The 144,179-nt window shown below is 37.5% G+C and overlaps 1 protein-coding gene across 2 annotated transcripts; it reads right to left on the bottom strand.

The window, feature by feature from the left end:
• Positions 1-39,160: 39,160 nt before the first annotated feature.
• PTPN12 (protein tyrosine phosphatase non-receptor type 12) lies at positions 39,161-132,272 on the bottom strand. 2 transcript variants are annotated; one of them, XM_087443126.1, is made up of 19 exons: positions 132,133-132,228; positions 96,196-96,257; positions 95,501-95,609; positions 84,826-84,902; positions 83,193-83,288; positions 79,952-79,990; positions 75,960-76,031; positions 72,168-72,227; positions 69,707-69,849; positions 66,398-66,464; positions 64,225-64,302; positions 64,025-64,123; positions 57,922-58,007; positions 49,411-50,387; positions 45,656-45,733; positions 44,084-44,151; positions 42,879-42,909; positions 40,343-40,450; positions 39,161-40,017 (listed from the first exon to the last, which is right to left on the bottom strand). In XM_087443126.1, the coding sequence occupies exons 5-19, from the start codon at positions 83,214-83,216 to the stop codon at positions 39,956-39,958; spliced, it is 1,992 nt and encodes a 663-aa protein (XP_087299252.1). In that variant the 5' UTR covers positions 83,217-83,288; positions 84,826-84,902; positions 95,501-95,609; positions 96,196-96,257; positions 132,133-132,228; the 3' UTR covers positions 39,161-39,955. The 2 variants fall into 2 exon arrangements, with proteins under 2 accessions (XP_087299252.1, XP_004439379.2); XM_004439322.3 differs by lacking the exon at positions 96,196-96,257 and having other exon boundaries at positions 132,133-132,272.
• Between the last annotated feature and the right edge of the window lie 11,907 nt (positions 132,273-144,179).

The following is a 144,179-nucleotide window of genomic DNA, read 5'->3' as shown; positions in this document are numbered from 1 at the left end:
GTAGTGTACCCAGCACTGTGTGATGATATAATTGAGACAATAGATATCAAGAGATAAATGATAACACTGTGGTTAAAATAATGCAATGGTGGCATGAACTATGTACAGTGAAAATACAAAAGGCGGATCAGCAACTCTAGCTAGAGAAATGAGGAAAAGCATCTGAGAGAAGATGATATTTGAGCTGAATTTTTAAAGATTAGTAGGCAAAGAAGATGGAGAAGGACTTTCAAGGCTCAGGAAAGAGCATTTGGAAGTGAGAAGTTCATTGTAATTGAAGTATAAGAAACATGAAGTGCCATAAGAGGAGAGAAGTCTCTCAAGTGGACTAGAGCAGATTGTGAAAGGTGTTGCTTGTGACTGCCTTGGCATGCTGAAGAGTCAGTGAACATATTTTGTTAACTTACAGGCTTTAATGAGGAAGAGTGAAAAATGTTCGTGTAACCGTATTTCACCTCCTGCTCATTGCTCACAGGCTTTACCAGGTACTGCTTCCTAACTGGAACTGAATACTTCTGCATGCCATGCAGGACCCATTTGCCTTTTAACTAACCGTGTAACACTTGAACCCTATTTCAGTTATCACAGCTCTTCTACAAACAATATTATAGGGAAAACTTGAAATTCTGAAATTAGATTTACCTTTGCTCTTACTGAAAAATTGTTGGAGTTTAAAATGTCATATTTGTTTTACACAACTAATCTCTTTATTTAGCTCTCCTATTTATATTCCTATTTATGATTACTTATATTTTTATTTGAAAGCATAAAAATATTTTGAAAGTAAAACAATAAAATTATGAGTATTTTGATGTTGGTTAAACAATACTTACGTAGCTTCTTCCTGCTTTTTCTCTATTTTTAAAAAATGAGTGTCTCTTTTGAAAAGATTTTACCACACATACAGATGCAAAAGCAGGGAAAAATAGTTTAAAATACTGTTGAACTAAGTAAAGCCAATGAAGCTTAAACCAGTGGTTATTCTTTTTATGCCAAACTCCATTTTCATCACTGGAAATAAAAAAATGAATAAAATACAGTCCCTCCTCTGGATGGACTTGTTGTCTAGTGAAATATTAAGTTGAACCACATGAAATTGCATCTGTTTTTAGGTCAAAAATGGTCAAATACCACGGGCCGGCCCCGTGGCTTAGTGGTTAAGTGCGTGCGCTCCACTGCTGGCGGCCTGGGTTCGATCCCGGGCGCGCACTGATGCACTGCTTCTCCAGCCATGCTGAGGCCGTGTCCCACATGCAGCAACTAGAAGGATGTGCAGCTATGACATACAACTATCTACTGGGGCTTTGGGGGGAAAAATAAATAAATAAAATTATAAAAAAAAAAAGAAGGTCAAATACCAGTTCAGCCTAACATATATATGTAAACAGAAGTTTGCAATAATAGAGATATAAACAAGGTGCTGCATGCCCTAAGAAAGTCTTCCTGCTGCCTAGAGCAGTCCGTGAAGGCTTCCCAGAGGGGAGGACATTTGAGCTGAGTTTCAGAAAATGATTAGGAGTTCACCATGTGTTCACAGTAAGCAAAGAGAATGAGGACATTCCAGAAACAGGAAACAGCCTGTGCAGAGTGTTGAACCAAGAAAGAGCCTAGCACATGTGGGAAACTGCAAACAGTTCAGACTGATTGGAATGCCAGATATGTTGGGGGTGACAGGAGACAAGGCCAACGAAGTAAGTAGAGGGCAGATCATGGAAGGTGGGATGTATCAAGCCAAAGAGCTTGATTTTATCCTTGAAATTGGTGAGATGTGTATAATCCAGGGAGTGTGCAAGGCAATCTTTCAGGGTTCAGAAAGAAAATACTACTTCTATGTATATTTACCTTTCTCTTATCTTTTTAAGATTTATAATTGTTTAGGGGTTACAGTGTCTGTAATTCTTATTGCAGTACTGGATGTAAATAATTTATAAATAAATAAATAAATATATGCATATTATGGTGTGTTATGTGTTGATTGTGTTCTTCCCTCAAAATTCATGTTGAAATCCTAACCACTGGTATCTCAAAATGTGACCTTATTTGGCAATAGGGTCATTGCAGATACAATTAGTTAAGATAGGGTCAGACCAGGGTAGAGTGGGCCTCTAATCCAATATGAATGGTGTCCTTATAAAAAGGTGAATGCCACATAAAGATGAAGGCAGAGACTGAGGTGATGCTTCTACAAGCCAAGGAACTCCAAGATTGCCAACATACTGTCAAGCTAGGGGAGAGGCATGGAACAGATCCTTCCCTCACGGCCCTCAGAAGGAGCCGACTGTGCCAACACCTTGATCTCAGACTCCTAGTCTCCAAAACTGAAACATAATTTTCTGTCGTTTCAGCCACCCAATTTGCGGTACTTTGTTACAACAGCCCTAGAAAACTAATACATGGTGCATGGTCAGAAAGTTTGGAGACTCGGATTAGATGATGGGGAGCCATGGAAGAGTTGGTTTATGTTTAAGAGTCCAAATGATTTATGACCTATCTTTATTCAGTTTCTGTATTCAATAATTTACTTTAACTTGAAGTGATCTCTTGACTTCTCAGTACTTACTCTACTTAAAGCCGTTATAATGGGAAAACAATTTGTTCACATTTGTGTTTGGTATAGATTATGTTAAAGGAAGAAGGAATTAGGAAATATTTGACCTTTGGTTCGAAACAGACAGGTGATAATATGCAACAGTTTTAGGGAAAAATTTATATTTAAGAAAAGAAGTATAATTTAACCCCATTAAGCAGAAGGGAAGGCAAAATCAGAAATAGGGTCCTACTAACAGAAGTCACAGCTGTGAAGAGTTTAGTAGTATATCATCAGTGCAGGAAGGACTGTAGGCCAAGCATGCATTAATCTAGCTGTATAGTCTTCAAGTATTCAGGACAACTAGTTCTTTTTACACAAGTCATACGTTAGTCGTTTGCCCGAGGTTCCGAGACAGAACGATTGACAGAGTTTTCAAGGCCAGGGATAATACCCTGAACTCAGATGTGCCTATTTGGAGCCTGTTTGTAGGTCAGCAAAATCCAGAAGTCAGCAATACATTAATTAATATATTAAAACAAAAGAAATTTGGGTGTATTATATTTGAGGCATTTTAGCTCTTGGTGGGCCATCGAATATTTGGTAATTTGGGGCCTTATTTATGCAACCCAACTAAAGCATTTTGAAATACTACTACTTTTTTTAAAAACCATATGTATTTTTAATAGTTCTGCCATCCTTTAGACAAGTTGTTTTCAAAGTTTTAAAGTAATAGAGCCCTTCCTTCAAATGAATTCTTCTTTGGAAGCCCACTATGCAGTAACTACATTAGGCAGTTTACCCTGTCATAGAGGACTATGCCCTTGATTTTTTAAATCCTTGTTTTTTATATTTAGTATGGAAGTTCTATATTTTGTGAGTATTCTGTATTCATTATGTAATCTGTTAGCAGAACGAAAAGGAATTTACATGGATGGGGAGTTTATGCTACTGACCTATGATCAGAGGGCCTATGCTTGAAGTTGCTTTCCATCTATTGCCTCTAATTGGGTTCCCTTTGTGACCAACACAGCAGTCGGTGAGCTACAGCTGCTTGGTCAAGAATATAATGTCTCCTGCTCCACAGAAACACGTTTCTCATTAGGGGACCTCCTTTTCTCTGCTTTCACCCCTGTTCTTTTAACAATTTTTGTTTTTGCTCTATTCATTTAACTACATCTTTGTCACTTTTGGACTCTAATAAACTCAAAAACCTGTTTGTCCAGTTTACTACGTGGTTATTTTTTCTTTCACCCTTGACTTGTAATTGTATTGCTGTAAGCTAATAAATATTTGGAACTATATATACTTTTTACATGCTTAGATTGTTACAAAAAGTAGCACCGTATGGAGAGGTTGGGGATAGTAGGGAAATCTTTCAAAATTACAGTTTTTGCATTCATGGTATTTATCAGAGGGCTCATTTGTCTAAGATCAAGATAGGTCAGGTGGCCAATCTGACAGCCCATAAATTACAATTCAGAGACTTTTCTACCTTTTTCTGAAATGTACATATAAAAGGATATAAATAACAGACTATTCGGATAATTTGGTCATCAGTGAATCCTTTCAATAAAAATATACCCATAGTCTGTATTCTTTTAGCAAATGTTTATTAAGCCCCTGCCATGTGCTAACAGTCATTATGCTAAATTTTAAGTATACAGTGGCAAACTAGGTGAACATTATCCTGGCCTCATGAGATAGATATATTACACACACATAGACACACACACACAATGTATATGTACATAATCTCTGATACGAATTATGAAGGAAATAAACAGAGTTCTACAGCAGAAGTAGAAGAAGCTACTTTAAATAGAACAGTCAGAAAAGGAATGAGAAGTGAAAAGAAAAGCATTCTAGAGGCTGCTCCTCGGCATAGTGGTTAAGTTTGGTGTGCTCTGCTCCAGCGGCCCAGGTTCACAGGTGTGGATCCCGGGCGCAGACCTACACCACTCATCAGCCATGCTGAGGCGGGGACCCACATACAAAATAGAGGAAGATAGACACAGATGTTAGCTCAGGGCTAATCTTCCTCAAGCAAAAAAAGAGGAAGATTGGCAACAGATGTTAGCTCAGGGGCACATCTTCCTCACACACACATACACACACAAAAAAAAGCATTTTAGGCAGAGAGCATAGCTGAGACAGGAGAGAGCTGAGCTTGTTCAAGGAACAAGAAGGACATTAAGTTCCACAGGGAAAAGATTTTTCTCTTTTGTCTAGAACAATGTATGTTACATAATAGGCATTATGGAAGTATTTGTGTATGACTGAATGAATATCTGTATACCTGGGATTTAGTGAGTACAAGTTGAGGTTGGAAAGTGTGCAAGGACTAGACCGTGCCAAGCCCTCTTAAAAACTAGGGGATCTAATTACATTTGATAAAGATCACTCACAACTATGTGAGGAGTAGTTAGTTGGGAGCAAAAATAGAAGGAAAACCCAGGTACATGGGGCAATAGAGGTGGAGATAAGTGGACCAGAGAAATTACTAAATAACTGAATGTTAGAGCCAGGGTCAGTGGGTTTAACTTCCTGCCCGTTTCACCTCTCAGCAGCCTAGCAAACTGATTGTATCCAGTTTATCTTCGAACCCCCAGGACTAGCACAGCCCCTCAACCCCAGACCAAGCCTGGAAAGAAATTAACCTTTGGCTAAGAATTTAATCAAGCCCTTGAAGAAAGTGATTTCAAAGTTACTCCTGGGTCCTTGTATAATTAAGGGAGTGACCATCTTAAATGAAGTCACAAGGAAGATGAAGAATGTGGATTATTCTACAAAGTAAATGACTCGGTCTTGTAAAAAACTCAATGCTGTGGGAACAAATAAGGCAGAGAGACATTCTTGTATCTACTGCTGTATAACAAACCCTGCCCTGCGAGCATCCCCTTTGCAGAGATTTTAGCACAAATACAGAAGCAAGGGAAAATCATATTAAAAATATCGTTAAGCTAAATAAAGCCATGAAACTTAAACTAATGGTTATTCTTAACCTTTTTTTTTTTTTTGAGGAAGATCAGCCCTGAGCTAACATCCATGCCAATCCTCCTCTTTTTGCTGAGGAAGACTGGCCCTGAGCTAACGTCTATTGCCAATCTTCCTCCTTTTTTTCCCCCTTTTTCTCCCCAAAGCCCTAGTAGATAGTTGTATGTCATAGTTGCACATCCTTCTAGTTGCTGTATGTGGGACGCGGCCTCAGGGTGGCCGGAGAAGCGGTGCGTCGGTGCGCGCCCGGGATCCAAACCCCGGCCGCCAGCAGCGGAGTGCACGCACTTAACCGCTAAGCCACGGGGCCGGCCCCTAATGGTTATGCTTATAGAAGGCTGGCCCTCACACCTCCTCTGGCATTATCGTGAGAGGATGGCTTCTTTCCATGGAGACTCCATCTGTAGTTCTAGGCTGTGACCAGCAGAATTGAGCCTAGGGCCTGGCAGAGAAGTGTCTGGAAAGCTAAGAAGCCATTGCTTGGTGGATAACTCAGAGGGACATTACGACAAAACTCTCTTTTTCCTAACATATACTAAAAATAACCTTGAGTGGAGCTGCGGGGCTGAGGGTTGTTGTCTAACAGTGATTAGCGTATAGGTTCTTGAAAAGGGGATTTGCATCTTCGCAGGGTAGCCTGTTCCACTTTTGTATCACCCTAGTTGTTATCACTGAGCTAAACATTTTCCCCCTCTTATCCCCCCACCCCCCGCCCTTGTGTGTCATTTTACTTTCTAGAACCTCAGCAAATAAGGATAATCCCTTTTGTTGGAATTTAAAATTTTAATTTATTTTGGAATGGCTGCCTGGGCTACTTTTAATCTTTTAATCTGTTGCAAGAAAACATGAAGCAGTGGCAAGAGTTAGAGGCAGTAGACAAAGTGCCCCCTGTGAAGGCAAGTTTTGTTTTAAGATTTGCCAGTCACTGCGGCCTTTTAATGAGGCAACTCAGTCTGTGCCTGCATAACTGCTACAGTTATTCCCGGATCTTAAAGGAACCCCAGCTTCCAGGAGGGCAGGCCTCTGCTAGAATAATAATAATAACCAGAATAATTAAAAGCCAGATCACTGCCTATTCCCTTCCCCCTGCCCCATTCCTAAGCCATTTACATAACTGGTAGAATGTACAGGATCTTCCCTTTGAGTTCTAGAATATCCATCCTCTCAACATGTGGCTCCTGGTATGACCTGGTGCTTCCCAGTCCTGAGATACTCCCTGTTCTGCAGAAGAGAGTGGCTGTCCCCTTGACTGCACTCTCCCTCTGCATATTCTGTCCTGCACTGTCCCCTGCCCTTTTTCTTCAGTAGCTATTTCTCCCCCAGTTTTCTTTCTTCCAGAAACGTACTCTGTCAGCCATGAATCGCCTCTCTGCCATTCTCTTCATGTTGTGGTTTTACACCTTTTTAAAAATTCCTTTATTATCATTGTAATGGGGCTTCTTGGGGGAAGAGATAAATATGCACTGTCAGCGAACTTGAACCAGAAACTGTACACAACATGCATAGTCAATTGTACAAGCATATTAAGGAAATTTGGAAAACAGAAAAAAGTAAAAATCTATAATTGTATTACACTAACACCAATCCATTCATTCATTTATACATTTATTCATTCATTCAAGTCACCAGATATTTATTGAATATCTATTTATAATGCTCTAATCGCCATACCGTCTAGGGAATTAAAGTCTAGTAAGGGAATTGTAGCCAGGTGGAAATAACCATGAGTAGTATTTTGGTATATTTTCATTGAATCCTAATGTTATTATAGTTTTTTTGTTAACATATTGCAATTATACTGTTTATTCAGTCTGATATCCTTTGTGTTTTAACTTACAGCACAGTGGGAGCGAGAAGAGAAGGGCAAATCTGTTTATTCCAGATTCTTGCCCATCAGGAATAAGATTATGTTATTTTTAGCCTGAGTCTGGAGTATACACTGTTCTATAATTCGTGTAGCAGGCCTGTTCCTTTTCTGCTTCACAGAGCCTGTCTCTCGCTATACTGTGTCTCCACCTTACAGCTGGGTCATCACTGTGGGTAAAGGTACCGCTCACTGCCCACTGGGCTTCAGTAAGGGTGCCGGTGGAGCTCACTCTTACCAGGACGGAGGCCGGGGCAGGACAGGTGTCAGTCTGGGGAGAGGATCAGCTCTGTGCCCTGGTCTGGCTACTTCAGTCCCTTACAGATGAGCCTGCACAGCACATGACAGAGGTCTCGTGACCTGGGCCACAGGAGAGTGATCCTGTGCGTGTTTTCTCATCTCCTAACTCAACTCTTCCTCCTGTGTTGCCCATGGTCCTCTTCTTCTTCCCCTTCCCCTTCCAGAATCCTGATTTTCACAGAAGACTGCTTGGTTTTTTCTGGAACACCACATCTCCCCACGGAAAAGGCGAAGGCCACGTGCACTTGATCCTTCTGTGTCTTACAGATTTTATAGCCTCAGGCAGCCATTCGAGGTCTAGCTTTAGCCCTTGCCTGGCTTCTGCTCTCTTTGTAGTTACAAGCATATTTTAATATAACTAAATTATACTCCAGTAATTTTTTTTAATTTGATGGTTTTTAGTATATTCACAAAGTTCTGCAACCATCAGCACAATCTAATTTTAGAACATTTTCATCACCCCAGAAAGAAACCACATATCCATTAGCAGTCACTACCCATCTCCCTTGCTCTCCTGCCAGCCCTCGTCTGTCCCTAATCCACTCTCTGTCTCTCTAAATTGGTCATTGCCACTGTTTGTAGAGGGGACAGGTACCATGGGGAGGAAGGTGAGCTCTGGTCTGGAGCTGAGCTTCTGCTTCTGATCTCTGCTTGTCTGCCATCCCCCGAGTTTGAAGTTAAAACTCCTTGCCCCTTTGAAGATTAAGTTTCTTCCAAAAATTCCCAGCAGATCTCCAAAAGATATTCACATACAATATCTATAAACATATATATACACACCTATATAGCTAAATTTAATCTTATTGCGTAACATTAATCTTATTTCTTGTAAATGAGTAACCCTAGTGCACACGTGCACACACACGTGCGCACACACCCATCTTGCCCTGAGCTATATTTCAAAGCCGCCTTGTCTGAATTGACAATGGAGGGCCCCATACCTCAAACACTTTCCCCTAATTCCCTAATTCCTAGGTTTTTCCAATCAGGCTGCCATACCTGTATCTTGCTGATTTTAGGTAAGATATCCAACATACTAGGTAACAGTGAAGGGTGGGAGACAATAGAATGAACCATAGGGAATGTCTTGGAGGAAACACCCCCTTTCTGCCACGTGCACAACAAGAATTGAACGTGGGGAGACCAGGAGGGGTGGCAGGTCAGTGTGGGAAGGCTTTTTAGCAGGTACTTTTTCCAACCAGAGCATCTTGGCCTCCCCAGCATCTCACCCCTCAGGACTGGTCCTTTGTGATGTCTGAGCTCCTCTTAGCCACCATTGGTTGTGGGGAGTTGCTGCTGACCACACAAAGCTGAAGGGGTGTGACTCCTCATTGGGCTGGGGGAGGTATATATACGGAGGACAGGACTCCTAGGATAGACAACTGAGAGGCTTCAACATGGCAAAAGTCACCGACAAATCATGGGAGCCACAAACCACAAGCACCAAGCGGTGGAAAAAGAGGAAGACCTCCTCTCAACGCAGATCAAGAGGCAGTAGCAAGGTCAGATGACCCTACCCATCTCCTCCTCTTCTTCCCCGTTTATGTCTTTACCCCCCAACTCCAGATAATCCTGCCTCTCCCTGGCATGGACCTCCTCCTTAGCTCCCCCTTCTACCCAGCCCCCATTCTTTTCTCCCAGCCCACTGCCCTCTGGGCTCACCTTGTTGCCTTGCCAGGTGCTGAAGATACACAAGAAAGTAAAAAGGCCGCTTCACACTAGTTCAAGAAAAAAATACTCTCCTAAAGTTATAACTACTTCGAGAAAGCAGAAGAGAGGGAGAAAAGCCAACAAGTTTCAGCCATCACTGTAGACTGAGCTAAAAGCAGCAGGCCAGGCCCAACGGACCCTGTAGAACTACACCACTCCAAGATAACACCATGCCAACAGTACCTGCAGAGCCAGCTTCAGAGACCTCCGACATCTGCTGCTTCTAGAGTCCTGGCTGCTGAGAAACGGCCAACACGGGGCCTGACTCAGACACTAACGTGGAACATGGAACACAAATGTGGTTGTTAAAGTAAAATAAACACAGTGTGAGAAGTCCCTCCAAAAGGTGAAATAAAATTAGGCACTCTGCACAGAAATGAATTGTCTTGTTTTATTGTTTGAGATTGTCCCTCAGAATCAGAGAGTGAGGGGGCTGGCCTGATGGCACAGCAGTTAAGTTCGCACATTCTGCTTCTGTGGCCCAGGGTTCGCTGGTTCAGATCCTGGGCATGGATCTACTCACCGCTCATCAAGCCATGCTGAGGCGGCGTCCCACATAGAAGAGCTACAACTCTACAACTATGATACACAACTATGTACTGGGGCTTTGTGGATAAAAAAGAAAAAAAAACAGGAAGATTGGCAACAGATGTTAGCACAGGGCCAATCATCCTCAAAAAAAAAAAAAACAGACAGTGAAATGACAGAGAGAAGCTTAGCATCTTTGCTGCAAAGCAAGTCCCCGGACCCCCAACATCCACCTGAGGAGAAAATGTACACGCAGCTTACCAAGAGTGGAAAAATATCCTTTCCACCAGATTCCCCAGCTATAGCAGACCAACTTAACAATTTCTTTACTTGGTACTCAACACTCATTTTAAATGTGAGTGAAATCAGCAGAACACAGCAATGCCCATGAGCACTCTAATAAGCTTAAACGCAATGGAGAAAGGAGTGGGAGAGAGAAAAAGGAGAAAGCAAAGATGTCCCCAGGAGGCTCTGACTTTCTCAGTCATGGTGCAGCCTGAGCTGCTCTGCTCACTTGGGAATAATTCAGTTGGTAGTTGAAGGCCACTGAGCTTCATGGCTCCCGCATCCTCTGTTGACCTCATGCTGAGTTGTAACAAAGGACAGAGCAGCACCAGGCCCAGCCACCAGGATAGGATAATCCTGGGGCCATATCACACAGGCCTCCCCAGATACTCATCTCTGTTCTGATTCTGCCTGGCTTCCCCAATCTCACCCTCCCCATCAATTGTTCCTTCCCTTTAAAGCCCAGAATGGAGCACTCCGAGTCCCCCACAGAGACAGAAAGGGTTGTGACTCCAATATTTACAGGTTAGAACCGTGATCCTCAAAAAATTTATTTTGTATCATGACTTTAAATATTTACTAAGGATATAATTTCTAATTTATTGTAAATATTGATAATTAAAATAAAACTATTACATCAGTCTTTTTTTTAATTTGCAGTCTGATGTATCATTTTGTCCAGATAAATGCCACCCCACTTTGCTATGGAATGAGACTAGAGAGGTGCCCCCAGACAGGGGTGTTATTTGGCCTGTATTTTTCTTGCAAAGCTTTGAATCTGCTCAAGTATTTGAACAAGCTCATGGCTGAGTTTCAATTCTTTGCCATGCCATGTGAATGAGATGACTTTTCTGTACATTTTTAAAGGCTGTTATTATCTGATAATGGCCCGAACCATCATGACAAACGCGTCTGACCCCTGTGTGCCTTTCATGCCTGTGGGACCTGTTCGCTGCACACCGCACCCCAGCAGTAGAGTGAATGAACTGATTTCATGCTGTTTTTTAGTAGTGTTCACTTAAAAACCACATGTCGGGTGTTGGTATAGCATCTTTTCTGAAGAGGAATGTCCTGACCATATTTTGCTAGTGAAAAACATAACAGGTATATTTATATAGATTTGCTGAAATTTAAAATGCTTGTGGCATAATATTGAAAACAATCTCTCCTATATAACCTTTTGGCTGTTTCCATGTCTTTTTACTAAATTTAAGATGTGTTCCTTTGTCACTGGAAAGATGGATACACAAGAAACTGATAACATTAGTTGCCTCTGGGAAGGGAAACTGAGTGGCTGGGACAGGTGTAGGAGGGAAACCTCAATTGTATATCCTCTTGTATCGAATTTTTAAGCCATGTGAATGCACTGCATATTCAAATTTAAAATACATTTTAAAAGAGAGCATTAACTAGTTAATTATATAATAACTTAAAAAAAGGCTCTGCTTGCCAGAATTGTAATAAGATGTATTTATTTTGGTTTTCAATCATTAAAACACTTCTCTAGTTCTTGAAGATTTATCTAATTTATCCAACAAGCATAACGTAACATAATGGCAACAAGAAAATTACCATCAGGAAGATATCAAAAAAGTATAATGAGGGGCCAGCCTGGTGGCGCAGCGTTTAAGTGCACGTGCTCTGCTTCCCCGGCCCAGGGTTCGCAGGTTCAGATCTCAGGTGCGCACTGACGCACTGCTTGTCAAGCCATGCTGTAGTGGCGTCCCATATAAAGTGGAGGAAGATGGGCATGGATGTTAGCCCAGGGCCAGTCTTCCTCAGCAAAAAAGAGAAGGATTGGCATTGGATGTTAGCTAAGGGCTAATCTTCCTCACCAAAGAAATAAACAAACCAGTAAAAAACAGTATAATGAAGCCAGATTAGCAAAAAGGGAACCAAACAAGAAACTAAGACTCAGAGTATCCCATCTTTAATTTTAGAAGATCGAAAGATTCGGTACAATGAACACCCATATTAACACTCCACCCAGATTTCACCAGTTGTTAAGTATGTTACAAATACCATATTCACTTTATCACTAATCTGTGTTCGTCTTCAGCGGGCCCAATAGACCCCAGCGCTGTCTGGGACTTTGATCTTGTTGACAGCTTCATCAGAATGTCCTGTCAGGACTTTGCCCTGTGAAACCCTGGAGCGTATTATCCTCCTGTCACCAGAGCTGCCAGTATGGTGTCCTCGAGGACACTGCAGACCTGAGCGTGCTGCCCGCTTTTACAGCTTGGATCTGGCCCTTTATGGTGCATGAAAATCTAGAGGACTCAGCATTCACTGACTTGATCATTAACTTTGTCAGGTGTGGTGTAGGGAGGTGCTGTGGATCTGGTATGTGGGGAGCAAAGAATTAGGGCTCCTTGGAGGAGTTATATTCATTTACTATAAACCTGTAATCTAGTAAGTAAAATGTTTTCTCTGAGTTCTGTGAGTCACTCTAGCAAATTAATTGCGCCCAAGGAGTGGGTTGTGGGAACCTCCAGTTTTTAGCTAGTCAGTCAGAAGCACAGGTAACAACCTGGACTTGTGATTGGATCTGAAGTAGGGGACAGTTTTGCAGGACTGAGCCCTTAACCTGTGGGATCTGATGTCATCTCCAGGTAGATAGTATCAGAATTGAGTTAAATGGTAGGACACCCAGCTGATGTCCGAGAATTGCTTGGTGTGGGGGAAAAAACCTACATATTGTAATTGGTGTGAGAATCATAATAAACAAGCAAATGGATGCAGGGTTCAGATGCCAAACGTAGAGAGGGAACTAGAACACTTAAATATTACTGTTAGAATATCTACATCTAAGTTAAAAACCAATTACCAGCAGGCTAATAGAACAGCTTTAAAGTAACAAAGTGGTGCATACTTTGTGGTTTCATCTCTCTCATGCATTTAAGAGGTAAAGAGTATAAACTGGGGAATAAATATTTATCTACGTGCTTTGCCCAAAAAGATTTCCAAAAAGCAGAAAAGGCTTCTGAGAAGGAACTATTTCCATTGGACAAAGGGGAAGAATAATCAACGGTTCAGGACCATTCTGGAGAAAATCATCTACTTCATGGTGGGGATTCCTGGTGAGCCCCGGAGGCCAGAAAAGCTGCTCGTCACACTCCCTTCTACACACACAGGGGAGTCGCGCTTATTCAGCAGCTGAGAAACTTAACATCAGAGCTGCTTTCTGTTCTCACTAGCCTGGGCCCCAAAGAAGGCCCCAAAATACACCATTTTTTCTTAAAAACATTCTTCATACTTGATCTGACGATTTTTAGTTTTTAAATGCAATCTATCAAATGCTTTTTCTATTTATTATTTTCTGTAATTTAATCATTTCTATTTAACTAAGTACAAAATTGAATTTAATTGTTTTAATAATCATATATGCAGAATTCCAAATTATAGATAGCTCCATCATCAATGTCTTAAAAGCTTTTTAGCTTAAGGTTTTCACAATATTTAGTTTCTACTTCCATTGTTCTGGGTTTTTTGTTGTGTTTTGTGTTCTTAATCCCATGATTTAACTTTCTGTTTAACCCAAACCTCAGCCTTGGGAACCCTCTCTTCACATACTTGTAGTGAACCATTCATCCTGCCTGAACGTCTTGCATTTGACTGAACATGCCCAGTTCTTTTAACAATTTCTCGTAGGTCTAATTTCACAAGCCTTTAATCAGTTGCTGTTCTCTGAACACTCTCCAAGTTTTTTCTCTTTATACAGCATGGCATGTAAAATTAAATATAGTTTGTTCCAACTGAAGCCTGCCCAGTGCCAAATCAGAAATAATTGCTTCTCTCCTTTTTCACACATGTGCCTTAACGCAATCCTGTAGGTATTTGTCTGTTATATCAATGTAGAGAAGACTCATTCAACTTAACACCAGCCATAATTGTTGCATCTCATTTGGCTTTGTTTCATCTATGGCTGTCTTAGCTGGTATTTCCACAAACTTGTTGCAATTTAGCAGCATGTTAAAAGTTCAATGTTAAATCCATGAAAGGATTTCTTCCACATATTTGTCCTTCAAAGATTGTTCCATGAACAATTGGTATAAATGTGAATTTAATGCTTGGAGTCTCAAGAACGAGGACTTGAATGATTCCGAGTACAGTATTTTGTGATACGAACTGGAAAGAAGGATTCAGGTGGCTGGCTCCCAGGAGAGATTGCTGAAAACTGTGGAGAAGCAGGTTGCGTTTGTTTTCTCCTGTCAGAGTTGAATTGTAAGCAACAGAAACCAATTTCAGCTAACTTAAGCAAAGGGGAATTTTAGGGAAGATACCAGAGGATTTTCAGTAGGCTGGAGAATCATATTTAGAAACTAGCAAATACCAGGAATGCTCCAGAAAGCAGGAATCTCAGCCATGGTCTGAAGAAGAGCATTAACATCCACTTGTTGGGAGTATTGTTTGGTTCTTCCATAGTCCTTCAGAGATCTAAAGCCTGGGCGCTGGATCTTAGGAACTGTGGGGATCCTACAAGCACCAGGACACAGCCAGTGCCTTTCAGGACGTTACAGTCCAGGAGGGAGAGAAACATGCACCAATAATGAAATATTAAGCCAAGTGTTGATTATGTATAAGAAAAGTAAAATGTGCTAAAAGCTGACTTCCCAGTTGTCTCCTGGTTACAGATAAAGTAGAGAAAATTCTTAATAACTCTCACTATAAATATGGTTGCTGGCAAAGTGCATTTAGCCTATCCTTAATAGCTTCTCGTTTATCTTCTTAATCAGCCACTCCTCCACCCCGATTCCAGGATATTTCCAGTCTGGTAAATGAGGAAATGAAAAGCACCGATCCTTAAAGATACAACACGTGGCTTTACAAACACCTTAGGCTCTGTAAAACTGCTAATGTTTTTATCCTAGCTCTAGGAAATGCTCACTTTCAGTGAGTAACTCATCTACATCGTGTTCTTGGCTGTCCTCTTGGGCAGCACTTGGAACCTCCGTGAAATAACACATTAGTGTGTCACATTCTGATATGAGGTAATCACAAATAATTTACCTATGATAAGGTACCAAAGTTTTCAATTATTTATGTACGTGTATGTGTATACACACACGTTTATGAGACATTTAAAAATCTCTTTCTCCCATGTGTTCCAATATGATTTCCTGAGACAGAGGGTAAAATTACAGCTGGCATGCAGGGAGTTATTTATACATAAACCACAGCTTATGTTTGTGGCCATTTTGAATTATTTTCTTGTTTTTTAGTTCACTTTTTAAAATTTTGCCATGACCAAAGATAGAAGAGAACATTACGAATGAGTGCATCAACATCTACATTACACAAAAACAAGGTGTCTGTGAGCGTTCTTGTTAGTAGAGACCTAACAGTTATAGCCAAATGAAAGCTCCAAAGTAATGTGAAATCTTATGCTGGTAACATGGGGAGAAAAAAACCTACCAATTTTATGTTTTTATTTTAGCAATAACGTTAATTTATGCCTTTTTTAGCAGTGTGAACTTGTTTTATTCATGTTACTAGTGGAGTAGAGGTTAGGGGAGAAATTATGACATTTTAAAAAACAAATGAGGGGGCCAGCCCAGTGGCGTAGCGGTTAAGTGCATGCGCTCCGCTGCGGCGGCCTGGGGTTCGCCGGTTCGGACCCCGGGCGCGCACCGACACACTGCTTGTTAAGCCCCACTGTGGCGGCGTCCCATATAAAGTGGAGGAAGATGGGCACGGATGTTAGCCCAGAGCCAGTCTTCCTCAGCAAAAAAGAGGAGGATTGGCATCGGATGTTAGCTCAGGGCTGGTCTTCCTCACAAAAAAAAAAAAAAAGAAAAGAAAAAACAGATGAGCTATATTTTGGTGACTGTAACATGACTGACTTCATTATTCTTGAATTCATAACATTATTAAGTGAACATTTAGCAAAGTATTTTTGTAATGTTATTTTCTGCATGTACATGCAAAATTGCTTTGGGTTTTTTTCTTTTTGTTTTTTTGAAATCTGGGTACATGCATGGCAGTGTGTCACATAGGTAAACATCATCCATCCCTTGTAATAATGTGGAATAACGATTAAGAAACACTGCTCCTTAATATTCTCCGGGTCTTTGGGGATAGTTAAGAAATCACTGAATGTTGATGGAACTTTATAATTTAAAATTTCTTAGAGAATTAAAATCTAGGCCAAGGTTGCAATACCACAAGCATCCATGAATACATCATCTTGGTTACCAGGTGGCGTCTTCCATTCTCCTCCTCTTCTGTTCAGGCTACTGCGGTAATGTTTGTGTAGGTATGGTAATGCCTTCTCTTGGTACCAGTCAAACCCATCACCTCTGTCAAAGTAACTGGTACCAGGGCCAATGATTCCTTGCACTCGCAATGACTCAACGAGATTTTAGTGAAACAGCCCCTTTAGCTTTTCCTCTTTTATCTCAGCCCCCTTGCGTTAGAACCCTGGCATGACCCTCTAGGAACTGGGGTAAGGGAGAGGTTACCATAACGGATATTCAGAATTTATGCTCTCTCTCAGACACCAGCCCAGTTGCCTGTTTGGAGATAATTCTTCATGGATTTTGCATTTCTGCACATCTGGTGAGTGAAGCACTGACTGCCCTTTGTTCTGGGCTATTTCTTCAAGGATGTTTGCATAGCAAACCTTAGAAGATAGAAATAGTGTCTCCTGGAGCAAAGAGCAAGCAAACATGTTGTCCATTATAAAAGATTCAGGTTCCCTAAGTTGAAGGTTTCTTCCTGTGATGCAACCCACTGCATATGTAGGTGTTATCCAGCTTTCTTTGCGTCTCCATGTGGGAATTGGGACTCTGCAAACTAGTGCCAAAAAAAAGCTGATGTTCTGGCCACTGCTGCTCTCTGACTCAGGAGTCTCGTATCTTCTACCAGCATCCGTGTGGCAGGCTAACTTTTTAGCTTGCAAGTCAGATAAAATCTCAGATTGTTCACAGTTCTTGACTTTGCCTTAAACCAAACGCATGAGCTTTGACTCCCCAAAGGCTTTTTAGTCCCTCATGTAAATATATCCTCAGGTGGATTGGCTCCATCAGTGCACCAAATATACCCATCCATGGCTGAATCCATGGCTGAATCCTAGAGTGAACGGAGCTTAAACCCAATGTAGGACCCCTGCACAGCTCTATAAGTGTGCCCTGTTATTATCATCAGTCAGGCTTTTTTCTTTTCACTATGCTCGTTACTATGCTCATGTCATATTCAGAAGGGCTCCTCCTTGCAATATGCGTCTGCCTTTATTCTGACACTTTGTATTCCCTGTCTTCCATGCAGCTGTCTCCGGGTACCCCATCTGTGTTAGGTCTTTTCCAGTTGCATGCAACAGAAACTCAACTCATAATTAAAGATTAAGCATTGGCTAATAACCAGCAGCTAAAGTAATGAGCACATTCATTACTTAGTCTGCTTATCCTTATATTCGCAAAGCTAATTTCCTTGATCCCCAAAAAATTAATGTATAAAAGTGCTGACTGAGTTTATTTCCTGACTTGAAATGGAAACTTATGAAGTTCAGACATAAATGTAAAATGAAAACACCTATTTACTTGTAACCCAAACGGCATTCTTATTATTCGGATTCTAAAGAACTTCAGCCTATAACAGAAGGAATATAAGAGAGTGTTTCAATTTCTGGGGCAGTGCCTAAAACAATTCATCTGAGGGCCCATTGTACCCACTTCATATTTCCTCTCCACCCTTTATCTTAGAAACAACTCAGGATCTTTTTTCCTATGCATTTCTGGGCATTTTCCTCTCCCTTCTTTTTCCAGAAGATAATTTCCACTTTCTCTAACCCCATGTTATGGACTCAATTGTTTCCCCTCAAAAATTCATATATTGAAGCCCTAATCCCCAGAATGTGACTGTAGGGTCTTTAGAGAGGTAATTAAGTTAAAATGAGGTCATTAGGATGGGCCCTAATTCAATAAGACTGGTGTCTTTATATGATGAGGAAATTCAGACAGACACTCATAGAAGGAGGACACCATGTGAACATGAAGACGGCCATCTGTGAGCCAAGGGGAGAGGCTTCAGAATTAATCAACCCCGCCAACACCTTGATCTCGGAGTTCTAGCTTCCGGAACTGTGAGAAAATAGATTTCTATTTTTTTAAGCCAGCCAGTCTGTGTTACTTTGTTATGGCAGCCCTGACAAACTAATACCTGCCATCAGCTATGCCCTTAGTCTTGCTGCCCACTCCCCACCTTCCCCTGGGACCTTCTAGCCCTCTGAGCCCCCACTTAAGTATTCAATCCAGCAAATCCTTTATTTTTTATTTATTTATTTATTTTAATTTTATTTATTTTTCCCCCAAAGCCCCAGTAGATAGTTGTATGTCATAGCTGCACATCCGTCTAGTTGCTGTATGTGGGACGTGGCCTCAGCATGGCTGGAGAAGCGGTGCGTCAGGTGGGTGCGCGCCCGGGATCCGAACCTGGGCCGCCAGCAGTGGAGCACGTGCACTTAACCGCTAAGCCACGGGGCCGGCCCCAGCAAATCCTTTAAATTACAAAATATTTCTTTGAGGGCTGCAGTGAAGCACTTTTCTTGACGATTCCATTTGCAGCAGATTACCCTGTCATGCCACTGAAAGTTGGTTAGCACAATCAGCCACATCTTAACATTGATCTTATTTTCCTAGTCACAAAGATCTGTAACACTATTTCAAATTTTTTCTCATCTACCTGTTTTCTTATGTAATTTCAATCCCAGAGATCTTCAAAATAAACACATAAGGCACAAACACTTTGTTCAGAGGCTCAGGAATAGCCTCTTATAGCCCTGGGCCCAGGTCCTGCTAGAGGGTAGTACTCCTGGGACTCAACTTCCCATTCACTCTGTTAGTTACAGGAATGTGTCAAGGAGGCAGCTACACAGTCAGGACATTTAGAAAAGACCAGAGGGTCAGAGGTAGGAAGATGCTTAAAAACGGGAGGATGTGAGCTTCACAGGGACCAGATGGGAACTGCACCCCAGTCAGCCAGTGGCATAGCAGGGCACCAGAGAGTCAAGAATGTGCTGTGTGGTCCCCTTTACTGTGGAGATATATGGGAACAAGTGAGTTTCTCTATACGTCATCAAAGAAACTTTATAGGGTCTATTGGCATCTTTATGCCAATCACATTACCATTCCATTGTGACACCACTCATGAGATAAAGAAATTATCGAATATTATATACAATTAAAAATAGAGAAACTCAGAGTGAAAAGTCGTTTTGATTTCCATTGAATTGCTTCTTATAAGCCCACCTCACACAATCCTATCGCCTCATCTCAAAGTCACATAGGTTAGGTGAGTTTTTCAGCATCAATAGGGGCAAGTTGGACCCCTTTGTAATCAGTTGCTTTTGCTTGTTCCATGGCTGCTAAATATCCAACTAATCAGAGCCGGCTTCCAGAGGGAGTGTGGGTCAGCCCATGTCCAGCATTTCTACCAGGAAAGAGCTCCCAGCTCATCCTTCTTGTCATCGTCAATAGCAGCACTAAAAAAAGGACTGAACAAAATCACTATGTAATTGGGTCTCTGGAAAAAATTAACATTTAATATTTTTGCAGCAACTGTGATGGGTCAGCATTGCCATTCCTTTTAAATAAAGTAAAAGGCAATGCCATTTATAGAAATGTAACTGGATAAGATTTCAATGATGTGAAAAAGTTCTTTATGTGGGTGTATATTTGGTTTTTGTCTACTTATCAGTAAAGGTAAAATGGCAGAGCCAATGGCACTATTATTTAGGTTGAAATACTTTCTTCAAAATGATATAAAGATAAATGATCAATTCCTATTTTTGAGGAAAAGTTTTTGTTTCCAAACAACCTTTGTTTCCACTGATTTTAAAAATAATAATGGGGGAGGGGGAATTGGAGGAAGATGATCAAAGGTACAAACTTCCAGTTATAAGATAGATAAGTACTAGGAATGTAATGTACAACATGATGACTATAGTTATCACTGCTATATGCTGTATAGGAAAGTTGTTAAGAGAGTAGATCTTAAGAGTTCTCATCACAAGGAGATCTTTTTTCTTTTCATTGTATCTATATGAGATGATGGATGTTAAGTAAACCTATTGTGGTAATAATTTCACAATATATATATGTAAATCTAACCATCATGCTGTATACCTTAAACTTAGACAGTGATGTATGTCAATTATTTCTCAATAAAACTGGAAAATGATAAGAAATAAAATAAGAGGACAGAGTGAAAAAAATAATAATAAATTTTTACTTTACATAAAGAGTGTATTCCAAGACCAACTGGTTGTCTGGCAATTCTTTCTGGCACTAACCACCAAGAGTTTGCCCAGAGCCCACAAGTTAAGGGCTCAGCCCTCCACAAAACTGCCCTTACTTCAGATGCCAGCCACACTTTGGGGCTCCCAGCTACAAATTTAGGGATTCCCATGACACTCTCAGGTTAATTCATTAGAACAACTCACAACTCAGGAAAGTACTATACTTACAACTATAGTTTTATTAGAAAGAATACAGACCAGGACCAGTCAAATGAAGAGATGCACAGGGCAAGGTCTGGGAGGGTCCCTAACACAGAGCTTCCCTGCCCTCCACCTATAGAATCAGGGTGTGCCACCCTCCTAGCACGTCAGTGTGTTCACTAGCCAGGAAACTCTACTGGCCTCAGTCTCCAGAGTTTTTACTGGGGTTTTCATTACATAGGAACATTGGCCACATGACTCAATTCCATCTCCAGCTCCCCGCTCCCTGAAGTCCGGCTGGCTCAAAGCCCAGCCCTCTAATCATAGGGTTAGTCTTTCTGGTAACTAGGCCCATCCTGAACCATCTCATGAGCATAAACTCATGTGTGATCCAAGGGACTCAGGAATAACAAAGATACTCCTATCATTCAGAAAATGCCAAAGGTTTTAGAGGCCAGGTGCCAGGAACCCAGAACAAAGACCAGAGCAGTTCTTTATTATACTCATATATAGAATGAGAAAACTAAGAGATTTTTTTTTTATAATAATGAGTTATCCAGTGACAGGTTAAATGACAATATTTGTGGGCTGTTACTTAATCCTTGAGGAGTTATGTAATGGTCAAGTTACTTTCCCCTTGTACTTCTTACTATCTCTGTGCCCCTTATGACAATTGAAAATTCCATCTGGAGGAACTCTCTGTCTGCAGAGATGGGGGACTGACTGCTCTCTTCTGCATTTAGCTGATTATTACTTTCCACAAGGAAGTAGAAATGTGTGAGGTTCCTCTTCTCATACTAGGACTATTTCAACATTTTCAGGACACTGCTTCATCCATCCTTTAGCTCCTGCCATTCTTCCAAAAAAGAGCATTTGGGGTGATGTATGCATTTGACATCATTTGAATACATATTCTAAAAATGACATTCTTAACATTTTTCCAAAAGCTTTTTTTTCTTTTCCCCCTTTCCATGGTCCCCTCTCTCCAACTTCATATTCCAGAAATCAGAGTTTAGTATTAGAATTCTCTTTGGAAGTTAAGATTGATCTGTGTCAATTAGGATGCTTTCACCTTCACATAAAATGAAAAAATAAACATGCCAATTGGCCTAAACCATAAGGAATTGTAATGGCTCGCATAACTGCAAATTCAGGTGTGGTGAGTTTCAGGCAGACAGTCAGGACTCTGGCATAGTTTCTTACTAATTCTTCTTAGCTTTACCAGAGAAATCAGGGCAGTGTGTTTCCTGGTTCATGTCTAGCAAGAGAGACAGGCTTTCTGTCACTGTCTTTAAAAATAAGGAGAATCTTTTCCAGAAGTCTCCAGCAGTCCTTTCCTGAAATTGCATTGACCAGAATTGGATTATTTGCCTCTTCCTAGCTGGAGAGATTGGATTAATATAGCTGGCTTAGTCCATTTAGAGCCCATCCCTGGGGGCTGGCCCCATGGCTTATCGGTTAAGTGTGCATGCTCCGCTACTGGCGGCCTGGGTTCAGATCCCGGGCGCTTACCGACACACCGCCTCTCCGGCCATGCTGAGGCCGTGTCTCACATACAGCAACTATGTGCAATAGTTGACATGTGCAACTATGACATGCAACTATACTGAGGGCTTTGGAGAAAAAAAAAAGGAGGAGGATTGGCAATAGGTGTTAGCTCAGAGCCAGTCTTCCTCAGCAAAAAAAAGAGGAGGATTAGCACGGATGTTAGCTCAGGGCTGATCTTCCTCACAAAAAAAAAAAAAAAAAAAAAAAAAGCCCATCCCTGGAACTGGGAATCTGGCTAGCATCTCTAAGTCTCATAGGCTATAAGGGCAAGGGGTGAGTATCTCATCAAAAGATCTGTTAGGAAGTAGGAAGAGGAGAATGGACATTGGGTGGGCAACCAGTATTGTCCACTGTACTGAAAAACTGATCTGGCAGATTGATAATAACAAATTGATTATCTAGAACTTACTATGCTAGGTGCTTTACATGCATTATCTCATAATAGCCCTGTAAGGCAAATACCTTTATTTTTCTTAGTCCACGAATGATGAAATGGAGACATTAGGTGACTTGCATTGATATTGCACAAAGATGGATTACTAACATACCACAGTAATTTTATTAGCACGATCCATGAATTTGGGGGTGGTGAGATGTGAAACTCAGAGTCACTCCTTGTTTGATTTTGTAGCTTGCAGATAAGATCCTCCTAAAAGTAATAAATTATAATTTTAAAAATAATTTAAGTAATTTTATTAAGGATATGTAATGTGACAATAGCCAAAAGATGGAAACAACTCAAATTTCCATTGACAGGTAAATGGATTAAACAAAATGTAGTATATCCATACAATGGACTATTGCCAGCCTTATAAAGGAGTTAAATTCTGATACGTGCTACAATGTGGATAAACCTTGAAAACTTTATTCCAAGTGAAATAAGCCAGACACAAAGGACTAGTAGTTTATGATTTCACTTATATGAGGTACCTATATTAGTCAAATTCATAGAGACAAAAAGTAGAATGGTGGTTACCAGGAGCTGGCGGGAGGGGATAATGGGTAGTTACAATTAATAGGTACAGAGTTCCAGTTTGGGATGATGAAAAGTTCTGGCGATGGATGGTGGTGATGGTTGCACAACAACGTGAATGTGTTTGATGTCACTGAACTGTATACTTCAAAGTGCTTAAAATGGTAAATTTTATGTTATAGAAGTTTTATCTCAATTGAAAAAAAAAGTATGTAATGTGGCAGAGACTATTGTGATCTCTGAGTATCCATTCTTCCTTTTTCCCTTTTAATAGACCCCTCTCTCTACTCTGAGCAATGGGTGGGCACATGGCTGCCCAGCCAGAGACATTTCCCAGCTTCCCTTGCAGCTCAGTGTAGCCATGTAAACCAGGTTTTGACCAATAAAATATGAGTGGAGTCGTCAGTGTAATTTCTGCTTCAATGTCTTTACAAATGAAATCGCCTGCTCCACAGACTCTTTTTCCTTACTTGTGGGCTAGAATGGGGACATGTACTGGTGAGCTACCTCACCCTACGCAGATGAAGACAATCAAAGCAATTGTCTTCGGTTTCTTTCTGTGCTAAGAAAAAGCATATCTTTTTCTCAGATATGGAATCCACGAGCTGAGGCTGGTAGAGACAGGTTGCCAACTGTATCCCTACATGAACTCATGGAGCAGAGTCTGTCTACCTTTGCCAAACTGTTACAAGAAGGAGAAATAAACTTGTATCTTATTTAAAACAATGTTTTGGAGTCTTTCGTTACAGCGGCTTTGCCTAAACATTAATACAGCTAACAGTAAACTTGCACTTATGTGTCAGGCAGTGTATTTAACTCTGTATATGGATTACCTGATGTAATCCTCACAACAACCCTGTGATCTAGATACTATTATTATCTGCATTCTATGAATAAGGAAATTGAGGCACAGAGTGGGTTAAGTAACTTGGCCAAGATATTGCAGCTAGTAAATGGGAGAGCTAGGAATTAAACTTAGAAGCTATCTTTTATCAGTTAATTTTATTACATATCTCTTGAGAGAATATGAGATGCTTTGGGGGGGACAGGAAATGGGGGATTCCTGTTCTACCAATCAATAGTTTTTGATTTGTTCAGTTTCACGTCTAATACCTGTATAGGAAAATGAATTCATTAAATTGTTATTTTATTTATTTTTTGCATTGTAGAATCTTAATTTGGGAGACACTTTTTAGACTTTCCAGGCGTTGTACTTTTATGTACAGTAAAATTTCCAGTATTATTTTGCAGACTCACATGGAGTTTTTTACTTTCCTTTTTGCCAAGGTAAGTACAATAAGAAAAAAATTAAAAACTGTCATTCCTCACCACTAGTCACAAAAAGGACATCCTAACACTAAATATAAATAGGAAAGTCATAAAGACGGAAAAAAAGGAAATTTAATTAAATTGGATAAATGTACCTTTATGAAAATGTCACTCACTGCATGTTTCTTATTTTTCTGAATGTACCAGTGACTGGGGGGAACCTTGACATAGGGAGGCAACGTTCTGAGAAAGAATAAATGAGTATTTGGTCTCAGCCAACCACCTTCCACCAGCATTCAGCGCTTGGATGACACCACCTTCCTCCAGGTGGCAGGGAGTCTCCCAGGGCCCCTGGAAGAGTATGTTTTCTCTAGGTACTTGAACAGCAGGCATCACGGGTCCATTTGACAGTCCTGGGGGCGCATACATTTCCTTAGTGAGAGGGCAGCGTCAACTGTAGCAGGAGACTGCTTTGCACATAACCTTTTATAGCTTATGTCATAAAATTTCTCCAAATACCGATTTTGAGTATAAAATACAAGATGAGGCCCCATGGTTTGGTGGTTAAGTGCTTGCGCTCTGCTGCTGGCGGCCGGGGGTTCGGATCCCGGGCGCACACTGACGCACCACTTCTCCGGCCATGCTGAGGCCGCGTCCCACGTACAGCAACTAGAAGGATGTGCAGCTATGACATACAACTAACTACTGTGGCTTTGGGGGGAAAAAAAAATCTTATAAAATACAAGATGATTTTATGGTTTTTAAATCTCTCTACTCTCCCTGTCCCTTGAGTCTCACCCAGGTAGGCTGCCATGTGATCTCTAACGGAAAACTGGGGGATTTGAAATTATTGTTTACGTCGCTCTCTATGCAGTCACAATAAAAAAATAATTCGTCTCTAATTCTCCTATAGAGACAAAAATATCTTTTAAAAAAAAATCTCATAGTAGCTGTTGAGATGTGTGCTAGCTTGATGAACTTGTGCTGAATATGGTCCTTCCAGGCCAAGGAAGTATCAGAGAAAATTATCACCTTAAAAAGGTAATTTTAAAACAGCAACATGCTTGAATTTCCTCAGGTAGCACCAGTCTGAAGGTACAAAAGGGGAATAACATTAACAGTAATGATTCAAACTCCACTGACTCTTGCCCACACTGATTCACAGAAGACATCGAATTCAGCCCCATTTCAAAACTTCACATTCGTTTCTGGGAAGGCCCAGGGCGTGTTTGAAAAATGCCCCAAAACTTCCGGGAAGCTTCCCTGCTGCGTCTGCCCGGCGTGGCTGCCGCAGGAGCCGCCCCAGGGGGATGCGGTGCGGCTCACGCTGAATCTCCTGCTGCACGCATGGGAAATACAGTCACTTCTGTATGGCTGCAGCCCCAGCTCTAGGATAACCAACCTATGCTCTTACTTTTGGGTTAAGGCTTATTTTTGTTTAAAAAAAAACTTACTTGATTAGTTACGACATTAAATGTGTGGAGATTGTATTTGGAATCAAGCGCTTGAATTCACTCCTTCCTTCAGTAAATACTCATCCAGCACTAGGACCTGCCGGGCAGAGCTCTGCCTACGTGCTGGGGACACGTGATAAGACAGACTGAGCCCCGCCCTCGTGGAGAGGACCAATCGACAGATTCACATGGAGCGCCTGACACCAGCTCGTTTCTGCAAATACAACACCGTGATTTCCACGAAGATTTTGGGGATTCTGGTCTAAAGAATTGCTACCTTCAATAGCACAAATCATTTGAGAGGAAGAGGGGACAGTTATGTATTTCCCTTTTGTAACTCAAGTAGCTGTAAAAAGAGAAGGGGAGTTCTGAGGGTAAAGATAAGCCTTACAATCTTGCTGGATTTCAGACTGAGTCTCTCACTCTAACTGATGCCATTTACACTCTGTGCACCTCCTTCCCTAGAACTTCCCCAGGAGGGGACACTAGAGACTAATTTACTTTCTAATGCATTGTACGGCATTTGGAAGCCCTCCAGTGGCCAAATACTATACCTGAAACAAAACCCTTTTGCTATACTGAAGCATTCAGGTGTGAAGTGTACGCATGTTGGCAACTTACATTGAAATGTATCAAAAAGTAAGATGGATTAATGTATGATTAGAGGGATGCATGGATGGTTAGATATGTGATAAAGCAAAAATAACAATGTGAATTGTAGAATCCAGGTGACAGGTATATGCATAATTAGGTCACTGGATAGGTCACTGTATCTTTCAACTTCTCTGTGTTTGAACATTTATATAATAAAATATCCAACAAAAATCTCTATGCTGGACGCTGAAGATTTATACCTTTTAGTTCACGTTATTGAATTAAAATTTTGTTTAGACAATATTTATCTTTCAATAAAATTGTCTTCATTAATGTACAGGGATTAATTTTTAATAATTTTCAAATGTTTGAAAAGCACTTCTGGGGGGCCAGTTCGGTGGCACAGTGGTTAAGTCCCCGAGCTCTGCTTTGTTGCCCGGGGTTCCCCAGCCGGGAGCTGGGGCGCAGACCTGCTCACTGCTCATCAAGCCATGCTGAGGCGGCGTCCCACATAGAACAGCCACAACTCTACAACTGCTATATACAATTGTGTACTGGGGGTTTGAGGAGAAAAAAGAAAAAGAGAAAGATTGACAACAGATGTTAGCACAGGGTCAATCTTCCTCAAATAAATAAATAAAAGATTTTTAAAAAAAGAAAAGAAAAAAAAAGAGTCCGTGGGGATTTTAAATAAATAACTAAATAAAAAGCACTTCTTTGTTTCTTTTAGAAAGTTTATACAATGGAATGTGAAATACCTATGACTTCTTTGTTTTAAAAAAAGGCTTGTCTTCCTAGAATATCTATTTTACATACTCAGGAAATTGTTAACAAGTTAACTAATCAGCTAAGAAAAATCAGAGAGGCAATTGTTTGACAGTTGTTTACAATACTTTTTCTTAGAGGAGATGCATTGGTCAGGGTTCGAAGCAGAAAACAATATCCACTGTCAAGTAATTTAAGCCAAAAGGGATTTATTATATGGTATATTACAAGTGGTTGGCAGGGTTGAAGGAACAGCCTATGGCTGAGCTTCAGGAGTGACTCACAGATCCACCCTCTAGGGCCAAGCTGTCCAAGGACTGCTGCTCATGTCGTGATCAGGAAGCCACTTGCTGAATGGGGAAGCCACCCGAACGGCCACTGATTCCATAACCATATCACCTCACTCTAATACACCCCGTCAAGGATGCTTCATAACCTGCCCCTTCCCCGCTCAATTCTGGATTCTTCACTATATACAGGTGCCTCTAATGGTGGAATTCAAATCACATCCACAAGCCTCGCTGCAAGGGAGTTTGAGAAATACACTTCCAGCCTTCCAGACACTAAAGCCCAGGAAGGCATGTTGAGAGGAGGAGGTATTAAATGAAAGGCTGTTGGCTGACGGTACATGAACACGGTGATCAGAGTTACCACTGAGACTGCTAGACATTACGACCCATCTGGTGGGTGTAATAAGAAGCAGATGGTAGCACCTGTGAAGCGTTCTGGCCCCAAACACCAAAGCTGTATCTGAGAAAGCCTCCAGACCCAACTACAGAGTTTACAAGAAATAGAGGGATAGAGGCATGTTGTAAACACCACCACAGGGAGGCAAGCAGCAAAATCCAGAGTGTGGGACACTCCACAGGACAAGTGACACGGTTTCTTCAACAAGTAAATGACAAGAAAAAAGATGGGAGCGTAACCTCAAACTAAAAGAGATTGAAGAGCAGTATCAAGCAAATGCAGTGTGTGAGTCTTGTATGGATCTTGATTCAAACAGACCAATTGTCAAAAACATTTTAGGAGACTCTCAGGGAACTCTGAACACGTATCTAGATAATTGATCATATTAAAGAATTATTGTTAATTTTTTTTTTTTTTAAAGATTTATTTATTTATTTTCGCCCCAAAGCCCCAGTAGATAGTTGTATGTCATAGTTGCACAGCTTTCTAGTTGCCGTATGTGGGACGCGACCTCAGCGTGGCCGGAGAAGCGGTGCGTCGGTGCGCGCCCGGGATCCGAAACCGGGCCGCCAGCATCAGAGAGCACGCACTTAACCGCTAAGCCACAGGGCCGGCCCCTATTGTTAATTTTTTAAAATGTGATAATGGTATTGTGGTTATGTTAATCACTCCAATCACTTTCATAATAAGCTCTTTGCTTTTTCAGATAGTTATATATTGTTTCTTTCAAAATTAATTTACAGCTCTGTGTTGTACACTGGAGAGAAAGTTTACTGTGCTAGGCATTTTACGTATGTTAAATATCTTGATCCTTGTAAAAATCCTGTGATAAAGGTGAATTATAGTGTTCATTAAGGGAAACATCGATTACAGCGTTTCTGGAAGTGGATAAAAACAGACATCTATTTTAAAGTACACTTAGTATGTCCAGGAAGAAACGAGGAGGCAGGCAGTCTTTCAGGAAAGGAACACCATCAGGCATCTTAGCTAATTAGTAGGTAAGGCAAATTATCAGATAGTATCTCCTTTCGAGAAAACAGATTTGTTAGACTCCATAAAGTAGACATTAGAGTCAATGTTCAAAGTATTTTCCAAATGTTCCTTTGTCCCTGAAACTAGGAGAGAGCAGCTACTGTCTCATTTTAAAGGTGAGCTAAAACCTTAAAGCACAGCCCCAGCCAGGATGAAGTGAGAGGCAAGTTGAGAGTCTTGGTGTTACCAGACGCACCCAGGGGGGTGACACCTGGAGCGTTGGTGCCCCCAGAACCAGTTTGGCTGCAGTCTTGAATTTGCAGTTCTCTCTGTTAATGGGCTTCAGCCACGAGTTCTGAAATTCTGTTCTTGGGGGCCAAAAAAATCATAGATATTACAGTGGTTTATGCCCCTTCACAGCTCAACCCTACCCGACAAAATCTTATTCCTTATTTCTCTCAGTAGGGAAAAGTTAAATTTAATTTAAACTTCTCCTTGGTTGGGGGTCGGGGGAGGCAGGTGGTAACGAAAAAAAAGTTTCAGAACCTCTAGCTTAGGTCAAAAGCTGTTTATTTAGAATATAGCGATTTTTAAATCATGTTTTCACATTCTTGGAAATGGATATCATTACATTTACTTTTTAAATTAATTTTAAAAACAATTTTTTTTGTGTGTGAGGAAGACTAGCCCTGAGCTAACATGCGATGCCAGTCCTCCTCTTTTTGCTGAGGAAGATTGGCCCTGGGCTAACATCCATTCCCATCTTCCTCTACTTTCTATGGGACGCCGCCACAGCATGGCCTGACAAGTGGTGCATCGGTGCATGCCTGGGATCTGAACCTGCGAACCTCAGGCCGCTGAAATGGAGCGCGGGCACTTAACTGCTACGCCACCAGGCCGGCCCAAAAACAAATATTTTTTCTTAAGCACATATATATCCTTTTTTTCCAGATTTCAGATGACTTACAAAATCAAAATGCTACCTTGTTTTTCTAAAAATGATCCACGGAATGCCACTTTTTTCAAGGAAAATTGTGGCATCTCTGCCTGGTGGACAATTGGTAAGTAGCTGATTGAAAGGATGACTGGAGAGCTCCCTTGGGGAGCTGCGGCCTGAGTGGACTTGAGCTGTCTCCCTACAGCGAGCTTATTAACTGGTAATGGCCAGTCTCCACTACACTTTGTGCTTTGTAAACAATCTTGAAATCTATGGGTAGGTAACCGTTTAGAGTTAGTGTCTTTACTATACATCTAGACTTCCCCCCAGCTTTGCTCATATGGAATTGCTGTAGAATGTTCTAGCTTGAACTGAAGAGGCGAGATTGCTATTCTTTACCCTGAAACTGACACTGCCCTGAGGCAACACCAGAAATGTCACCTCTGCTTGACTCTAAAGTTTATATAACAGGAGTGGAGTCTGAAAAAGGTGCCCTCTTCACCCTGACTGAATGCCACCTCTACTCAGATGATTTCATTGCGACTAATGTGCACCCGAGTCCACACTTAAGCAGAAAATTGGGTTAGGCACTCAAGAAGCTTGCAAGCTAATGTGTAAGACATGTTTTATAAACAGCTAATTTAAAATGATGGGAAAAAATTGCTTAGAATACGAGAGCTAAGAGTCTTGACGGAAGGAGCAGTTGATTCTGCCAAAAGTCCAAGGCAGTGATATATAGAGAAGCAGGAAGGCTTTATGAAGAAACTACTACTGGTGAACTTTGAAAGGTATGCAACTCCATTTTTGCATTTGAAGAAGGTGGTGAGGGCGTTCCATGCAGGGGGTGGGTGTTTTGTGGGACCAAATGAGCAAAGCACAGAGGTGAATAATTCCAAGGTATATTTGGGGGCTAAGTTTCTATAGCTGAAGATTGAAGTGGAGGGGCCAGTGGTGGTGGATGAAGCTAGAAAGGTTGGAGCCACATCACGATCTCAAATGACATGCAAAGACCTCCCTGCTCTCACCGTCACTTCCCTGGGAAGAATTCCTTCAGTAGAGATGTTATTTGAATACATAACACCACCTAACTCCATTTCTGCCTCCTCCCCTACCTCCTTCATCCAGCAGAGAGGGATGAAAATTTCCCTGCATTGTAACCTTGGACAAGTTATTTAACCTCTCTGTACCCTGATTTCCTCCTCTGTAAAATGGAGATTAAAGATCCTACCTTTCTCATTAAATGAGTCACAACAGTGAGTGGACATAGTAGGCATCATATGAATGTCTGTTACACAAATGAGTTGTAGACAATGGATATAGCTGTCAGAAATTCTCAGATAACTGTTTTGAGGCTTAGAAAAAAAGGGAAGAATTTTAGATCTGTGCTAACTCCCAACCATGGGCTTAAGACTTTTCACATGAAAAATTTTTATGTATATCATTATAGCCTTAAAGAACGTAAATGCTAAAAGGATCACTAACTAGTCTGCCCTTTTATTTTAGAGCTCACGTAAATGCTTTTCCAGCCCTGGGAGCTGCCTACAGAGTGTGATGAAAGAAGTGGGTACATTTCTAATTATTTAAGGCTTGATTTAAGACTCTGGAAATTCCTTGGCTTTTAGCTACAGCCTTTTGACATTTTCACTGTTCATTAACAACTATGTGTTGTGAAAAGGAAAAGAGAAAGGACACATAGAGCAATTTTACACGCCTATCAACAGTGGAAAAGTGACAGTAGGTAGGAAAAATAGTGGAATCTACATTTAATATTTGAGATTTAACTTATGACAGTTTCGGTTCTCCATTATTGTAATTGTTTGTTATATAATGCTGCATAATAAACATAATGGCTTTAAGACAACAATATTATTTCTCACAGTTCTGGGGATTAGGAGGGCTCACTGGGTGCTTCTCTTCCCCGTGCTGTTGGCTGGGATTAGCTCTCCAGTCTCTCGTCATTCCCCCATCGTTCCGTGGTGTAGCCTGAGCTTCTTTACATGCCAGCCGGTCCCAAGAGACTGAAGTAGACTGGCCTCTTAAGGTCTGGACACAGAATTAGCCTAGAAACACACCTGCTGCATTTTATTGGTCAAAGCAAGGCACAAGGCCAGCCCGGATACCAGAGGTGGGAAAACAGACTCTACCTTGATGGGAGGAACTGCAAAACATTGTGGGAATGATTTCCAACCTACCACAGTAGCTGACCAAATTAACTGCAAAATTAAAGTTGACCAAGTTGGTAAAATTCCAGATTCTGACTTCTGCCCCACTCAATGTTTATCCCATTTTGCCCTAGAAATTTCCTTATTGCGGGATAGGAAGTAAACAGAGACATGGAGGAAAAGCTTGCAGATGGCCTTTATCAGTTTTCAAGCTGTTATGTTTTGTTTTGTTTTTAATTATTTTATTGGGGTCACATTGGCTTACAACGTTGTGTCAATTTCAAGTATAATCACAATATTTCAGTTTCTGTATAGACTGCATCATGCTCACCACCAACAGTCCAGTTTTTATCCGTCACCCTAAATATGTGCCCCTTTACCACTTTTGCCCTCTCCCCACCCCCTTCTCCTCTGGTAACCACCGATCTGTTCTCCATATCTATGTGTTTATCTTCTACGTATGAGTGAAATCATATGGTGTTTGTCTTTCTCTGTCTGACTTATTTGGAGCTCAGCATAATACCCTCAAGTTCCATCCATGTTGTCACAAATGGCACAATTTTGTCTTTTTTTATGGCTGAGCAGTATTCCATTGTATGTATATACCACATCTTCTTATCTATTCATCAGCTGAAGGGCACTTGGGTTGCTTCCACATCTTGGCTATTGTGAGTAATGCTGCCCTGAACATAGGGGTGCATATATCTTTGTGAATTATTGACTTCATGTCCTTTGGATAAATACCCAGTAGTGGAATAGCTGGATCATATGGTATTTCTATTTTTAACTTTTTGAGGAATCTCCATACCGTTCTCCATAGAGGCTGCACCAGTTTGCATTCCCACCAACAGTGTATGAGGGTTCCCTTTTCTCCACATCGTCTCCCTCACTTATTTCTTGTCTTTTTAATTATAGCCATTCTGACATGTGTGAGGTGATAGCTCATTGTGGTTTTGATTTGTGTTTTCCTAATAATTAGTGATGCTGAACATCTTTTCATGTGCCTATTGGCCATCTGTATATCTTCTTTGAAAAAATATCAGTTCATATCCTCTTGCCCATTTTTGTGTGTGTGTGTGTGTGTGAGGAAGATTAGCCCTGACCTAACATCCGTGCCATCTTCCTCTACTTTATATGGGACACTGCCATGGCATGGCTTGATAAGCGGTGCGTTGGTCCATGCCCGGGATCTGAACCCACGAACCCCGGGCCGCTGAAGCGGAGCACGGGAACTTAACCACTCCGCCACTGGGCCGACACCCCTCTCTCCCATTTTTTGATGGAGTTGTTCATTTTTTTGTTGTTGAGTTGTATGAGTTCTTTATATATTTTTTGAAATTAACTCCTTGTTGGTTATATGCTTTGCAAATATTTTCTCCCAGTTGGTGGGTTGTCTTTTTGTTTTGTTGATGGTTTCCTTTGCCTTGCAGAAGCTTTTGGTCTGTTGTAGTCTCATTTATTTATTTTTGCTTTTGTTTCCCTTGCCTGAGTACACATGGTATTTGAAAAGAAACTGCTAAGACCAATGTCAAAGAGTATACTGCCTATATTTTCTTCTAGGAGTTTTATAGTTTCAGATCTTACATTCAAGTCTTTTAATCCATTTTGAGTTAATTTTTGTATATGGTATAAGATAACGGTCTACTTTCATTCTTTTGCATGTGGCTGTCCAGTTTTCCCAACACCATTTATTGAAGAGACTTTCCTTTCTCCATTGTATGTTCTTGGCTCCTTTGTCGAAGATTAGCTGTCGACAGATGTGTGGTTTTATTTCTTTTTTTTTTTGTGAGGAAGATCAGCCCTGAGCTAACATCCATGCCAATCCTCCTCTTTTTGCTGAAGAACACCGGCCCTGAGCTAACATCTATTGCCAATCCTCCTCCTTTTTTTCCCTTTTTCTCCTCAAAGCCCCAGTAGATAGTTGTATGTCATAGTTGCACATCCTTCTAGTTGCTGCATGTGGGATGCCACCTCAGCATGGCCTGACAAGTGGTGCGTCAGTGCACACCTGGGATCTGAACCCGGGCTGCCAGTAGCAGAGTGGGCGCACTTAACCGCTAAGCCACGAGGCCGGCCCATGTGGTTTTATTTCTGGGCTTTCAATTCTGTTCCATTGATCTGTGTGTCTTTTTATTTTGTGCCAGTGCCATGCTGTTTCGATTACTATAGCTTTGTAGTATATTTTGAAGTCAGGGAGTGTGACCTCCAGCTTTGTTCTTTTTTCTTGGATTGCTTTGGCTATTCAGGGTCTTTTGTTGTTCCATATAAATTTTAGGATTCTTTGTTCTATTTCTGTGAAGAATGTCACTGGGATTCTGATTGGGATTGCACTGAATCTGTAGATTGCTTTAGGAAGTATGGACAGTTTAACTATGTTTATTCTTCCAATCCATGAGCATGGAATGTCTTTCCATTTTTTTACATCTTTGATTTCTTCCACTAATGTCTTATATCAAGCTGTATGTTTTAAAGCCTGTGAGTGACATCTGCCTTACATAACTAGCTCCTTTTCTAATCAGTTAACTAGCACACATGCATTTCTTGCCTGCTGAAGCCTACATTCCTAGCTTCTCTGAAATCTAGAGGCAAATAGTAGGGTCAAGAGCAAGGATTTTGGAATAGGAGCTAGGTTTAAATTCTGGCTTTGCTACTTTGTAAAGTAGCAAAGTAGCAATTTTTTAAAATTACCTGAAGTCTGTAGTCCTCAGGTTCATCCATTCAACAGGGATATCTACCTTGCAAGGTTTTTGTGAAGACTTAGTAAGATGTGTTCAGAGATTAGCAGAGTGCCTGGCACAAGGTAAGCATTTGGCAAGGTTAGGACTTTTTATTAGATAGGCCTGAGTCTGCACAAAGGTATACGGATGCCTTAAAGTTTGCTCATGCCTCTTGCAAAGTGAGGCACTTGGCATTAGGGTCTTCATAAACACTCTCAAACAGTGAAGCCACCCAAAAAAGCTTTTGAGCTATTAACATTCTGAGCTTTCTTGAGTGCCTTTCCTGATTTTTTCCACCCATAAATTTCCTCTTGGTTTGCTCTCCTGCCCTCTTCTGGTAGAATGGGGAAGAGTTCGATGATGTTCCAACTCCTACAGCTATCGATATTTGGAATCCTTAGTCAAAGAATCCAACTTCCAAAAATCTTTGGTCTTAAGTTCAAGTGAATTCAAATGAAAGTAAAGTCTAAATATAAAACTTCTGGGCCGGCCCCGTGGCTTAGAGGTTAAGTGCGCGCACTCCACTACTGGCGACCTGGGTTCAGATCCCGGGCGCGCACTGACACACCGCTTCTCCGGCCATGCTGAGGCCGCGTCCCACATACAGCAACTAGAAGGATGTGCAACTATGACATACAACTATCTACTGGGGCTTTGGGGAAAAAAAAGGAGGAGGATTGGCAATAGATGTTAGCTCAGAGCCGGTCTTCCTCAGCAAAAAGAGGAGGAATAGCACGGATGTTAGCTCAGGGCTGATCTTCCTCACAAAAAAAATAAATAAATAAATAAATAAATATAAAACTTCTGCATGTAAATTTCAATTTATTTCTCCTACATGGAAATCAATATTGACATATGGAATAATTAACATTAAAATGGACAACTCACTTTGGATTGAAAAGATGCTAAGCATACTTTGTTATTTGGAATGGCAATAGGGAATTCTCTACATTTCACCTTTTTGAAAAAATCAAATGTGTATATACAGAATTTTAATTAAAAAAATGATTTTCTAATGTCAATCTTGGCTAATATCTACATTTTTTGAATTATAAAACATCTAGTATTTAGATTGGTATTTTAAGTTTTTTGCATAGAAGCTGCATGAAAATGTTATTGTGTAATTACTTCAAATACAATGAGAAATACTAAATACTTCGATTTTGTATTTAATACAGTAAGTTATTTAAATGCTTTTTCAGTTTTAGAAGGTATTGGAAATATTGTAATTATATATAAGTAGATACAGCTAAAATTTAGAAGAGACAATACTTTAAAATATCACATGTATAGATAATCTGTATGTTTACTTATTAATCTTACTGAAGAATTTTTCAATCAGAAAAACATTATATTAGGGGTTGGGCAAAAGGGGTGAAGGGGATCAAAAGGTACAAACTTCCAAACTTTATAAATAAGTCATGGGGATGTACTGTACAGCATGGTGACTGTAGCTAATAAAACTGTTTTGCATATTTGAAAGTTGCTGAGAGTGGATCTTGAAAGTTCTCATTGAAAAAAAAATTTGTAACTATGGAAAAAAATTACTGATAAAAAATGAAAAACAATATTTTAAGGAGAAATTTATAACTATTTTTCTGTTTAATGTTTGCCTATTTGGGTATAATCTGTACTAGCTAAAGAATACGTTCTTGCTGAAACACTGGCAAGAGTTCTCAAGTCACAAATCTACTATGTGAAATCATGTAACAGTACATATGCCATGTTATCTCTAAAAAATGCAAAATGACTGGAATTTTTGGAATTCCCTTCCCCCACTAATTCAACAAAGCCCAGATTTGTTGTGGTTTAGAACACAGAGACACATCTCCTTGAGCTACCCAAGCATAGCCGCTTTTTACTGGTTAAACTTGCAGGATTTAAGTACTGGTCCTTTGCGTATCTTACAAGATTTGTGCACCTTAAAGACAAATCACAGAGGAAACAGACTGCAGCAAATCTGTTAAGAAAACACAACTTGTATTCAAAACTAGATCTACTTTGCACTTTTAGCATAATATGCAAGGACTGCTTATTGAGTGGATATGTGCCAAAATCTTCGTTAAAGCTTTTGCAATTTTCCATCTGCCAGAATGAAAAATATGAGCTTCTGGCCTTTAAGAGCCGTGTAACAAAGATCTAAAATTGGAGAATACAGTATTAAAAAACTGAAATTAATTCACATCTCATTACTTAGAAAGCTATTAATAGAATAGGAATGTTTGATATCTAAAATAATATCACTAAAAGCAAGTAATTAGGAGATACCTGCGTAAGAAAACAAAAGCAGCGAGAACTTTCCCAAAACTAGCACAATGATTTAATTCAATTTCATCCTATATTTAGGACTAAACTAGAATGATTTTATGGATTGCAATCAAGAGTAGCAAGTACGCATTTCAACAAAAATATTACCATCAGAATACATTTTAAGGCTAAATATAATTAAGATGCAATTCTTCACTTAAATTTCTCTCAAAAGCTTCAGATTGCAAATTACATCAATTCTTTTTATTGCTCCTTTTCACATTTAGCACAAAACTGTCTCTTTTTAGTTTAGTTATGAAAAAGTTATTAATATATATGTTTAGATGTTTTCAGAACAGAGCCAAATGTTCAATTTGGAAACTATGGATATATTCTTGGCCAAGTACACAGTTAGTGGATGATGTTTTTGACTACTCTGTGCTTATGAGCTGACTCCAGGGGCAGGGACACGTATATCAACAACCTATTGTTAAGCTTCACTCCATGAGTGTATTTACGTGAGTACCTTAAATCCTATGTCAAGAGCTATTAAGTTAGAAAATACAAAGACTTAATGGAAGGGTGGTTTGGAAATATAAATCAAAACCAGGTATGGACTAGTACCTTAAGATGTGCTATGGTCTTGTATTCATCTCATCTATTCAACTGTCATTTATTTTCTACTCTATGTTAGGACAATGTTTAAGAAAATGCATTCAAAATTAGTTCTACTTTGCACATTTAGCTGCTTTTAAAGTATGTATATGCCAATATTTTCACTAAATATCATGGTCATTTCTCTCAAGGGGATAGTTTAATAGAGCAGAAAGTCTAAGTAGATTGATAAATGACTAGGGTACAGTAGAGACACAAAGAGAATGGGTGACTAACGGTGGAAAACAGGACGAGGTGAGGGGTTTAATAGAAGAAATAACACGAACTAAGTCTTGATAGGTGAGTAGGGCTCATCAGAGCAAGGACAAAGAGTGTTCAAGACAGAGGATACAGTATGAATAAGATGTGGGGGCTCTGGAAACTAAGTAGTTCATTACGGCTGGAGCACAGGTGTAAATGGAGAAAAGGCTGCAGAGGCCAGCAGCAGACAGATCTTGGATGAGGGTCTTGCATGATCTCCTAAATTTGGACTTGATCCTGTGGGCTTGGTTCTACAATTTCATTATGCACCAGAATCACTTATGGTGCCTGTCTAAAACACATATTCCTTAGCCCCATTCTAATTCAGGTTCAGAGTAGGACCCTGGAACCCGAATTTTAAGGATGCTTCCTAAATAATTCTAGTGCAGGAGAACCTGGGCCACATTTTGAATAAACATTACCATAGGCAATGAAAAACCATTCAAGATTTTTTAGGGAGAAGTAAGAATTAGAAAAAGTCAAGAGCAGATCAGATTGGCCTTTTAGAAAGATCAGTCTGGTGGTAGTGAGGAAGCTGGATTGAAGCCATTGGAACCTAGAGTGCAGAATGAATCAGATGACTGGCATAGGTAATGGGAGAAAGGTGATGCCATTCACCAAGATACGGGATAGTGCCCATGTTTAACCTGAATCATGTTTTAACAAAGAGAAATGTTAAGATTTACCATATTACTGCAAAAATTCATTTAAATATCAAATTCTGCCTGGGGTTTCTGAGCACTCATGGTTTCATTCCTCTCTGTATTAATGCCCTAATATTGATCTCTAGTTTGGACTTCTGAACTTCGAATCTTTATTTCCACTTGTGGACTAGACATCACCTCCTGGGGGCTAGGTGTTATTTCAAAATTGAGATTTTCCTTTCTGAGCCAGAATCCTGGGAACTAAGAGACCTCTCCCTTTCCCTCACATCCATCTAGTTATCTAAATAGGAGCAGGAACTTAACTTCCTACCTATTATAAATGCAATCTCAGAAGATAAAAAGATAAACTGATAAGTAGTAAACCCTTCACATTCAAGAATTTAACTATTTTAAGTGACCTCAGGAGTTTGGAACATATAGTTATGTAATTTGGCTCAGGCAAAAATCTTAACTACTTGCCCTATGAGATTGTTACATGTGAGCAAGCCACTTAGCTAATGACTGAGCCCCACTCACACTCATAACTTTAAGGTAAGACTGAGACAGCAGGAAGGCAGATATTAAGTCAAATTTCTTAGGAATGGGGAATGAAAAACCAAGACAAGTAGGCACTGTAAAATTGTCTTTGTTTTTTTAATGGCAGGTCAAATATCCTGACACATACATATATTTTGATAGTCTTCTAATCCCAGTTGAGTTCAAATATTAAAGTAACACACACAAGCTAAGAGAATTCAATATTGTTCCAAGGCACTTACTGAATCTCTGTGACTAGATGAAAACAAGGACAATTAGGATGGACAGACAGTATATAATATAAAAATAACTTTTTGCTTACAATGTACAAAAGGTATTATTATTACAATCTTTGATCTCTGATAACCTGCAATGCTGGCTGCATGAATCCAGCAATTTTAAAATTCAGAAACTATTTCTAAAACTTCAGGGCAAATAATTTACAAATAAGGTACACAAAGATTTAGACCATGCAGAAATTTCTTACATCTTCTGTTAATAATATTTTATGACTGCAACTTTATCAAATTATATACCTACTTGCCCTGTACATATACAAAATAATGCATACATGATAAAACATTAGCAAAAGAGTAGTCTTTAGACTCAATTTATCATAAAAGTATTACTATATTAACATGTCTACAAGCAGCGTGTAACAGGGTTAAGAGACATTAAGGCAATAATACTTGAAATTACAAAATAAACCATACATAATACTTTTTCCTAAGTGTAGTATAAGGCAGGTAGATGGTCCCAGCCAAAATACTAAGGTAACAATCTACACTGCTGTTAGTCCCACATTCTTAAGATGGAATACTATAAATCTGGCTTTCAGTGGCACTTGAATTTTCCAGTATAATTTAAAGTGTCTTTTAGCTCCCTGAATCATGTCCATTCTGAAGGTGGATCTCTTGGTCCTTTGGGTTTTCCACAGCGATTACCAAAACCTGTAATCAAAACACCACAATAATTGGTCAGTGTTCAGAAATATTTTCACACTACTAAAACCATGTTTGTAGACATCCTCTTTTTCTGGAACAAATAAATCTCTATGTGGCAATTTAGAATTTAAACTAAACAAAAACTAAAACCAACTCTTAATTTGTTTTGGGTAGGTCATTTAAGCATAAAATTTGAATAAATCACAGCACAAAGTTTGATAAACTTTGCCTTAAGAAAATCCTGGAACGATGGCAAATGACTTTTTCTCATTCTTGCCAGCATTAACTACATAATTATATAAGTTTTAAAATTATTTAGTAAACAAATTACCAATATCTGTGGCTTCTGTTGGACTTTCTGACATTTGATCTTTCTTGTTACTGAAAGTAGGTAGACACTCTGTACACATCTCCGTGTGAATACTTCCTGCTGGATGATCTAAAATGCAAAACAAAGCCATTGTTACTCACTGTCATTTGTAGCATCATATGTAGAATCCTCTAATTATTTTACTGTGGCAATAAGTTAAAAGAGCAAGTTTTCTCTCTTGGGCATCGTAATTTTACAGGCCCACATATGGTAAATGCAAGGGTGGTGAGCACAGGAAATCATGTGAGGTGTTCTGGGGGGCACCTAGAGATCTGCAGTGAGTATATCTGCAGTGTGGTGAAGATTCTCCTCATGTTCTTACTTTATTTAATAAACCGGGATCTTGGCATGTTATATTTCCTTGAAGTAGTTACACTATGTGCCAATGTCCTAAGGTAATCATTGCAACTGAAAGGCCTTTATAAGGAAATTAGTGGCAAGCAAGTTCATAATTAATTAATGGACTTACTATTTGCCCCTAAAAGTAGTAATTCTTTTCTTTTAAAGTTTAATTTTATTAAACTTAAATTTTAGTTTACTTAGTTATCAGTGCATAAGATTAGTAACAAAAGAAATTAACTACTATGATTCATTCATTCTTTCACAACTTCTATTACATCCCCTACAATCCCATAAGGAACTTTTCTGGAAACTTGAAATACAAGTCAAATAATAGGTGGTCCTTGTCCTTAGGTGCTTATAGTCTAGACAGAGGTCAGTAAACTTCTTCTGCAAAGGGCTAGAGAATAAATATTTTAGGCTTATGCAAGCCACATAGTCTCTGTCACATATTCTTCATTGATTTTTGTTTCTTTGTTTTTGTTTTTAAACAACTCTTTAAAAATGTAAAAGTCATTTGTCCAGCTCAAAGGCAGAACAAAAAAACAAGCGAAAGACAGATCAAGCCTGTGGGATACAGTTTGCCAACCACTGGTCTAGTAGGAGAGACATACAAGTATGTTAATTATTATAGCAGTGTGACAAGTTTTACAATAAAATTATGCATAGAGTGCAATGGGGACAAAGAGGAGAGGCATGTAGATGAAACTAGAGGTGGTGAAGTATTCAGGGCTGGCTTCTAGGAGGAAATGATCTAGTCTAAAGGCCTCAATTTTCTTAGTGAAGTAAAGGTCATCTGAGTAAGAGTTAGTGGGATTGATGATTTTAGAAGAAAGTAAAGATTTGAAAAATTCAGGGGAAATAGAAAGGGTACCAACTAGAGCATATAAGATAACTAAGCAAAGCAGAGAGCCCAACTGTGGACGAAGACCCATAATTGTAGGATCAATCTGTAAAACTGAGTGATATTCCCCAGCTGTATTCATTAATTCCAAGGGATAAAATAAAATGGTATGGGAATTATGAGCAAGAAAGTTGAAGATAATTCTGAGTGTGACCAGAGTGATGGAGGATGGTATCTAGATTGGAGAGAGAAGGAAGAGAAACTAGAAAGGAGTTAACAGATATTAAGAAAATAAAAGATGCAGGGATCCAGGAACAGCAGCAGTAGAAATATAATACAGATAATAATAAGAGCATTGCTACCATCTGAGTGCCTATCATGTGCAAGGCACGGTGCCGGATACTCTATATGTGATTTAATTTAGTTACATCCTCAAAACAATCCTCTAGGGCAGGTACTATTATTATCTCCATTTCACAGAGAAGAAAACTGAGGCTCAAAAAGACTAGGTGACTAGCCCAAAGCCACATAGTAAGTAAAATGACAAACATGGGATTCCAATCCAGGTGGGCCTGACTCTAAAGCTTCTGCTCTTTTCCTTATAATATGTTGCCTCAGAAAAGTACATAGAGAATAACAGAGTTTATGAGATAGAAGGGAGCTCCATTAGGCAAAGATCTAGGGAGAGAGCAGCTGAAGCAGAATGGAGGGTAAAGGTAGAAATGATAGATGAGTTGAGGGAATTACATAGACCACAACATTTGATGAGCTGCTTACATGGTCACTGATTCATAAGAATTAATAATAACTTGACCTATTTTACTATGAGAGTAAAAGTAATGTAGTAGAAAAATGTTCTAACTTGGCCTTATAACACTGGGTTGAGCTACATAATCTTATTGGTTTATCACGTTAAAAGTCCTAAAACGAAGATTTCCAAAACAACAGATTTTTAAGGACCCAATTCAATCATCTAGGTTAATTTGGGGGCATTTATTCAAATCATTGTCAGATGTAGATTCTAAGTGTTTTATAAACAACAGAAAAGAAAATACAGAAAAATATTTAAAAAATTATTTCTTTCCTATCAGTCTGTTAACTACTGATAATAAATGCTGTTATTTTCCAGGTCAATAATAATATCTGGTAATTAATTTGGAAGAGTTAAACTACATAATTCAGGTTCTAGAAGAGTTGTCCTACATATTTTCACATACAGAAATAACCAAATAAATAGCATACACTGTGAGACATGCTATTTTATGGAAATTAATCTATATAATCTATAGCAAAAAGGAATAAAATCTAACTTACCAGATTTTTCACTTCCAGACGTTATCAAGCCCTATGAGGAAGACATTTAACAGCTATTACAATATATCTTCTTTTTTTTTTTTTTTAAAGATTTTATTTATTTATTTTTCCCCCAAAGCCCCAGTACATAGTTGTCTGTCATAGCTGCACATCCTTCTAGTTGCTGTATGTGGGATGCGGCCTCAGCATGGCTGGAGGAGTGGTGCCTCGGTGCGCACCCGGGATCCGAACCCGGGCCGCCGGCAGCGGAGAGCACGCACTTAACCGCTAAGCCACGGGGCCGGCCCATACAATATATCTTCTTATGTACAAATAATAGAAAATTTGGTCTCTTACAAGTATATATCCCAACAAATCAAGATTCTCAGCATCAAAGGGAAAGAAAACACTGGTGTTTTCAAATCGGCTTAACATTTTTTATTTGTTATGGTGTTTTATACTAGGTGTAAAAGGTTAGGGGACTTCCCTTTTTCCTTCTGGATGGAAACTGCAAGTGTAGGACCTACTACATGAAGGAACATACATACAACTGCATTTTGCCAGCCCTCTACTATATTCATCAAATTAGGATATCACTGATTATAAAACATAGCATCATTATTATAGAAGACCAGTATTTTATGTGCCAATTAAAGTATATCACAGTGTTTCTTAATCAACTGTAAGATGTACCTCAATTTCAGGGCTATTAAAATATGGGGGAAATATGAAAAATATTAACATTGAAGAAAAATGGTATTTCCCATAGGTAAAATATTTAGCTACCAAAACATTTCCTGAATGTGAAAGAAAACCTCATGTGACCAAAAAAACCAAAGGGAAGGACTATGTATCTAGAGTTACAATGGATGGCACAAAATCTAGGAAAGTACTATGACTCTGAAAACAGTAACTCCTGTTCCACTCATACCTCCAAAATGATTTGGAACATGCCATAATTTACAAATTTCAAAAGCAGCTTGGGAAAATAACACTCTGAAGTGATGGTCATATGTAGATCATGCTGCCCTTTTTAAAAATTTCAGATCTCGCATTTTATATAGGCATTTCATCTGAAATCTTAGCACAAGAAATGCTGATCAAAAATTATATTAGATTTAAGTCTTTAGGTGACAATTATTGTAACAAACAACTGTAAGATAAATTAACAAAACAAAAAAGCACAAATCTTGAGCTATAGCTGTTCCAATCCCAAAAGGACTCACTTCAGATTTTTTCTGTTCAGTCTGTTCCTGACTTTGAAGTTCACTCCATCCAGATCTTACAGGCATATCTGAGAAAAATGAAATCTTACAATTAAAATAACATCTTTAATTCTTGAATTTCTTGCATTAAGGTAACATATAAAAACAGATCCTATATATTTTTAGAAACTATAACTTCCATAAAAAATTTTCTAGTTTCTATTACTTCAAGAAAATCTCTTTCAGTTTCCTCCTTAAAATTTAATTAAAAGAATTCAGTCATCAGAGTTTATTATAAGCTCACTGTAATCTATAGACGTGACAGACTTAAAGTATAGCCAGCCCTGGTGGTCTAGTGGTAAAGATTCAGCCCTCTCGCTGCCTCGGCCCCAGGTTTGTTTCCCGGTCAGGGAACCACACCACTCATCTGTCGGTTGTCATACTGTGGAGGCTGCATGTTGCTGTGATGCTGAAAGCTACGCCACCGATATTTCAAATGGCAGCAGGGTCACCCAAGGTGGACAGGTTTCAGTGGAGCTTCCAGACTAGAAAGTCTAGGAAGAAGGACCTAGTCACCCACTTGCAAAAAACTGGCCATGAAAACCCTATGAATAGCAGTGGAGCATTCTCTGACACAGCACAGGAAGGTGAGAGGATGGCGCAAAAGACCCAGCAAGGTTCTGCTCTGCTGTCCACAGTCACTAGGAGTCAGAATTGACTTGACAGCACTAACACTGAAAACAACTGAAGTACACAGCTTCACTTTTAACATTCTTAAAATTAGTTATAAGACCAGTGAGCACCTCCACTGAGCATGAGACACTGTAATTATTATTGTAATTATTATCATATTAAAGCTGTCTCTGTACTCTTTTTCAGGAGGAGAAGGAAGAGAAATATATTATCAATGAGTGACGGTTAAGTTCTCGCGCTCTGCTTCCGTGGCCTAGGGTTCGCAGGTTTGGATACCGGGTGCAGACTGGCGCACCGCTTGTCAAGCCATGCTGTGGCGGCGTCCCATATAAAGCAGAGGAAGATGGGCATGGATGTTAGCCCAGGGCCAATCTTCCTCAGCAAAAAGAGGAGGATTGGCAACAGATGTTAGCCCAGGGCTAATCTTCCTCACCAAAGGGGGAAAAAAATGCTTTGAAATACAATCACTTTCTTCCAGTTCTCACTGATACTCTTGTTGCCTTAAGTGTCCCTCAGTTAACACAGAGTGATGCCCTCCTACAACCCAACTTAAATGTTTACTTACCTAAACTTGCACCAAGTAAAGCAATTAATTTCTTTTCATAAATAAGTACCATTTTTAATGAATAAAAAGACACCAAATTGCAAATACATTTATAATTGCACTGAACTGAATTATAGTATCTAACATAAATGCAGTCATTTTAGCAATCTTAGCAAGTAAAAAATATGATTTTAAAGTATTTTTCATGCAAGGAATTAAAAACATTTGTCAATATCAATTCAAACCTGTTTTTGAATTTAATTATGCAGCTCAACAGCAACTAGACTAAAATCAGCCATGTTTTTCAAAGTTTATTATTAGAGTACCAAGTATGTAAAAGCAGAAGAGAGACTCACTATGTTCACTTGCTAATACAAAAGATTCAGGAGTTCTTTCAGGTAGGGGAGGAGGCGAATCTTCACTAACATCGACATCTATATTAAATACAAAAAAATTTAGACAAATTATGAACTTGTTAAAAAATGTTAACCCATTAAAAAATGAACTTGTTATCTAAACAAAATAAGAGATTTCTTGACAGTCTAAAAATCTTCACAAGTATCTAAGAGAACCAGTTTTTAAAAATGCAACAAACAAACAAGAAATCCTTACCACTCGACTTGTTATCAAGAAGAATCACAAAGCTTACTGAGCAAAGAATAACCTCCATCACTGCTACACAGAGAAAATGACTCTCCTAGGACTTTCCTGACCCCTGCAGACATTACCCACATTGTCCTGTGAGTTTGAAGGCAGTCTTCAGCAGAGAAGCCAGCGGGCAAATGACTTCTCTACTGAGCTTGCGGATGATGCTTTAAGACCACAACAGAAAGCTGCGGTCATTTGACTTAAGCCAGTGTTTCCCAAACTGGAATCAACTACTTAATTCCTTTCCTGAGTTTTGCCATACTATGTACCATCTGTCCTGTTCACTTTTTAAATCCCACTCATTTTTAACTTAACTATGGACTTTGGTTATGTTTTAAACAGTAATGACTCAAATAACAAATGTGAAGTGCTACTTATTTTGCTAATAGACAGAAAATATAACTACTGACATTTTTTGAATGTTCATTTATTTATTGCGTAAAGTCTTGAGAACAGTAATACAAGACGTACTTTGAGAATACTGACTGAAGCCATATAAAAGCTTTTCACCAGTAACAACAAAATGAACCTTTGGAAACGAGAAGGCATAAGTAAGCCTCACTGGTCAGCCTTATTATGGGATAGGGTGAATGAATGTATTAGATCTTTTGAGGTTTCACTGAAGGTAGGGAAAGATACAGTTCTGTGTGTGGACTTGGGGTTAGGGAGAATGGGGTAAAGAAAGGGAAATGTGAGGATCCTATATTATTTTGTCTGGGGCTTGGACAATTGTTCTCTTAAAAAAATGAACAATCTTGCCAGGATACTTTCCTATTTTACCTCATCTGACAGGCTATGCATTAAAAAGAGATTAAAAATCAGGTAAAGCTTTTTCAGTTTTCAACAAGCATGAGTGAGGCACGACTGCTCTTGTTATTCCTACATATATTTAGCTGAAGACACAAGAAAATACAGCCTGAGAGAAGAGTTCTAGTCTAATACTTTACACATCTATCACAAGTACTGGAACTCTCTCTTGCATGTAAAGTTAAGCCACTAAAGAACTCTCTACCTTATCCAGTAGAAACAGTCCGAGTCCTCATCACACTTCCCCTTGCCCTTTTGTTACCAACAGGTCACAGTGAAGAGATGGCTGTTGGAAGGAAGGGATGCATCATCTCGGCATTGTGGTGCCATTTCATAATTAAGTTAACAAATTAGGAAGGGCAGTCTTGCTTCTTTATATTAGTGTCAAGTATCTTTCAGAAACTCTATACCTCTTCTCTCTCGACAGTTCTCACTCTTAAAGACTTTTATTTTCTAACTGTAGCCTTTGCTTCTCAATTGCATGTTTCTCCCTGGATCTCTGATCGCCTTTCCTATGTTATAAACTTCTATTTTAGAGACTGTACATTTTACATAGGCTTTTGCAAATCATACACTGTATGGGGGCCTAGTGTAGTCACGTTTGAGAAATCTTTCAAGAGGCCTAAGTCGCTATTAAAATCAGAATTCATAGCCAGGAGTTTTTGTCAGGCTATGCAAAAGGTTGTCTTAGGTATCAAAACAAAATTATTCTGTTTAACCCCCCCAACAAATTCTAAAACAAACAAGCAAACAAAAATCTAATTCTTGTGCCAGTGGTTCATCTACACGTAAATAATTAATAATATTAGAAATAGGACTGCTTGTTAGTTATACTGCAGCACAGAACACACAGGAAAACCTTCAGTTAACACTAAACTCATTTAGCATGGTTAGGGTAGGGCGAAAAGAAACCAGAAATCACATTTACAGCTATCTTTGCTTTAAAATACAAACAAAACAGAGAAAACAGAGCTGAGCTGGTATACTCAGTAGGGTGCCTTCAACTATCCCTGTATAGTAAAATGTATTTTATTTTATTTATTTATTTTTTTAAATTTTTTTCCCCCAAAGCCCTAGTAGATAGTTGTATGTCAGAGATGCACATCCTTCTAGTTGCTGTACGTGGGACGCGGCCTCAGCATAGCCGGAGAAGCGGTGCGTCGGTGCGCGCCCGGGATCCGAACCCGGGCCACCAGCAGCGGAGTGCGCGCACTTAACAGCTAAGCCACGGGGCCGGCCCGTAAAATGTATTTTAAAGGAAGCTTTCCTGTTATCACCAAAAGACTGGTCATGTGGCAGTAACTTTTAATGAGCATATCATATATCCTTCCTGCTCTCACCAAATTCCATTTCTAGTAATGGTTTAAAAAAATATACTTCCTAGGTACAAGACCCACGCCTGATATGCTAAAAAAGCCCCAAATGAAGATTTCTTGCCTATATGTTTTCTTGTGTAGATACAACTTGGCAGTTATTTTTCAAACTCTGAAATTGAGGGGAAAAAAAGATATTAACAATTTTAAATTGTGGCAAACTGGTAAAGTACTATTTATTGTGGTAACCACTGTCTTCTGAAGATCCTTCAAATAAAACACAGAAGAATCAAGAAGGGAAAGAATCTTGTAAATTTAAGGAACTCGCTTATATGCTCATCTACTCTACCAGATAACATTCTCAAGATAAAAAACAGAGTATCTGTAAGTTGATGAAACTAAAGGTACCACAGTGTGGGTAGTACTTATTGAGTCAGAAATAAAAAAAGAAAGTCATCTTTCAAGGTCACAGTACTTATTTTGCCTGCACATTATGAATACCAGTCTGTAGGTGCCACTGCCAAAGTTCACTGACAGTAATGACAACTGATAATCAAGCGAGCAGTAAATAGCTTTCGTGTTTATACATTTGCTCCCAACTTTACGGTCTGTTTAAGAAGGCAGCCATGATTAGTTTTAGCAGATCAAGGAGGAGTTTCAAGGACAAATAACACATCTTGGGAACTGAGTGTACGAGTTATCTTGAAATGCTAAGACTGTTTAAAGAAGAGAGTCATTAATTAAATAATAGTATTGATGACTAGATATGTATATATCTCACTCACTACTGAGTGAATTGAACTTCCAACCTTCTCCTGAGTAGTTGCAATCTTGCTCCTTGGTTAAACTCGGGATTGCAAACAGGCTCATTTGCAAACATTTGTGAAGAGAATTTTAAAAAGGTATTTTGTAGTTAAAACAGCATAAAAAGACGAGGAAATAGATATTTGTGATAAACATGGGTGAAATTAAATGGCCAATCAAGCCATTCTACAATATTGTCACTGTTACTTTAAGTAATTCTATTTCTCTAAATTATTTCTAACTATTCAGTCATATAAATTTTTGACCCATATAAAATACCAAAAGCTATAATATAGAAGAAAAAGAAGAGAAAATTTTCAGTTAGAACAATTGAAATATCTTAGAAACACGAAACCCAGTAATGCAAAGTAACAGTAAACAAAGCTTACTTAAAAAAAACTACCTAAAATAATCAAATTTTGCTGTAGGTTCTAGAGTGAAGTGTGGAATAAAACATAATGAATTAATATAGCTAAAGTGCTTAGAATAGTGCCTGCACATAGTAAAAATATTTCAGTGTTAGATACTATTATTATTACCTTTTTCAGCACCTGAATGTATTGTTCCTGCTATATCATGTCTAGCAATGGACATTGGCAATACTTTCCTTGTAGAAATGCTTTCAGGACTAGTGGCAGCAGAAACTGTGGCACTTGCTGTTGAAATATTAGTTTTATTGTTGGTCACAGCACCATCGGAGTTTCTTTCCTCTGAGTCTGAGTCATCAGAGTGAAGAGGATTAGTAAAACTGAGGGGTGCTCTGAATGGAGGTGAACTGTTCTGATGATCCACAAGGTCGTGGGGTTCAACTCGTGTTGTGGGGCTTGGTGTTAAGCTCACAGTTTTCACTGTTTGACAGTGGACATCTGAGGATTTGCTGTCAGATGAATCAGGCATGGGCAGAGTATTTTCAGGTCCATGAAATGACCATGTTACATGTCCTTTCTCATCAAGAGGCAAGCGGTCTGGCCTCGGAGGTGTGTCTGAATTCTTCTGTGATTCTTCTGGTGGAATAACTGGAGCTTTATTTAACTGCGTTGCACTGCAGTTCACACAGGAATTCTGAGACACATCATCAACTTTTAGATCTCCTGAACTCAACTCTTGTGACTTAGAGATTTTATCAATTATACAAGGTGAAGCAGATTTAATTTTAATTGCATGTCCCCTATTCAAGAGTGTGTTCCCATCAAAACTTTTTGGTCCCTCTTGGAGAGGGACCTTCTTAATCTCAAAACTTAAATTTCGCTCCAATTTTTTATCTGTCTGTTCAACAGTTGATTCATTTTTCCCTGGAAGTTCTGTTGATTTATTATAGTTTCTGTTGAGGTCTGTTGAATGTTGTTCTGATGAAACCATGTGCAACACTGGCTTTGGATGGTATCTGTCATTATCCTGCCACACGGTAGTGACTGTTGGAAAAGCTGAAGGGGGAGAAGGTGTCAAGATGGGTGGTACTGGGTGAGGTTCCGGTGGCTGCAGTATTTCTTCCTTAGCATCCCCTTCTACAAGGCAACTGAAAAACAAACATTAAGAAAAGGGTATTGTAAGAATGTTCAATATAACATTTAAAATAAATTGATAGGTAACAATTATGTTGCTAAGTCTATTATATTAAAAGTCAGTAGAGTCTGTGGTTATGAATAAAAAAATTATAATTTGTCAAACTAAGAAAACTTAATGTTTAACAAGGTTAATACATGCACACTCTTTAAAAAGTCAAATAATACAAGAATTTTAGTGAACAATGGCAGTCCCCTTCCACAGCCCTCCAGCTACCCAGAGACATCAACTTTCAACTTTTTTAAACAGCTGCTTCTAAGATTTACCTCCATACTTCAAAATATTTCAAAATGTATAAACTGTTATTTCATGATCTATTTCACTCATCCTCTACTGTCTTCCTATAACGTGTCTTCTCCATCTTCTCAGTACTGTTATCTTGTAATTTTTGGTTAGTTCAATCTTATGATTAGATATTATTCATACTGATTACACTATGATTTCATATCTTTTCTTATACAACCCCTTGTTTTTTTCCTAATAATTCCCTTGGGTTTCTGATGGCTTAGTTCTCCATGTATCATCAGTAACTCAGTGGCTTCTTCTAACTTCCCTGCAGATTTGTACACTTCCTCTCAATTGGTCAAGCACACCAGGTAACTATGAATACCATAGATGTCCCTCTTAGAAACCCTAGGCCTCCTGCTCCAGTGTGGACCACTGGTTCCCAGGCCACCAGAGCTGACGTTCTCTCCTGTGTCAGACTCTCCTGCTTCCCAGGTCCCATCTTCCTGTTTCCTTTCTTGTTTTGGTGGGCTATATCTTCCAGTTGCTTCTTAGGAATTATATATAGGAAGCAAATTTCTTGAGGTCCTGTATATTTGAGTATTACATTTTCAAGGTGATTGGTTCTTTGTAAAGGTATATAATTCTAGATTAGAAATAATTTTCCTTCAGAGTTTTGTAATTCTGATTTCTTTTCCTTTGAATGTGAGCTGTTTTCTTCTCTCTTGGAGCTTTTAGGTTCTTTTTTTTTTTTTTTTTGAGGAAGATTAGCCCTGAGCTAACATCTGTTGCCAATCTTCCTCTTTTTTTTTTTTCCTCCCCAAAGCCACCAGTACACAGTCGTATTTCTAGTTCTTCTATGGGCACAATGCCTCAGCATGGCTTGATGAGTGGTGAGTAGGTCCACACCCAGAATCCGAACCCGCAAACCCCAAGCCACTGAAGTGGAATGTGCGAACTTAACTGCTGCGCCACCAAGCCAGCCTCTTTTAGGTTCTTTTTTATTCTTAATGTTCTACAATCTCATAGTATAAATTTTTTAATCCACTGTATGACAATTTTTTTTATCCATTATATTGGGAACTTTAAAAACATGAAAACATGTTTTTTTAAAATAATTTTTTAATATTTCATTTTATTTTATTTATTTATTTTTTGTGTGTGAGGAAGGTCAGCCTTGAGCTAACATCCATGCCAATCCTCCTCTTTTTGCTGAGGAAGACTGGCTCTGAGCTAACATCTGTGCCTATCTTCCTCCACTTTACGTGGGACGCCACCACAGCATGGCCTGACAAGCGGTGCCTCGGTGCGCGCCCAGGATCCGAACCTGGGCCGCGAGCAACAGAGCGCACGCACTTAACTGCTAAGCCACGGGGCCGCCCCAAAACACATGTTTTTTAACATGAGAAATTTTTTGTATTTCATTTCTTTGCTAATTCCTTTTCCTTTGGTCTCCTTCCATACTATTATTAGTTTTATTATTATTTGACAGACCTCCTGATTTGATTCTGATTTCCTTATTTTCTCTCTCCTATTTTCTATTTGTTCATTTTCTTGGGAAAATATCTATCAGCTCTAAAAGTTTCCTTGTGTTCCTTTGTGGCTTTTTGGCTACTCAAATTTGACAATTACACTAATCGACTTTTTCCTTATCTTTCCTTAATTTAAGGTTGGTTGAAACAAGGCTTAAAACACTCTCAAGTACACAAAAATTATAAGCCCAGTTACAAAAGAATATATGCTACATACTGATTTTTCACTACAGTACCCAAAATTCATATTTTCACTAGATATTCTGATGTAAAAAATTCCACTGAATAGATGGGATATCTCTCCTTCCTATTGTAAATATTGTTCTTAATTTCACCTGTTCTGAGGAAGGCATTTTTCACTTCTCAAAAACAAAACAAAATATTCAGGACCTACCACATGTTAGCACTATACCAGTACCAGAAGAGGGCAGAACAATGAACAGTTTGGGTCCCTATGGAGTACAGAGGAATAGTGAAAATTAAGGCTAAAAAAGTAGGTTGAAGTCATATGAAAAGGCCCAGAATTTCACACCAAGAAGTTTGGACTTGATAATAAAGAAAATTTACATTTAATTTGTTTCACTAAGTCTTAAAATAAGTGACCCTATAACTTTTGTTTCAAATTGATATTTTATCGAAACTCAGAAAATTACTTTCCTTACAATAATTTAGGCTGGATTCCAAATGGGGTAGAAAGATTATGGGGGTGAAGGAAATGACAACCGAAAAATCAGAACATAATACTTTAAAAACAAAAAAAACGTTCACCACTATCCTTTCTTCTGTGGAGGTAATACCATATAATGAAAAAAGCACTGGAAGATGAGAGATTTGTGTTCTCAGCTGAACTCTGGTAGCCTATGCAGGTCAACTCCTTTGGGAACCAGCTATATTAATATCCACGTGATCAAGTTTACTGTAAAAATCACTGAGTTCACTACATCACTTATCACTTTAACATATCATTGATTATCTACAGAATGAATAGAGAATACACGGCGTTCTAAAATGAGAAGAGGAGAAAACATACTTTGTAATGTAGATGTTATATTAATGCTAATGATGATGATTTTTTTTTTTTTGCTGAGGAAGACAACCTGAATTAACATCTGTGCCAATCTTTTTCTACTTTTTATGTGGGTTGCCACCACAGCATGGCTGACGAGTGGTGTAGGTCTTTGCCCAGGATCCAGCCCGTGAACCCGGCCGCTGAAGCAGAACGTGTGGAACTTAACCACTACACTTCGGGGCTGGACCCTCTAATGATTATGATTATTATTATTATTTTTGTGTGTGTGTGTGAGGAAGATCAGCCCTGAGCTAACATCCACGCTAATCCTCCTCTTTTTGCTGAGGAAAACTGGCTCTGAGCTAACATCTATTGCCAATCCTCCTCCTTTTTTTTTTTCCCCCAAAGCCCCAGTAGATAGTTGTATGTCATAGTTGCACATCCTTCTAGTTGCTGTATGTGGGACGCGGCCTCAGCATGGCCGGAGAAGCGGTGCGTCGGTGCACGCCAGGGATCCGAACCCGGGCCGCCAGCAGCGGAGTGCACGCACTTAACCGCTAAGCCACGGGCCCGGCCCCCCTAAGGATTATTTTTTAACCAAAAGAATGATATCTCCTATACAGCCTATGCTTCAGAGTTGAGAAAAATGCTCCACGTGTGTTTAACCTTTATTTCTTGGTTTTATTATGTATTCTGACCTCTATCAATAACTTTTAAAATTACATCTGAGATCCAGGCTATTTCTAATAGTGAAAAGGAACAACACAAGAATTAGAAAAGGATCAAAGCACAGAAAGCACAGAAAATTAGAGAACTACAGTAAGCATGCATAAGCCTGCGTTATGCCAAAATTTACCCTTCTTAATCTTAAAGGGTGCCAATTTTGAATGAATAATTCAAGTAGAACTTTAAAATTTCTGAGTGGTCAAATAAATCAGTCTTGTCCTTTGTGATTTCCTTTACCCCTTCTATTATATTCCCTTCTACAAGTATGTCAAACATTAAATTGTATTTTGTTTCAATGATTTAACTTTTTGTATTTAATTTATTTAACTATCTGAAGCTTACTTTGGTATTTGGTGTGATATAAGGATCTAAATATATTTTTCCCCAAATGGTTAATAATATTACAATATGACTTAATCAATAACCCTTTTCCTCCCTATTTAATATATATTAAATTAATTCATAACAGGATCTATTCCCTAATTGTTTATTCAACTCCATCAAATGGTATATTCTTTGATTTTTTTTTTTTTTTGAGGAAGATTAGCCCTGAGCTATCATCTGTTGCCAATCCTCCTTTTCTTTGCTAAGGAAAACTGGCCCTGGGCTAACATCCATGCCCATCTTCCTCTACTTTATATGGGATGCCGCCACAGCACGTCTTGATAAGCAGTGAGTAGGTTCGCACCCGGATCCGAACCTGCGAACCCCAGGCCGCCAAAGCGGAGCGTGTGAACTTAACTGCTACGCCACAAGAATATACCCGGCCCAAAATGGTATCTTCTTATACCACTAGCAGAATATTTTAAATATTATGGTTTTATAATTTTTAAAAGGGTTGGTTCTTGTTCATCACTGTTTTCATCTGAAGTTTTCTTTAATATTTTTGCCTCTTTATTCATTCAAATGAACTTTAACATTATATTGTTAAGTTCAGAAAAGATTCCTTTGGTATTTTGATGGGACTTGCCATCAAATTTGAAAAGAATTGATATTTTAAATATCATTGAAAAAAGCGAAATTACATTTAACTTTTCCAAACAAGAATGCTTATTTTTTTTCATTAATGCAAAATGAATACATTTCTATTGAAGGTTATTTCCAGGTATTTTATATTTTGAAAGAGATCTCTCTTTTAATCTTTTCTTCTTCTATTCGGCTGACCTACAGGACCATTTTCTACTTTTGTTGCTCCCCTCTTTCTTATAAATTAACTACTTGAAGGCAATATAGCTTCAAATGCCTCCATTTGAGCAGACCTCAACTCCCTGTTTTGACCCCCACAAATACCTTCACCTATCCAGCACAGTCTAAGAGCCACAGATGTCTGAAAGTCCAGTTCATTCTCCCAGGCAACCCTTAAAGGAAGTAGATATTCATGTACTTCTGTCAGATACAAAACTCTCTCCTATATGGCCTCTATAATGCTACTCTTTCCTGGTTTTATCCCCTGGTTGTTCTTTTCTTTTCTTACAGCTTTCTTTTAGTGTGCTCTTCACAAGGGTTCCCTCATTGGTACTTGGTTATAGTATACCCAGAATCTGAAAGATTTTATTCATGCCCAAGTCTTCTTTAGCAGCTCTGTAGCAAACTCTCAATAAATCTTTACCTCCAGCTTAGATATCAAAACGTCTACAACAGAACCACATTCTGTCTTCCTCCCAATCCTACTGCTACTTAAAATGGTTTGAATTGAGAGGTATTAGAAGAAAGCATCAAGTATATTGTCACCGTCTCTAAAATACAATTAAGAAAAATTTACTAAGGCACATACCCTTTTGTGTCTCTATAGTAAATATGTTGACAGTTTATAGAAATGGCTAACAAAGTATACTGTCAGAGTGCTGGTACTAGTGAAAAAATATTGAGAATTGTATTAGTTTAACAAAACATGTATTGAAAATAGGAAATGAAATCTGCTATTCAAAATCTACAATATGATTTCTTTAACTACTTATAAACCAGAATCATATGACTAATTATATCTAATACAACAAATGTGAGCCTTCCTCTCTAGCTCTTTCTCCAATAACATGTGCTCTAAACAATCAATTAACTTGCTTACTGTGGCCATACTGAAAAGCAAAGTATATCATTTTTACTTTTTATCAATTGTATACTTTTGTGATTTTATTTTCAGTTAACAATTACAATAGTTCTACAACTTATCTTAATCTAGAAGTCACAGGCTATTCTTTGTGGAACACAATGAAATTCTGCTATTTGACTCTACTGCATCAATAAGAAAAAAGATGAGCTAAGTGTATAATATAAAATCACACACATATAAAAATTTGAGCACATATCCCCAAATAAAATCCCGTCTTAAAGTGAATGAACATTTTTCTGATAATACTCATTTGCTACTTCTTTATTATATTTTTGTTTATCAAAGAATAACAGAAGCCAAACTTTTGAAAAGGTAAATGAGAAAGGCTTAACATTCAGAACATTCTATTCATTTGTTTCCTTCAAAATTAGGAAGAGGCTACCACTATTTGTTGTTGCTGTTGGAGGCAGATGACCATATAAATCACAAATATCAGCATACACTTTGAGAATCTCTATATTGCCTCACTCTCAAAAACTAAATTAAAAGATATTAGGGTAGCAAAAATGATTCTTAATTTCCTTTAAGGCCAGTACAATTTCTTTTACGACTCTATAGAACTCATATGTGGGACAAAGAAGTTATAAAACTAACACTTTATAGGTTTTAACTGGCTACCTTCCACAGGAGGCTAAAATTCCAATTTGAGTAGATACCAATGTAGAAATCAAACAGGAAAGAACTACTGGCAAGTTTTCTTAGTGCACAGTTACCATCCTGAGCATATAAATGCTGAGACCTAAACCCACCTATATCATTATATAGGCTTCCTGATCTTCCTTAGAGAAGTATGCAAAGGCATTCCAGAGACCATACCACCTACCACATCCTGCCTTAGTTATTGAGGAAAGTTGTAGGTTTTTTCTTTTGCGAAAAGGGATGATTTCATTGTGGTACAGCGACTCAATGCCAAGACCCAACCCTAGTCACCTCACCCAACTTCAGTCAACTTCTAGAAAACTTTTAAGGGGAAATAATTGGTGAATCCTATATAAAGCAAGTCCTACTTTGAGGGAAGGTCAATCAGTTTGGGCAGACCTATGCTCGAGACAAGACACTGTAGAAGTCATTCTAATAGTTTTATTACAGATCTTCTACTGTGCCTCCTTTTAAAAATAATTCAATTAACTCCACACTGTAATGGGAAAACCAACATTTGATGAAAACCTAGTATGTGCCAGGTCCTATATGTAGCATTTTCACATAGTTTATTTAATTTAATCCTTAAGACAGTACTTCAACAACAAAAAAACCCCAATGATCAAATAAGTTAAGTGACTTATGACTTCAAAGCTAGTAAGTGGCTGAAAGAGATTTGAAACTAAATCTTTCTGACTCTATTTATATTCTTTCCCCACTACCACATAACTGACATAGCAGCAACCCTGAAAGAGAAGGGAGGGAAAAAAGGAGACAGGAATGTACGTTGATTTTAACTATTAAAAATGAGCTTGGTATGAAAGTAAGAAAATCTAGAGAGAAATAAATTCATCTTTGCTAGTAATGTTATTAAACATCTTCACACAACTTCTTCAACGTGCATATAATTTTTTGGTAATCATATTACTTGTTCAGTCATTATGAGAAAATTGACATCTTTAGAATATCTAAAATTTTAGTTATACCACATACCAAAACATGAGCTATAGTCAATTCATGGTTATGCTCACTGTTCTGGTACAGTATACTACTGAAATTTTATCAAAGTGAAGCAAAATTTTTAGTACACCAGTAACAAATTAGTCTCCAAACATATGCCACATCCTAAACAAAGGAATGATGATAAAAGTTATAAAAATAATTTAGAAATATTCAGTATTTGTTGTTTTAATTAACAATGAGCAAAATAAAAGTATCTTTTCAAAGAAAATGTGACGTACAATACCTGCGGGTCCTTGGTGGTTTTGGAGGAGGAGAATCTTGTTTGTCAGGATCTATGGAGCTGACCAGATTTTCAGTGTTAATTTCATTCTGCCAAGGGAAAAAATATCTTTATTAAAGTTAGGAGAAAATAATTTTCCTTCCTCATGTTTCAAACAAATTGTTTCTGGGCTTTTGAACTTTTAAAACAGTGCCAATTTTGCCAAATAACAAAATGGGTCTTATCCTTTCTATATTTTAGCTATATTTTAGCCAGAAGGACCAAACTTCAATGAAAGAGATTAATACCAAAAAACAGTCTATCTCGAGTTACTGAAAAATCAATTGTGTATAGCAGCATTTCAACATATTTCAAATGCTACTGTAAAGAAACAGATTTCCCAAGAAAATAAAGAATAAGGAAGACAGTTTTCTTCAACCATCACTACCACTAGAAACTTAACACGTGCAGAGAAGAAAAATACCAACAAAATAAGCCTTATATCCTTCACCCTTCCCAACCTTTTTTGGGGACTTCTATTTGCTACCCAGTACTTTTAAACAGGTCCCAGAACTCATTTTAATCATTTCTTACCCCACTCTCCCCCTGTCACCACGGAGTGCCCTACTCCATGAGGGTATTTAGCTCCTATATCACTGCCTAACCAAATGGACACACAAAAGGCAGGGACATCCTCAGTTCTTCCTGGTTACAAGGACCAGTGACACCATTAACATGATGCTCCAGAGACAATATAGCTATAAGGATCTGAGGTTGTGTTTAGGATTGTGAATAGAGGAGCTGTGAAATTATTATATAAAACATTGCCTTGAATTAGTTTCAGCCTCAGGAAGTACCTCACTTTTATCCAGCTAGGCTATACTAATTCTGGGCCAGAGGACAAGAAGGATTTTCACCCTTGCCTGTATCTCAGATAATTTTAGGAAAAAAAGCCATCTCTGCATATACTGTGATCAATTAAGGAACTCTGAAACTGTAGTTGCCTTTTTTTTCTTTTTAAATCAAAAGGCACTTCTACCACATCCATCATGGCAGCTTCTTTGTCTTTGTAACTGTTTCTTGCCAGTGTCCTTTTTTACTAAGTACTCCCAACTAATGAAAACAGAGATTTCAATTTGCCAGCAATTTTTAGTGTGCCCTGTATCCTGATATATAGCCAGATGTATTACAAGAGTTTTATGCATCTGACTGTGCATCTTACTCTGACCAGAACCACAGACTTACAACATGAGACTGAAAGCTTTCATCCTTAATTAAAGCCACCTACCATAACGGACGTCTGTTGCAGGGATATCTGCTACAGTTAGGGTGACCATATAATTTATTGTCCAAATCAGGGCTCTTTGAGAATGAAAGGGGAGCACTATTAATTATTGCACCTAGACAACAAGTATAAACTCATATTGCCTCAAGTAAATCAGGATTTTTGGTCACCACACTTTTAGATCCTCAAATATCACCAGAATTTAGAGATTCTTCGCATCATAGAGATACCTCTGAGGTATTAATGATTCATTTGCTTATTATTTCTATTAATTACATAATCATACTCCCATAATAACACTCATTAATACTTTTGTACCAAAATCTGTAAATATTCACATTAAGTAGGTTAAATAGGGCTGGCCCGGTGGCTTAGCGGTTAAGTGTGCGCGCTCGGCTACTGGCGGCCCGGGTTTGGAACCCCGGGCGCCCACTGACGCACCGCTTCTCCAGCCATGCTGAGGCTGCGTCCCACATACAGCAACTAGAAGGATGTGCAGCTATGACATACAACTATCTACTGGGGCTTTGGGGGAAAACAATAAATAAAATTAAAAAAAAAAAAGTAGGTTAAATAAAGATTCAAGGTGAACCACATGAAACTGCTTCTAATGAACTGTTTCTATCCTACAAAAACACAGCACTTTTTTTGTGTGTGTGAGGAAGATCAGCCCTGAGCTAACATCCATGCTAATCCTCCTCTTTTTTTTTTGCTGAGGAAGACCGGCTCTGAGCTAACATCTATTGCCAATCCTCCTCCTTTTTTTCCCCCAAAGCCCCAGTAGATAGCTGTACGTCATTGTTGCACATCTCTCTAGTTGCTGTATGTGGGACGCGGCCTCAGCATGGTTGGACACGCGGTGCGTCGGGACGTGCCCAAGATCCGAACCTGGGCCGCCAGTAGCGGAGTGCGTACACTTAACCGCTAAGCCATGGGGCCAGCCCCATAGCACTTTTGTATAGTACAACATAAATAGCCTCATGTCATGTCAAGTCAGGTTTTGATGCCAAATAAGTATAATACCAAACTTACACACACACACACAAACACAACTTGAAGTTTTCAGAGCATTTTGGATTTGGGGACAGCAGGTAAGGCATTGTGGATCTATATGTGAAATGCACTGAAGACTAAGCACTAGAGAAGACACAAAAATGTAAAGCACACAGTACTTAACTTCAAGAAGTGTATAATCTGGTAATAAAACCAGAAAGTGGCAAAATCAAGCAATGAAGTCATGAAGCTACGAAATCAGAGAAAGATGATGTTACTGGTGTGACTATTAAGAACATAGTTGAGAAATATTAAGAAGTTGAAAATATAAGGTAGCATGTAGAATAGCATTAAGGGATGGGTAAGATTTTGACAAACAAAACAAAAAACCATGAAGGATGAAAGGGGATAACAGGTGGGAAGGGAACAAGAAGATAAAGTAAGGGCATTTGCAGGCAAAATGATTACATGTGACAAAGGAAAGAAGGTGTCATGAAAGATTCCTCATTCTGGGTGAATGAGAGAATGGTGGAGCCATTAACAGAAAGGGCAAAAAGAGGAAGAACAACTTCTGTGGAGGTAAGCTTCTTGAGCATGTTGAATTTCATCTGATAAAAGGAATCAAAGTGGCAATGCAGAAATACAATTCAGAGAGCCATTGCCCACACAGCATGAACAAAACCTCCTGGTCATTAGACTTTAGAATAGAACAATGTTCCTCTTGGATTCCTAGTTTTTACCTACAATGTTTGCCATACTCTTATATTTTCTGACCCTCTTGTATTAACTAAAGCTTTCGTCCCCACATTTGTCCTAATGTATATAGCTTTCTTTAACCGCTTTTATTAACGGTTGAAACAATCACCAACTTTTGAAGTTGAAAGGAATTTTACAAATTGAATAATCCATTGGCGATTAGGTTCTAGTGTATTCTCGTTTCAAGCAGAGCTCGTTAGTTATTTTTTTTTCACATTTTGACCACCTTCACCCATTTTGCTCAAATTATTTTGTGTATTAATATTTTCCACATAACAGAGATGTACCAAAGGCCACAAAAGAAAAAAATCAGAATCTAATTATCAAATACTTAAGGATATATTATCAGTTGCAGAACAAAATAAATATTAAAATAGGATGCTTTAAAAATGAAGAACATTATATTTGAGGAAAAAATATTCAGAATTCAATATCGCATCTAAAATGCAAAACGCAAACACAACAGAAGGACTGTAATACAAGTTACTGTTGCTATAAATCCTAGAATTCAAAATCCTGGTGTTGATAACCAATGGTGGTATCTTTTCTGTATAAAATAAAAAGGCATGCATGCATACCTTACAGATGTTTGCTTACTGAGGTGTTTCTAAATCCCAAGTCAATGTATTACTGGACTCCAAAATAAATTTTCTCTTTAGATCTCCTACTCTAGGAAGTCATTTTACCTGTAAATACCTCTAACAAATATTATTTATTATAGTCTTATATTGCTGATTAGCACTTCAAACTAAAATTTCTACAAAAATAATTCTGGAACACAGAGCTTGGTTTAAGAGCATTTTTTAAAAAAGCTTTACCTCTAAATTACGTCGTCAGAAAAATAATAAATGGAGATTTATGATTGTTTCTCAGAGCATATGTTCAGCCAAAGGTAAGTAACATATTTCAAATGATTTTATTCAACTCAACTCACAGTTCTAAAATAATTTTTCCCAATTCTTTAGATTCCATATTTTCTCTAACTGGTATTTATGGTCTCCAACCATATATAAATATGCTATATAAAGTCGCCTATATTTAAAAGTACCTAGAAAAGAAGATTTCTTAAAAGGAAAATATTAAACAATTGTCTAGAATAATAAGCTATCTTTTCTTCTATTCATTTGTCCTTCTACTTTTCTATCCATTGATCCATTGAGTTATATAGTTACATATTTGAAAGTTCCTAAGAGAGTAAATGAACACAAGGAAAAAAAAACTTGTAGCTAGTGTGGTAATGGATGTTAACTAGACTTAATGGTGGTGATCCTTACACAATACACACAACTATTGAATCACTATGTTGTACACTTGAAACTAATATCATGTTATATATCAATTACATCACAATAAAAAAATTAATTAAAAAAAAGAATTTTCTACACATTTAAAAAATGTAATGGTTAGCATATTTTTCACTTCTATATGCTAAGGAAATGGTAGTCTAAAACATTTATATATTTCTAAAGTATAAAAACCTTAATTTTGAAACTAATCTTGCATTTATTAAAAAAACGGAAATAATTTTCAATTAAAGTTTAAAGAAAAATGTACAGCCCACTTAGTTTTTTGAAGTACTAAATGAATCTTAATTTAGATAAAATTATACACAATAATATATACGCACTCTATTCCATATTAGAAAATATTTGGCTACATTCAGCATAGGTTATAATAGGCTTTAATTAAACTAAAGGGAAAGAGAGAAGGCAACGTATGAGGCCTAGCTGCACAAATGACTCCTATGTTAATGAAAGAAATAAGAACAAGGTCACACATTGAGGGTATAATGCAAAGTGAAATAAGTCAGAGGGAGAAGGTCAAATACCGAATGATTTCCTTCATTAAGTAGTAGATAATAACAACAATAAACAAACACATAGGAACAGAGATTGGATTGGTGGTTACCAGAGGGGAAGGGGGGAGGGAGGAGGGTGAAAGGGATAATTCGGTACGTGTGTGGTGATGGATTGTAATTAGTATTTTGGTGGTGAACATGATGTAATCTATGCAGAAATAGAAGTACAATGATGTACACCTGAAATTTTTACAATGTCATAAACCAATGTTACTGCAATAAACAAAAAGTTAAAAAAAAAAAAAAAAAAAAGAACAAGGTCACATATATCAATCTTAAAAATCTGAAATTGTCACTTAGCTAATAAAGGAAATACACAGTCCCTAAAATTCACGGATCAATATTAGATTATCTTAACACATTGAGATCAGCATTTTGTAACAAATTTCTCATCTGTAAAACCAAGAAATTTCAAACAAGCAGTCTGAGAAATTGCCAAAACAATGTAAAGGGGAAAAAGGAAAACAAAGTTCATAAATTTTGCCACTCATTTCCTCATTTTACTTCAGTTGTTGGGGCTACTAATCATGTGATAGTTGTCTTGGGTTCAGTGATAAGGATGTAAAGAAGTTTTACCAAAAAAAACAGCCCAATACATTCAAGGGCCAGATGATTATATAAAGAGAAGAAATAAGAGAACTAGCTAGAAAACACAGGCAGAAATGAAAACACTATGAGAATGCAGTATTTTTGTCAGGTCAAAAGTCTAATATCCAATAAGATCTTTTAAGGCTAAAATGACATTGAACTAAAACATGCCCAAAAGGGACTTAATTGTGGCCCTATAATTCTACTTAATTAAAAAGCATGTACAAAATAACTACAAAACTTTGTATCATCATGACCAAGAACAAAATAAAATTCATGTAGAATCAACTTACTATTACTTAGGTAGGGTGGATGGGAAAAGGAAAGAGAACAATGCAGTTAATTTTTAAATAAGTAATTTATACTTGTAACAATAATGAATAATATGATTTTTGACCCAACATCTACTTTCCTATTATATTTATTTAGAATATTATTTAACTAGTATTGGAATCATTAACTATCCATCATAATAGATTCAAATAGGAAGAAGAAAAGGAGATAACAAAATCATGGTTAAATAAAAATAATAACTGTCATAAGTATTTGCATGTTAGATAAAACACAAGATGACAATTAAAAAGCTAAATACTACATCATGTTAAAAAGTAAAAATTTTCTAAAATTAATAGGCCAAGAACACCTACCACTCCATCAGCCATTTTTTGGGCTCCATGAATTTCATATAGTTGTAGCTGTTTTTCAAACAGTTGGGCGATAGCTCTATGAACAAGCTCATATTGCTCCTATTAGGGAGATAAAATGATAAACAAGGGAAAAGACATTTAAAAAAACCAATAAGGCATTCATAAAAAAACAGTTTATAAAGTGAAACAAAAAACTATACCTTAGTTTGTACTGCAGAATGTCTTTGTGTTCTCATTTCTTGTATTAAATTAAATACATTAAATTCCTCTGGTATTTTCTAAAACAGAGAATTTAATACATGAACTCTAGAGTTGTTCAGAAAAACAGTCTTCAACTTTCCATATAGACCTTATATCCATGCTGGATAACTGAACACATTTACTGAGCACCACCTGCCATGTATCAGACTCTGTGCTTGGCACTGTGGATACAAAGCTAGTCTTGACCCTCAGCAGTCAAGCTAGTGAGTCTGATACATGAACAAATAAATGTCCAGCCAAGGCATGATTGCAGTGTGGTGGGAATAAAGATGCTGTGACTAACTCTGATTGGTGTATGGAGTGAAAAGTGAAGGAAATACACAGAGGCATGGCAGACTAAATGTATAATCTATTTGGGGAATTAAGAAGCTCCATATGGATAAAGCCAAGATTGAAAGGAGGAGAGGTATTCAAAGGAGGAGAGAAGATAAGGCTACTTGGGGTCAGACTGTAAACATAAATATAAGGACCAGCTAAGAGAGCTAGGTAAAAATACAGATCCCTCAGCTACATCTCTGGAGACTGACTATGAAACATCCTAGACAATTTTTTTGTACATCTGGAATTAGAACTACTGCAATAGGCAACCCTGACATGAGCAGATTTGGTATTCAGGCAACTTTTGTAGCTGGTAAGATAACAGTCTGGAAAGGGGAGAAACTGGTGGAGGTTTACTGAAAGACTCTAAAAACAAGAGAAAGGTAGAAACATTTCAGGCCCATTTCTGAGGCAGAACTATTAGAACTTGGTGATCAACAAGAATATTATGGAGTGATAAAGAAGACAGAAGAGTTAAGAATGATTCCCAGGTTTACTGCTTGGGAATCTTTATACATATCAAAAGGTTTTTACATCAAGTCCTAACCTTGGATTAAGATTATATTTATGTTAAGCCAAACTCAATCAAATGCGGGCTATGTTCAAAATACGCAACTTTTAAAATCCCCAGATGTTTATTTTTTTTGCTGGCATTCATCTAAATGCCTCTTCCCATCCCAATTTTAATCTTTGACTTTTATGTTAAAATGTGATAGAATCCTAGTTAAATTTTATTCACTTAGAAATTTTCTTTTGAGTATTAGATGATTATAGTTTTTGAGGAATACAAAAAGAAAATTTAACCCCAGAGGGCTTTTTGAGAAACTGTTTAAAATTTAAATATTCCCTAGCAAAGTGAAAAATGGAAAGTAGGCAGAGAAAAAAAAGACAAAGAATAGAGGGAGGAAAGAAGGAGAAGAAAAAAGAAACTAAATATTTTATTAATCCTATTTTATATAAGACATAGACTGACATATTCATATAAACTATAAAGCTATGAAAAATTAAAAGCTTTTCCCTAATACACAGAAAATAAACATATTATAGAACAGCAAATGAAGCAAATCTATATACAACGAGGAGACTTGTGTTTTTCAAATCTGTAATGAGGGCTGTGTCTCATTTATCTCTATATCCTCCATAGCATCCAACACAATTTTTGGAAATAGTAGTGGTAGTAACAACAATAACAACAGCAATAGTAATAAAAACTGACACTGAACTGAACACTTCCTACATGCCCACAATAGTTCTAAAGAACTTTACAAAGGTTAACTTATTTAATTCCTATGCGTTATTAATATTATCTCCATTTTCAGATGAAATTGAGGTACAATGAGATTAAGTAATTTGACTAAGATCCTACAGCTAGTAAATGACAGGGCCAGAATTTTAATCTGGGTAGTTTGGCTCCAGAGTAAGCATTTTCAACCAAAATATTATAATGTTTCCAGTTAGGGATAAATACTTACTAAATTGATTATACTTATACCTAGAATACATATAAAAGGCAATGAGATTCTATGTTTGGAAATGTTAATGCAGAGTTTACATCCCTAATGTAGGTATTAATTCACATAGAACGAATAGGGGACAACATGTTTACCTTGCTGCCCAGTGCATTATCGCAGAGTAATATGCATCAATTATACCTTTTCGCTACCTTTATTTCTCACATAACAAGGCTATTTCTAAAAAAGTAACACATAGGCTGTAATTTTCTACAATTAATCATTAAGTTTGAAAATCATAACAAATCAATTGGATATAATGTTACATAAAAATTATTCTTACCCCAGCTTTAAGTAAATTCCACGTATAATCTATGGCACAAATGGCACCTGTTCTTCCACAGCCTGCACTATGGATATAAAGTTTGAAAAAACAATTTGATTTTTGTGATAAAAGAACTATAAAATAAATGTGGATGGACATGTTAATATTCAGAAGCAAAAAAATCATTTAAAAAATCTGACAAAATTCTACTTATTTAGTAAACAAACTACAACTTAAAATGTGTGCATGGCAAACATCCTTAACATCAGTATTTATATTTTGTTTTTATTTAATTCAAGGAACTTTCAAGAGTAAGTGACTCATAGAACACCTAGGAGCCTTCATTTTGTAATTGAATTCTACCTCAGAAAACCTTGTCTAGCTAATAAAATATCTTGCTGAGATAAATTTACTCTATATTCAAGATGGCTCTGGTGATTTAGAGCAGAGGAGAAAACAGCACATCATTTCAATCTGCAAAAGGTTTAGGAAGGATCAAGAATGCTATAAGCCCTAGAAACAGGTTTGAACAGCAGCAGTGATTGCACCAAAAGAACAAAGACCACTGATGCGCTCTCATCTCCTGAAGAACTAATAGAACCTGGAGAATATAAAGTAAAATATCACAGGTTTTTAATTTTAAAACACGACAAAAATACTTTAGAGCAACTGACTGTCAACTAGAGGGAGGCATATGCACCTCAGGATTGAGAATCACTATGAGTAATCCAAGATGTTACTGACATCACCAGAATAATTTTTAGGCAGAAAAAAAGGTGGGCAGCATTTTAATGCATATTTTTAAACTTTTAGAAGTATCACTAGTTTGTTAAACATGTAATCTAAGAATTCCTGAAAAGGTACATTATAAGCAACTTAGGATTTTTAAAAAGCTCTTAAATAATAAACATCAATAATATTAATCTTTAGCCATTGATATATTTGTCAATTCGACACATCAAAACATTCCTATAATTTAAGAGTTAAGAAATACTAGGCTAAATGATGTATATTTAAAACTTGATGGTTAAAAGTGTGATATTACAAAGACATAGACAACCAGATCAATGAAACACAATATAAAGTTCAGAAATAGATCTGCGTATATGTAAGTATTTATTACTAATGGTGGATTCTCCAAACAAAGGAGAAAGACTAGACCATTCAATAAATGGTACAGGGAAAGTTAGCTAATAATGAAGAGCAAAAATTGGATTCTTATCTCATACCTTAATCATAAAAAAAATTCCAGATGGATTAAAAATATAATGTTAAAAAAACTCTATAAAAGTGCCAAAACACATAGGCAAAACTTTATGCACTACTATGTTAGGGAAGGACTTTCTAAGCGTATCTCAATGGACAGAAATCATAAACGTAGAGATTCACATCTCTAACTACAAAACAATTTAAAACTTATGTATGGCAGAACATAAACCTTGAAAAACCATGGTTCTTACAACATGACTAAAAGTTAACATCCTCAAAATATAAAGATATATAAAGAATTTGTAATGTATAATTATTAAGAGATGAATGCCTGCTATAAAATAATTGGGAAAGTATACAAACAAGCAACTTCACAAAGGAATATAAATGACCGAAAAAAAAGAAGCTTGCCTGTCACACAGGCATTAAAACAAACAAAAAGATAACAATATTTGGGAGAGTGGGGGGGAAATGGGCACTCCCACAAATTGGCAGTGGTGGGATTAATTATAATTAGCATCAACTTTATGGATAACAAGTTTTACAATATGGATTAAGACCATGATAACTTTCATGTCCCTTGACTTAGAAATTCCACTTTTAGATATCTATTCTAATGAAATAATTACAGATATGCTTATGGCTTATTTCGCCATAAGACTGGCCACTGGACATTTAAACTGTTGTTTAAAATAGCTGAAAAAGGATTGGAGAGATGTAATAAATTAAATGCCAAGGAATGGAAGTTTAATATAAAAGTATAGTGCAGTCATAATGTACTGCAGAAAAATATTTATATGATTAAGAAAGATGTACATGATATATTAAGTGGGGAAACATTCTTAAAAAAATGCTATACACACACTGAAAGGATATTAAAGTTTTTTTTTTTTTTAAAGATTTTATTTATTTATTTTTTCCCCCCAAAGCCCCAGTAGATAGTTGTGTGTCACAGCTGCACATCCTTCTAGTTGCTGTATGTGGGACGCGGCCTCAGCATGGCCAGAGAAGCAGCACGTCGGTGCGAGCCCGGGATCCGAACCCGGGTCGCCAGCAGTGGAGCGTGCTCACTTAACCACCAAGCCACGGGGCCGGCCCAGGATATTAAAGTTTTAACAATGGTCATCTCTAGTGGAATCGTAAGTACTTTCCTTCCTATGCATTTTCTTTTTTTTTAATTTTATTTATTTATTTTTTCCCCCAAAGCCCCAGTAGATAGTTGTATGTCATAGCTGCACATCCTTCTAGTTGCTGCACATGGGACGCAGCCCCAGCATGGCCGGAGAAGCGGTGCGTCGGTGTGCGCCCAGGATCCGAACCCGGGCCGCCAGCAGTGGGGCGCACGCACCTAACCGCTAAGCCATGGGGCTGGCCCCCTATGCATTTTCTAAGTCACTACAGTTAACATACTATTTTGGCTGTAAATGGTCAGTTTATTTTTTTAAAGGAAAATCTTCCTAACAAATTGGATTTATGAACTACATACATTGACTGGACAACAGTGACATAACAGGAAATAATTTCAACCTGTAAAGAAGTCAAGTCAAAGCAATTCCTTTATCTTTTAATTCTACAATTAAATAGATTTTTTTTCCTTTTAACCAGTCAACTAACCACTGAATTACCTATAGAAAAATATTTTTTAATTAACCAAGTGGTTAACTGATTCCCACATCTCCATCAGAAAGTCACTTTTCTGGCCCATAAGTAAAAAGCAGCTCTTTCAATTAGATAAGAAAAACTGTCTTTGGTGTTCCATCTACATTAAAAAAAATCTTTTAACTATTTAATAAACCAGTAGATCTCTGAGTCTGAGAAATTTCATTTACTTTTTATTACAAATGTGAATGCAGATACAAGTTACTTAAAGAGAAATTGATAGCAGTTTTATGAAATAAGTATTATGACTATAAGTCTTTTAGAAAAATCTTATGTAAATTAAAAATTGAGACAAGAATAATTGCCTCAGGATTCAGGTAGCTTTTACTATTTGGAAACCTAAATAATGATCTATCTAATGAAATTCCAAAAATTAGGTTTTAAAATATCATACATCACTCATATTATAATGTCACTTATGTTCCAAAGTATTTAAATATTTGGAAAATTCTTTCGTACCTGCAATGAATACAAATAGGCACATCTTCATGTTCTTGGTATTTCCTCATTAAGCTTATCATGTCCAGAATAGAATCAAATGATGAGGGAACATCATGGTCCGGCCAGTTCACATAGTGAAACTGATATAGCCTACGAGAGTCCTTCAAGAATAACATAAATTCAACAATTGTGAAAATACATATGCAAATTTTAAAGCATATAGAAAAGCTGCACATCTCACTTCACTGCTATTTCTAAGATATTTATGTGGTATTTACTACTGCCTTAAAAAAAAAAACCAAATAAATGATAGCCTACATTTATTGACTATTTATTCACATACCAAGTATTCATATAAGGGCTTCACATATAACAATTTATTTAATCCACATGTAACGCCATGAGGAAGGTACTGTTAATTTTATCCTCATTTTATAGGTAAGGAAATTGAGACACAAAGATTAAATAACTTGCCTAATGTTTCACAGCAAGTGACAAATGTGGGAACTGATCCCAGGCAGTCTTACCTCCAGAGCAAGCAAGTTAACCACTACACTATATATACTATTCAATTAATGTACAGTATTAAATGGATGAGCAATATATCATAAGCATTGTATTAGAATCTATTGTAAGTAACAGAATATTTTTTTTTTTTTTTTAAGATTTTATTTGTTCCCCCCGAAGCCCCAGTGGATAGTTGTATGTTGTAGCTGCACATCCTTCTAGTTGCTGTATGTGGGACTCGGCCTCAGCATGGCCGGAGAAGCGGTGCCTCGATGCGCACCCGGGATCCGAACCCGGGCCACCAGCATCGCAGTGCGCGCACTTAACCACCAAGCCACAGGGCCGGCCCAGTAACAGAATATTTAAATTGAAAAAAAAATTAGAAATAAACTTGTCCAACCCTAAACCCACTTGTCCTATTTTAAAGATTTTATTTATTCATTTTTTTCCCCCCAAAGCCCCAGCAGATCGTTGTATGTCATAGGTTCACATCCTTCTAGTTGCTGTACGTGGGACTCGGCCTCGCGCTGGACGGAGAAGTGGTGCCTTGGGGCGCGCCCGGGATCCGAACCCGGGCCGCCAGCATCAGAGCGCACGCACCTAACCGCTAAGCCACAGAGCCGGCCCTACTTGTCCTATTTTAGAGTAGTGGTTCTCAAAGTATGGTGTGGGCCCCTCTCACATCCCCTGACCCTTTCAGGGCGTCTGTGAGTTTTAAACTATTTTCATAACAACACTAAGGTGTTATTTGCCTTTTTCACTCTCATTCTCTCATGAGTGTACAAGCAGAGTCTTCCCAAGGCTACACGACTTAGGATGATGTCATTACTTTGACAGCTAGTGGAATATATCCCTGGGTATTCATGTTTTAAAAAAAATTTCTCAGTTTTAATTTCAAATACAGCAAATATTGAAAGATATAACCCACATAAACAAAAAATCTTTGGAATCTTCAATAATTTTTAAGACTGTAAAAGAGTCCTAATATGAAAATGTTTTGAGAATGGCCATTCTAGGTGTTTAACAGAAAGTGCACAGCTTGGAATCCAGGCAAAACTGCATTCAAATTCTACTTCTGTCATTTACTGAGTAACTTTAGGTAAGCTACTTAACCTCTCAAAGACTCTATTCTTCATCTATGTGCAAAGGAGATAACAGTATCTACCATTATGAAGTTAGGAAGATTGAGATGCCTGATACACTACTAAAATTCAATAAGGTACCTATCGTTATTACTATAGATAAAAAAAAATAGCAACCAAAGTATAATAAATGACTCAACTAAAGGGACATGATTAGTCAACTCAGGGGGCAGTAAGAGAACTGGAACCATGTCTACTTGTAACAGGTAGGAGTTCTAAGTATGTTTACAAATGCACTAGCTGAGGAAGAATGATGCACCTCACGGCCAAGCTGAATTACTTACAATAGTTTTAAAATTAAGGTACTAGAAATAGAGAAACTGAGGAATAAACTGACAAGCATTCTCTAATGTCCATCAGATTTTTCTTTGATTCCTTCCTAGAGAAATTATTATTTTATATAGCTCTGAAACACTGAAGTCAAGGGTCTCAACAATATCTGTCTAAACGAAGACTTAGCTTTGATAGCAGCTTGTCTCTTTCTAAAAAATTGTCAACTAGTAAAAGCAGGTAATAATTACGTAAACAATGCTATAATCTGCTTACGCTAGAGGAAAAATATTCATAGCAAAGAAAACAACTATTCCAAATACATTACATTTAATTTAGGGAAAGTTGTTCTAAGTTAGTTAAAACTTACATTACTTTATTATCTAATTTGATAAGCATAAGGTTCAAGATACTAAATAAAACATTATACTCTGATTTTCTTCATTATTTTACATAATTAAAAAAAATTAATGAATCTCCTTAACTATGTAAGATAATATATTATTTATATATCTTTAAAAACTATCCTTAAAAATTGTGTCTAAATGGAAAATACTTACATTTTGAAATTCAAGTAAGAGTGTCCTAATGAAATAGTCTGTTCTTGCTTGTTCAGCTTCCTAAATAAAGAGAAACAATTAAAACAAAAACATACACACCAAAACAAACAATAACCTCATATTTAAAGTCCACAATATAAAATTAATGTTTAAAATTTCAGGTGTACCTGGTAATTATAAAAACAACCATCCTAAAAATCATCACTTTGTTCATCTAAGCTTTATTTATAGTATCTTTCTTTCTTTCTTTCTTTTTTAAACAGAAGTGTCTGTTAACCAATTAATTAGCTAGGAGTCTATCATCCAATAAAATATTTGCAAAGTAACAACCATCCCCAGAATCATGTAACAGAAAATAATACAAACAAAATGTCACTCCTCAGTACCTACCACCATCTACAACCATTTTATCTACTTGACTTTCTCTACCTAACACTCAACTCAAAACTGGATGCCAACTGAGGAAGAAGAGGATGTACTCAGAAAATCCGAAATTATTATTTTGGTTGATCATAACATAACCACTTTAAAAGTCTCTTACTGTCATTTGTCAAAGTATCAGAGAGAAGCCTCTACATCAGTTTGTCACTAAGCAAACTATTCTTTTTATCTTATTAGTTAAAACCACAGATAGGCTAGAACAGTGATTGTCAAGAGCAAGTGTATGCTGTTTTATTAATAAAAAAATTAATGTTATTCCTGCTTTAATTTTTAATATCATAGTAATTTATTTTGAACTTTTCAAATAACATTAAGGGGAAAGTATATTTTTATTTTCATCAAAAAGGAGTATGTGGGGCCGGCCTGGTGGTGAAGTGGTTAAGTTCCCACGCTCCACTTCAGCGGCCTGGGGTTCACCAGTTTGGATACTGGGCGCGGACCTACGTCCGACTCATCAAGCCATGCTGAGGCGGCGTCCCACATCGAGCAACTAGGAGGATGTGCAACTATGACATACAACTACTGGGGCTTTGGGGAGAAAAAGGGAAAAAAGGATAACAGATGTTAGCTCAGGGCCAATCTTCCTCAAAAAAAAGGAGTATGGATGAAAACACTGGTCCAGGTTTTAACTTTTTCTCACCTGTAAAGGGTGAGATAGGCCATAAAGTCTCCGTCTACTCAATTTTGCTGTTGTGATAGGCAAATACTTAAATTAATGGGCGTGGCTGTATTCCAATAAAACTTTATTTACAAAACAGGGAGTGGGCTAGACTGACCCATGGGTAGTGTGCTGACATCTGGTAAAAGTGGTTATATGCAGCAACATACAACTGAGCTCCTGTCAGCCATCCTCCCCCTTTCACCAACACTTCATCCTCCTCATCCCCAAACCAAGAAATCTCCTGATATGATCCTTTCTCAGTCTCAAACACTCTGATTGCCAAGTAGTCAAGTCATTTACTAAGGTTATTTTCACCAGCTTCCTTTCTGTTTATAAATTTGATTTTAGTTTACATCAGTGACAACAAATCCTGAGTTGTCTGAAACACCCACAAGACAAACAAATTACTTTCCATTTTGAAATCTTGAAAAATTTTTGCTTCTTCAACATGGATCAATCCCAACATTGACAAACGATACCAGCTGTTACTAATTAAATCAAACCTCTTATCAAGAGGACGTTCTTATCTTTTAGTTCAACTGGAAAACCACCCAAAAAAGTCAATTCATCTTTTTCCAAATTATAAACTATTTCTTTCTTTCCTCTACTCATGATTGCAAGTTGTTTACTATTCCTGATGCCCAAATGTTCAAAAACTTCAAGTTGTTTTGTTGTTGAATATTAGGCACTGTATGTTTTCACTTGAATTGTGATATTTAAGTACACTTATTACATTTAAATTTTAACACATGCCCACCGCACAGAACTAGGTTTCCTGGACTGTCCAGGGACTTAATATTGTAGAATACTTTCTGAATTGGTGAGTGGGAAGGTGCTCCCTCACAGAAGTAGACAATGTGGTATGTACAGGTTTTTATTCATTCCAAATAATATGAAATGCAGTAGGAGTTTTAAAATTTTTATATTTAACCCACAAACAGTTAATTCTAACCAGAACTTTAGAGTACTGACTGCATATTAAATACAGGCAGTTCAACTATGAGTTATAGTTAACATTACAAAAATCACATTGCATTTATAAAGGAGACTGTGTAACACAGCTTGAGTTTTTTCTACGACAACCTAGAAAGCACTAAACTTTGGGTATGCATCAGAGGAATTCAGAAGTTGTAAATACAAATAAGTCATGAAATTAGAGACTTCCTGAACTCCCCAATAACAAGTAAAATCATAGAACTTATATTTCATTTAACCATGAATGGTTAAAATGAATGGTTAAATGAAATATAACCATTGTTTATATATAAGCTTGTTTAAACAAAGTTAAAAACAAGCAATTTTGAGATGGGGAATGTGATGGTTAATTTTATGTGTCAACTTGGCTGGGCCATAGAGTACCCATATACCGGTCAAACATTATTCTTGGTATTCCTGTGAGGGTGTTTTTGGGTGAGACTAACATTTAAATCAGTGGACTTGGAGTAGAGCAGATTGCCTTCTATAATGTGGGTGGCCCTCATCCAATGAGTTAAGGCCTGAATGGAACAAAAGGATCAGCCTCCCCCATGTGAGAGAGAATTCTCCAGCAGACTGCTTCCATCTGCAGCATCAGCTCCTCCTGGTTCTGCAGCAGACTGTCTTTGGACTGGAACTGAACATCAGCTCACGTGGGTCTCCAGACTGCTTGCCTTCAGACCACAACTCCGCCTTGGCTCTCCCAGTCTCCAGGTTGCTGGTCTTCAGACTGGAACTGAAGCATCAGCTCTCCTGGGTCTTCAGTTTGCCCACTGACCCCACAGCCTTTGGACTTGCCAGCCGTCATAACTGTGTGAGCCGATTGCTTATAATAAACCCCTCTCTCTATATATATATATGCATCCTATTGGTTCTGTTTCTCTGGAAACCCCTGACGAATACAGGGAAGTTATTTATTTTCATGTATACTCAATCACGGTCTTTTGAGTTGAGTAAATAAGACAATATATTTCTTTCAGGTGATTAAGAAAGATGCCATCATGTGTAAGCCAAAGCAGTTTGTCTGGTTCTAGTCTAAAGCTTACTTATATTTCACTTCTTTGTTTTTCTTTCATTGTTTTTGTTTTTACTTCATTTTCTCAGATTTGTGCTGTGTTAGTTTTAGAATTTGAATTTAATTCATTTCCAGAACTCATTAAACAGTTAAGTATATATTTTAAGTGTCATATGAAATTATCTGCCATAAAGAATCAATCTTTACTTCTAGGATGGCAGTTTTCAAACCCACCTTTGTATATAATTATGACAATTCAAGGGAGCATAACATAGATATGAAAGATTAACATGATAAACTATACTTCAGTCATCAAGGGTCTTTCCCATTTATTCAATTTGAAACTAATATTTTACACCAGTTTTCAAATAGATCACTCAAAGCACAGTTACTCCATTTACTCATATACATAAACAATTATTATCAACTTACAAAAAAGCCTAACAGAATTAACATAATAAGGTACAAGGAAATTATACATTTATGAAAAGTCATTCCCAAAGCTTCTAAATGTAAAAGTAGTATAAAAACAAGCATTATTATTAATATTTGTTTATTGTAATTAAGTGTAGATTTACATGGAAACATTGAGTGCTTAGCTTATATAAAGCTGGCTTCATACCATATTATAATTTAATTATTCACCAGTCTAGCATGCCAATCTTCTGATTAAATAATGTATATAAAAATAGGTACTTACACAAGAAATTTTAAATGGTGCAAATGTTATAGGGTCTTCTCCATACAAAGGCCAATAGCGCTCACATTTTTTCTGTTGTCCAAAAAAAAAAGTTAGTAAGTAATCCATATGATGGTTTTTCTTGAAATTTTACAAATATTTTGTGCCCTGGTGTTCAGCTCATTACTCCTTCCCAGAAAATACAAAAACTGCCATCACTAGGCAAGGAGCTTGGAGAGCTTAAACTTATCCAACTGTTCTTTTTTTTTTTTATTTTTTATTTATTCATTTTTTTCCCCCCAAAGCCCCAGTAGATAGTTGTACATCATAGGTCCACATCCTTCTAGTTGCTGTACGTGGGACTCGGCCCCGGGTTGGACGGAGAAGTGGTGCCTCGGGGCGCGCCCGGGATCCGAACCCGGGCCGCCAGCATCAGAGCGCGCGCACTTAACCGCTAAGCCACGGAGCCAGCCCTATCCAACTGTTCTTAAAGGTAGGCTGCTATGTTCTAAGATTAGTCGTAAGAACCTTATTAACATGAGTGTATAAGCTGTTCGTTGCTATCTGCATGGTTTTCAGCATAGACTCCAAAGATGCTCCTCTAGAAAAGAAAAACTGCTTAAAAAAAAGTGCCTGGCACAAGGAAGTCCACGTAGTATAAAGGGTTGCTAGACAAGTTTTAACGCTTGTAAAATGACAATCTCTACAATATCTGGCTGAATTCTTGTTAAGTGTAAAATCTGTGGCATACTGGAAAGAGCATTCTACTTGGTATCAGAAGAATTTTGCAAGTACTAATTTTACTGTTTTATTGACTTTTAGTTCCTTTACCTATAAAAATGAGAATAATAATCCATCTCTTACATGATTCTTGCAAGTACTAAATAAGAGTATATTTCAAATGTTCTATTGATGGTAAAAACCCTATACAAGCATAATGTATTATTTAAACTCTCCACTTTTTATTTGAGATTACAGAAAGTGTAACCAGTTTCCCTCTTACCTTCCAATTTTAAGCAGGTATAGAACTAGTAGGACATTCAATTTTCACTGGGTTCTAATATCAAGCCCTATCATTTTAGAAAATCAGGTAAGTGAATGAAAGCCTAACTTTACAGAAGATACAGTGATTCTGATGCTAAGAAATGATGCAATTTTGTCAAGACCCAATAAAATGAAAGGCTTTAAGTGACAATTCAGCTTAAAATAAACCTTTTGGCAGTAGTAAATCCATCAGTTCTTACTAAATTCTTATAGTTCCAAATATAATAAGTAGATTCATCATCTATAGGCTAGAATTAACTGCAAGTTGAAAATACTGCTCACAGAGCAACAAAGTAGAACTGTCTAGCATGTCAGTGTAGCTTAGTAAATACTACTAATATTTTAGAAGGCTTAAAACCACAAATCTCATTTCCCAGAACGTTATAGAAAAAGATAAAATTAATTAAATTATTTTTGAGGATTTTTTTTTGTCTTCTACCTGTTAGTTTTAACATTTTGAAACAGACAGAAAAGAAGTTATAGGAGATTAATTTAGTAAAAACTGAAAGCTGTGTGACTAACATGATCCTCATTCACATGAGCAGTAATTGAGTAAGGATTATACTGGCATTTATATTCCACGTATAAACTAATAACAATTGATACCAAAAACTGTGTTAAACATTATACATGAATAATCTCTAACATGTATCGTTCATTTTAGAGAAGAAAAAACTGAAGCTCAGAGGGGACAGTTCACTGCACTGTGGTCAAAATGCGAGTCAAGCGTAGGTTTGTGTGATTTCATTATCTATGCTCTTTCCATTAGGTCACATTCTAAGTCAAGATCAAAGTCATGATTATTAAACAAATTCATAGGCCTTAACTCACTGACAATTTACTACCTACAAAACATATGAATCACAAAATCTTTAGTTTTAAAAATTTTTGCACTCAGTGAAACAATTATTCATGAAGTACTATTACTGATAAACAAAATGTGAGCTTATTAATAGAATGAAAAGAGAAATAAATCCTAAACCTTAACAGTAACTTAAGAAAAATTAGGAGATTGAAATTTAAATTTCCTAATACAACTGATTAATAATATAGTCATGCATCCCTTAATGATGGGGGATAGATCCTGAGAAATGCATTGTTAGGCAATTTCGTTGTTGTGCTAACATCATAGAGTGTACTTACACAAACCTAGATGGTACAGCCTACTACACACCTAGGTTACATGGTACTAATCTTATGGTAGCACCATTGTACATGTGGTCCACTGTTGACCAAAACATCATTATGTGGTGCATGACTGTAATGATATTGAAATACATACAGAAGTCTCCCCTTATCGGTAGGAGATACATTCCAAGAACCCCAGTGGATGTCTGAAACTGCGGTTAGTGCTGAACCCTAAATATACACTATGTTTTTTCCTATACATATATACATACCTATGATAAAGTTTAATTTCTAAATAAGGCACAGTAACAGATTAACAACGATAGCTAGTAATAAAATAAAACAATTCCAACAATATACTATAATAAAAGTTACTGTAGATCTTAGCAATCTCAGCATACAATTTTTTTTCTTTCCTTATTAAGTCCAGAACTTTCACCTTTTCACTTAAAGGAAGCACTTGACGGTTTTTCTCTGGCATATCCAAAATCCCAGCATCACTACTCTTGCACTATGGGGCTATTACTAAGTAAAACAAGGGTTACTTGAACACAAGTACTGTGATACCACGACAGTTGATCTGATAATCGAGAGGGCTACTACGTGACTAATGGGTAGGTAGCATATACAGCATGGATATGCTGGACAAAGGGATGATTCACATCCTAGGTGGGACAGTGTGAGATTTCATCACACTACTCTGAATGGTGCGCAATTTAAAACTCATGAATTGTTTATTTCCGGAATTTTCCACTTAATATTTCTGGACTGCGGTTGACTGCAGTTAACTGAAACCATGAAAAGCAAAACCATGGATAAGGGGGGACTACTATACCGACAATACTTAAACAGATAATCACTTAATAATTTCTCAGTTTTCTAATATTAGACTGTTCATTTTCTGTCCAAAATTACTTAATATTTCCAGTACTGGTAAAGAATGTGATTGGGAGGAATGATAAAAATTATTAGTTAAAATAAGGTTTTCCAATAATTTATATAATATCGTACATAACTGAAAGACATAATATCTTGCTTTATGCAATGTATCTTTTATTGAAAAAAATTTTAATAAGAATTTTTCTAACTTAAAATGATTTTACAACTTTAAAAACGATTTTTATGTTACTTAATAAACCACATTAGTATAAGGAAACTTCAAATCACTACATAATTTGTTTTGTAAGTTTGTGTGTCACGTTTATAGAAAGCCACACAAGTTATTTAATACCTAGTCTCTATAAATATATTATCACCTCCAACAATGAAGACTCAGGAACTGATGCTGTCAGAGATCACAAACTTTTTGAAACTAGTTTCATTCATACAGAGTATAAAAATACCAATGTCAAAAATTTCAGATTAAGGAATTTTCTTCTCTTTGAAAACAGTATAAATAAACAAAAAATGTATTTTCAGACAGACACATCAATATTCAAACTATGAATTGATGATAATTAATCAGAATTATTATATTTAACTCATTTTCACTGCTCAATTTTATTCCTATTTTTAAAATACCTCCGTAGTTCAGTCCATAAATATTGTTCTACTCACAACACCATTAAATATTTGAAGACTACTTAGCAACAATACAAAATCTATTAAAGTGTATCATAAAATGTACTTATGAAATGTTAAAAAAAAATTTATGTGCTTTACAGATTATTTTGTTACTTTTATCAAATAAAAGCAATAGCAGAACCCAAAAAAGAAAAGAAATGTCTGCTTTAACTATTAGGGCTCAGAATATAATAAAAGACTAGGAATATATACCTCTAGAAATGAAGTGATAAAAAGGATACTCTACAATTATTTTAAGTGTTAATAGGTATACATACCCTTCCCATCTCAAATTCTCGACAGGCCATGACAATGATCTAAAAAGAAGCAGGAGTGGGATAAGATGAAGAATATATCAGTTAAACACTTTTACTTTTTTAATAAAATATAAATTTCAAGAATTACGTTTTACTCTGAGCAAAAGTATACGTGGCCTGTAAAAAAAAAAAGTAGTTTTAGTATTAAGAGCATGAGTCAAAGAAATGATCAAGAGCACGCCTTCCAAACAAGCACTAACCATACAACGATAAATTAAATTGGCTTCAATTAACGTGATCTATTTGATTTGAATTAAATTTTATGAATCTTATAGATTTACTTCTGACTTTCGAAATGATATTAAAATATCACTTTTAGGATACAGCATACCTCACAGATATTGCGGGTTCAGTTACAGACCACTGCAATAAAGCAAATATTGCAATAAAGCGAGTTACATGAATTTTTTGGTTTCCTAGTGCATATAAAAGTTATGTTTACATTACACTTTAGTCTATTAAGTGTGCAACAGCATTATGTCTAAAAAAACAATGTACATACCTTAATTAAAAAATGCTTTATTGCTAAACAATGCTATTTGAGCCCTCAGCAAGTCATAATATTTTTGCTGGTGGAGGGTCTTGCCTCAATATTGATGGCTACTCACTGATCAGGGTGGTGGCTGCTGAAGGCTGGAGTGGCTGTGGCAATTTCTTAAAATAAGACAACAGTGAAGTTTGCTGCATGGATTGACTCTTCGTTTCATGAATGATTTCTCTGTAGCATGTGATGCTATTTGACAGTATTTTACTCATGGCAGAACTTCTTTCAAAACTGGAGTCAATCCTCTCAAGCTCTGCTGCTACTTTATCAACAAAGTTTATGTCACATTCTAAATCCCCTGTTGTCATTTCCACAATCTTCATAGCACCCTCACCAGAAGGGGACTGCATCTCAAGAAACCACTCTCTTTGCTCATCCATAAGAAGCAACGCCTCAATGGTTAAAGTCTTATCACAAGATTGCAGCAATTCAGTCATATCTTCATGCTCCACTTCTAATTCTAGTTCACTTGCTATTTCTACCACATCTGCAGTGACTTCTTCCACTAAAGTCTTGAACCCCTCAAAGTCATCTATGAGGGTTGGAATCAACTTCTTCCAAACTCCTGTTAATTTTGATATTTTGACCTCTGTTCATGAATCATAAATGTTCTTAATGACATCTGGAATGGAGAATCCTTTCCCGAAGGTTTTCAATTTACTTTGCCCAGATCCATCAGAGGAATCACTATCTATGGCAGCTTAGCCTTACAAAATATATTTCTTAAATAATGAGACTTGAAATTCAAAATTACTCCTTGATCCATGGGCTGTAGAATGGATGCTGTGTTAGCAGGCATGAAAACATTATTAATCTCATTGTACATCTCCACCAGAGCTCTTGGATGACCAGATGCATTGTCACTGAGCAGTAATATTTTGAAAGGAGTCTTTTTTTCTGAGCAGTAGGTCTCAACAGTGGGCTTAAAATACTCAGTAAACCATGTTGTAAACAGATGTGCTATCATCCAGACTTTATTGTTTCATTTACAGAGCACAGGCAGAGCAGATTTAGCATAATTCTTAAGGGCCCCAGAATTTTCTGAATGGTAAATGAGCACTGGCTTCAACTTGAAGTCACTAGCTGTATTAGCCCCTAACAAGAGAGTCAGCCTGTCCTCTGAAGCTTTGAAGCCAGGCACTGACTTCTCGCTAGCTATGAAAGTCCTAAATGGCTTCCAATATATGGCTGTTTGTCTATAATGAAAATCTACTGTTTAGTGTAGCCACCTTCATCAACGATCTTAGCTATCTTCTGGAGAACTTGCTGCAGCTTCTACATTACCACTTGCTACTACACCTTGCACTTTTATGTTATGGAGATGACTTCTTAAACCTCATGAACCAACCTCTGCTGGCTTCAAAGGTTTCTTCTGCAGCTTCCTCACCCTCTCAGCCTTCATAGAATTGACCAGAGTTAGGGCCTTGCTCTGCACTAGGCTTTGGCTTAAGGGAATGGTTTGATCTTCTATCCAGATCACCAAAACTTTCTCCCTACCAGCAATAAGGCTGTTTTGCTCTCTGTTCATTCGTGTGTTCACAGGAGTAGCACTTTTAATTGCCTCCAAGAACTTATCCTTTGCATTCACAACCTGGTTAACTGTTTGGCTCAAGAGGTCTAGCTTTCCACCTATCTTGGCTTTCGATGCCTTCCTCATTAAGCTTAATCATTGCTAGCTTTTGATTTAAAGTGAGCGAGTGTGACTCTTCCTTTTACTTGAATACTTAGAGGCCATTGTAAGGTTATTAATTGGCCTAATTTCAATATTGCTGTGTCTCAGGGAATAGTGAGGCCCAAGGAGAAGGAGAGAGACGGGGAACGGCTGGTTGGTAGAGCAGTCAGAACATACACAACATTTATCGATTAAGTTCGCTGTCTCATATGGGCGCAGATTGTGGAGTGCCAAAACAATTAGAATACTAACATCAAAGATCACTGATCACAGATCACCATAACAAATATAATAATAACGAAAAAGTTTGAAATATTGAGAGAATTACCAAAATGTGACACAGAGACAGTAAGTGCGCAAATGCTGTTGGAAAAATGGTGTCATTAGACTTTCTCAACACAAGGTTTCCGCAAATCTTCAATTTGTAAAAAACGCATTATCAGTGGAGCGCAATAAAACGAGGTATGCCTGTATTTACCTTATCAAATAGCACTATTAAATATTTTAAATATATTTAATAAAATTGTCTAAAGGTTGAATGCATTTAACATTTTTAAACATAAAGGTTATTACATTTGCTTCCCCACTCCAACATTTTATAATGTTTCAAACACAGAGCAAAGTTGAAATAATTTTACAGTAAACACTATATAGCCCATATATATTCTGCCATTAACGTTTCACTATACTTGTTTTATCACATAGCTATCTCCCTAAACATTCATCAATCCATCTTATTTGGTAGTTGTCTTATTAGTTACTGACTTAGGACAGGATTTAAAGTTATTATATACCCTCTTCTTAAAATATTTCAACTAGTTTGTGAGAATTTAATGAGACATCAGTTTCTGTCTTTTTAGTAAACATTAGCTATAATTAACATATCATTATGGCTAAAAAGACTTCTCATTCCTTATTCAGTAAAACATCCTATGTCATTACATGTAATACTTCTCAAAATGGATTATGAAAAGTAAATTACTTACTACAACATTGTACTCCCATATCATCCTCCAAAAATCTATTACTGTATTTGCCAAAGGTCCTTGAGTTGCCACATATGCTTTTGGCCCATAAACACCCTAAAATGGTTAAAAGCAAATTTCATATTTATTATGATTACCAAAAACATTTCCTTACCTAAAATTTAAGGATTCAAATTTTATTAGTAATACTACTGTTTTCACCTAAAGCATTTCCAAATAATTTTTCTTTTGTAGTACATAAAAGCATGACAAAATATATTCACTTTATTTTTGGTGAAATGTTATTACTTTTGTGTATTTTTTAGACATGGTGTACAGAACTGGTAATTAAACCGTCTTATGCTAATTTAAAAATAATTATTTATTTAGGAATTAAAAACAGAAGCCCCAATACCTAGTCAACAAAACTGTAGCAGAAACATAAAAGCATGCTTTGATTCTAAAAACAATACTAAAACTAGCTAATAGTTCTTTCTTAGATTCTTCCATAGTTGCCTTCAATTATTTATTCAACTTAAAGTTTATTGAGCACCTACTATATACATGTTTCTAATAAAGCCAAGAATATGCCAAACAAGATAGTGTATTAAAATACTAAACCAGCACATAATTGAATCATACAATGAATCAGTGTTAAGTACAATTAAAAACTAGAACTTTTAAAAAACTTTCTTATAAAATAATATAAACATCAACAACATCTGAAACAGCAAACCATCTAAGTATTTTGTTTAACCTATTAGTTTTGGGTTTTGCCATGACTGCAATCACACTCACTTTGTTGAAGAAAGATCTTTTATTTGAAACCATGACTGTTCAATGCTGACAGAGATAATATTAATTTTACCACATAACTATTACCACCTTAATATCTGTCAACAAAATATTATATTAAAATATGTATAAATATCATATATAAAATAACTGAAATTATACTGTCATATAACCAGAAAAGTTCAAAAACACGGAATAATGGAAGTCGTTTTTTATTTAATCAAGTAGCAGTTTGAATCTATTCTCTATTGATAACTCTGTAAGAACTTGATTGCTTTTGATCAAAGAAGATCCCTAAAAAGTTATCTATATAAAGACTATATTTAATATTTGTATTTGGGTTGCCCCATAAAACATAGTGACAATTGCCAAAAGTTTTTAATCTAAATCTTTACCTTTTAATTTTAAATCAATATTACCCAGTAATTCCAGCCCTGGTAATTTATCTTAAGAAAGTATTCAAAAAAGTAACAATGTTCATTGCAATATTATCATCAATAAAAATTGGAAACAACCTATATGGTTCAACAACAGGGAATGACCATGTATTTCTGTGTACATAAACTCAAAGGGACAATTGAGAAGATGATTTAGCAATAGGTAAAGTGTTTATAAGCTTTCGATGTAAAAGAAGAAACAAAATAAAAAACTTTATCTCCACTATCATAAACTAAGCAAAATTTTGACGAATAAGGAGGCTAGAAGAAAAGCACATAAAAAATGTGTCAAGGCTGTGATTTTATTTTTATTTCTTTTGCTGTTGGTATCATGTTTAGGCAATTTAAAAAATTTTAATGAAACTAATATGTAGGAAAACATTAAGTATGTCAGAGAAACACACTTTAAAGTTAATACATACCTTAATAAAATTTGCATTGATATAATCTGAATCTTGAGAAGGAGTCTTTAAAGTCAACTTAACTCGGCTGTGATCAACTACAAGGAAAAAAAAAGGATTTCATAAATTATGTCCTGTTTGCAGACAGGTGTTTTCTAAGGAACCATAAGTAAGATTAAATAAATAACTAAAAATATTACTTTAAAAAACAATCAAAATTGACTCTAGGTATCAGCAGGGTAATTTCTAACATTGTATTGATGGGAAATAAGTCTTTAAAACAAAAATCTGATGATGTCAAGCTGTGTTTTAAAGTTGCAATCAGGAGCCAGCCCGGTGGCGCAAGTGGTTAAGTGCACGCGCTCCGCTGCAGCGACCCAGGGTTCGCAGGTTCAGATCCCGGGTGCACCGACGCACCGCCTGTCAAGCCTTGCTGTGGCGGCGTCCCATATAAAGTGGAGGAAGATGGGCACAATGTTAGCCCAGGGCCTGTCTTCCTCAGCAAAAAAAAGAGGAGGATTGGCAAATGTTAGCACAGGGCTGATCTTCCTCACAAAAAAAAAAAAGAAAAGAAAAAGTCGCAATCAGAATAATCTCAGGAGCTCTTTTAAAATACAAAAGATTTCCTGGGAATCATCTCAGATTTACTAGATAAGAGTCTGGGGTTTAAGTCGCTGCAGTTTTTAATAAGCATTCAACTACTGATACACAGGTTCATTTGCCAAAATTCTTATTAGGAATTCTAACTTTCATAGTTCACAAGAAATTATAAAAATTAAGTAAATTATGACAAATAAATGAATTAAGATGATGTATAAAAAGTGTTCAATATAGCACTTGGCCAACAATACCTATTATTAGGTAATGTCCACTTAGGGTAAAAACCAATCTTTACAATGAAGTCCAAAATGTAAATCTTACTAATTTTGTAAAATTACACAGTTTTATTTTTTAAATAAAAGTATTATGTATATGATTTTTAAAAATTAGATCTTAAAGAAAGATGTAAAATGAAAAGTAATCTTCCCTTGTCCTTGAATTCCAGGGTTCTCTCTTTCCCAAAAAAGATACTAAGTTTCTTTTTTCCTTTGAAAAGTAATTTTTATATATATACCTACATCACTTTGAAAAACTACACAAATGCAAGCACACTATACATGTTGTTCTGTACCTTGTTACTTTTCAGTTAACAAGATACCCTGGAACTCCTCCCAAAGCAAATACACATCTGTCTTATTCTTTTTAAAGTTACATGGGGCCGGCCCTGTGGCTTGGTGGTTAAGTGCGCGCACTGTGACGCTGGCGGCCCGGGTTCGGATCCCGGATGCGCATCGAGGCACCACTTCTCTGTCCATCCTGAGGCCGAGTCCCACGTGCAGCAACTAGAAGGGTGTGCAGCTATGGCATACAACTATCTACTGGGGCTTTGGGGGCAAAAAATAAAATAAATAAAATCTTTAAAGTTACATGGAATCCATTATATGATGTTTCACTATTTATTTAACCAGCTACATTACCGATGGGCCATTTTTTCCTATTAGAAACACTACCACAATGAACACTGCTGTACATGTATCTATTACCAGCATTGGTAGAGGATAAGTTCTTAGAGGAATTGCTACTTGCCTTCTAAAAAGTGTATACCAACTTACACAAGTGTTATTAGTAAAACTGACTGGGTGTTACCATACTTTTTAATAGCTGACACTATATGTCTATGTTTTCCTACTGATTTATATGAAATCTATGTAAAGAGAGAAAAATCAGCCCTTAGTGATAAGCAGTGCAAACAGTTTTTTCCAGCTTATGTTGATTTTTAAAAACTTTTTATTTAGAATTTTAGATTTACAGAAAAATTGCAAAAATAGTATAGAGAATTCCCATACATCCCTTACTCAGCTTCCCTTAATGTTATCTTACATAATCATAGCACAAGTTTCAAAAATAGAAAATTATCATTGCTACAATGCTATTAATTAAACAACTGAGTGTATACTAATATTATCAGTTTTTTAAAAAATATCTTTTTTCTCTTTCCAGGATTCCACATTACATTTAGTTACTATTTCTCCTTAGTCTCTTCCAATCTAAGAAGGTTCCTTTGATTGATCTTCTTTCTTATGGTTGGAATGAGGTTATGCATTTTGGGTAAGAACACCAGAGCATGATGATGTGCTCCTCTCAGTGAAAAGACACATCAAGGGGTTCAGGATGTCAGTATGTCATATTACTTGTGATGTTAACCTTGGTCCCTTGGTTAATATGGTGTTCGCTGGTGTCTTCACTGTAAAGTTACCATCTTTCCCTTTGTAGTTAATAAACATTTGGGGAAGATACTTTCTATGAAATCCTAAAATAGTAGGATTGCCTAATATTCATGGTCTCCAGATCAGAAAGGACCATAACATGCAACAGGGAAAATACCACTGTCATATTTCAGTCCTTTCTAATCCAGGGACAATGACTACTAAAGGCAATTAAAATACAAAAAGACAAATGCAGAAATGTTAATGGACATGAATAAACTTCTTAGCAAACTCCTAAAGGACAGCTAAAGAATAATTAATTTGCCAATGACCCAAATTTTATACATTATTACTAAAGCTCAGTTGTGCTGACATTATTATTTATTTTTGGTGAAATCTTCTTTGGAAATTTATAGGAAGAGATACGTAAGAAAGACATATAGCCTCCAGTTAAAATTATTTATCTCCTATGAAAAACTATATGCCAACAAATTGGACAATCTAGAAGAAATGGATAAATTCTTAGACTCATACAACCTCCCAAAACTGAACCAAAAAGAAATAGAGAATCTGAATACACCAATCACAAGTAAAGAGACTGAAACAGTAATCAAAAACCTCTCTCACAACAAAAGTTCAGGACCAGATGGCTTCTCTGGAGAATTCTACCAAATATTCCAAGAAGATTTAATATCTATCTTTCTCAAACTATTCCAAAAAATTGAGGAAGATGGAACACTTCCTAACACACTCTACAAGGCCAACATCACCCGGATCCCAAAGACAACACAAAGAAGGAAAATTACAGGCCCATATCCCTGATGAACATAGATACAAAAATCCTCAACAAAATGTTGGCTAACCGAATACAGCAATACATTAAAAGGATCATACACCATGATCAAGTGGGATTTATACCAGGGACACAGAGATAGTTCAACATCCGCAAATCAATCAGTGTGATAGACCACATTAACAAAACGAGGAATAAAAACCACATGATCACCTCAATAGACGCAGAGAAAGCATTTGACAAGATCCAACATCCATTTATGATAAAAACTTTCAATAAAATGAGTACAGAAGGAAAGCACCTCAACATAACAAAGGCCATATATGACAAACCCACAGCGAACATCATACTCAATGGGGAAAAATTGAAAGCCATCCCTCTGAGAACAGGAACAAGACTAGGGTGCCCACTCTCGCCACTCTTATTCAACATAGTAGTGGAGGTTTTGGCTGGAGCAATTAGGCAAGAAAAAGAAATAAAAGGAGTCTCAATAGGCAATGAAGAAGTGAAACTCCAGCTGTTTGCAGACGACATGATTTTACAGATAGAAAACCCTTAAGAATCCATCAGAAAACCATTAGAAATCAGAATATAATCCCATTTACAATCACAACAAAAAGAATAAAATACATAGGAATAAATTAACCAAGGAAGTGAAAGACGTATACAATGAAAACTATAGGACATTATTGAAAGAAACCGATGATGACATAAAGAAAGGGAAAGATATTCCGTGCACATGGATTTGAAGAACAAACATAGTTAAAACATCCATACTACCTAGAGCAATCTACAGATTCAATGCAATCCCAATCAGAATCCCAATAATATTCTTCACGGAAATAGAACAAAGAATCCTAAAATTCATATGGGGCAACAAAAGACCCCGAATAGCTAAAGCAGTCCTGAGAAAAAAGAACAAAGCTGGAGGCATCACAAATCGACTTCAAAATGTACTACTATAATAATCAAAACAGCATGGTACTGGTACAAAAACACACACACAGATCAATGGAACAGAATTGAAAGCCCAGAAACAAAACCATACATCTACAGACAGCTAATCTTCGACAAAGGAGCTAAGAACATACAATGGAGAAAGGAAAGTCTCTTCAATAAATGGTGCTGGGAAAACTGGAGAGAGCCACATGCAAAAGAATGAAAGTAGACCATTATCTTTCACCATACACAAAAATTAACTCAAAATGGATCAATAACATGAAGGTAAGACCTGAAACCATAAAGCTCCTAGAAGAAAATATAGGCAGTACACTCTTTGACATCAGCCTTAGAAGGATCTTTTCGAATACCATGTCTAATCAGCGAAGGAAAACAAAAGAAAAAATAAACTAGCGTGACTTCATCAGACTAAAGAGCTTCTGCAAGGCAAAGGAAACGAGGAACAAAACAAAAAGACAACACACCAACTGGGAGAAAATATTTGCAAATCATATATCTGACAAGGGGTTAATCTCCAAAATATATAAAGAACTCACACAACTGAGCAACAAACAAACAAACAACCCAATCAAAAAACGGGCAGAGGATATGAACAAACATTTTTCCAAAGAAGATACACAGGCGGCCAATAGGCACATGAAAAGATGTTCAACATCACTAATCATCAGGGAAATGCAAATCCAAATCACACTTAAACTTTACATCCATTAGAATGGCTATAATCACCAAGACAAAAAAGAACAAATGTGGGAGAGCATGTGGAGAAAAGGGAACCCTCATACACTGCTGGTGGGAATGCAAACTGTTGCAGCCACTACGGAAAACAGTACAGAGATTTCTCAAAAAATTAAACATAGAAATACCATATGACCCAACTATCCCACTACTGGGTGTTTATCCAAAGAACGGGAAATTAACAATCCAAAGAGGCTTACCCACAACTATGTTCATTGCAGCATTATTCACTATAGCCAAAAAGTGGAAGTAACCCAAGTGCCCATCGACTGATGATTGGATAAAAAAGATGTGGTATACAGATACAATGGAATATTACTCAACCATAAAAAAAGGACAAAATCATCCCATTTGCAACAACATGGATGGACCTTGAGGGTATTATGTTAAGTGAAATAAGCCAGACAGAGAAAGACAAACACAGCATGATCTCACTCATATGTGGAAGATAAACTAACACACGGACAAAGAGAAAACAGTTTAGTGGTTATCAGAGGGGAAAGGGGTTGGGGGGTGGGTACAAGGGGTGAAGGGGCACATTTATATGGTGACTGACAAATAATAATGTACAACTGGGCCGGCCCCGTGGCTTAGCGGTTAAGTGCTCGCTCTCGCTCTGCTGCTGGTGGCCCGGGTTTGGATCCAGGACGTGCACCGATGCACTGCTTCTCCGGCCATGCTGAGGCCGCGTCCCACATACAGCAACTAGAAGGATGTGCAGCTATGACATACAACTATCTACTGGGGCTTTGGGGGAAAAATAAATAAAATTATTAAAAAAATAAATAAATAAAAAAATAATGTACAACTGAAATCTCACAATGTTTTTTTTTTTTGTGAGGAAGATCAGCCCTGAGCTAACATCCATGCCAATCCTCCTCTTTTTGCTGATGAAGACCGGCCCTGAGCTAACATCTATTGCCAATCCTCCTCCTTTTTTCCCCTTTTTCTCCCCAAAGCCCCAGTAGATAGTTGTATGTCATAGTTGCACATCCTTCTAGTTGCTGTATGTGGGACGCTGCCTCAGCACAGCTGGACAAGCAGTGCATCGGTGCGCGCCCAGGATCCAAACCCGGGCTGCCAGTAGTGGAGCGCGTGCACTTAACCGCTAAGCGACGGCGCCAGCCCTGAAATTTCACAATGTTATAAACTATTACCACCTCAATAAAAAAAACGTTGCTTATAATAATTTTCATGGAACCATTAAAGAGTAGCAGCTATCTACCAAAATTATTTCTCTCTTTACCATGTTTCCAGGAAAGATAATGTTGACATGTTTATCAATGCTCTATTTCTTATTTCACTCCATTCTACACATCTTCTTCTAAACCATTTGGGATAAGGAAATAAACATACAAAAAACGCTATCCTTCTGGTTAATGAGAATAGAACATTCAGCAGTTAGGATAATGATGGTTAAGTAACTGTGCGAAGCTTCCTCTCACCACGTTTGCCAGTGATAAGGGGTCTCAATTAACTACCCTTATTCATGTGGCATATTAGCCTCTGTTCAAAGTATCTCAAAGGCAGAGACTTTGTACAGTTGTTGGTTTACCACTGGATCCTCAGTAAGTGTTTCCAGGGAATGTGACTCCAAATGAGAACAAATGATAGTCACGACTGGTGTCAGGCTACTACATGCAAGCTGGGAATTTATTTTTTAATTTTCTATGATGGAAAATTTTATAGCATACACAAAAATATAAGAGTATAATGAGTCCCTATATATCCATTACCCAGTTTCAATAATTATCAACATTTCTGCCAATCTTATTTCATCTATCTCTAATACAACAGCTAGGGGCTGGTGAAAGCTAATTAAAATACACGATTTCTAAGTCCCATATTCTGCAGTAAGTTTGATTCAGTGTGTTCAAGATGGGGCACAGAAATGGCTTTTTTAAACTCTAAAGCACAGGCAAATTTTGTAGTCACTGCTTTATACTATACAATCACAGTTGTCTATTAAGAATTTAAAAATCAATATTATGCTGCTTATGTAACACATCATCATGTGTATTTTAATATTCTTCATTAGTGCTCCTATTAAGCATAAATATGAGTAGAAAGAATTTAAAAATATCAAAGACATGAAACAATCATTCCTCTCCATGGTTTTGCTGACTGCCTCTACAATCCCTCAAGAGTCCAACTCCAAACAGATGAAACCAATATTCGCTACACAAGAGGGTCTTTAAAAAGCAGCAATTCTTTCCCCCTAAACAAACATCAACAACCTATGGCAACAAAAACAAAATATAAATACTGTCACCTCCAAGGAAACAGAAACCTCCTACTGACTAAATCCTAGGTCTGAGAAATGAAAGGATCTCCAAAATTAACATTAGAACTAGGCCAAGTACCCTGATCCATCACTTCTAAAGGCTAGCCAGCTCAGTTTTAGCCCTCTCAATGAAGCACAGGTCATCCTTGACACAAGAGTACCTAGAAGTTTTTTAATTCTCAGACCGGCCTCAGTGTTCTAGTATAAAATAAACCAAATCTCCAAGATAGCTCCAGAAAAACCTAACTGATATTTGAACAGTGATGAAACTACTTTTTTTTCTTTTTTTTTTTGTGAGGAAGATTAGCCCTGAGCTAACATCCGATGCCAATCCTCCTCTTTTTGCTGAGGAAGACTGGCCCTGGGCTAACATCCGTGCCCATTGTCCTCTACTTTATATGGGACGTCGCCACAGCATGGCTTGACAAACGGTGCGTCGGAGCGCACCCGGGATCCGAACCTGTGAACCCAACCTGTGAACCCTGGGCCGAGGAAGCAGAGCACACGCACTTAACCATTATGCCACCAGGCGGGCCCCTGATGAAACTACTTTTAATGGATTGAAAGCAAGGATGTCTACTCTTGCCACTTCAAGCCAACAGTATACTAGAGGTTCTAGCCAAAGCAATAAGGCAAAAGAGACATTTGGAATGGAAAGGAAGTAGTAAAACTGTCACTATTTGCAGATGACATATTCTGTATGTAAAAAAATCCTAAAGGATCCACAAAAAAAATACTAAACTAATAAATAAGTTAAAAAAATCAATATACAAATATGAATTGTATTTCTATATACTAGTAATAAAGAATTTGAAAATAATTCCATTCACAGTAGCATAAAGAATTGTTTTTTGAAAACCCAAATTCTAATTTTATTTTTTTTGTGTGCCAACCATGTAACAACGTACAGTAAACGATTTACAAACATTTTTCTTTAGCATAGAGAATTTTTTAAAAAAAGTAATACAAGACTTGTACGCTGAAAACCATAAAACATTGCTGAGAGAAAGTAAAGAAGGTCTAAATAAAGGGAGAGAGACATTCCATGTTCATAGATGAGAAAAGTTAATATGGTTTAAGATGGCAATTCGCCCCAAATTGATCTACAGATTCAACGCAATCCTTATAAAAACCCCAGTAGACGTTTTGCAGAAATTGACAAACTGATTCTACAATTTATATGGAAATGCAAGGGACCCAAAAGAACCATACCAATTAAAAAAAATAAGAACACAGTTGGAGGACTTACACTTCTTGCTTTTAAAACTTACTATAAAGTTACAGTAATCAAGACAGTGTGATACTAATTTAAGAATAAGTTAACGGAATAGAATTAAGAGTATGGAAATAAACCCTTACACTTATGGTGAACTGATTTCCAACAAAGATACCAAGGCAATTCAATGGAGAAAGGATAGCCTTTTCAACAAATGGTGCTGGAACAGTCCCACACACCCAAAGATCATTTCAGACCCTTACCTCACACCATATTAAAACATTAACTCAAAATGGATTATAGACTTAAATGTAGGAGCTAAAACTATGCTAAGAGCTAAAACTACAACACTTCCAGAAAAAAATGAGAAAACATGGTGGAAAATCTTTGTGACCTTGGATTAGGCAAAGAGTTCTTAGAACATCAAAAGCATGATCCAGAAAACTGATAAACTGGACTTTATCAAAATTAAAAGCTTGTAGATTTTAAAACACATCACTAAGAAAATGAAAAAAAAAACAAGGCATAAACAAGCCTATCTCACAGTTTTGTTGTGATGATTACGGCAAATAATCCACTTACTAGAGAAATTGGCAACCAATACAAATCAGGCCTTTTATTTTTCAGAGGGCCAGTTTAACAGCACACCACTGACCTTCTCCCTCTATCTCTATTTAAAATTGTAAAGTACCCCCCTTCTATGCTCAGCTTTCCCTGTGTGCCTCATTCCTACTATATTAATTTCAATAGCACTCATCACCCTATGACAGATCATATATGTTATTTGTATTTATTGTCCATCACCTTGACTAGAAGAAGCTTCTCAAGGGCAGAGATTTTTGCAGTTTGTTTTCTGCTGTATCCTCAGCACACTGTGTATGATCAAAGCTTTTTGTAAAATGAATGAAGGCAATACAACATACGAAAACAGAAACCTGGAGCTGTTTAAGATTCATTTCCCCAGATGACAGAAAAAGAAGGTGGAGAAACTGTCTCTTTTAAGAGTAGGTGCATTAATTCCAGGGCACAGTAAGAGTACTTCAAGATTATCTTGCTTAATAAAAACTGTCCAGAAACCCATACCATTCACTGTTCTGTGGTGGACTGGTATGGAAAGTAGAGTGTAGTTTCCAAAATGTGCTAGGTACATTTGTAAGCATTTTACATGTATTAACCTATCTGATGCTCAAAGTAATCCTAAAAAGTGTTATTATTTTAATCTCTATTTTACAGATGAGGAAATCAAGGCACAGAGAGGATGAGTCCAAAGGCATATACATACCAAGTGGAAGAACCAGGATTTCAACTTCCAGAGTTAGAACTCTTCATCATTATGCTATCCTGCCATTTAGTAATTCTGCTAATACTGGCCACCCACAGATCCCATAGCTGAGAATAAATGTGAACACCACAGAAAGATGAAGGATTAAATTTAGGCAAAGAAGACAATGAGAAACAGAGGGAAGGAGACAAGAGAGGGAGGCAGCAATATGAAAGAAGGATATCACAGAAGAAGAAAATTTCAGAAATAGGTCTGGTTAAAGGCATTGAAATAGTTAACAGAAAGGAATAAACACTGAAGAAACACTACCAAATCTGGCCATTAAAAAGTCATTGGGAACATTATCAAGGATATTTTAGAGAGAACAGGCTTTAAGAATGAATGAAAACTTGCCAATTATACCTCAATAAAGCTGGAAAAAAAAGGAAGAATGAGAGTTGAAGGAATGGTGTCATGGAACGTAGATATTTTAAGATACTTGAAGGGAAAGAGAAAGACTACTGGCAGCTTTAAGACAGCAGGTATGTTGGAAAGCTTTTATTTTATAAAATGGGGACACACTTAAGTATGCATGTTTTTAGAGTTAAAGGTATTTTGCCAGAAAACTATGCAATTTAAGAATATAACTATATTATTATTACTAGAATTTAATGCTATCAGTCTAAGGCATACTCTCAGAGATACATATTTAAACTTGGTTTAAATATGTATGGTTCATTTTCCATGCATAATTAATCAAAGTTCTTATTGCGAGTAGACAATAGATAAGAGTTGAATATTGTTAGCATTTTACAAAATTTATTCAATTATATTTACTGAATTATCTATTTATATAATTTTAACAAATTTTATTTTAACAAAGTAACTTCTTTGAACAGGAAGTCCACAAAAGATATTCTTACTTGGATTTTTCAGTATTTAAAGGTAAATTAGTATCAGAATAATTGTGATGCTTAAAGAAAAAAAATTAAACAACAATAAAAACAGCAACACAAAACTACTATCAGAAGGAAAAACAAGAAGCACAATTACAAATTATTATCTTGTAGGGTACCTTGAAAGGGAGGTTAATTGCTACCTCCTTAACAATCAAACACATTGGGAAGAATAAAGCTAGTTTAGGCTACAAAACTGCTAACTAGCATTTCCATTGGTTCAATTAAGGGCATTTCAAACTTACATGGCAGTATGTCCTTATATCTGTTCTTTTTTACATTTTCTTCTTTTTCTCCAGTAGCTGTGGGATAAATCTTTTCTGTTCTATATTTGGTAGACAATCTTCTTAATCGCTTAAAACACAAAAAAAGAAAATTCAAGTTTAGAAAAACATTAATATTTTCAAAATTTTAATGATTTAAAAATAGCTCTTCACTGAATTTTGCTAAACCCAGTTCCTTACAACTCATTTTCTTGTTTTTCTAAGCTCACAGTATTTCTCTACCCCTTAATAATTAACCCAAGGATAATTTATTTTTTAGTATAAGTGCAAACATAAGATTAACATTCCAGCAGTGAAAGAAAAGGGACATTAGAATAAAAGTAATTTTATTTAAAGAAACCATTAATAAACTGAGTCAAAATATTTAACTGAGTCCTTAATTTACTCAAGTAATTTTTGTATTTTAATTAAGGGTCCCAAAAGCTGTTTTAAAATCATGCCTAAAAGATTATGTATAAATTTCTTTATTTCTTCTCTCAATAAAGCTTGAGCACCCATGATGTGCCAGGCTCCTTCCAAGGCATAAGCTAATAATTACTTATAAGACATTGCAAAACAAAGTTCTTTCATATTGAATTGGAAATGTCCAACAAAGACCAATTCTGCTTATTCACTGCATTACAGAAGTGGTTTGTGAGTTAGTGACAAATTCTTACCACATATGGCAGTAGGGATGTTCTTCGGGCTGGAATATTTCTGCGTGTCAGTAATACACTTCCTGCTTTCAGAAGCACTGAAAGTCAGCATTGTGAATTGTTTAAATGCACTACTCAACTACATTGCTGAAATTTAATTTCAAAGGAGCCTACTTTCTTCCAGGCTTAAAGACATATTGAAGGCATTCTGGTTTTACTATTCAAAAAATTAAATACAAATGAAATGAAAGGGAAACCTGGTAATATTTAACTTTTTCACCATTTTATTTTTGCTACTTGCAATGCTAATATTTAAGTAACTAAAAATATTATGTCTATATTTGTAAAAATCACCGATAGAACTCTAATTCAAGATTCTTATTCTTGTTATACTTGAACACACAGCACTTGAAATAATCTTACAAACAGGCACTTACATATAGGGAGTCTTTTGTTTTTTCTTTAAAAACTACTAAACTTTATCATCACAATCTTAGAGACCTAAAACAGGAATATGCATTTTTTTCTTTATAATGAAAAGATTTACTAGAATCTTGTTTTGCATTGGCAAAATGCCCAAGTAAAATTCCCCACATTTATGATGTTATTTCCTGTGGTAATAAAGTTCTCCAAGTACATAAGTGTATTGGGGAAAAAATGTATTTAAAAGTAAATGGGCTATTGGTGAGGGTGTGGGAAAACCAGAACTTCGGTACAATGCTGGTAGAAAAGAACATCAGCACAATCTCTAAGAAGGGTAATCTGGCAATTACAAATACTCATAACCCCTTAACCCAGGAATTGTACTACAAATTTGTCCTCTAGATAAACCACACACCCGTGAAACAATGTATGTGCAAAGTTATTTTTTGCAGCATTGTTTATAACAGCAAAAGACTGCAAACAATCCAAAAAGTCTATTAATAGAGGACTGGCTAAAAAGATTTGTTTCATTCATACAATCTAATATAATATAGCTGAAAACAAATGAGGAAGCTCTTTATATATAGTGATATGGAAATCACTCGAAAATACATATTAAGTGTAAAAAGCAGGGGACAAAATAGTGTATAAAATACACCACTATTGACATTAAGAGGAATAAAAATATATTTGTATTTGCTTGTACATGTGCATAAAATATCTCTGGAAGAGAAACTATTAACAAAGGTTGTTATCTGTGGAGAAGAGAACCAAGTAGCTGTAGGAAATGGATAGGAAGGAAACATTACTATACGTCCTTTCCTACCTTTTGGATTATAGGAATGTATTGCCTATTCAAAAAATTAAATATTAAAAAAAAGTAAAGGGAAAGTAGAAAAGGTTGTTCATGATTTCATTACTCCACAATAACAAAGATCCAGTTACTTACATATACATCTTGCATATTTAATCATAATTTTTGTATTTTCTCTGCTCAAAGATTTTCATTTTCAGATATTTATAGTATCACTGCAGTACAAAATATTCTATGTAAATGTAACTTACAGAAGGGTATCAATCTAAATAGCTGTAGAAACGCAGGGGTAAAAGGAATGTAACTTAACCATCATTAAATATATATATATATAACTACAAAGAAAAGGGAAGAAGGGATGAATTTAAATATAAAATGTGAATGCAATTCTGGAATACCTGCTGCAATCACTCCAAGCATTTCTTCTTTTACATGATAAATTATGTTGAGAAATGTGCAAAACAAAGTTTTGAGGTGAAATGACTTTTCATTTCTCATATAAGGAACCTTGAGAACACTTTTGTGTACAAATAAATATCTAATTTGAGTTTGAATTTTTATAAACCCAGTTTAAAGCATAGCACAGCATAAGATGCTTTCTATAGTCGAGCTTCCAATGAAGAATGTTCTATTACAATAAGTCTACCTAAGTAGTGTACGTAGAAATTTTCAGACCTATCAGAGCTACTAATTTCTGATGTAATATAAATAAAACAAAAGTGGTCCATTAAACCTAAAAACTTTGTTTTGTACATTAAAAAAAAAAAAATCGACAACAAAAAAATTCTACCCAACTGTATTAAAAAGATATCCTCAAGTAGGGACTTATTCCCTAATTAAAAAAAAGGTCAGCTCTAGAGTTTGCTGCTTGAATTAAAATTCTGGACCCGCCACTTTCTAGCTGTATGACACTATTTAACCTGTGTGTCACCTTCTGTAATATGAGAATAATATCTTCACTCAGCAAACAGCCTGGCACAAAAAAATGAGCTCAATAAATGTTAACTGTTATTATTGTGTCAATTACTGCAACTCTTTAAATGTTATTTGCTACTACAGATTTCTTTCTTTAAAACAGATTTCTTTAAAATCTTTCCTAGATCAGACATCAAAAGGAGTCACATATTCTGGGCCAATTTGTTTGCCCGGGGGGTGTTGAGTATTATAAAGCATGCTTCATATTGTCAAATTTGAACATGCTTCAGAATCACCTGGAGGGCTTGCTAAAACACAGATTGCAGGGCCCTACCCTCAGAGCTTTTGATTCTGTAGATCTGGGGTGCAGCCTGAGAATTTGTATTTTTAATAAGTTCCTAGGTGATGCTGCTGCTGCTGTCTCGGGGCCATGCTTTAAGAACCATGCTTACAAGGTATAAGATTCAAGAGGAAGAAGTTATTGTCATCAGTTCCATGGAAGAATGGAGGTTGGTCTTCAATAATTCTTAGGTCCCTCTGTATTTTATGTACAGGTTGGCAGCATCAAATAATTTTGAAAAATTGATTATGGATTTTTCTTGGGAGGTGGAGGACAGATTAGGGATAAAGAAGGAAAAATGTAATTATCAAGTAGCAAAAAAAGGAACAGGGGAGATCATGGTTCAAAAGCAAGTAAGAGCAAAAAAATGTACCAGCTACAAACAAAAAGAGCTTAAATAAAAGAATTAAAGGGTTCTGAGATTAGATTCTAGATAAACTGGAAGGTATGGCATATAGGAAAACCAAATTTCTTTTCTCTCTCTTAAAACATCAGAATAATACAACACTATAGGGACCTGGTGGCACTTGACACCAGCAGTGTGTAATTGGTAAAAACAAACAAACAAAAACCTATAAAAAGGTGCTTTCAAGATTCCACTTTTAAAAATTCCTGATAATCATCTTTCTGTGTCTTTGTATATGCTTTTTCTTTGCTTCTGAGTGGTCACTCCACTTTCATACCTCCCACTCTTACCCAGCTTTTAAGTCCTAGCTCCTCTGGAGTTTCTTATCCTCCTTACACAAAAATAATCTTTCCCTTCTAAGTTCTTTTTAAACTTTATACGTACTCTTAATACACTATTTCCTTCTTTTTATGTTAAATATACAAAGAGAATACATCTTACACTTCCCCTACTCAACTCTAAACTCGGTGAGTACAACATTACTGTCAGATTAATATTTGTAATGCCCTGTACCCCTGGAGCATATTAAATGCTTATATGTTCAATTAATCTTAGAATAAGATCTGAATGTTGGCCTAAACAAAATAAGCTTTTGTTTTTATAATACCACATCAAAATTAATGTCCAAATAGTGCCTGAAGCAGAGGTAGCACCAAAGTTCATTTAACTATATGAAATGGAAAGTATCCACACATACATTTTCATTTTAACTTCCTGACCATCATTTCCAACGTCTAGAGACACTAGAGTAAAGCTTTTACTAGGCAATTAATTGAGAAACATGCCATAATACACTAAGAAACCTTATTTCATAAGCATAGTGCTACGTAACAGACTGTAAGAATAGCACTGAACTGGTGCCAGCCCGGTGGCTTAGCGGTTAAGTGCGCGCGCTCCACTACTGGCTGCTCGGGTTCGGATCCCGGGTGCGCAGCGATGCACTGCTTCTCCGGCCGTGCTGAGGCCGTGTCCCACATACAGCAACTAGAAGGATGTGCAGCTATGACGTACAACTATCTACTGGGGGGCTTTGGGGAAAAAAAGGAGGAGGATTGGCAATAGATGTTAGCTCAGAGCCGGCCTTCCTCAGCAAAAAAAAAAAAGAGGAGGATTAGCACGGATGTTAGCTCAGGGCTGATCTCCCTCACAAAAAAAAAAAAAAAAAAAAGAATAGCACTGAACTAAACACTAATAAAATAATTCATTTATTAAGTTACACATAATAATTTAATATAATTCCAAAGCAAGAAAGTACTTTGTATCATTTACTGTCTTAACTGGCCAAAAATATAGCTAAATGGTATATTTACATAAGCTTATAGATACCACACGCTTTCTTTAGCATGTGTGGGCTTTTTTTTTTTTTTAAACCAATCAAACCAAAAAAAACCTTTAAGAAAGACATTTTCAATTAAGTCTACCCTTAAAAGTCTTGAAAAAGTCACATAAACTCCTTAACTCCATTCTTATCTCAGAGTTACTGTTCTAAAAGGCAAGTCTGATCATTTTTAGTCCCACACTTAAAAATCCTCCAATGGGTCTATCACCTCCAAGATAAACTACCAATTTCTTAGTTTAATTATAACATATTTTGAATGCTGCCTGTCCAATTTCCTAGCTTCTTTTTATAACACTCGCTTACTTAAGAGTTTGATGCTTCAGCTGTATAGAATTATCTACCATCACCACCACAAGCAACTTTCCACCCCTTGATATCACAGTTTCACAATTTAGTCTTGCTGGGAACTTAATAGGACGACTCTGGCTAAAGTGTTATTTCCTTTGTGAAGACTTTCTTGAACCTTCTCTTCTTAACCGTTGCTCAGCCCCCAGCACTAAGTAGTTAATAATACATTGCTCTATTACCACTTGTGAAAAGTATTTCAATACTTGTCTGTCTCAGCCACTAGACTATAAAATTGAAGGCAGAAACTGGACTATCTTATTGGACTTGATAGACCAATATCTAATACAATGCAAATCACATTAAAAATGGGTGAATTCAAGAATTATTTATTGAGCTTTCTGAGACAAGTCAGAGAGATGTCTCTAATACATTAGAATTTTTGATGCAAACAAAAACAGTTTAATATTCCCTTTGTTTCAAAGTTCCAAACAAATTTTTTCTATTTATTTCTTAATACACAAAAGTTTTATTCCCATAATCCTAAATCAATAAACTGATTCTCAAAGGCCTCTAAAAGTCACAGGCAATATGACTATCCTCTTTAAGGTATCCATTTGTGTGTTAAGATTTGAATTCTTTTAAAGGGTAGAACAGTTTCACTGTTTATCTAAGGACCGAAGCTAATGAGACTGTGTTGTGTGACGTTTGTTGAATCTCTCCAAGTCAAACAGCTACCTGTCTGCTGGACTGTCCACTGGGTGTCCCATGGGCATCACAAACATGTCCAAATAGCACCATTCAACAGTTGCTCAAGCCTAAAAGCTGGGAATCATTCTTGATTCCTTCCTTTACCTCCCTTCACCCCCAACATCCAATCCATCAGCAAGTTGTGTTAGCTCCACCTCTAAAATATATCTAATTCTCTTCATATTCACTGAACAGACTTAGGATTCAGAATGCATTTAGACAGGGACAAATATTACATTTAATTGTTGGCTGGATTTTAAATTAGGACAATTAAGAAAACAAATGGACACAAAAAGTAACAGCTAAAATGGCAATGAAGCTAACTCAAATTCTTTTTGGAATAAAATGGGATGTAAATAAATTAAATATTGCAGCTCAAGACTTCTCATGCTCTGTTACTAGGCCACATACTACTGCCCCGAACTCCTCCACGTCATAACACTTAACAAACTGAGTTTCATAAGACAGTACTTTTAGTAAATATGCACAAGAATATACAAATCTTAAAACTGTAGTGAAATAAAAATGGAATTACTTTAAGCTTAAGAGTTATATTCTAGCAAAATATAAGAACACCTAACTCATAAAATAGTACTGATTTTGCCATTGCTCTGAAAAATAACTGAGGCAATTAATGGAGAACCCATCTGCATTTTGAAAGGTAGGGGGTTTGGCACATAGTTGACACTCAATAATAACTGTTAAATGAATAAATTCATCTGGTTTTATGTCTGAAATATTTAATTGTCCTAAGTTACAAAAGCCACTCAATCATAATATTACTACGTTACCCCTACCATACAAGTTGCATGATTATTAAGCCAAAATAAATTTTTAAAAAACAGCAAACACAAAGTAACGGCAACGAGTAGTAAAATCAGATTATAATTTCCACCAAAAGTATACCATCTCTAATTGGCTGTTCTTAAATCTTTACAAACATATTCATATGAAAATATGCATAGCACTAATAATAGCTGTTACAGGCAACTAAAACAACGAAAGGGTCTTCCAACTATACAACTGCAATGTCCACTGTCAATTGCAAAATATGCAGCTCTGACTTTCAAAATTCATCTTCCTATCTTTTCTTACGCTTTACCTACCGCTGCGTGACAGACTGTCATTCTTTTTCAGAAACTCATAGCTATGCCTTCTCATTTGAAGCTAAGTCAGGACTGATACTAAAAGGACACACTTTGAAGTAAATAAGGGCTAAGCTTATGGGTCTTTGGGTAACAAAATGATTTTATTCTTTGTTCATGTTGATTTCAATGCTTCAATTATTTTCCTAGTAGTCGGCCAAGCAAACTCCTTGCTTTCTTCTAGCTCAGTACAGAAATCATCTTGCTGAAACATTTCCTGAGACATGTACTGGCACCCACCCCCATCTTCCACTTCCTCTTAAATTGCTTCCTCATCTCCACCCACAGCCCTTATATATACCTCTAATCTAGGACATATCCCAGTGTACAATAATTATTTATATATGCACATATACCATCCCTGATAGAACATGAATTCCCTGAAGATGCAGACCATATCTTCTTGTTCTGTTAATACCAGCATAACCCATGATGAACTGTAGCGAGTAAATACACTGTTTAGGTCTTCTCAGGTGGTAGAGTTCAGAGAAAATGGATGCAAATCAGAATTGACCAGTATACCTAAGAAACAATTTTCTCTCCCTCCTTACACTTCATTACTACTTTATAATGGAACAGCTTTGAGACAGAGAAGCTGGGGTTCAATTTCTAGTTCTGTCAACTACTAGCAAAGGAAATCTCCTCAAGGAGCAGCTTTATAATTCTCCCTGAATAGATGTAGCTATAGACCTTAATTCTGAGAATTTTTTAAAAATAAAACTTTGTACTACAGACCTTATATTTAAAAATAATAAATATGGCAAAGCATAATAACAAAGAAAAGCTAATAAAAAAATTTCACAAGCCTATAATTGTTTTTTGCACAGCCTAGACAATAAGCAAATACTCTCTTTTTCTTAAGAAAGGCTCCTGTTCTGTGGTTGGAAAAAAAAATACAGTGCTTTCTCAAAATCAAAATAAGTTAGGAAGGTGTAATCCAGGTTTATTCTCTCCCTACCTCCAAACTATATTCTCATGGAAATAAAGTAGAATCTCACTTGAATTAAGAGAACAATAAAATTTTTTTGTCATATGTATTATATATATTAATTTTGTTGAAATAAAGATATTTAATACAGCAAATGGAAAAGAAAAGCGTTCCCAGGTTTATTTTTATTTGTTTCTACTCACAAAGCCCTCACCTTCTCTTTCATCTGTTTCTTCATCATCCTTTATCCAATGCCTCTCTAACCACTTAACTCATGCAACCAGTGGTTCTACATCTTCCAGGTCAATCCCAACCTCAAATATTTTGTCCCATTGGCCCTACAGCAAATAGCTCAGAAATTCCAAAATCTGGGTATTAAAACTATGGCTCCTGACTATGCCACCCTTCATCTGGTTATGTGTCTTGATTTAAGAAAATACGACCATTATAGTCCCCTTTACCCTTTAGTCTGCACTGGGGAATACTCTGCCAAGCCCAGACTCTCAAAGTATTCCAAAGCAATCCATCACTAATCTTATTATTTCCTAATATATAATATAAACATACAATAAAATTGAGAATATTGAGTTCCAGCATTAACACATTAAGCCACAATAACACCAACCGTTCAACTAAAAAAATAAAACAAAGAAGATCCCCAAATTAATAGTATGGATGCAGACTTCATATTTATCTTTGCAAAACAAATATAGCACAGGAAGAGTCACCTTTGCAGTTTAAGAGAGCTCAATACGTATTTACCACTATATGGAAATAAATTAGTTTTTGCTAGGCCAGAGTGCCACAAAGCTGTGGTCAACAGACCAAACTTTTAAAGAGAAACTTGCACTTCTTGGTGAACCATTAACTCTTGAACTCCCTGAAAATTCCATTCTCCCCTTTACCATTTCTACTGAAAATACTTTTATGAAGTCACCAATAATCTCCAAAAGGCATCAAAATCTCAGCAGCCTCAATCCCTATGAAGTATTTAACACAGATGAAACATTCCTTTTTAAAACTCTTTTCTTAGATTCCATGAAACAACTGTCTCTTGGTTCTCCTCTTACCCCACTAATCAGCCCTTTCAAGCTCCTCTGTTTCCCAGCCCCTAAATACATGTGTTCTCTATGGAACTGTTCTCTCCTCAGATTTCTCCCTTGGTCAAGTTTATCCCCTCCGTATCATGCCTTGACTGTTACATGTATGAAGATATCAAAATCTCTATTTCTAGTCCTGACTGTTCTCTTCAGTTCCAGTTTCATACTCAAACTGCTCCTGAACATCCCCAACAGCAATTCAAACCTAACTGGATACAAAGAAATCCACCTGACTTTTCAAATGCTTCTACATCCCTTTTTATTTTCGTGGCAACTCTGCCCTCCTTACCCATTCAGGCTTAAAACTCCCAGTAGTTTTGGACTTTCTCCCCTTATCTGTCCACTTGCTTCCTCTCACATCCAATCAGTTTCAAGTTCTGGTGGGTCCACCTCAGTAAACACTGCCCCAACTTGGCCCTTACTTTCTAGTCCCACTGCCAATGGCAAAAGACAGTTGTTTTAGTACAGGATCACAGGTAACTTAATTTTCTTTCCCTTAAATACACTGTCTTTTCAATTAAAAATAAAAAGATTTAAGAAATCCTGTGAATGACTGAGGAAAAAGGGAAAATTTGATGGGCACAACCAAATAAATACTATAAATAAATAAATTAATTAATTAACATATGTCAAGGAGTCGAGACGGAAGAAATGCATTTATGTTCATTAGACCATGTATGTAAAGCACCCTACACAACATCTAGCATAGAGCATGCTTTTAAATATGTAAAAACTGAGATTTAGTAACAGATGAGAAATTTAAGGGAAAATTTTAATTAGCTGTCTCAGATGAGCTGAATTCTTATTGAAACTAGCAGATATCTTTATTTGTATACTCAAATATTGCCATATTTTTTGTTCTTAAAGAGAATTTTAATCCCTTTTTGTGTGTACCCTAAGATTTGGTGCCATACGTGAGTAGGATACTTGAATTCACACTGCTCATTACCAGCTCCAGTTCCTGTTTAAAAACTCAGACAGCAATTTTTAACTGCATATTGCATGTTAGTTTAGATTGCATTAGACAAAACAAATCATGGGCCAAATGCTGGAATGGCAGAATAAATTTTCATTGATGTTTTCCCTGATCCTTCCATTATCAATCTACACAGAAGCCACATAAGTCCTAATCGTTAATACATCCAAAAGCTTGAAAATTATCTAGCAAACCAGACTAAGTTTACAAGCCATATTTTGCACCTTCCCATTCCAACTCCCCAAGTCTAGTAACACATATGGCATTACTATTAAGGGATCTGCTGTGCCAATTTTTCCTATTAATGTATAAAAACACTCTTTGTATAAGGTATTTATGTGTTCAAGACATAAAAAATTAAGTGTAATAAAGGATCTGCTTTAACACAATCATTACCGTTTTTCTAAGAGGAGAGATCAAGCAGAGATAAAGTCAAGTTAGGTTGCTAAACTTTTGTTTATAGAATTAAGTTTTAAATTCTCAATAGAAACCGAGTTTGGTGATTCCTCAAAAGGTCAAATATAGAGTTACCATATGACCCAGCAAGTGCACTCTTAGGTATATACCTAAGAGAAGTGAAAATATATGTCCACACAAAAACTTGAGCACAAATGTTCATAGTAGCATTATTAAGAGCCAGAAAGTGAAAACTCAAATGTCCATCAAATGATGAATGAATAAACAAAATATGGTATATTCATACAATGGAATATTATTCAGCCATAAAAAGGAATGAAGTACTGAAACATGCTCAACAGATGAATCTTGAAAACACTATGCTAAGTGAAAGAAGTCAGACACAAAAAGCACATATTACATGATTTCATTTATATGAAATGTCCAGAATAGATAAATCCATAGAGACGGAAAGTAGATTAGTGGTTACCAGGATGTTGGGGCAAGGGAGAAGAGAGGTATGACTGGTAATGGGTATGGGGTTTCTTTTCAGGGTGATGAAAATGTTCTGAAATTAGATTGTGATAATAGATGCCCAACTTTGTGACTATACTAAAAACCAATGAAATGTATATTTTATGGAGGTGAATTTTATGATATGTGAATTAATCTCTACAAATGTCAATTTATTAACAAAGCTGTTATAAAAAATTCTTAATAGGAGGTTAGGGAACATTGTTAATAGTAATCATTGGCAGCTTCAGAGCAGGCTGACCAAGGTACATCCAATTCCACCCTGTAATAACGAATATCTACCCTCCTCAAATTGAGTATTACTCAGCCTCTGTTCTTTATTGCAGACCTTCTCATTAGGACATTAATACCACAGGGCCAAACATAACAAGAATGCAGATTCTGATCTACATAGGAGTAACATGAGGAAATTACAAATAAACAATTAGATCTATTAGAAACTTTGGCCAGTGAGCTTAGCACATAACTTTTTCAGGAAACGATAGGTAAGTATGATGCATAGGAAAGATAAAAAGACGCAGTTTTAGGGGCCAGTCCTGGTGGCCTAGTGGTTAAGTTTGGCATGCTCCGCTTCAGCAGCCTGGGTTCAGTTCCCAGGCTTGGACCTACACCACTCGTCTATCAGTGGCCATGCTAAGGTGGCAGCTCACATACAATAGAGGCAGACTGGCAACAGCTGTTAGCTAGGGCGAATCTTTCTTAGCAAAAAAAAGGATGCAGTTTTAAACATGAGCTGATGTCCAAATCACAGTAATAAAGCTAGACAACTACTTTGGAAGGCTAGATATTTAAAAGAGGAAGAAAATAAGCAGAAAATTCGGGGGTGGGAGGAATGGTGGTAAGCCACCTAAGATTAAAGTCTAAGTTTTATAACTTCTGTAACTCTAACTCAGGGAAGGAAGACTAAAATAAAAGAAGTAAACCCAAACCTGGGTAACTAAGCAAATATGTGTTCTTAAAGTTTTAGCATATTTCTCTGGGGAAATGAATTGGAGGTTATTTTTGATATCAAACATTCAGAGTCCTTGCAAAAAGTATTTCATTCTGGCATTATTTTAGACTTGGTCCTGAAAGGCCAGACCACACTACTATGAAGATAGGTGCACCCCAAGTTACCAAGAGTATGATTTTGTCTTTAAATATCTCTTTATAATAATGATAAGCAGTGCTGCTCTTTCTTACAACATGCAAAATCAAACAAACAAAAAGGCCAAACCTCAGTCGTGATAAAAACTAAGACCTACCTATAAACAATTATCAAGGTTTCTGCAATATTTTAAATAAAAACACAAACTTATGATATAGAGGAAATACATAACTAAAAATTTTATAACATAATATAATGTAGAATGAGTTTCTTCATTTTAAAAAAAAAGATACTTTAGAATCCCTCAATCAAAATAAGCCAAGATTTGAATAAAAGATGTGACATTTTGACAACTTTCAAAACCATGGTCAAAGTCATTAAAGAGAATTTACTAATATTTCCTCCAGCAGAATTTAGTAATATTTCCTCCAGTAAAATTTACTAATATTTACTGAGACAAGCAGAAGATATGTCAATCTGTATAGCAATCTTGGAGGAAAAATGATAAGTGAACTTCAGCTGACTGTAAGAACTATTAATTAAACTGTAATTATGAAGCCACATTAACTGTCCTATATGATGAGAGCATTTTACTTTGAAAATGAATCACAAGTTTTATTATGATTGTTAAACTTTTATAAATTGGTGCTTCTCTTTGGGTTAAAGATGGATATACAGTAACACTTTGATATGAAGAACTACAACTCAACAACAAAACAAACACAATCAAAAAAATGGGCAAAGGCCTTGCGGAGATACTTCTTCAAAGAAGATATACAAATGGCCTACAAGTATATAAAAAGATGCTCAACATCACTAACTAGCAGGAAAATGCAAATCAAAACCACGAGATAACACCTCATACCCATTACAATGGCTACTATCAAAAAAACAAGTGTTGGTAAAGATGTAGAGAAATTGAAACCTTTGTGCACTGTTAGCAGGAATGTAATATGGTGCAACCACTATGGAAAACAGTATGGCAGTTCCTCAAAAAATTAAAACTTGAATTATCATATGATCCAGCAATCTCACTTCTGAGGTATATAATCAAAAGAATGGAAAGCAGGGTCTTGAACAGATATGTGTACACTCATGTTCATAGCAACATTATTCACAATAGCCAAGAGATGGAAGTATCCCAATTGTCCACTGATGGACGAATGGATAAACAAAATGTAGTATAGACGTATAACAGAGTATTCTTCAGTCTTAAAAAGGAAGAAAATTTTGACACATGGTACAACATGGCTGAACCTTGAGAACATTATGCTAATTGAAATAAGCCAGTCACAAAAAGACAAATATTGTATAATTCCTCTTAAATGAGGTGCCTAGAGTAGTCAAAGTCATAGAGATAGAAAAAAGAATAATGGTTGCCAGGGGCTTGGGGGAGGGGGGGAATGGTCATTGTTTAATGGGTATAGTTCTAGTTGCACAAGATGAAAAGAGTTCTAGAGATTGGTTGTAAGACAATGTGAATGTACTTAACACTACTGAACTGTACACTTAAAAATGTTTAAGATGGTTAAGTTTTACGTTATTTGCATTTTACCACAACTAAGAATTAAAAAAAAAAAGGAAAAGAAACCCTTTGCAGTCGTTTGCATAGAAATTAAATGTCCTATCCAGCATAGGAAAGGGGACTAGCTAGCTGTGGGTAAGTGCCATTAAAGTATCTCAGGCCCCACAATATTCATATATTAGATAGCTCTACTCTACTCATGAATTGTTATGATTTTTAAAAAAAAAAAATATACCTTTCAGTTTGCTGACATACTGGATCCAGACATTTATAATAAAAGGAAAAGATTCAATTATTACCTTCATGAGGATGACTGGTTTCACATCATTTTCTCCTAACCTATGCTATGTGCCAGGTACTTTTTTAGGTGCTACAGATGTAGTGATAACAGGACAAAATCCCTGCTCTCATGTAGCAGACATTCCAAAAGTACATCCTAGTCATACACTGTTTATCATTCCTGCCTTTTATATCCATCATTTGTTTACAGTTTTATCCCATCACTACTGGATTATAATTCCTTGTCTGCCAGAGACAATCTTTTACATTTCTCTTCATTCCCCCACTGCCTTGTGTCTACCATGTATCATATATTCAATAAAGCACGGCAAGACTTTAGATATAATGGGCACTGATAACCACATTCAGAACATCACACAGTCAATGAACTGGCACCTTACTATCACATTTATAGTACATTCAGTTCAATAAGTTGAGGTAAGATAGTTTGTGTAACTTAAGAGTATACACTTAAAATGCTACTTGAAATTTGATCTTTGTGGTTTACCATCATATTGACATATGAAACTGATAAAAAAATCAAGTGTAATTTAAAATAATTTATCTAAAATAGTATCTCCTTTGGCCGGCCCCGTGGCGTAGCAGTTAAGTGCGCGCACTCCACTGCTGGCTGCCCAGGTTCGGATCCCGGGCGCACACCAACGCACCGCTTGTCAGGCCATGCTGTGGCCGCGTCCCACATAAAGTGGAGGAAGATCAGCAAGGATGTTAGCTCAGGGCCAGTCTTCCTCAGCAAAAAGAGGAAGATTGGCATGCATGTTAGCTCAGGGCTGATCTTCTTCACAAAACAAAAAAAACCAAAACAATAAAATAGCATCTCCTTGCCCAAAATAACATACCTGAAGACACTTTGTTTTTGATTCGTTTCTTTATTACCTACAATGTCACTGAGGAAAGCTTTGACTCTTTCACCACGAGTGGAAAAATGTGCAGAATAAATGTGTCAGGTAATACAAACGCATTAAAAAATCCATTAACATATCCTTAGAGATAAGGTATATACATATATGTGCCTATGTATACACATATACACATATAATTTAAACATGTAACATATTAAATTTAACGTTTTCAGATTTATACAAGCAATACAAGCAGATGCTAACATTCAAACCATACCAGATGGTTCTCAAGACCACCCTCAAGTTTGATGATTCACAAGGAAGACTCACAGGACTATACATATAGTCATAGTCACAGCTATGATTTATTACAGCTAAAGGATACAAAGCTAAAGCAGCAATGGGAAAGACGCATGAGGCAAAGTCCAGAAGAAACTAGGCACAAGCTTTCAAGAGTCCGCTCCTAATGGAGTCACACAGGGCCCACTTAATTCCTCCAGCAATGAGTTGTGACAACACCTGTGAAATATTGTCTACCAGGGAAGCTCATTAGAGATTCAATGCCCAGAGTTTTTATTGCAGGCTGGTCACATAGGCACTCTCTGCTGACTACAAACCAAAATTCCAGACTACCAGAAGTAAAGTAGGTGTTCAGCATAAGCCATATTTGTACAGTAAAGGCATAGTGAGCCACTCTTACCATGAAACAATGGGAACCCTCCCCAAAATCCAAGTTCCCAGACACCAGGCAAGGGCCAATCTTGCAAGCAGGCCTTTCTAAGGATAGCAGTCTCAAATTTGCTATGTTAATTCTTTTCTGCACACAATTATTAAATGAAAAAGTAATCCCCCCTCCATATCCCTTTCCTTTGAAGTAGTCAACCATGTTAGTCTCTTTATTGATAGATATTTTATATTGTTTCACAAAAATTGCTGACACCAGCGTAACTTTGACATACTACTTTATGCACATATTGCAAACATTTTAAAGAAAAGATTCCTATGGGGCCGGCCAGGTGGCCTAGTGGTTAAGGTCGCATGCTCCACTTTGGCAGCCTGGGGTTCACAGGTTCAGATCCTGGGCACGGACCTACACACCACTCATCAAGTGGTGTATGTGGCAGCATCTCACATACAAAATAGAGAATGATTAGCACAGATGTTAACTCAAGGCCAATCTTCCTCACCAAAAACAAACAAACAAAAAGATTCCTAGAAGTTGACATGCTGGGTCAAAGAGCATACCCATTAGCAATTCTGTTAATTATCATTCATAGCATATGCTCATTTTTCTATTGAAGTGCTCTTTTTATTGATATCTAGAAACTACTCATACATTTTAGATAACAATCCTCTACCTGTTAAATGTGTTGAAAATATTTTATCTTAATCTATTGCTTATCTTCGAATTACCTTTTGTATTAGGCTTTATTTACTTTTATGAGGTCAAATCTGATCTTTACTATTATATAATATTTGTGCTTTAAATATGAGAAAAAGCACTCTAATTCAGATTGGCTTTGCCTCTAAGTAATGTTTCATCAGTCTCTTTACATTGGCATACTGACTCCCTCTAGACAACTATCTATTACATACACAAAATTTACCCAAATATGGTGGATATTACATCTTTTTTGAATTTGCTTATTTTACGTTTGTTTTTTTGTGAGGAAGACTGGCTCTGAGCTAACATCTGTTGCCAATCTTCCTCTTTTTGCTGAGGAGGATTGGCCCTGAGCTAACATCTGTGCCCATCCTCCTCTTTTTTCTATGTGGGACACCACCACAGCATGGCTTGATGAGTGGTGCCTTGGTCCACGCCTGGGATTCGAACTTGTGAACCCTGGGCCGCCAAAGCAGTGTGCAAACGTAACCACTACGCCACCAGGCCGGCCCCGAATTTGCTCATTTTAAAACAGTCATGTGTTGTTTAACAATGGGGACACATTCTGAGAAGTGTGTTAGTAGGCGATTTTGTTGTGCAAACACCATAGAGTGTACTGAATAGGAACAAAATTTGCCACCCCAAAATGTGTTTCTTTAACATGAGGGTTATTTTAGGCTATTTCTAAGAAACAAAAGACTCAGAAAGTTCTTTTTGTTACCTCCTCCTCAACTGCCTAAAAGCATTCAGATACAAAAACCTGTCTCAGGAAGCGAGCTATCACCTTAGCACAATATGAACTAGGTGGTAGGCAGGGAGGAACCTAGAAAAGCCTGTTTGTTGGCTCCCCTCTGTGTTTTTCTGTTTCTGTGTAGCCAAACAAACACTTGTTTTCCAAACATTTGCTCCTTTTCACCTACCTGTGAATTGCTTTCCTTCCCTTTGAAGTCCTCACTTTCCCCACCCCCAACATCTTCTTTTGTCTGTAGCTGAGGTTGGTACTTAAGGTCAGGGCTTTCGCCATTTTGGCAAGTTACTCAGTTTTCCTGGGTTTCTCCTATGTATAAATGTTATTAAACTTTCGTGTGTTTTCCTCCTGTCAATCTGTCTCATTTCAATTTAATTCTTAAACCAGCCAGAAGAATCCAGAAGGGTAGAGGAAAATTTCTTCCTTCCCTACAGTACTTATACAAACCTAGATGGTATAGCTTACTACACACCTAGGCTATATGGTACTAATCTTATGGAACTACTGTCATATATGCAGTCCACTGTTGACCAAAAACATTGTTATGCAGTATATTACTACTGTAAAATGAAGAAATCTTATGATTCAGCTACCATTTTATATTACAAAGGGAAGTCTAAGGCAAAGTGATATTCTCTTGCATCACTTTGTGAAGTGACAATCCTTAGGTACCAGCTAATTTCTAATGGGGTGAGGCCATTAGCGTTATTCAGTACTTCACAGTCAGCCTGACTTCTTTGAGCCATACAACACTGCTTGTATAAGCCTTAATATTTAATGTGTAGTATGGGTACACTGGCAATCTTGGGGATTAAATTATTTTAAAGTACATCCCCTATAATCAAATAACATTTATTGTTTAAATTATAAATTTTCTGCTGGCTAGAACATTTCATGAATGACCAAGACCAAATCTACTTTTACCTGTGGAAAACTGACTTAGCATTTATTCCAAAAATTCATACTATTTTAACCAATTCCCTGTTTGTTGTCTTAATACTTATAAATTCACCAATAGCCCTATTATATTAGTTATTTCTACAAATGTTCTTTTTGATTGCTCGTCTACTCAATGCTGCTACTAATTGCTGTTCTCTGAAGTCTCTTCATTATCCCCACCTGTATGTGTCTGCTTAAAGGGTTACCTCTACTTGTACAGTCCCTCCACCAAAATTCACCTATCCTTCTGGACTCATTTTGAAAGTCCTTTCTTATAAAGCATTACATGACTCTCCTAACAGTATGTGATTTTTCCCCTTTAAGAATCCTCAACACAACAACGTGAATGTACTTAATGCCACTGAACTGTACACTTAAAAATGGTTAAAATGGTAAATTTTGTTATGAAGATTTTACAATTAAAAAGTTGCCAAAAAAAAAAAGCAAGCATCCTCACACTTCGTCCCATAGTACTGTATTAGTTTTGCATTAGTTATTTGCGTACATCTTTATTTCCCCATCTCTATTGAAAATTCCCTCAGGAAAGGGATCAGATAAGCCCCATTGCCACTCAGATGGGTTGAATTTATCAGAAAATGCACAAATACCTCACTCTCTTTGAAATGAAGCAAACAGGATAATTCTATATATGACTGACTCCAACTCTGATGTGATAAGAAATATAGTGGTGACCATTTAACATCTATTTTTACAACTGTAGTAGATGAAAAGGAGCCTATTCGTCTTCCTTTTACATACTAAATTAGTACTAAATTCTACTCTCAGTGGAGTTTTGTTTCAACAAAGTTGTTACATTGATAAAACAAGACTTTAAAACTATAGGAAGGGACCACATTATTTATCAAAATATACACTAAGCAGTAGAGTACTAAAGGCATATGAACAGAAATGCTTGACTGATAAGTTTGCAGAGATGGAGCCACCTCCTCCTCCCACTCTGTGATTAAAAATGGTTCACATGCAGCATTAAAAAAAATAATTCCATGTTAATAGACACGGGACACTAACATGTTCAATCCATATTCAAGTATATTTAAGGCAAAAGATTCTGACAAACACAGTTGACAGCTAGCAGAAATGTTAAATTCTATGGCGTCAGGCAACCACTTATTTCAAAGGTTCTGCCAGCCAATCTCTCTCTCAAGTTAGGAATGAATGATCATGCTGCTGGTACCTACAACAAATGCACTGAAAGAGGCAGCAAAACATAACAGTTAAGAGTACAAGTTTTAATAGTTCTGCCACTTACTACTTGTGTGACCTTGTGCAAGTTCAGTTTCCCCATCTGTAAAAACGGACTTGAATTAGTCTGAGGATACAATGTAAAGGATCTGGTGACATTTTTTGCAGAGTTTATATAATAAACAAGGTAGATAGCCTTACATATACACCTTTATTTGTGTTGTCTGTTAAACATACTTTGTAAGCATATTACAATCATGAATTTATTTAACAAGATTTACAAAGCACCTATCACGTGGCCACTGGCTGGGTACCAAAAGTATAAAGACAAGACAGATCCAGGCCATTGGATCTCTGAACCTCTGAATCTGGATCTCCGGCCACTAAAGACCTCATAACCTAGTAATAGAAACAGAAAAATAAATACATAATTGCAATATAATACGGTGAATTACAATAGAGATAGACACAAAGTGCTATGGAAGCAAAAAAGAAGAAAAGGTAAGTTATGTATACCTTTACTCCATCAAAGTCAATTTATTTCATCAACAGTTTTCTGCCACGTGATATGCGACCATTTAATGATTACTACTCCCACCTCGCCCAGACTGATGCACCTTAAAAGAGAAAAGTTCTGCATAGTATTACCTACTATTGGAGGTCTACTGCTTCCAGTGCCTCCACCAAGCTGAAGGACAACTTTGGCATCTGTTTGCCCATCTATACATAATATTTGATCATTGGGTTGTAGTGAGAAGTAAGAGAGTTCATGAAGCACAAACTGGCACCAACTCAACACTTGCAGGGTTTTTTTAAATCACTTCCTTGATTCCATCATCTCTGGGCTTTAAGCCACCCCCGGTTGCAATGGATGACCATCTTGGTTTAGAGGTAGAATACAAGGTAAACAGCAGCACAAAGGTGGGAAAACAGAGGGCAGAAATGGGAGAAGAGATCCAGTGTTACGAGAGGAGAGAATAATAAACCAAACCAACAGACTAGCTTTTGACCTGTCCTCACTCACTTCCCCAACTTCTCTTTTCCCTACAATGACTACAGCAGGTTTATTTCTCAGGATAACTCACACATATGACAGGATTTCATGGACAAGGGTAATTCTCCCACTGCTTTTAAAGATTTTATTTATTCAGTTTTTTTCCCCCCAAAGCCCCAGCAGACAGTTGTATGTCATAGGTTCACATCCTTTTTTAGTTGCTGTACGTGGGACTCGGCCTCACGTTGGACGGAGAAGTGGTGCCTCAGGGCGCTCCCGGGATCCGAACCCAGGCCGCCAGCATCAGAGCGCGCGCACTTAACCGCTAAGCCACGGAGCCGGCCCTCCCACTGCTTTTAAAAAATAAAATATAATCCATTCTTACCTATTAACAATTGCCTAAAACCCACTTAATGTCTTCTATTTTTCAAAAAAAAAATTTTTATGCATATTTGTCATATCCTCTTCTCAGTGCTTTTGACAAGGTCACTCATGACTTCTAATTGCTAAATCCAGGTTTAAATCCAAATTCTCTTTGAAACTCCTCAATCCACTTGGCCTCTACACTACGCTCCAGGTTCCGCTCCTAACTCTAGCACTGAGAGTTTATCATTCTCAAGCAGACAAGTAAGTGTCCCTAATGTTCTGTATTTCTCTGTTATTCTCAGTATACATTCATAATCTCTGAAATCTCATCTTCTTCCATGAGTTCAACGAACACTCATACACAAAAAAATTAGAGATCTATAGGGCCAACCATGAAACTGTCCTGAGATCTAAATTCAATTCAGGGCCGGCCCCGTGGCTTAGTGGTTAAGTGCGCGCGCTCCGCTGCTGGCGGCCCAGGTTCGGATCCCGGGCGCGCACCGACGCACCGCTTCTCCGGCCATGCTGAGGCCGCGTCCCACATACAGCAACTAGAAGGATGTGAAACTATGATGTACAACTACCTACTGGGGCTTTGGGGGAAAATAAATAAAAATTATAAAAAAATAAATAAATTAAATTCAAACTGAATACATCTAAAATTGAGCTCAGTATCCAACTCCTCAAACTCACCTTTCCTCTTGTACTCCTTATCTCATCACTATCATTTAGTGTCCAAGTTAGCTTAGATTAGTTGTTCCTCACCCTCCAATATCACCAAGTCTTGTGAATGCTACCTCAGAACTGCCCTCCAAATTCATCCCTTTTCTTCATATTCACTGTCATTATCCTCAGGCCCTCCTGCTTGAACCACTAGAATAGCTTTCTAAGTGGTCTCTGCTTCTGCCTTTACTCCTCTACATTTTATTCTCCACACTGCAGCCCAAGTGATCCTGTTAAAATGTAAGATAACGTCATACCTAAGAGTAAAACCCAAAAGGTTCTCATCTCACCTAGACTAAGAGCCAAAGTCCTTATAATGACCTACAAGAACCTAGATGGTCTGCCATAACTCTACTGCAAATCTATTAGTCTCTTCCTCATCCATTCTGCTCAAGCATGCTGGCTTCCTTGATACTCCTTCAACTCTCTTAACTCAGGTCCTTGGGCACTTAACATTCTTTCTGTCTGGAAAAGCTCTTCTCACAGATAACTGTATGGCTCACTCCCTCACTATTTCAAGTCTTGGTTCAATGTCTTAACCACCCATGTAATAATATCTTCTACACCTGTCATATAGTAGATTGATCATCATAATAGCCTATTTTTCAACCCTTCCTATATTAAAACCACATGTGACGTTCAAGTTCTTCTGGTTTAAAAAGTGGTATCTATTTCCCCACTCCTTGAAGTTGAGGTGGTGTTATAATTTGCTTTGGCCAATAGAATGTGACAGAAGCGACAGCATGCCAGTTCCAAGTCTAGATAGGCCTTGCATTGTTTCCCCTCACTTGCACCTCTGCCACAGCCATGAGAATGTGTCGGGTAGCCTACTGGGAAATGAGAAACGTGGAGCAGGGACAAGCAATCCCAGTCATCGCAGCCACAGCCAGGCTAGTTGTGCTGACAATCAGCCGGCCCTCAAAAACATGAACAAACCCAGGCAAGATCAGCAAAGCTGCCTAGCTGACAACCAAGAACATGTAAAAACAGTTACTGTATACCACTAGGGTTTTGTGGTTGCTACACAATATCATTGGGGTAATAGATAACTGATACACTCTACTACTTTTCTTCCTTACTCTGTTTTATTGTTCTCCATAGCACTTAACATCTGACCTACTATATATTTACTTGTTTATTAGATTATTCTTTGACTATTGCCAATAGAATAGCTCCATGAGGAGTTTTAAATCTTTAGGGTCTTGGATAATGCCTGGCACATAGTGGGCATTCAATAAATATTGAATGAAAAAATAAACATGATGATTTAGTAAACCATTTGAAACTATATATCTTTATTACATATCTTTTTAATCTATGGAAGCCATCAAACTCAGAACTAGTCTTTTGATTCACAATTTCATAAAGTGTTAAAATCAAGATTTTTACAAAATATAATTTTACTCAGCAAATATGCTTTATGTGCCATCAGTAAATAATTTTTTATAATTTAGGAAAATTCATTGCATAGGCTTTATCTCATCCTATTCTAATTTTTGATATATATTTGAAAATAATAAATTTTAGCATAATAGCACAAGTATAAAATTTAAAAGTTAATGAAACTATATTGAGAAGGTACATGCTCAAAAATTTTTCCTGTGATCAAAAGTTTGGAGATCACTGGCTTGGAGAATAAAGTCAAGACTCCCAAGTTACTATCACTGATATCTTCAGATAATTAAATACACCATACACATTATTTTTTCTCTATCACCAAAGAGTCCAAAAGAGAAAAAGAGCGAGGGGTTGCCTTTTCTCCTCACATTTATTTCACTTCTCACTTAATACCCTCAATGGTTCTTCCTTCCTATCATTTATTTAGAATAACATCTGACACTACACTACTTCTTTTACTCATATTATTACTAATTAATTCTCACACTGCAAAATATTCTTGTTTAATGGATGAGGAAACTAAGATTGAGAGTAGCTTAAATAACTTACTCAAAATTACACAGAGAGTAAGTAATGGCTGGGTTTAATCCAGATATAACTGTTGTGATCTACATCAACTGGAGTAGCCAATATAATGCTAGACACTCAGATTGCTAAAATCAAATATATCACAAAGATATGCTACTTCTGTCTGGTCCTTTCTTTCCTGCCACTTACACATACCCTCCTTAACCTCCTATAATTAAGATTCCCTCCCACTAGTATCAAAGATTCTTTCTCTTCTCTGGTCTAGCTACACTATATCTTAAAGATAAAATAGTAACAATTTATATATCTATTCAAGCTACATTCTATTTTAAAATAAAAATTTCTAAACCTTCTTTAACAATAAAAATAACAAATGGTGAAATCATTTTGGAACACACTTGAAAGTATTAGATATGGTATAAACAATATATGGTTTGCAAACAATATATGACTTATAAACAATATAAAAACTGGCATATAATAAAGCAATGATAGAAAATTAAATGTCTTGGTTAAATACTCAACCTATACTTGTAGTTTTAAGTTGCATTTTCCAAAAATACTTTAAAAGTAATCCACCAGCCATCACAAGAATGTAGGGTATGAGAAAATATCAATATTTTATTATTCTTTGAAACTCTTAAGCAGCATTAGAACAAGCCACGTCACTGTAGTCAGTTTTACAAGATTAGCAAGATTCTTCCTTATTTCTAAATATTTAAGTATTCCATTATATTTCCCTTAGGACCTAAGAGCATGAAAAACAAAGTATGCTACATCTAAGGCAATAATAGAGGAGAGAGACTAAGGTAGGTGAAAAAACAGGTAAAAGTGATACTTCAACATCAAGGGAAAAAAAGGACTTAAAAAGTCAACAGCGCTGAATGCTCAAGAGGTATCAAGAAAGATACAAACCACGATACAGTATCTACTGGATACATCCAGGAGATCTAAGGCAACAATAGTAAATAAAATTTTGGCAAAACGGTAGAGGCTGAAATCAGCTGAGAGTGGGGGTTAAAGGAATGAAGAAGGGGCAGAGGACATGGATGTAGCCAACGTCTACCTACTTACTCATTCAATAAACCTTACTTTAAGCCTTCATTTTACAATTAATAATAATTTCTTTGAAATGTTGACTTCACAAAGAAAAATTTTGTTTCTAGCTTTTGAACTATTAAAATATCTACTCTCTTTACTATCACACAAAATGAAAAGACCAAAGCATCTGGTATATTAAACATTAAAACCATAGTTCTCTTACTTTAATAATTAATCTTCAACTATCTAAATTCTAAAGTAATTTAAAAATTTTTATTTTGTGCAACATCTAATAATGCCAGTGAATGGATTTAGAGATAATATTTGAACTGATTCAATTACTTCAGCTGCAAAATCCTACTTTTGATATCCACCTACTCTATGGTCCTCCTTGGCATTTATATATAATCTATTTACAGTAGTATTAGAAATAAAGAATTACAAACAAGCATAAATTATAGAACACTTCTAAATTACACAGTACATCCTGAGTTATCTCTAACACCCATTTCCAACACACATTAATGAATCTTAGGCACAAACAGGCCAATAGACAGAGTTGATAGAGAAAGATGAGTAGAGGTGCACAGGGAGGTGCAGAGGCACGCAGATACACATAGCACAGAGACAGGCACACTGACAACCAGGCAAACACAGTATTACAGTACTTAAATTTTAGATCACTTGGGAACTAAAGTAACTATAGTTAATTTATTTTATTAATGCAAAATGTGTTGTAAAGAAAACATATTAGTCTTTCAGATAGCGATATATTTCAAAACTACCCCCCGCGCCCCAAAGCCCCAGCAGATAGCTGTATGTCATAGTTGCACAGCCTTCTAGTTGCTGTATGTGGGATGCGGCCTCAGAATGGCCGGAGAAGCAGTGCCTCGGTGCGCGCCCGGGATCCGAACCCAGGCCGCCAGCAGCGGAGCGCGCGCACCTAACTGCTAAGCCATGGGGCTGGCCCAGATAGTGATATACTTCAAACATATATTCAGGGAGTGAATAAAGAATGACTACATACAATACTTTGATAAAGTGATCTTTAGACTATTTCCTTGCAAGAAGGTAATGCTCTGGTTCCATATTTTAACACTGAAAAATTACAATTTAAATCTTAGGTACCAAAAACATGCAGCTTATAGATTATCTTAATTTTATAGTTTTGACACAGAAACCTTAAAAATTTGCCTGATGTTTAATAGGTACTGCATATGTGAAATAACACTCTGCCAGAGCCAACAGTATGTTCTCTCAAGTCACAAGGACTCTTTATGCTTCTTTTTTCCTTCCCTGGAAGAAGGTGGGTAGAGTTTATTTGGAGCTGAAACCTTAAAATAGTAGTTAATTCTTTTTTTCAGTTTTGCTTCAAGGATTTTTGTACTAGATACTCTTCGGGCCACCTGCCTAGTTAGTGAACTGTCCTTCTCTTTCCCTAAGAAAAGTCCCTTCCATACACATCTGAATAAGCTCCCCACCTTGGTCAACTTCACACATTTATACTACACAATACCCATCTCACTGGCAAGCTGATTGATTTTTTCAGAAATGTGAAAGTGAGATACAACAATTCTAGTCATTTTGAACTCTTCCCCTAAACTGAGATCAAGTTGATGAGATAGGTTAGATCACCATAAGGGACCCCTTTATTCAGCACATGCAGCCCCATACAGTGAAAGCCAAAATGCAGAAATAAGAGTCAAGTAGGTGCACAGAGAAGCAAAGACAAGTATTCAAGCAGCCCTAGAGACAGAGAAACTGACAAATATGGAGAACCATAGGAAGACAGAGGGGCTGAAATGAAGAGAAGAGTCACCCAGGCTATGGATGGTTCCTGTCCTTCAAGCAGCTCAAGGGCAGTATTCTATTGCAATAAATTCTTTTTTCACTTACTAGCTACTTTGGAAGTAGGCTGCTTCAATTACTGAAAAAGAATTTTTCTATAATTTTCAGGATATTTATGCTCCATTTTTTTTCTTTATTGACTTTTCTCCTAAATAATAAGAATGCCATTGTTGGCTTACGCAATATTATGTCATAGAAAAAAAGCACCTGCTTTGATAACTTGGGTCAAACTCAGCCCCGCCAACTTCTACCTGTAAAACCTGTAACAAGTTCCTTAATTTCTAAACAGTTTTAGTGTGTCTTTTAACATTAAAGGGTCCATGACTTATGAGTAAATCCACTGTACACAATGTGGCAAGTGTCCAGAAAAGCTATTCTCCACATATTTGTAGCATGGGATCTAGAACTCCTCTCCTTTCTCACTTTGGTTCTGGTCGCAAATGTGCAGTCTCAAAATCTCACAGAAAACTCAAATCAAAGCGAGTCTTGAAGTTTTTCTTTGAATTTACATTTTTTGATAATAAAAATAAAACCATGTTTCCAATATGGTCCTACATAAATGTATTAAAGAAAACATAGAACTAAGCAGCAACACTGGGACTCAAACTCACATCTCCAGATTTTACAACCAGTATGCTTTCCATTATTCCACAGATGCCAACACTTGCAAGTGGTATTTTAGGAAAGTGAGTATGATATGTGGAATGGATCGGATGAGGCAAGAAACTAGAGGCAAGAAGAGAACAACAGCTATTGCTGAAATTACTCCCAAAACACCCACAAGTTACAAAATACCACTATTTCTGAAGAGATGCCAGTGACATGATATCTAGATTTTATTAATGAAATCTAAAACCAAAAGTTTAAAAAGTGAACATTTTATTAAAATTAATATTCTAAGGTAATGTCCCCGAAGTATGATTGGTGGGGTGGGAGATACACAGTAGTTACTTTTAAGTGGTTGCCTGAATCCCTACGTATACCAAGCAGTGTCCAGAGACATATATGTACTGTACTCTTTTTCGTATTTATGTAGAAGAAATTACAATAAATAAAATCACATTTATTTAAAAGTTTTATTGAATTCAGTCTAGTACTTTACCTCATATTTTCTTTTTCACTGTATATGAAAATACAACCACAGCTGTGTAAGCCCACCTGTATGCATAAGAGGAGGAGAAGTAGTTCTCATACTGGTCTAAGAAACAAGCCTCTTGGGTCATTTGAAGAATCCACCTGAAGAATAAATCTCTGTCTTATAGCATTAAGCACGCCTACAATTTCTGCTCACACAATGGCCCTTAATGCCTATTAATGGCAGGTACTATATTAAACAATGGGGAAACAGAGATAATTAAGTCTCAGTCTCTAGCCTTGGAGGCTTTCAGTCTGGGGAAGTCAGAAATGTAAATGTTTATGAATCTAATGAACTGAGTGCTACAGAAACACAAGTGTTTAACATATGAACCAAAAAGTTTTAATCTAAATGTTAATCTCTTACTTTCAGTTTCAATCTTTCAAAAACCTTTTCCATATTAAACGTCAAACACTGAAGGAAAAAAAGCTAATGATATTATAAAAGTAAATACAGTAAAACATTCTTGAGAATTAACATTTGAGGTAAATTTTTAGGGTGCTGTCTCAGCGAGCCATGTCTGGAGAGTTACTTAAGAGTTCACATTCATTTGTGAAGTTAATTAAAATATAAACATGTTTGGCTGGACACCCATAAAAGAATGGATAAGAAAATCTTAACTAGGGCCGGCCCCGTGGCTTAGCAGTTAAGTGCGCGCGCTCCGCCGCTGGCGGCCCGGGTTCAGATCCCGGGCGCACACCGACGCACCGCTTCTCCGGCCATGCTGAGGCCGCGTCCCACATACAGCAACTAGAAGGATGTGCAGCTATGACATACAACTATCTACTGGGGCTTTGGGGGGAAAAAAATAAATAAATAAAATTATTAAAAAAAAAAAAAAGAAAATCTTAACTAACCAGTGGCATTGGGAAAGCACTAAGATTAGCTCAAATGCAAGGACCGAAAAATATTTCCTATCACTCTAGCTTTGAAAGACACGTTAGACATACAGCACCATTTATATAAACTGAAATATTTTAAAAACCTACAAGCCAATCACCAGATACCACGTCACACCCACTAGGATGGCTATAATCAAAAAGACAGACAATAACAAGTGTTGGTGAGGATGCAGAGATATTGCTGGGAATGTAAAATGTGCAGCAGCTCTGGATACCAGTCTGGCAGTTCCTCAAAATGTTAAACATTGAGTTTTCATATAACTCAGTAATTCTACTCCTAGGTACATACCCAAGATAATCGAAAACATATATCCTAGGGGGCCGGCCCGGTGGTACAAGCAGTTAAGTGCTCGCGCTCCGCTGCGGCCGGGGGTTCACCTGTTTGGACCCTGGGCGCGCACCGACGCACCGCTTGTCAAGCCATGCTATGGCGGCGTCCCATATAAAGTGGAGGAAGATGGGCATGGATGTTAGCCCAGGGCCAGTCTTCCTCAGGAAAAAGAGGAGGATTGGCAGATGTTAGCTCAGGGCCGAGCCTCCTCACAAAAAAAAAAAAAAGAAAACATATATCCTAACAAAAAGTTATACACAAATATTCATATAGTAGCATTATTCATAATACCAAATATTATTATATTACATCTAATGTATTATTGCATAACACAAACTATTTCAAAAACTGGAAACGACTCAAATGTCAATCAATGGATGAACAGATAAACAAAATGTCATATTATCCATACAACACAATATTCAGTCATAAAAAGGAACGAATTATTCTGGTCCATGCTACAACATGGATCAACCTTGAAAACGCTGTGTTAAGTCAAAGAAGTCAGTCACAAAACACCACATAGTGTATGATTCCATTTATACGAAATGTCCAGAATAGGCAAATCTATGGAGACAGAAGGTAGATTAGTGGTTGCTTAGGGTTGTGGGGAGGAGGGAGAGAGGGAGGAATGACTGTATTAATGAGTATGGGGTTTCTTTTTGGGATGATAAAAATTGATTGTGGGAATGGTTGTACAATTTTGTGAATATACTAAAAACTATTAAATTGTACAGGTTAAATGAATGAATTTTATTGTAGGTGAATTCTATCTCAATAAAGCTGATAATAATTTTTAAAACATCTATAAGCCACAATGTTGAACAGTTTAACAATGAAAATTTTTATACTTATCTAGCCTGTGCAGCATAAGATCTTGCCAGGCTTTCAGTCTTTCCTCCCCTCCTGTTTTCTAACATCTCAAATCCAAACTTTAAACCAAAAACTTTAGAGGTCTTATTTAACCAAAAGACAAGTTCTTGTTACTTGTCTTTTAAAATTATATTTAAATAGCAATCACTTCACAAAAGATGTACATACAAATATATGAAAAATACTGTCTCTATCTTATCTTTTTTTTAAAAGGCTGAGGGTGGGAGGGGAGCTCTCCTTCAATCTGTGTCTTCCTCTAGCTTCTGCAATCTACTTTCCAAATGTTAAAGTAAATGGAAGGAACTTATATCCACTTCACCTATTTTCTCCTCAACCCACTATAAGCTGGCTTCTTCCCATACCCCAACCTCAAACTGCTTTTTCTAGTCACCAAATCACTCCTACTTGGCCAAAAGAATGGGTACTTTCTCAACCTCACCTTACCGGTCCTCCCAGAATTATCTGACTTTGGTAACTACTTTCCTGAAACTCTCCCAGGCTTTTCTGACATGCTCTGGGTTCCCTTCCCTCTTCTTTGACTACACCTTCTCAGGAAGAATCAATAGCACTTCCTTTCTGGGTTGCTCTTTAAATGCTGATGCTGGGGTCGGCCTGGTGGCTTAGCGGTTAAGTACGCGCTCAGCTACTGGCGGCCCGGGTTCGGATCCGGGCGCGCACCGACGCACCACTTGTCTGGCCATGCTGAAGCTGCGTCCACATAGCGACTAGAAGGATGTGCAACTATGACATACAACTATCTACTGGGGCTTTGGGGAGGAAAAAAAGGGGAAAAAAAGGAGGAGGATTGGCAATAGATGTTAGCTTAGGGCTGGTCTTCCTCAGCAAAAAGAGGAGGATTGGCCTGGATGTTAGCTCAGGGCTGATCTTCCTCAGGAAAAAAAAAAAAAAGCTGATGCTTTTCAAGGTAAAGCTGGTCACGCTATATGCTTGTCTGAATAAACTCATTCACTCCCATGCTTTCAACTACCTTTCACAGGCTTGTATTTGTTGTTAGGGCCATCGAGTCCCAGTGACCCTGTGCACAGGAGAGCTGAACCCTGCCCAGTCTTTTTACACCATCCTCTCCTCTCGTCTTCCAGCACTATATCAGACAATGCTCCACTGCAATTTTTTTGTAAGTGGGTGGCCAGGTCCTTCTTCCTAGTCTGTCTTAATCTAGAAGCTCTGCTAAAACCTGTCCACCATGGGTGACCCTGCTGGTATGTGAAATACCAGTGGCATAGCTTTCAGCAGCACAGCAACATGCAGTCTCCACGATAGGACAACCAACAAGTGGGTGGTGTGGTTCCATGACTGGCAAAGGGGAAATGGACCCAGGCCTCAGCGATGAGAGCTCAGGATCTTAACCACTAGACTACTAGGGCTAGCTGCATGCTTATATGTTGACTCCCAAATCTTGAACTCCATCCTGTCAGCTCTCTTGAGCTCTCCATTTCTACTAGATGTCTCAGAGGCACCTGAGTTTTAACATGTCGAAAACTAAACTCATTCTCTTCTCCCTTGAAATTTCCTCCCACCATCTTCTGCTTGTTTCTCCGCCCTTATTCCTTACCCTACCAAATGGCACCTTCTAACTTGGGTTATAGTATAACAAGCTAGAAACTTTGAAGTCATACTAAAATATTCCTTTCTCCTTTACTACCCACATCTAGTTAATCAGTGAGACTTCTTTACCAATCCTTATCAGATCCTTATATACTCTCTACTCCCATCTTAGTTTAGATCAGGTCTTCATACCTTCTTACATTTCAACAGCTTCCAAAATGCTCTCTTTCATCTGCTAATCCATCCTTCATACTGCCATCAGAATCAACTTTCTACAACACAAATCTGTCAAATGACTGCTTACCAGTGGCTTTCCAGAGACCCATAGTAGTGATTCTCAGCTTTTCTACCAGAACCTATCTGAATGATATAACTGAAGGCTCATAGTTAATCAGGGTGGGGTGGGGGTGGTCGTAGGTGGGCAAACACTGCTGGAGTGTTCAGCTAGCATGTCTATTTTCTTAACACCTGTCCATTTTCCCTGTGACTCAGAGTTGTAGTGCAGAACTGCTCAAAATTACTATTACCTATAGAATTAAATATAGCAATAATGCAAGAACCTTCACCATCTGACCCCTCTCTGACTTTCTCAACATCACCTTTAGCTTTTACCATGCATCATCTCACTGGTTTTCCAAGAATGGTCCAGGGATGGCCCACTCCCAGACCACTTCTGGGAGCCTATGAAGTCAAAACTCTTTCCCTAGTAGTACTAAGTGACGTTTCCTCATCTGTAAATAAGAGAGTGCAGACCTTAGTCCAATAATTTTTTTTATCACTTTCATTCTCCTAGGAGTGTAAAGTGGAGTTTTCTAGAAGGTACATGATGTGATACCGTGTGAAATGTGTCATTGCAACAGTATGAAGGCAGTAGATATGAGAATCCAGCTCTATTAAGCCAGACATTAAAGAAATTTGCAAAAATATAGAAATGCTGCTTCTAATTATTTTTTGTTTTGAATAATAATTACTTGTCATAAAATACAGTATACAAGTTAATATGGAATGGGTTTATCATCATTATTTTATTTATTTATTTTTTTGTTAGGAAGATCGGCCCTGAGCTAACATCTGCCAATCTTCCTCTTTTTTGCTGAGGAAGACTGGCCCTGGGCTAACATCCATGCCCATCTTCCTCCACTTTATATGGGACACCGCCACAGCACGGCTCGTGCACTGGTGCGCGCCCGGGATCCAAACCGGCAAACCCCGGGCCGCTGCAGCGGAGCGCGCACACTTAACCGCTTGTGCCACCAGGCCGGCCCCTAACATCATTATTTTAAAGTGAATTTTTTAAAAAAAATATCTGTTTTGTAAACAAACAAAAGCTCTCTGGGGTCCTCAATGACTTTTAAGAGTATAAAGAACTCGAGACCAAAAGGTGTGAGAACTGCTGCATCAGCTACAGCAGATTATCTACCGATCCCTAACTATCTTCAACTTGAAAACCTCCATCCTTTTGCGTGGTGATGCGCCCTCCACCACTAGCCTAATCCCAGCCACCTAAGGGATCTCAGAGGCATCCTGGAGAAACAGGATAAAAAGAAGAGAGGTTTTGAAGTCAGGCAAGATACTCAGCTTCTCAGAGTGTTTTTCCTCGTCTGTAAGACACAGGTTATATCTACCCATAAATTGTTGATATAAGACAGAGTGTAAAATATCTGGCACAGTGTTTAGCATATAGCAGGAATGAAAAATATTAATTTCCTTTGAACTTAAAATAATTATAAAATCACTAACACTACCATAGTAAGATAAAAACAATATAACAATTATTCAATCATAATAAAGCAAGCAAACTGGCTGTTGTGAGCAATTCTGTCAGGGTTACTACTTGTAGAACAGATGGTTTTATATTATAAATCCCCTGAAATGCATAACTCCTATGGTAGTTCTATGGTTACCTTTGATTGATAAATTAAGTTCAGATTAACTTAAAATATCAGTTATTTTAAATACCATTCTAACATAGGATGGCTTGCTATTATAACCCAGTTGAGCCTTAGAAAAATGTTCATAAATCCTCTTCTCCCAATGTTTCACAAAAAAGTACTATAATTCACACCTCTGCTGCATCCCGTTTTTTAAATACTCCACTGAGTCCACTCATTAAATTGTTTTCACCTTTATAAGTGGAGTGAGAACTGGTCTTTAAGCTGAAACTGCCATGTGTTTGTAGCTTTAAGTGTCATCTTTTGATTTTTTTATATACAAGTGTCTAATGCACATTAGATAACCTTTAGCCTGATCAGAATAAATCTACTTCTTGTTTCAACACTTTAATTAGACATGATACAGCTTTAAAAAGCAAAAGAAAATGAAAACAAAAGCCTAGATACATCTTTCCTTCTATCTCTAGTTATCTGTAACTGACTACACAAATTAGCTGTATGGAAATATACAGATCTTAGCACAATAATTTGTTAGAGATGATGACCTAAATATTAGTCCCATACTTCAGCCCTGGGAAGTAGGTAGCATTTTTCTTCTTTTAAAGATGAGAGAACTCAGTTTTCTCTTTTTCATTTAAGCAGCCTGCCCAAGGTCAGAGATGTGACAGAGACATGAGTAAAACCCAGGTCTGCCAAACATGAATGTGCACCACCCTACCTTATACATTTTCTTGTCATGATCACTGTCTGCCATCTTGTAAAGAAGATTATAAGTTGCGATAGTTGAGATCAAGTTCTGGATAGGCCCCAAATTAGCTCTTTAACCTTCAACATGTAAGTAATCATCTCAGTGCTGTAGCTTTCACCATCTCGATACCTTAGTTTTCTCCTCTTTAAGAGGATGAGGAGCACAACAGGCTAAGGCCAAGAAAAGACAACTCACAGAATAATGTCAAGTGGAAAAATCTTACCCTCACTAGTCATTAAGAAATTCAAATTTACACAAGATACCATTTTTCAACCAAATTACTGAAGATCAAGATAATTATTATATGAACACTCATATATTACTGACAGTTGTATAAACTGACACAACTTCTTCAAAAAGTTATTTATAAACATATATTAAATGTTTATATCCTTTTATATAGTACTTCCACTACTGGAAGATATCTTTTGCAATAATCCAAAATAAAGAAGTTTTATGCATAAATGTTTTACAGAATTATGATATAAAATAGCAGAAAACAAATGTCCTAAACATTCAACCATAAGGAAATGGTTAAGCTATAAAATCGTCACCAGGTGAAATATTATATAGCCACTTAAAATTATTTTTACAAATGAAAAATGCTTATTAAAACAAGTTGGAAAAAACTCAAGAATATAAAATGGTATATGTAGTATGGTCACAGAGAAGCATTAAAACACTAACAGACAGTGTCTCTGGGTGATGAGACTACAGAAAGGCTGGACAGAATGGAAAGAGCAGTTTAGATGCCCACTCCATTTTCCTAAAGGTAAGGTATTATCAAATATTACTCTATAATTTATGAATTTGAAATAATGAACATTATTACTTTATAACTGAATAGGGTTATAATAGCTAGTTTATCTCTAAGGCTCGGTTCTAAAATGCTAAAATTTAAAAATGCATTTTTTAATCCACATCAGAATTTAAAGATAAGAACAGTTAGAATCTATCACCTGATTCTATTCTCTTTTCATGGCAGAGGGGACATGGTTTCCCCTCAGCCTTCCAGTAAAGGGAAAAAGCAGCACCAATTAGAAGTCTTAATTATAGCTATTGCTTATCAAGTCATGGAATAAAAAAAGCAAGCACTATAAAAGAATACCTTTAGTCATCAAATCTCAAATGTAATCACCTAGCTCTCCCTAAGTATTATGGAAGAAAAAGGAAACTCATTTAGTCCTTGAGAAATGAAATCTCCAATAGGAATCCCTGACTCATCCCCAAAGCATGAATCCTAAGGCTACTTCCCCAGTACTGAAGTTCAAAGACTGGGCACCTGTCCTGATGGTCTGCATCACCAAACAATGCTCTTTCCTGACAGGATATGACCAGGGATAACAAGACGACTAGCATACAAAGGAGAAGTGGCCAGGGACCGCAGCACCTCTTCACCCATAACCAAAATAAGACTGTAAAGACTAGTTTTAAATATTCTAAGTAAATATTTTCTTCTGTTTTTGCTAAAGAGCAGCAAAACGGGACTCCGACCAATTATTGTGACATCATTCAAAAGACACCAACATAATCAAAATTCTCAATAGTAAGATGGGAAAATGTCCTTTTCTTTAGCCCTCTCAGATCAAAAAGCAATTTTTCAAAAATACATAGGCTAAATATCGAGAGAACATGTTAAAAGTAAGGCATAGATAACTTATCCCTTTTCAAAAGACACTAACAAAATCTTACTCCTATCCTCTATTATTGGTCTAGGGAGGCGGGAATCACAAAACTCAACAATACTATTATAATATTGTGTAAGGTCAAGGATTTACTTAACAAGCTGTTAACAATTTTAACGCTAATGCTTTACTAGACCGGTCTCTTCAAAATATGAAAAAGTATTTCAGTACTAAAAGTCATTTCACCTGAACATTATAAACAATTCAACCGTACTTCGAAATAAAAACTAGCCAATGTTTGCCGCTCATTCATTTTTACAGAAATTGTGTATCCTTTTTACAATCAAGCATTTCGGAGTTAAGTGATTATTCTTGGAGGTGTATTTTGCCCAGGAGCAAAATTTTCCCTAGCTTATTTCCCATTCCCAAACCCCGCCAAGGCTAAGGAGCAACCACTTCCCAAAGTCCCACTTCCTTTTCCATTCCCCAGACCTCCAGGGTTTCCAACGCCCCAGTCTTGCGCAATATCCGTAGGAGCAGCAGCCGCAACCACCGCCTCCTAAGCCGGGAAACAACCCTAAAGGGAACATTGTCCAGCAGAAAAATAAAGGGTGGGGGGGCAATGTAGGAAGTCGACTTCTGGTCCCACGCCTTCGGATCTGACCCCCTCAGCGATGGATCTAAAGCAATTTCACGAACAGGACTTTTAACCTCCTCTCCAGCCCGCCTGCACAAGCGGAGGGCGGAAAGTGGGGGGGCGGGCAGGCTGCGAAGGTTATCTCCCAGTTCAGGGCTTCGGCCCGTACGGTCGCCTCCGCCCCACCAGGACTATTGTTCCCAAGTTCCCCACCCCCACCCCGGATAGGAAGTGATAGTCACATCCCCTCCGCCTTCGGCAATAACCCCGCGGGAGCCGAAGCAGGCTTCCTTCAGGATAACCCCCCTTCTCACACACTTAGCCCCTCAACCTAGAGTCACCCTGAGCGCAACACCATCTCAAACCTGAGTCTCAAGGGACACGAGACGGGACAGGGGTGAATGGAAATGAGGCAAACCACGAGATTCCTTGTGGACAATCCATTCCCAGGCGTCAGAGATAATGAGTGCGAACCTAGAATCGGCAGAGGTCCCATCCAGCCACTTCTGAGACCAGCTGGAGCAGAGGCACCCCACGAGTTAATGCCCACCTCCACACCCGTGCCTCGGCCGGCCGCGCTCCGCTCCTCCCGGGCAGACACCCTGTCTCGACCCCGCCGGGAGGGGCAGGCTGCACCGGGAGGTGAGCGGAGACCAGCCCCCGGCCTGCACGGCACTCGCCTCCGGCTCCTGGCCCGGGAAACAATAGGGGGTCGCGGGCGGCCGTGCGGGGTGCGGGCACGGCCCGGCAGCCGCTCTCTTCGCGCCCGAGGCGCCCGCTGAGGGGGCCGCGAACGCGCGTGGAGAGGAAAGGAGGCCCGGATCTATCACCTCCCGCCAGCCTCCGAGCCCACCCGGCGCGCGCCCCCTGCTCACTGCCACACACAAAGCGCCGGCGGCCCGGCCGGCCCGGCGAGGCGGCGGGGGGCTCCGGTGCCGGCGAGAGGAGGCGACGGCGAGGGGAGGGACTCACCATGAAGTCCCGGGCGAAGTTGTCCTCCCCATTGTGGTCCGGACTCTTCATGGCCTGGACCCTCTGGATGAATTTCCTCAGGATCTCCACTTGCTCCATCCTCCCGCGTCCCCCCGGCCGCGGCCGCTGCCCCCCCCGCCGCCGCCGCCCGCCCGCCCGGCGCAGAGCCCGCTCTGTCTGCCCCAGCTCGCTCCCCCGGCCCGTCCCCTCCCTCCTGACCCCCGCCAACCCCGCCGCTCCCTCTCCTCCCCACCGCCCGAGGCGGCGGCCGCGGCGGCCCCGGCCCGGCTCCCGACACCACAACTTCCAGGAGCAGCCGCCGCGCTCCCACAGTAAGAGGCGAGCCGCTGCGGCTAGCGCCAACCCCAACCCCCCGCTTGCTCCATCCTCCTTCCCCGCCCTCCTCCTCCTCCGTCCGAGACGCCGCCACCGCCTCAGGAACTCGGCTCTCCGCTCGCCCTGCCCCCCTTCCCGGTTCCTCCTCCCCGCCCCCCTCCCCACTAGCAGCCGCAGCCGCCTCTCCCCATGGGCGCGCCCCCGCCGCCACCCAGACGCGCGGTCCCGCGCTGCGGCTCCGCCCCGGGCGCTACGCCGCGCCGGTCCGCCCCCGCCCGCCCGCCTCCGGGCCACTCCCCCAAGCCCGCCCCGCCGGCCTCAGCCCGGCGAGGAGTGGCTGGAAGGAGCTTTGGCTGCCGGCGGGGCGACTTGACCCAACTTCCGGGGCGGGGTCCCGCCCGGAAAGCTCTAAGTCTGAGGAGCGCTGGGAGAAGGGAGTTGGACTGTGAGTGGGGCAGACCCTAGTCAGTGGAGTAGGACTTGAGCTGAAATTTGAGGTCTAGCCGCCTATTAGTGGGAAGGGCGTATTTCTAGAGTGCTTCCGCGCCGCTGCCAGCCGCGGGATGGGACTACAGGTCCCGGCCGGCAGAAGTCCAGGAGCGGGGGCGGGAGAGGGCGGTGGTGGGAAGAGAGGCAGGCTGGGAACTGTAGTAGTGTCGTCTCCACGGTCACAGCAGGTATGTCTTCGTCTTACTGGTGGCTTGAGTGTTGACGGCAGTTAGACCTTGGCACTTTGGGGAATGGCTACGGCCAAGAAAAATGAAACTCTCTTTGAGTGAAAGGACTTTTGCTTTTTGCAAATCCGTCTAAACCCAGCGAGTGAGCGCCAGAGATCCAGAGTGCGTCCTAATACATACCACGCCTATGGTGGGGGCTCAGTATTTGCTGAATAGAAGGGAATTTGTCTTCTTGCCTTTAGATTCGCAGGACTTTAGAACTGAATAATAGACTTTTATCCATAGGATGCACTTTATACATTGTTATACGTCTTGTACATCTTCTAGTAATCAGAACATCCATGCTGGTCTAATTCACCATTTTGCAAAGAAAGTGATTTGCCCAAGGTCCACCAGCATATTTTTAGCAGAGCCCAAACTAGAACCCAAATTCTTTTGCTTTCACTACACCACCATATCGCCTCTCACTAAGGAACATAAACTTGTGATAATGTGATAGAAGTGAAAGATTTGATCCATGGACTTATTTTGGTCACTTACACCCAGAAACGACATTTTTTACAGATAGATTGGTCAGAGAATTTGCTAAAATAGGAAATATCAGTGGTAGGCCCCTTTTCCCAGATGAATATTTAGAAGCACCATGGAATATAATGATAAACTCATTGAAGAAAATAGGTATGAAAATAGGTATGAAGAAAACACTATTTCCTCTTTGTTTTAAAGAAAAATATTTTTCTTTAAAATAATACAACTAATATATACCAAACCACTCCTCTCCTCAGAAAGATGCAATTCCAGATGTGCCCTTCCAAATCTCTTCCTGTGTATTTGTATGCGTATATGTGCCTGTAAAAAGATACAATTTGGCTCTGTATTTTAAAAATTTACTTAGAGGAATAGTTTAATTTCTAAGGTAAGCTCTATTTGAAACAAGGGTCTGGAATATTCTACATTAATCCGATAGTGAGACTCGGTTTCACTGGATGTGGGCTTAATCACCTACTAATATAGCTCTCTATAGGTACCCTCTTCCCCCAGAACTGGGAGAGAAACTAGACTGTAGGTGAAGAAATGGGCAGATTTGATAAGTCAAAAGAATGTACAAACCAGGCAGTGATTGATAAAGACTGTATGCTAGATAAGTTGTGTAACAGTGTAGTGACAGTCTGGTGGGAAGTGTTGCTTGTTTGAATTGTTGAATCCTATTTTGGCTAGTGTTTTTGCAGTCTTTCTCTCTCATATTGGCAGGCTTCTCTCTTGCAACACTTGAGTGTTTTTTGAATTCTTAGCTGCTACCTTTGGCATCTGATGTAGGTTAGAGGAAACAAATGTGAAGTATCTTTATGGATTTAACTCTCTTGGAAAGGTTTAGCAGTGCTTTCCTCTTTTTACTATATTTAGGTTTTGTTTCAATCTACAGATATTTTTTGAGCACTTTAAAATATGAGAGGTTGTGCTGTGTGTGTGTGTATGTGTGTGAGAGAGAGAGAGACAAAAATTTTAGGGATGGCTTCTTTTAGAGCTTATAGCTTAGTTCAGCAGACAGGAAAAACAGTGAACCCTTAGTTCCTTTAAGTTAATACATGCGAGATGAGTGATACAGACAATGAGTGGTTTAACAATTCTGAGAAGAGAGAATTGTGAACCAGGTTGTGAGCATGAGATGGTCAGAGAGGACCTTGAAGGATAAGTGAAATTAGGGTTGAACAGGAAGAATAACTCCCAGGCGAGAGGAGTGATGAAACAAAAAGCATGAAGATGGCAAAGCAGAAGTTTGAAGCAGAACTTTTGTACCTGTGTGAAGGCTCTAAAGTAGATTGGGACCCAACTCTGGAGAGCATTGAATGGATGGTTAAGGATTTGGACTTGATACTGTTGGCACTGGAAGCCACCAAAGGTTTCTCAGGATAGAATTAAAATTATGAAAATATTAACCTGGCACGTTTTGGATAAATTGTGAATTAATAAGGGGAGAGAATGGAATGGGAGATATTCGGAGCCAATACATGAAGCAGCAAAAGGTAAAACTAATGTCATAGCACTGTAGTTACAAAGACACAGATGGAGGTGAGAGAGACTGAAAGAACTGACAAAACTAGGTGACTAACTGAAGAAGGCAAGAAAGAAGGTAGAATAAAAAATGGCTGGAATGACCAAATTGGAAGAGATCAGAAAGTTTGACAGAACACAAGGCTGTGCATGGTGTGGTAAATGGGGACTTTCATACACAGATGGTGCGAGAAATTGGCATAACATCTTTGGAGGCAATTTGGCCATAAATGTATCAAAATGGAAATGGCATGCATGCTTTGACTGAAAAATTTATAGATAATATTTACAGCTTTGTGCAAATGTGTATGCTTATTGCAGCCTTATTTGTAATGGCAGGAGTGGAAACAGTGTACGTGCCTATCAAAAGAGCATTGGTTAAAAAACAAAACACTTATGTATAATTAAGTTCTGAGAAGCCATTTAAAAAAATGAAAAAAATAATCTGTATATGTTGATGTGGAATAGGCCCCATTTACTTATTAAATGAGAAAAGCTTGGCATACGTGTGTTTATGATATTCTTCCTTTTATGTAAAATGGAATGTGGATAGAATGCTTGAACATACATAGAATTTTTCTGAAGGATACTTCAAAAACTATTAGCTGTGGTTGCTTCTAGGAGGGCCTTGAGAATCTTTGGTGGAAAGGAGACAACTTCCAATATGTATACCTTTTTATATTCTGAATATTTTACCATGTGTGTGCATTACTTTTCCAACAAAATTAAATCTATTTAATTAAAAAATGTTTTAGACTTTCAATCCAGATGATAGGAGGAATGGCAGTATCTTGAGTAGAAACATGCAAATAAAGAAAAAAGGAAGCAGATCTTGTTTGGGAAGTTTTTAAAAACAGCACAGGCTAAATTTCAGAATGCCCACCTACTTACACCACAGTTCTTTTTTTTTTTTTTTTTAAAGATTTTATTTATTTTATTTTTCCCCCCAAAGCCCCAGTGGATAGTTGTGTGTCGTAGCTGCACATCCTTCTAGTTGCTGTATGTGGGACTCGGCCTCAGGATGAACGGAGAAGTGGTGCCTCGATGCGCACCCGGGATCCGAACCCGGGCCACCAGCATCGCAGCGCGCGCACTTAACCACCAAGCCACAGGGCCGGCCCTACACCACAGTTCTTGATAAACTTGACCACCCTGCCCATCCTCAGCCACAGCCAAAGGTTTGGGCACTTGACCCAAGTTAACCAATCCATGTAGGCTGGCCAGTGACCTATGGCCTGGTGTAGGAACATGATCTGGGCCAATCGGTTTTCACTGTTAGGAATCTGAATTTAGAAACCTAGAGAAAGTCGTTAAACAGCAAGGGCTGAGGCTGAGTGCCATGGGGTAGAATTAGGGAGTTGTCAGGCGGAAGCCTTGTGAGACAGTAGAAAGTTTAAAGAATCTGGGTAGTCCAGAAAGGAGCATTAAGCAGGCGTGCAGAGATGTGTAGAGATGTCATGGTATAATAACCCATGTGGTGGTGGGAGAGATGAGGAGAATCCCTGGAACAACTTGACTTCCTCATAACTTTTCAGGACAGGTTTGGTTGACATTTATTCCATAAATAAATTCTGCTTTTCCTGAAACAGAATAGGGCCATAATAAAGAGCATGGGCTCTGAAGTGAGAGAGATGAAGGTTCAAAAACCTGCTCTGTTTCTCACTCAGGGCAAGTCACAACCTCTCTCAGCTTCAGTTTCATCTTCTAGGAAAGTCGCCTGGTGCTGTCTTAGCAAGACGTGTTTCATAATTAGTGTACTACACATTACACTTGCTCATAGAAGAAGAACTGGTTAAACAAACAAAGAATGAATGATTTCCGGACCTTTTACTTTTTTACCTCCTTTCTCTTCTTTAGGCTCTTTTCCTCCTCGATAGCCACCTTCACATGGGGTAAACACATGAGAAGTGAGAAGAAAGCCAGATACTGTTTTCAAAAATCTCTCTTAGTACTTCTGTGAAGGTTTGAGTGGGAGTTTAAAACTAATAATCCAAAAGAGGTTTCAGGATTATCCACCTGTTTCATATTCCCAGTATTGCTTTCCTCCCTAACTCAGGTAAAAGTAATGCTTTACATCTGTATAGAAATTTTAACTTTTGGAGTATTTTTACATCTATTCTCTCAAGAAAAGCTACCTTTGTTACAGCTTTCATGGCATTTGTAGCTCTCTCTGAATTCTATTTTTTTTTTTTTTTTTACAACTCTGGGAAATAATTTGGTATCATTGTCCTCTTTAATAGATGAAAAACTAAATAAAACATGGGAGTGAACATGAGTAGCTCACCTGTAAAAAACAAGTGTCAGATGCACGGCCAGAACCCACAGGTCCTGCGTTTCCAGCTTGTTGCATGAACCACTGAGTCACAGCGCCTTTGTAGCTGGTGTGATTTTAAGAGAAACCGCAGGTGAAGATTCAAACCGTTCCCGAGATTCTCTCAGAATAGCACTTCTAATATTAAGCATTTCCTTCTACTTCCCTCAGTCCTCTCTGTACCCTCAAACTGAAGGACTCACAGCTGGGAAGTTATGGGAGCGTGCATAAGAAAGAAGGGAGGGGAATTCTTCTCTAGTTTATTTCTGGCATCCTTTACTCCCTCATTCCTAGACCTAGTCACAGCAGAAGAGCTGCTGATCATTTTTTAATCTGTGAGCTTATTGTTGAAATATGTAATCCAGTAGATAGGGAACTGGTGGAAAAAGGAGCATAACTTTTTAGTCTAGGCTATCATAAGATTTTTAGAAGAAAGGCCTATAAAAATGGAGAGAAGGATGAAATTTCTTTAATACTTAATATGTTTCTAAAGCTAATGTTTCAGAGCTTCTTCACATAATACTCCCTGTTTATTCTCATAACTCTGTCCTAAAGTAGGCGGGCCAGGTATTGTTATCTCTGTCTTTGTTGATGCATTAGAGTACTAGGGGTGATAATAGTGCCTAAGCTGAGAGAAATTAAATGATTTGCCCAAGGTTGTCTAGATGGCACAACTGGAACCAAAACCCAGGTGACTCTCCACTCAATGAAAACTGCAGAGAGTTGCACAACAGAGGCTCAGTAGTGTAATAATAAATACTAGCTGCAGGAGAAGGCAGTAATGAAATCCACTCTAGTCTTCTCTAACTTTTCTATCTCATATTTCTTATGCTGTTTCATTTAACATTCAAAGAAAAATTAAAATTTTATAAATAAGTTCAAAGTCAAATGCTACCTGAGCATCTAATGAATGATTCTTCAACATGATGACGTTTAGTTTTTGTATTCAGGAATGGATCATTAACAAGGGCTGTGAAATATGATTGCGATATATAAAATCCATCCAGGATGTTAGTTGGGCTCATGCCCAACTATCAGCAAAAAGCCCCAAAACAAAACAAACAAAAATCCCTTTCATTCAGTGACTGCTGATATTTTAGATGAAAAATAAATTGTGATTCTGCTTATATGAGGTATCTAAAGTAGTCAGATTCATAGAAACATAAAGTAGAACGGTGGTTACCAGGGGTGGGGTTGGGGGAAAAGGACAGTTGTTTAATGGGTGTAGAGTTTTGATTTGCAAGATGGAAGAGTTCTGGAGATCTGTTTCACAGCAATGTGAATATAGTTAACATCCCTGAACTGTACATTTAAAAATGGTTAAGACGGTAAATTTTGTGTTATGTGTTTTTTACTACAATATAAATATGAGTAAGTAAGTAACTAAATTTCATTGCTTGGGATGATGAAAAAGTACTGGAAATGGATAGTGGTGATGGTTGCGCAATACTGTGAATGGACTTAGTGTCACTAAACTGTATACTTAAAAATGGTTACAATGATAAATTTTATGTCAGGTATATTTTACCACAGTAAAAAAATAAATAAATTGTATTCAAAGTACCAGTGTGATTTTATCTTTTTATTGCATTCACTGTTCTGTGAAAATCTTTGCATTTCATGTTTCTGCGTAGGCCACTAAAGCTAAGATTTCTTTGAGCCTCTCAGATATTCAGCCGTAGTCAAACATAAATAATTGGTGTTGCTGGGAGCTATTGAAATCTAAAGTAAAATCTATAGAGGGGAATTTCATTTCCAAGACTCATCATAACATTATGCAAAACTCTTTTAATGCCCATACAATTCCACAAGACACCTTACATGCACTTTAAGTTTCATTCAGTGAAATCGTTAGATGATTGCTTTGCCTTGTCAGTGACTATCCCATTTCAAGATTCCCATTTTGTAGTAGTATTCAAGTTCATCCAGTAGTTGAAAATTTGTTTAAAGGCATTTACTGTTAATAGCTACTTATTTTTCTTAGCTTTCAACTAATAAGCATTCATGGTTTTAAAATTATTTTTAAATTTCCTTTTAATATGTTCTGCCAGTTACTTTCTAAAAGTAAACTTTAAAAATAGTTTATTTTAAACTTTAAGGTATATATTTCCTTTTTCAAAGAAATGAGCTATGTGATTTATCAAGGCAATTAATATCTACCCTCATTAATTTTTAAGTAGTTTTCTAGGGAAATATTTGCTTATATCTTTCTTAATAGTAACTTGTCTCCTAGAGATCTTTCATTTCTTTTTCCTACTTGAATATTTGGTATTTAATGTTTCTTTGGTAGATTCCAGTTTGCTCTCTTTCTCCAATTATCCCTGACTGATCCTTCTGTTGCATGTTACATGAAGATTATTTTAAGTACATTCATAGTATGTCACAAATCCAGTATCATGTGTCATACTGGTGGTACTGTCCAGTAGTTTTATTTCTGATGAGCAATTTGTGAGACATAGTATTAATTATGCAAAGCTTTTAACAGTCAAACTTTAATTGTGGATTTGTGTTTGGGGCGGAGATATTTACGATTTCCACTAAAGCCCTTGAAGATGCCCAGGCAGCCCTTTTATTCATTCTTGGTCAACTCCTATGGCTCTTCAAGCCCTACACCCTATTCCTCATTCCTAGAAAAAATAGGAGTTACCAAGTTTCAACTCACTCGGTCTCTTCCTTTCCAAGTGATATTTGGAAATCACAAATTTACCCCATACTTATTTATTTCTCTCTAATATTAGGATTCTTAATCCTTTCCAAGGCTAACTCCTCTCCCTGTTGACCTTCTCCATCTTCTTTTATCTTTTCCTAGTCTTGCTGTACAAGTATCTCCTCTCTTTTATCTATCTTCAGTCTTTCCCTCTCCACTAACTCCCTTTATCTTAGAAAATGCTCAAGCCTCCCACGAACTACTATCAGGCCCGTCTATTGTGACCCACTTCAGTGTGACTACTGGCACATTTCTCCTGAAAGGCCTCCTACTTGCCAGATCTGATGACCTCTTAGTTTACATCGTACTCTACTTTTCTGCAGCATTTGACCCTTTTCAATAAATACTCTTACTTCTTGAAATCCTCCCCTTCCTTAGTTTCATTTTTTAATTGAGGTGAAATTCACGTAGCATAAAATTAACCATTTTAAAGTGACCAATTGAGGGCCGGCCCCGTGGCTTAGCGGTTAAGTGCGTGCGCTCCGCTGCTGGCAGCCCTGGTTCGGAACCCCAGGCGCGCACCCATGCACTGCTTCTCTGGCCATGCTGAGGCCGCGTCCCACATACAGCAACTAGAAGGATGTACAGCTATGACATACAACTATCTACTGGGGCTTTGGGGGAAAAAATAAATAAATAAAATTATAAGTGCACCCCATGGCCTTCACCTGGGAACCCAGGTTGGTAATGAGAGTTCTTAAAAAAAATAATAATAATAAAAATAAAGTGACCAATTGAGTGGCATTTAGTACATACACCATGTTGTGCAACTACCATATCTATCTAGTTCTGAAACATTTTCATGACCCCAAAAGGAAACCCTGTACCCATTAAGCCATTCCTTCCCACTCCTCCATCCCCTAGCCCCTGGCAACCACCAATCCCTATGGATTTACCTATTAAAGATATTTCATGTAAATGGAATCATACAATATGTGACCTCTTGTGTCTGGTGGCTTTCATTGAGCATCATTTTTTGTTGTCTATTTCAAATCCTAATATTTTGCCATATTTGCCTCAGATTTTATTTAAGTAACAAAACATTACAGATAGAATTGGGATGTCTTTATAGTTCTTTCCTTCCCTCCCTCCCCAGAAATAACTGTTATCTTGGATTTAGAATTTTTATTGTTCCAATGTTCAGTGTTATGTTGAGTGGTGTCTTGCTTTTTAAAAAAATTATGGTAAAAAACATGTAACATAAAATTTACAATCTTAACCATTTTTAAATGTGCAGTTCAGTAGTGTTAAGTATACAGCCCTTATCCATGAGGGTTATGTTCCAAGACCCCCAGTGGATGCCTGAAACCTCACATAGTACCAAACCCTATATACTATGTTTTTTCCTATACATACATATTTGAGGCATGACAGCAAAACTAATTTCTTTTCCCTTCTTCATAATTTCACTGATAGAAGGTTCGTTCTTACCATAGATCTTAGCAACTTCAACATTCGATTTTTTTTCTTATTAAGTCGAGAACTTTACCCTTTGTACTTAAAGGAAACACTTTATGGCTTCTCTTTAGCATATCCAAATTGCTAACCTTACTACTCTTGTGCTTTGGGGCCATTATTAGGTAAAATAAGGGTTACTTGAACATAAGCACTGTCATATTGCAACAGTTAATCTGATAACCAAGCTGGCCACTAAGTGACTAATGGGCAAGTAGCATATGTGGGGATACACTGGACAAAAGGATGATTCATGTCCAGGGGGGATGGTGTGTGATGGCAAAAGATTTCATCATGCTACTCAAAAGAGGTGCAATTTAGAATTTACGAAGTGTTTATTTCTGGAATTTTCCATTTAATATTTTTGAACCATGGTTGACTACAGGTAACTAAAACAGCAGAAAGTGAAACCATGGATAAGGGGGGACCACTCTATTCACATTTTGTTGTTGTTATTGTTGAGGAAGATTCGCCCTGAGCTAACATCTGCTGCCAATCTTCCTCTTTTTGTATGTGAGCTGCTGCCACAGCACGGCCACTGACAGACGAGTGGTGTAGGTCTGTGCCTGGGAACTGAACCCAGGCTGCCGAAGCAGAGTGCGCTGAATTTAACCACTAGGCCACTGGGGCTAGCCCCTGTATTCACGTTTTTGTGAAAGAGAGCTCCAGAACTTTATCTTGCGAAACTGAAAATCTATATCCATTAAACAACTGCCCTTTTCCCCTTCCACAACCCCTGGTAACCACCATTTGGTTTTCTGTTTCTATGCATTTGATTACTTTAGATACCTCATATAAGTGGAATCATGCAGTATTTGTCTTTTTGTGACTGGCTTATTCTGCTTAGCATAATTCCTCAAGGTTCATCCATATTGTAGCATATGACAGGATTTGCCTTCCTTTTTTAAGGCTGAATAGTATTCCATTGTATGTATATACACATTTTGTTTATCCATTCATCGATGGACATTTGGGCTATTTCCACCTTTTGGCTGTTGTGAATAGTGCTGCTATGAACATGCATGTACATGTATTTGGAGCAATATCACTAGGTCATATGCTAATTCTATGTTTAACTTTTTGAGGAATCACCAAACTGTTCTCCACAATGGCTGCACCATTTTGCATTCTCATCAGCAATGTACAAGGGTGCCAATTTCTCCATATCATTGCCAACACTTGTAGTTTTCCTTAAAAAAATTTTTTAAAGAAAATTTTTAGTGGGAGTGAAGCGGTACCCCACTGTGGTTTTGATTTGCATTTTCCAGATGACTAATGATGTTGAGCATCTTTTCGAATGCTTGTTGGCCACTTGTATATCTTCTTTGGAGAAATGTCCATTCAAGTCCTTTGCCCATTGTTTAGTTGGGTTCTTAGTCTTTTGTTGTTGAGTTGTAAGGGTTCTTTATATAGTCTGGATACTAGACCTCTATCAGATATATGATTTGCAGATATTTTTTCCCATTCTGTAGGTTATGTCCTTCCTTTGGTTTTAAAACTCTACTCTCTGCTATTTTCCTCCCATCTCTCTTTCAAACAGTAAATTTATTCGGTAGGATAATTTTGAGCACCCGGTATATTATTAGGCACTGTTTTAGGTACTGGTAGTAAAAATACAAATATTATTTACTCTTTTACACATTTTTATTTCTTTCACTGTCTTCTATATTTATTTTATTGCCTCAATATGATCATTTTCCAGACTTATGTTACCTTCTGTATGGAGGCTTCCTGTCCCATTTTTGTCCCAGAAAAAGCGTCTTTAACATTCAGGGCCCAATCTGAACATCAGTCCTCTGGGAAGATTGTGTGATTTCACCAGGCAGAATGAATCAGTTCCTCTTTGCTCCTATAGCACTTTATATATTTAATACAATATTCTAGTCCTTACATTGGTTTATAACTGTTTGTTTATGTATGTCAGATGTGAGCTCCTTCATGTGTCTTAGCCTCATAGCTACCAAATCTCTCCCAAGCTCCTAGTAAAAGTCCGGCACATAGCAGTTATTCAACAAGTATTGAATGAATTATCAGACCCTGGATTTCTTTTTAACTTTTGTTATGGAAAAATTTAAATTTATACAAAAGTAGGGGCCAGCCCGGTGGCACAAGCGGTTAAGTGCACGTGCTCCGCTGTGGCAGCCTGGTTTGGATCCAGGGCGCGCACTGACACACCGCTTGGCAAGCCATGCTGTGGCGGTGTCCCATATAAAGTGGAGGAAGATGGGCACGGATGTTAGCCCAGGGCCAGTCTTCCTCAGCAAAAAGAAGAGGAGGGTTGGCAGATGTTAGCACAGGGCTGATCTTCCTCACACACACAAAAAAATTATACAAAAGTAAAGAGAATAGTGAAATGAATCACCATCAATTCATCAAATGAATTACTCCTTATTCAGGTTTGGCAGTTATCAACACAGGGCCAATCTTGTTTCGTCTAGACCGCTTCCACTTTCTCTCCCCACTGGCTTATTTTGAAGCAAACCTCAGAAATCATTTCATTCATACATAC

The sequence above is a fragment of the Ceratotherium simum genome, chromosome 1 (assembly GCF_057802395.1).
Source record: "Ceratotherium simum simum isolate JZ-2026a chromosome 1, ASM5780239v1, whole genome shotgun sequence".
Lineage (NCBI taxonomy): Eukaryota > Metazoa > Chordata > Mammalia > Perissodactyla > Rhinocerotidae > Ceratotherium > Ceratotherium simum.
This window is presented reverse-complemented; position numbering and strand designations above follow the sequence as displayed.

Excerpts from the sequence above, each read along its gene's own strand:
- PTPN12 (XM_004439322.3), bottom strand. The coding sequence starts at position 132,231 with ATGGAGCAAGTGGAGATCCTGAGGAAATTCATCCAGAGGGTCCAGGCC. Across the intron at positions 84,903-95,500 it reads ATATAAGGACATACTGCCAT|TTGATCACAGCCGAGTTAAG; the intron begins GTAAGTTTGAAA and ends TTTTCCTTGTAG. Across the intron at positions 79,991-83,192 it reads TATGGGAGTACAATGTTGTA|ATCATTGTCATGGCCTGTCG; the intron begins GTAAGTAATTTA and ends GCTTCTTTTTAG.